Genomic DNA, 144,179 nt, shown 5'->3' with positions numbered 1-144,179 from the left:
AAAAAATTGTTTTTTGTAAAATCAACAACTAATAAAATAGTACCAAGTAGAAAATCATCTCTAAGTGTTTGAATTTTTGTGCTTGCCACTTTGCAAAAAAAGCATGATGAATATACATTTGGATAAAACTTTTAAATTTGTTCTTAGATTCTTTAATAGTTATCTCCTATTAAACATGTTCCAACCTTTTGTATTCTTTTTGTAATTTAGTTTTATTCTTTGCATAGTTCTAAACCTTGCAATTTATCATTTTGTGACATTAATATCTTCATTTTTTAAAGGAAAAAGAGTCAAATTACCACATGATTCACATATCTTTTAATGCAATTTACTTGACCAAATGCATCAACTATTTTTTCTCATAAAATAGATGAGATGAACTTACTTTGTCTACTAGGAGGATTGTTTTTTAAACCAAAAGTATCTACAAACTTTCGCTAGATATGATGGTGGTAATCAAATTCAATATATAATGACAACAAAAAGTATCCAAATTTTTCTTTCTCCTATCATAGTATGGTTTGAATATTTTAAATAATGTTAGCCCAATGTTTATATTTGTATTTGAACTAAAAAATGAGATATAAATTTCATGGTGTGTTGTGTCCAACCAAAATTTTGTACATGAAGTTCATAATGATCTCTAACCCCTTGTCTAATAATATCTCTAGTAGTAGATGAAGGAGGAGTATTATCATTCCAAAATGACATTACCAAATTCTTGATTCAATTATCAAACCTATCATAGTGAGGAGCTCTACACCTAATTGCCCAATTTGCTTCCAAAGCAATACCATCCAAAATCATTGTCCTCTTAACATATTTTGATATTGTATTTCAACTAAAACTAATCTATGATGAATTTGGAGATATTTTTCTATTTCACTACTAAGAATGGATGTCAACATAATTTTTCTTGTAATGGTCTTATCTTTAGTTGGATTTTTCTGATCGGAGAACATTTTTTTCTCTAAAATCCAATTGGGTTTTGGGGACCTTGAAAACCTAATCAATTTTTATTTTATATTATTTTTGGCTAGGCTTGGTGACCAAGTACAACCCCTTTTGAAATATTTCATAACCCAATTTGGTTATTGAAAATTAATGATGTTTTTTATAAGTTTTGAGTTCTTTGTCCACCATCTTGTTGCACACAAGCTAACCTTCATTTTTTTAAAGATTAGAATGAGACAAGACCCATTTTTGAATTTAGGCATTTATTAAGTGGCATATGAGGTCGTGATATAGAGAAAACATTAAGCAAGGTGCAAAGTCCTTAAATTACACAGTAATTAGGTGTTCAACTCATGGAAGGCACAAACATATTAAGTGCAAAGGATGTAGAAATTTTTTAAAATAATCTTGAATGAAGTAAAGCTAAAAAAATTCAAATGGGCAATATAGATTATCTAGTATTAAACTAGACATAAATAAAAACATTAAAAATCATGGTTTGGAATTAATAAAATGTTATTGGTTATAAATCTATACACATGTTGGAAAAAATAGAATAAAGCTATATAATGATAAACAAATATAAAACAATTATTTATAATTTTGATTTAAATGCACGTAAAATTATGATACTATAACACAGTGCTCTAAAATGATGAAGTAACAATTTTTTTGAAAGTTTAGATTTCCACAAGGTATTTGATTATAAATTAATGATGAAAATATAGAGTATAAAAAATTTACTTTTTAGAAAAGAACTACACAAATTATAAATAGTAATCATTAGCATATAACTACACAGATTATAAATAATAATAATTAGCATAATAGAAAAAACTTTAATAAAAATGACCAAAAGTTAGGAGATCAATCTCACAAAGAAAGCCAACATAAAAAGAAAAAGGAAAAAATGGGTCATATATAAAAGAGTTTATTAATCTACTACAAGTTTAGAAATCATGTAATAGATTCAAGGAAATGTGTATTGAAGATGGATGAATGACATAAAAGAAATGTGAACTTATGAATTATCTTCTACGTAGAATTAAATTATCTAAATGAAATTATTTATTAAGAAGAAATACAAGTCAAATGAATTGATGGATGTGTCGATCTTGTTTTGTACCAAAAGGTATACATCCAAATGCTAGGTTATGATGCTCATTTAATTGTAATTTAAATAATGCCCATAAGTATTTTTTAAATAATTAGTTGAACAATAAATTATCATGTGAATCAACTATATATATGAAAGATAGCTTTAAATATAATTTCAAAGAATAATGTTTTATAGTGAATGATAGAACTAAATTAACAGTGCAATAAACCAAAAAAGAATCTGGTAAGAAATATGTTCAAATGTGCACATTAAGCATAGTATAAGTTAGCTATAATTTTATTTTACATGTATAGGATGCTATTATTAGTGATATGATAAAATCTATTCTAGTTTTGATGATGAATTGTGGTGAAATTCATTATGATTTGGAAGTTCAAATTTTGATTAATAGAAATATATAAATTTGGAGTAATAGAAATATATAAATAAAAAGTAATTGAGAGAGATATATCAAGAAGAAATTTTAAAAATGATGATTGCAAAACAATAGATAAAATTATACCTAAAGATGTGGAAAATATTTTTTTTAAAAGAGCCTCAATTATATAGAAAGAAAAATATTGTTTGATTAATATAATATATTATAAAATTCAATTGAATAGTTAGTGTAAAGAATGATCCCCACAAAAATCAGCATTTTACTGGTAGTAAATATAGTGAGTGGAATTTCAAATAATCTAACATATAAAGATTTGTTAGCTATTAACTTAGATAGCGGTCTTAACAAATAGTAAACATTCTTTATATTCAATAAAAGTTCACAAGAATCTCTATTAATGATTGTGCATTGGGTAAAATAATCATGACTAGAGCTTAATATTGGGATATTGCTTCATTTTAGGTAGAGGTTTAGTTTTATGAGCATGTAAGAAATAATCAGTGACATCTTTTTGAAGGAGAGAGTCAAAATACATAATAATAACTAGTTAAATTGTAAAGAAATTTAAACTGATTGGAAAAAGATTATGCAAATACCTGATGTAATAAGACTTAATCAACAATGTTAGAAGATGAAAATCAATTCTACATTACAAGTATAAAGATCTTAAGATTTCAGAAGAACTCTAAACATTTTAGAATACAAATACAAATACATCTTTGTTATTTAAGCATCATAAATGATTATTTTATATAGATTATTGAAGATGTTAATTTGATAGAAAAAGAAATAATGAAATGCTATACTTAATTGAGAAAACAATTAGCAATAAAAACCTCAAAACGATTAAATAATAATAACACTAAGACTATCCGCACTTACTATTCTAATGGTGAAAATTTGGTTAAATTGAATACAGTGTATTCCTATCTTATAAAAAAGTTTATTTGTTTGATTGTCTGCATAATGACTTGTTTACCTGGATGCATGCTTGATTACAGATCTACCCAAATGAGTGTCGAAGCTTGCATCTGCATTTGCTAGAAATTCATCCGTTGAAGCATCGAGACAACAATGAGTTCATCCCTTTGAGCTAAAAATCCATCCTTTACAGCATATGATTTGTCAGGGAATTGAGTTTACCAAAGAATCAGAAATCTGCAATTTGCGTTGTCAAACTAAAGTTTCAAGGATTGCATTTTTCGGTTTGTTCATAGTTCCTCTAAAAGCATGCCAATATTGAAATCCAAACTTCAGATTCTAGTTCTTTAATCCAGGCAGTTAAAACTAATTACAAAGAATGAAAGAATAGTGAAAATTAATTTTGGAGGATAAAAACAAGGCACTGGGGATATCATAAGCACAGGGCCAACAGCGCAAAAACATTTTTAAAACATCCATATTGTAGTCACTGTCATATTATTCCAGTCCCTACACTCTAAAGTCCCGACTTCCTCTCATACACCGAGTTTTCAAAATCTAATACAATAAAATAAAGATGAAAATCGTAGAAGGCAACCTAATGCATCAGGGTTCTACAGGGAAAATGGAGATCAGGTTTTTCAAACATTCCCCAATCTAATTCAATTAAAATTTGTATATGTTGAAGTGGGTCACTGGTATACAATATGTATAGCTATTTCTAAAAGTCTGACTGAACGAAATAATATTGATACAAAATTTAGAAATTTTCTATTAGTATAATTTACTGCTGTGATAGATGATAATAGTGTAGACAGAAAAGTTGTGCTAAGAAATGAAAGAGACCTCAAAATATGTATATAGATTTAAAAAGTTTATAAGGATGACCAATATTATATTTTATATAAATTAATGTGAAGCATAATTTTTGGCATATAAAATTTAGAAATTTCAAAACAATATAGTTTTCTTTTATAACAAATAAGAGATTGAATAATAATATGAATCTTTATTTATATGCATTAAAAATTTTATCTGGTGAACATCTAATGTATGAACTTACCAATCTGCTGAAAACAATTTGGATGCCCAAAACAAAAGTAAACACCACACATAAAATTGAGATCAGAAGGTCGAACCGTTGTTCTTTACCACAGCAAAAACTTCATTCATGAGCTATTTTGAAGAGGGCAGACTTCACAACATAACAGGTTTCATGATCAAAATCGCACTTCTTGACCTACTAGACTGTTGATCTCATAACGACAATAGAATTCATCCATCCATTCATCTTATAATCGTATTACTACACAAAAGTGGCTGCAAAGGATAGTTGGCTTCAACGAGGACTTTTTTTTGGATTAGTGAATGATAAGACCTGACTAACCTTTTGACATGATAGGAGGAGTTGAACTATGGTTAAGTTTGCACCCACTTGTATCACTTACAAGAACATCTGTGGCTAAAGGACACATCAAAAATCATGGAAATCTACAAGATGTTAACTTACTCCAAGTGAGTTATGAGCAATAAAGAAGATGAGCCAATTGAACATTATGGTCCCTACGGAGTATGTGTTGGATTGATATCACCATGACCAGCATCCTTGCAGTCTAATTGACCACTGAGATTCAGGAATAGTATTCTCGAATCCAGATTACCAAGATGACTGCTTCCTTCTTTCATATGGATAGGATGAGATTCATGACCCAAAATCAAACTACTGCTGGAACCAACAGAAAAATCTACCACCGAAGAGGAAGTAATGTGCGGAGGATTGGTACTCATGGTGGTTGATTCAACTTGGAGTTTCAATGATGTTTTTGCTTGTTCATCTTCATCTCTGGAAAGAACAAGAGCAGCAGACTGAAGGAGTTCAAGGCACAGCCTCAGCTTGTTATGCTCCACGTGAGGAATGCCCATTCCTCCTCCTTTGGAGAGAAACTCAGAAGCCATATATTGGAGGATATCAAAGGGAGTAGCGCCAGAGTAAGTCCTCACATTGGGGTTTGCATGGTGGTCAAGAAGAACTGCAACCATGTCAGGATTCACCATTTCTGCAGCAATGTGGAGAGCCATTCTTCCTCCAGGCCCCGGATAGTTAACATCTGCTGCTCCTAGTTCTAACAACGCCTTCACTACTTCTCTGCTGCAGTGAGCAACAGCATAATGCAATGCTAGGGCTTTGTCTAAGTTTAGCCCTTCCCCCATCACCATGAGCCTCACCAGTTCAACGTCTGAAGAGTCTAGAGCTCTTTGCATCCGTCTCATCCTCTGATCCTCCATCTCCATCTCCATCTCCATTGAGCTGTTGCTAGCTTCATTGGGTGCAAGTGCACGACCAAATGGCCTTTCATAACTAGAATATTTTAGCCTAATTTCCTCTATTTTGGCAGTCACATCTGCAGGAAGATACTTTCTGAGCACCTCGGAGGGTAATCCAGACTTTGCCACCAGGTGTGAACATGTGTTCCACAGGTACTGCAGATCTTGCTTTCTTGCCGCCAACAAAACCCTGGTAACATCTTCTATCGATGCTTTCTCCACCATGCTCCCTAGCTGCTTCTGCACCATTCAACAATACTTATAAATTAGAATTATGCATCATCAATTGTGATTCAAAATGTTGGTACATAAATAAATTTTATAAATTGTAAAAAAATGATATCCTTATTAGGACCGTATCAATTCTTCTAGCATTCAATGTATTCAATAAATTAGTGCTACCAACAAACACAACGTTTTGTCTTGATTATCATTAAACCTAATGCACCATGCATCCTATTTGAATATTTAGACCTTCTCTACAATCCTATCAATAGGACAAATTGATGTCATGTTTCCTTAATCTTGAGTACTTCAATTTTGGGTTTAATTGGTTTAGCTTGCCAATCTGAAATTACATGAGCTTAATATCTTTCTTGTATAATTTTAACCCAATTGAATAAAACTCCACTACTTATTCCCTACCAACATTCTTCTATAAACAGCATGGATTGCATCATATCTTCACAGTCTACACATATCACTTGACAGTTTACAAAGATAGCATTTGTCTTTATAATAAGTTCCATCAACTCAAAAAAAAAATTAAAAAATTAGTAATAGATAATGTTAAGTTCATTTTCTATCAATATTTCAAATCATATCTAATTTAAGGTAATGCTTGTTTATGTGTGACTCTGTTACAATTTTTTACCATCAATGTTTCAGATCATACTCAATGATCCATCATCAGAATGATAGAATGCTACTCAATGATCTATCATCAGAATGAAAGGATGTCAGAATACAAATGATAACCATTCATCCTGACAGTTACTAGTGAAGATTAAAAAATTGCAACATGATCACACCCAAACAAACATTTACATAGATCATGGATTGTAAAAAACTGCTTATATTACCCCATTCCATTATTCAACATCAAAATTAATACAAAACTGCAGACTGGTCATTGCATAAGCTGCAGTTAGCTAAAATAATGATGCTGAAAAGATAGGACTCCTATAGGTATTTTCTTATAAAAATTCTACACAAGAAAGAGTGAAAAAATAACAGTTTGATAATAGAGAGTTGTGCCATATCAGTACATTCTACAAATTATTTGCCTCCATGACCAATTTTTGAAAGTATTTCCAATCACAATCCATGAATCAACACAAAAATAAACATAAACAGTGAAACTTATTGCTCGAAATCAAGACAAGCATAAAACAGTGGAACTTATAACTCAGAATCAAGACAAGCATAAAACAGTAATACTTATCAGTGCACTTAGTATGAGATGAGCAGCAGTTAGCTTCAATAATGGAGTTGAACACAATACACTGTAGTAGTTGAGCAGAATATACTGTCCTACAATTTAGTGTATGCAAAGAATTCTAAACGGCCACTCTTAAACATCACACACTAAGGAAGAAGTTACGCTTAGAAAAATAAGTAATTTTAACTATTTAATACTTTTAGCCTAAGAATCAAGCCGTTAAGCCGTTCCAAAAGAATGATTCAACTTTACCTGTGTGATGATAGAGAGTTGGTCGACGCCGAAGAAATGGGCAGCAGTGAGAGTATCAAGGGCAAGGTCAAAGGCAGAAGGACAGTGGGTATGCCAGCACCCTCTCTCGCTGCACCTTGACCTTGCTTCATGTTTCTGTGGAGTTATGGAGGCCTGTCCACTATACAAGAACTGCAAAACCAACATGAAAACTTCATACCCAACAACCCCAACAGGAATAATAGCAGAATTCGAACTCGAACTCAAACCTTGCTCATTAATGGCCTCCTCATTGTTGCAAAAGATCATCCTAAAGAAGGGACTGCGGGCAGCCAGAATGCATTTGTGGGCATGAACTTCCCTGCCCTCCACAGTGAAAGTTACATCGCTGAAAACCTGTCCATTTATGAGAAGGTTCAAGTAGTCGAATGAAAGGTTCCTCAAAGGATCCTCCGGGTTCATTGCACTTCCCTTCCTTAACCTTAACCGATGGATTTATCATGCCCACTCCAATAAAAACCCTTTTTTTCCCTCCAAGATCTAATCACACTCACTCTACTTGACAACAATTCTCATCCATTCGACACCCAAAAAATCTCAAGAATCTGTGCACATTTTGAGCTTAGAGAGAATCGTTGACTGGGTTAAAACTTAAAAAGGCCCTAATACATTCTAGAGAGGCGACATGTCAATACATACTCTATTGCCCGCCAGACCTTTCTTCCATGTTACGACACTCATTTCATCATTCCTATCTACAAGACGGTACGGTAAGAGAGCAAAGTCTTCCCAAACTGTAAGGATGGCAGAAGCCTTCTGTTCTGAAACCCCCAAAATATCGTTCCCTTGATGTGACAACAGAATCCCATTGAAATCCCCTATAAATTTGCCCCAATAATGATACAAATATAATAGTATGTATGACGGCATGTATTGATAAAAGCATTTAAATGGGCTTGATGTACTATACCGTTTGGATATCAGCGGTCTCGTCTATGGGTGCAAACTCTCACACATTCATTGTTTGCTCAGTGCGCAGCGAGACAAATCAACAATCTCATCTCCGTCTTACTCATTTCCAATTCAGGTCATCTGGGGATTAAGCCTAAGATCTCATTTCACATTTTTTAATAGTTTTATGGGTTTTTATCTGTTCACGATATACTAGGGAGGAAACCCCAATTTCTGTGCTTTTCTTGCAATTGTGAACCCTAAATGTGGAACATTTTCAACCGGGAAAGTGAGCCGAATATGGGCAGAGTTGTAAAGCAAGAGCGCTAGATCCAACAGTTCTATGTTCCGTTAATAGAATATTTGTCAACTTGCTTGTGGTCATTATAATAAAAGTAGTTTTCATCAACTTTATTGGTTAACATGTTGATCTTTGCTTTAGTGATGTCAAACTTCGTGGCATTATTGGGACCATAAGCTAAACATGTTATGGTCCACCCACCTCCGGGATTATCCAAGCAATGCGATAAATTGTCTAAATTTGTTATCTCAAAGTACAATTATTGAAAGTTTAATAATTGAACAATAATAATATGGATATTCATCATCAAACTTGTCAAAGCTATGAAATGAAATGCAATTACCTTCGGGTCAAAGGTGACTCAAAAATATATTTTTGCTTCAAGGGAAAAACCTAATTCATGTGGGCAATTGCAGCGATTATGAAAGAGGTTAGATCAATTTTAAATACATTTCAGAAAGTGTTTTTTATTCTCATGCATATAGAGAGGTCAATGCCTTAGTGGATTACATTGCCAACCTATGAATACGAGCAGAAGGAAAGATATCATGACAAGATAATCTAATGAAATATTGTGTTTTAAAGGGAAAGATATACAAGGACAAGACATGTTGCCTCGTCAATTATTTAAACAAGCATGATGTATACATTAAGTCTATACATTAGTCATTAAAATTTATTGTGGCACACACAAAGCACTCATAGAAGTGATCAAGGGCACATTTTCTGGGTTGTTTTGGTTGTTCTTTTCCTTAGCCTTGATAGTTTACATAATCATTTGGCTTCTGAAGATGACAAAAGCACTGGTAGTATCATGGAAAGTGAGTCAAAAGGGTAGGAACCTAGCAGGTGTGATGAATGGAGGGATGATTTGCAGGTATGGGAACAACTAGTTAAGGGTGTTGCAACCTCGTATCCTGAATGTTTCCACGGCTTTGAACCTAAGGCAATGGAATTTTTTAAGGATGGAAGGAGTATAATGTTACAATGTGATAAATTGCCTAAATTTGTTATCTCAAAATACAATTATTGCAAGTCTAATAATTGAACAATAATAATATGGAAATTTGTCATCAAACTCGTTAAAGCTATGAAATGCAATTATCTTTGCATCAAAGGTGACTCAAAAAATTATAATTAATTGCCTTAACGGAAACACCTAATTCACATGGGCAATTGCAGCGATTATGAAAGAGGTTAGATCAATTTTTAAAATATTTTAGAAAGTATTTTTTTTCATGTGTATAGAGGTCAATGCCTATGTGGATTACATTGCCAACCTATGAGTACAAGCATAAGGAAAAATATCATGGTAAGAAAATCTAATGAAAGATTGTGTTTTAAAGGGAAAGATATATGACAACAAGACATGTTACCTCATCAATAGTTTAAACAAGCATGATGTATACATTAATTCTATACAATAGTCATTATAAATTATTGTGGCACACATAGAGCACTAATAGAAGTGATCACGTGCATGTTTTTTGGGTTGTTTTGGTTGTTCTTTTCCTTAGCCTTGACAATTTATATAGTCATTTGGCTTGTGAAGCCAACAAAAGTACTAGTAGTGTCATGGGAGGCGAGTCAAAAGGGTAGGAACCTAGCAATTGTGATGAATGGAGGGATGATCTACAGGTATGGGAACAACTGATTAAGGGTGGTGTGACCTCGTATCCTGAATGTCTCCATGGCTTTGAACTCGAGGCAACAATGGAAATTTTTAAGGGATGGAAGGAGTATAATGTTACAATGTATAGGGTTTCTTTCCCTCTCAACACTAAGTTCATCTCTAAAATCATTGAATTGTCAAATGATGGAAATAAATGTTTTAATGAAAGAAAAACTATGAATGAACTGCTAAAGAAATTCTCAAAGGATAAAATGGAGAAAAAGGCTATAGTTAAGGTGGGTAGTTTTTTTTTCTAACAAGGAGATCAAGCCCTTGTAGTGCTTTATGCAGATTTATGTGAGGGCTTACTTCACCCTAGATTGTAGGAAAAAGTGAGTGCATTATTTTAATATTGGTTTTTGGAATCACCTCTAGCATGGGGATAAGAAAATTATTTCCTATTACATTATGTATTCCCTGAATAGGATTGTTGCTAGTGATATGAAGAAAGCTCCCTAACCTATCCTTCATGAAAGCATCATTCTTCATTTTTATTAATATTATAAATCCAAAACCCCTCTCGCAAGCCCTAGTGTGATAACTAAAAGTGGGTTGGGGAATAAAAGAAAATCATCTCCAAACAAGAAGGAAAGTGATGCAAAGAGAAATGATTCAAGAATGGAAATGGGTGAGAGGAAGATTCTATAGACACTTAACAGGAACGTGTCTCTGAAGATTTGTGGGATGAAGTAGGTGAATGCATGGAAACAAGAGAAGAACATGATGATTCCCTTCCTGCTAAGAGAATTAAAAACCCCTATGCTTCTCCCACTAATAGGAAGACCTCTAGAATGAAGAGAACATGGAAAAGAAGGTTGGGGATATTGGAAAAGATAAAAACATCAAGAGGGTGGAATCTCCTATCTAGAACATGGTCAAGCACTCGATGTCATATTCTGAAGATGATCATGTTGTTAATAATGTGAAGGAATTGGAAGACAGTGTGTCCATCCCTAACTAGGGCACTCCTAACAACATTGGTAGGACTAAGGATAAAGTGGAGGCCTCCATTTTTATTGATAGTTAAGTTATAAACTAAATTAAAGTCAATAAAGAGGTGGTTGGTAAAATGGACAAAGAATTGCAACAAGATGAATATGTTGGAAATATAAGAGGAGTAACTAAGAGGGAAGAGGGGAATTAGTTACTACAAAAATAAATCCCAAATCTCTTAGATGTCAATTTTGAATAAACTCTAAAAATTGAATACTATTGATGCTTGACAAACACACATAAAATGTTTTAACTTGGTAAATACTGAATATGCAAAGTTTAGATGTTATCTATGATTACCAATTATTCTAGCTTCAGTTACAAACACATAAAAGAAAATAGCATGAACACATTTGATAGCAAGATTTAACGTGGAAACCCAATTTAGGAAAAACCACTAATTGCAACTAGTTATTGTTTTCACTCTTATGAAGTGAACCCTGTTACAAGCCGACACTATTAAAGGCTACAAAACACATTATTAGGTGTGACCCTATAATAGGATTTAATCGCCCTATTAGGAGTGGTCTTGTTAGAGGTCTTTAGACAATTCAATAGAACTTCCACCTTGCTAGAGGATTTACAAATATTGTTAGGACAACTCTACTAAGATATTTGGATCACCACTACAATGGTTAGAGAGTAACAATGACATGACCTGATTTGAATGCAACTAAATTGCTAATTACACATCTCAATTTTGGCTTATACTTGGTCCTTCTTGATTGAATATATCTCTTCTGCTCCACAAGGATATTCTACTTGTGCTTCTGATTCGCTTCTTTTTAGCATCATCAAATCTTCCAAACTCTCACACATTCTAACCACAATCTTGACCTTATAATTATATCTTTCATATTGTCAAGTCAGCTAGAATACATCTTACAATAACTAATATTCATCTTCTTAGTTGGCCATAACCAATAGATAAATCAATTAAACTTAATATGCTAAAACAAGAAAATCCTCTGTTGGCCAACCCTGCTCAGTAGACACTAACATCATAAATGATTTTCCTATGTCAACCAAGTGAAGCTTGGCCAACATTGTATATTTGCAAAGTTCCTTTGGTAATCAAGTGGGCTTGGTTAACATTTATTACATCCAAATTTTCCTTCATTAAGCTCAATTAACACTCATCTTCTGTAGACATTGTCTTATGAACTAGGTAAACACTGGAGCACTCAGTAGACATAGAAAACTATCTTTATTGCCTGAGTGAGCTCGACATACACTGATGATAATGATATGATATTTGTGTAACATCAAAGACAATACATAATTAATCAATTGTATCCAACAATCTCCCTCTTTGACATTGATGGCAATGCAATATGTCATAACACAAATTTATTTTTGGAACAAGAATAAAGTAAGGAACATATCCTTATTTTTATCCATGAGAACTTCCTCTATCAGTGTGAACTCTTTCTGCCTTCAATTTCTTCCTCTGTTAGAAAACTTTTGTCTGCAATAACTTCTTTTGATAGGAAACTTCTCCCTCTTAGAGGAAACTTCCCATTCATTTAAAATTTGTATGAGATAGGACACTAAACTTCTCCCTCTTTGACAACACATGCCAAAGACAACAACTCTACTAATATCAATGCACATTAAGTACCGATTCATTTGCAATATGCCCTTGCCAATTCTACACCAACTGATTGATCTTCAACTTGCTCTGGTTGATGCATCACTACACTTCATTTAGTGACCTTCAGATGGGGGAATGACCCCTAGCTTACCTCTTAGACACAAAAATGCATCCTTAGGTAATGGCTTAGTGGATATGTCTACAATTTGCTCCTTTTTATTTGTATATTTTAATTTTACTTCTTTGTATTGCACCAATTCTCTTAAGAAGTGATATTTTATAGCAATGTGCTTTGTTTTGGTATGCATGACTCAATTCTTTGATATATTGGTTGCACTAGTGTTATCACAGTATATGACTACCAGATCCTTGATCTCTATCTTCATTCCTTCCAATGGTGTTTGAACCAAACAATGTTAGAACAATTAACTACTACTGCCACACATTCTACCTATGTTGTGGATTGAGAGATAGAATTTTGTTTCTTTTTTCTCCAAGACACTAGTCTTTTACCAAGAAAAAATACTCCACCACTAGTGCTTTTTCTGTCATCAAGACTTCCTGCCTGATTAGCATTAGTGAATACCTTTAAGTCCAAATTGCATCCAAGTTTGTACCATAAGCCATAGTCTTTAGTATCTTTCATATATCTCATGATTTTCTTGATTTCCATCATGTGATTTTCTCTAGGATTTTCTAAGAATATTTCCACCATATCGACTGCTAATGCAATGCCAGGCCTTGTATGCATTACATACTGTAATTTTCCAATCATTGATCATATGTAGTATGATCTACCTCTTTGGAATAATCATTTTTGGAAAGCTTATGTGTAGTAGACATAGGGGTTCCAACTGGTCTTGAATTTTCCATTCCAAATTTCTTGAGTATTTTCTTGGAGTACTTAGATTGAATAATGTATATACCATTTTTGTTCTACTGGATCTACAATCCAACAAAGAATTTTATCTCACCAAACATAAACATCTTGAATTCTTGCTTCATTTCTTCTAAAAATTCTTTGCACAAGTCATCATTTTCTGTGAATAAAGTATCATCAACAAATATTTCAGCCAACATAATCTTCTTGTCTAGTCCTTATTTGATATGCATAATATTGTTTTCCTTTGTTCTTTAAAAACCAAGTTGTATCAAGTAAATATGAAGTCTTTCATAAAAAGCTCTAGGAGCTTGCTTGAGACCATGTAATGGTTTGCGTAATTTCCAAACCATGTCCTTTTTGCTTGGATCTACAAAACCTTATGGTTTTTCAATGTAGAATTCCTCATTAAGAATTCCATTCAAAAATGTAGATTTAACATCCATTTGATACACTTTAAATCCTCTATGTGTTGCACATGCTAGTAATGTTCTAACACCTTCTAATCTTGCAACAGGATCAAAAGTTTCACCATAATCAATACCTTATTCTTGAGAATAGCCTTTACACACCAATCTTGCTTTGTTTGTAGATACTTTTCTATCTTCATTTAGCTTGTTTCCAAATACCCACTTTGTGCCAATTACATTTTTATCCTTGGGTCTAGGAACAAGAGTCTACATTTTGTTCTTCTCTATTTGTTCTATTTCTTCATTCATTACTTCAACACAACTTTCGTTATCCAAAGCATCTTTAACATTTCTAGGTTCAAATTTAACAATTAAACATGTACCTTTTAATTTTCTTCTTTTCTTTGTTCCATCTGATTTGTCTCCAATGATCTGATTAGGTGCATGATGCCTTCTAACATATCTTGCTAACACAGGTTCTTTGGATTTAGAATGAGTTTTGCTAATTTTACCATGAACTTTGGCATCAAGCTTGGGAGCCACTTTCTATGACTTAGGTCCATCAAAGTTAGTTATCTCTTGAGGTAGCTTGATAGCCTCTAACTGTGAATTAGGTCCCTTCGATTGTGACTTGGGTTGCACTATCTACAGCTCGGTAACTATTGGAGATTTTGGGGACTCTGCAGGTGAAGTCTCATTTATTTCATATAGATTTGGTAGGGTATTAAGCTCATATTAAGTAAATCTTCTATAATCTTTTGGCTCTTTGTTGCTTTCTTCTTCACTCTTTTATGTAAACTCATCAATTCTCACATGTGCACTTTCTATGATTTTATGAGTAGACAAATTCAAACATTTGTATGCTTTACTTTTGTAGGAGCATCCTAGAAATATGTCTTCATCACCTTTGACATCAAATTTTCCTTTTCTAAATTTTTTTAAGATGTAACATTTGCTACCAAATACTTTCAAGTAACTTACATTAGGTTTGTAGCCATGGCATAGTTGACAAGGAGTTTTACTTGAATCTTTCTTCAACTGTACTCTATTAAAGGTATGAACAACAATTTTGATTGCTTCCTTCCAGTATTTGATTACAACATTCTTTTCTATAATCAATATTCTTGCACAATCCATGATGGATCTATTCTTTCTTTTAGCTATACCATTCCACTGAGGTGTACCAAGTGCTAATACTTGTCTTTTAATTCCTCTTTCAATGTAGAAATCATTGAATTCATTGGAGATGAGTTCAACACCTCTATCTGATCTTAAACATTTTAATCTCTTTCTAATTTTCTTTTCTACTCTTGCCAGATACCACTTAAACTCTTGAAAAGCTTTTAATTTTTCTTTTAGATACATTACAGTCATCACTCTAGAATAGTCATCGACAAAAAAGAATGAAGAACTTTCTACTATTGTAACTATCTATTCTAATAGGTCTACATAAGTCTATATGCACAAGTTCTAAGACTTCTTCTAAATGATAGTTCTTTCTTTTGAAACTAGTCTTTTCCATCTTACCAATTCGGCAATTTTTGAATAGACCCATATCAAGTTTCTTAAAACTAGGAATGCCTCTTACTCTTCTATGTTTTCTTATCTTATTTAGATTATCAAAGTTTACATGACATAATATTTTGTGCCATAACCAACTTTCTTCTACTTGAGTAATAAAACATGAACTTTCACTCAGATCAAGATAAAATAGGTTACCTTTTGTTTGCTTGCCAAATCCAACTAGATTTCCTTTACCATCCAATAGTTTGGCCTTTTCATTCATAAAATCTACCTTGAACCCAACGTTATTCAATTGTGACACATTTAGTAGATTATGCTTTAATCTTTCAACCCAATAAGCATTGTCACATACAAGTTCTTTTGTCAAAGAAATACATCCTTTTCCTTTTATGTTACAAGGTTCATTATTTCCAAATCTTACACTACCATGCCATCATAATATTCTTTGTGCTTAAATTTTCTTTTGTCTCTAGTCATATGATGTGAATAGCCATTGTTAATAATCTATGTATCATTTTTTCTAATATGAGAGATAGGTGCCATTTAATCTCCTTCATCATTTGATTCATCTTTTACAACAACATATACCATTTCATCTTCACTATTATCAGAATCTTTAGCCATAAAACAAGATTTCTTACCTTTGTCTTTGTAATTCTTGTAGTTCCTAAATTCCTTCTTGCTTGTGTACTTATTGTTAGAGTAAATAATGATTATTATTTATTTATTCTATTTACTTTAGTTTACTTAGGTTAATGCATTCATTTAATTGTTGTAGTGATTAGTTGTTGACAACACGAGAGTTTGTTCCCTTCTAGCATGTTCCATCTTTCTGCAGAATAGTGCTTAGTTGTCAACTTTATCTTCTACCACTTTCCAGCTTGTTCTACAAGCTTCCATGAGGCCTTTATATTTGGGCTCTATCATTGTATCTCAAATCACATTTTCATTGTAAATACATTTTCTTTATTTTGCAATATGTTCTCTCTCAAGTATGTTTAGGGTTTTTTCAAGCTCCACCTTTTCCTTCTTGGTTTCTCTTCGACAAGTTATTTGCATGCAGGTAATCTTGGTGAAATGTGGAGTTAGATTTCATCAAATGCTACATGGTATTAGAGCCTCCCTACTATTGCTTACTTAAAAGATTTTCGAAGCCGTGATTCAATGATGGGGTCAAGCCAAATAACAGAGTGGACACAATAGGAAAGGAAAAATTTTATTAACTGTGAAAATATGCTAGTACACTTAGTGCAAAGAAACAAACTCCAAAACATGCCCTATGGGCTTACAATAGCATAAATCTAGAGATAAATTCTTCTCCCAGTACCTTCTCTCAAACTCCACTCCGAACTGCCTTTTACAATGCCAGAAATATTCTTAAATAGACCTAGAAGGGTTAAGGATTAGGAATACATTCTAGAAAGTGCTAGTTGGCATCCACCGACCAAATAGAAGGCTCCAGAAGTTGCATTAGAAGTCGACACAAAATTAGAAGAGTCCAGAAACGGTAACCAAACTTTCAGGAGGCATAACTTTTGAACCGTAGCTCCAATTGATGAATTGTTTACATTTTCAGAAAGCTCTCGAAGAGCTCTACAGCCCTATGGACTAGCTTTTCTCATCGCCCATTTTCAGCCCTATTCGTTAATGCCCCTAACCTAACTTTGAAGCATTCTTAGGATGTCTCTAGAAATCAAAAAATTGCGATAACTTTCAAACCGTGGGACCTTTTGACTTGATTCTTTTTCTACAATGCTCTAAATTACAATGACAATCATCTAACCAATTTAAACCTTCTAGTTCACCAAAATGATGGCTCAATTGCATACTCCTATTTTTTCTACATTTACACGTATCCCAAGGTGATCAAAAACTCTAACCCAGAACATTGATAGTGGAACTGTGAGAGTTGGAACCTTTATTTGACCTAAATGGGTATCTAGAAATGAAAACACATGAAACAAAAATTAAGTCTAAGTACATTTTTTTGGGTGACACAGGATTGCCCTTATACCTCTGGATGCTCCTACATCATTCAAAGACACAAGCCCTAGTTTGTTTGTGCATTTTTCTTCAATCCGAGGGAAGAGCATTTTTTCAGAGCACTTTGGGCCTAAACGGATATTGCCATTGGATCCAGAAGCTCGTTTATAGTTAGGATTTATATAAAATTTTCTAATTTTGGTGACAGGGCTTTGGGAGGCAAAATGTTTTGCTTGTAGGGTCTGTGGTACGACTATATGAATGAACAGTTCAAAAAAATAAAAAATCAATTAATTAGATGCACCACTGGGCGGCCACCATCGCATAGCCTGCACCCGACTTGCAAGTCGTTGCAGTTGGTTGTGCTACCACAAGATAGCTTGGGCCATGTCACCATCGGTGGACGACCCACCCACCACCCTTTCAACAACAAAACTGGTAGTACCTCCATTATATGCACTCCACCCAAGTTGTACACTGCTCCACCAGGTTCTACCTCCAGTGCTCTGGTCGCCTACACCAACCTCCACATGGACCTTCATCTACACACATGGTTGTTTTTGTAGCTAACATGTGGCCAGGGGTGCCATGTGGCTCTTGCCATGTGAGCTGCCTAGTCAACCCCCTACCATGTGGCATCCACGTGACATATTTTTTTGCTATGATGACTGCAAAGCCGTCAATTTTTTTGCCATAAAATGTTGAAGTCAGCACCCCTACCAGGCTCTTTAGGGTCCTTTTTGACCTACTTGCAATTTTTTAGCCATAAATTGAGTATATAGAGGTAACTTTCCAATCCAAAAGAAGCATCAAAAACCTAGTTCTAAGATAGAGACATTGGTGTAGATATTTTTAGGTTTTGATGCAGTTTAGTTAATTTTTTTTGTAGTTGAAGTTTGAAGTTCTATTTTTTACTCTGGCATGCATATCTTTTGTGTCCCATGTCAATTTTTTGAAAATGTTATATTTTTGGAAAGCTAGTTTTGTCATCTTTTTAGAAATGTTGTCATTTTCTTTAGATTCTAGCCCATGTTCTTTCTATCATGTTTTTGAGATTTTTTTTCTCTATGGTGGATATCTTGGGTGTTTCAAGTTTGAGGATCATTTTCCTGGCATGGAATCTTTTTTTGGGGTTGTACTATCTTTTGTATTAGCCTTTTTTCTATTTTGATCATTATAGACATCATTTATAAGTATTTTTTTATGTATACACATTGATATATAGTGCCACTCTTGCATTTCAGGTTCATGATCGTTGTTTTGAGATAGTTGTACTTGCACTATTTTTATAAAGCACCATGTGGGGATAGTTGTTTGTTGTTTTTGGCCTTCTTCCTTTTGTTTTCCCATGTAGCATTGGTGTGACCGTGTTTTTATAGGTGTTTGTACCTCTTCCCCTCTCTCATTATTCTTGGTTCTATCTATAGAGGATTTAGGCATACCTTCTCAGTTGTCTATCATCTCACCTTGTCTACTTTAAGAGGGGCTTATTCTGTTGTTCTAATGCTTTTGTGATTCAATGGTTTGATAGTGTGAGCTATGTATTTAGTGGTTGATCCTATATATGAGGCAATTGCAGTGGCTGGCTACCTATGCATTTTGGTGAGATGGTTCCATAGGGGTTCTTCAGAACAACAGTATTCTTTTTGATGGCACATTTTGCGGCTTCTTCATGCTTCAGTGATGGTCTTCATGATCACTTGTTCCTATTTTATGGAAAATTTCTCTAGTTGGAGGCTTCTTCAGTCCTTCACTAGTATTCTACCACTTTTTGGGGGAGGGTTTTTCCTATGTGGTTTTCTCTCTTTCCCCATTTTTTTAAGGTTGCGTCTCTTTGCATTGTACACAGGTACCTAACATGGCCTTGTTGTTGGGACCCATCCTACATTTCATCTTAGTTTTGTGAGCTTAAGGCATTCCCCTAAGTTGTACTTAAGGGGGGGGTGTTAGAGTAGATAATTAATTATTATTTATTTATTTTATTTACTTAATTTCACTTAGGTTAATGCATTCATTTAATTGTTGTAGTGATTAATTGTTGACAACACGGGAGTTTGTTCCCTTCTAGCATGTTCCACCTTTTGGTGAAAGAGTTCTTAGTTGTCAACCTTATCTTCTACCACTTTTAAACTTGTTCTACAAAATTCTATGAGGCCTTTATATTTAGGCTCTCTCATTATATCTCAAATTACATTTTCATTGTAAATACATTTTCTTTGTTTTGTAATATGTTCTCTCTCAAGTCCATTTAGGGTTTTTCCAAGCTCCACCTCTTCCTTCTTGGTTTCCCTTCAATGGGTTATTTGCATGTAGGTGATCTTGGTGAGCTATGGAGTTGGATTTCATCAACTCCTACACTTACTACTTTTCTTCTCATCCTTGTTTTCCCTATTTGCACACCTAGCAACTTACTTCTTCACAAGAAAATCAGATTAGAGGAATCTTGCTTTTGTATTTTCTTCTTCCTTTAGAGTATTTCTTTGCAAGTAGGACTTCAACAATTTCAAGATCACTATCAGAACTTTCTTTTATTTCTTCTTCACTTCTTGATTAACTAGCCTTTGATTTCTTTCTCTTTTCCTTGAGTGATACTTTGGCTTCAAATGCAGACTCAACATTTTTTAGGAACATAGTTATTGTTCGCGCTCAAAATTGTCTTCCTGATTTTGAGTACCATTGAGAAAATCAAGCCCTATAAACGCTTTGAAGTGCACATGTACTCGGCTGTACCTTTGAGGCCCCTAATGTGTTTAATGTTTCTAACACCTAGCATTTAGTGCATCTATGTGTTTCATGAAGTTAAATTGAGATTCTGAGTCATTTGGCAAAGTCCTATTTTGAGCAAATGTAAAATCTGCATTTTTCACCAAAATGTCAAACAGCGACAGGAAGTTGTACATTTGTCATTGAATATCTTGCACCTAGAATTGCGTTATGACCCACCACTTTGGGAGTATTTAGTGTCCATACTAGAGAGCCTATGTTTCAGATTTTGAGTCATTTTGAGTCGTTTGACTAGGTTTTGAATCCATCAAAGTTGGTCATTTAATGTTTTCGTGCTAATGAACTTAGTTCTAAATTCTAGGAAGCCCTAGTTGACGTGTTATAACTTTGACCCAGTTGACCAAAATGCTGAAATTCCTTTTGCATTGTATTGTACATGTCAGAGACTTGTTATGTTTCAAGTTTGAGCTTATGATGAATTCGTTTGATCAATTTTTAAATGTGATTCCAAATGAAATTTCTATCTTTTTACAGGTGTCATAAAGTGCAGATTGATTGGAATCTCTATTCGTGATATTCTAACTTGAGATTCGTGGTTGGTAAGATTGAATGGATTGTACCACTATGTTGTCCTCCAAAAATACTTTAAGTGTGCCGATTTTCAAGTCATGACGAATCCATTTGCACACTTTTCTAGGTCAATTCCATTTGCAAAAATCACTTTCTGTCAGTGTTTCTAGTTCGCAAATTTTGAGTAGCTCACTTTGACCACTTTCCATTTGCGCCCAATTATTCATCATTAGCCCAAATCGCAGATTCATAATGTCGTCATGAGAAAGAATTAATGCCCTAGTTTTCATTTTTCCAAGTGTCAATTTTCCTAGTTTTTGAAGCCAATTCCGAACCCAGTTAGTGTTTTTTGACATGTTTGATTGCAGGCAGTTCTGAGAGGTCAACTTTGACGATCAATATCTTTTGACTGAGAATTATTCATGAGACAAGATTTGATAGGGTAAAAGTGTATAGAAGAAAAAGTTAGTGTGCCAGTTTTCAAAGCTCGATCAGGTGTTTTGATCAGTTTTTAAGGCCCATCAATAGACCTCCTAGCATAATTTTGATAGGTGGCAGAAAGTGATAAAGCGAGTTTTATTTGATGGTTCTGTGATCAAGTTTGATTTCAGTCAGTGTGATGGGATCAATAAGTCAATTTGAAGATTCAATTGTTCGGAAACAAATTTTTTTTAAGCCAGACCCACTTTGGGGTCTGACTAATTTCTCCAGACTGATAATTCATTTATAGTATCCTTTATCCTTTGGTTTGAAGTTCCATTTGCAAAATGAGAGGTTTGAGTGAAAGGAGATGTTGAATTTCACTTCCTTGCCTTGTACTCATAAACCATCCTTTTGAGATTTCAAAAAAAAAAAAACTCTACTGCCTATGCATTTGATAGATAGTTGCACAAGAGAAATAATATGCATTACATATAGAATTTTAAACTTTGATGGCAAGGCTTACAAACTAGAATGAAAAAGGGATTAGATATCTATAGACAAGATAAGAGAAAGATATGAACATGAACTCAAACTCAAGATTGATTGAAGAAGTTCCCGCATTCAAGGGAAGTAAAGAACTCATGCCATTAAAAATGGAGTTCATTGCAAGAGAAAGACCATGTGGGTAGTAAAAAAGAACTTGTGATCTTTAAAGAAGACTTCTATGCTAATATAGAGGAGCACCACCAGGTGCCAATTGAAACAACAAAGCTTCCCATGTTAAAAGGATTTTCCCACGTCTTTGAAACAGGGAGCTCTGTCCACACCATTTAGAGCAAGCAGCCCAACTCACGCAAAGACTAGTCAACATAAAAGCCATCTAAGAACAATCAAGCCATAAAAAAATAAGCCATCCCATCTTGACTGCCCATGTCAATGAAGGAAAGAAGTCAAATTCAAAGATCAACAAGGCAAAAGCAACAGGAAAAGCTCTGCGTTTGAAAATACAGAGGATGTACAAAGCTGTGAACAAAGACTCTCACACTGAGAACAATGGGAGTTTTTGACGCGGCCAAAGTTTTAAAAATGCAACCTTAGGGCAACAAAAAGGGTCAGCACAACATAATAAAGGAAATCCCACGCTAGGAAAAAGGCAACCTGTGGCAAGCAAACAAAAGAAGTTGCTGGCCAGTAAAAGGAGAGTTCCCATGCAACAGTCAAAGATGAAGCCCACGTGGAAAGATTAAGGAAGGCACCATGAAGTCTACAAGGTAGCCATTTAAAATCACGCCAAAAAGTAGAGCCAATGTTTAAAAAGAAGCTCATAGCTCACGTATAATAAGAAGGCTTCAGTGCCAAAGGATGAAATCACAAACAAGAGGCCCCCCATGCATAAAAGGTGCTAGGGCATGGTAAAAAAGGAGCAGTCGATCACAAGTATAGAGACCATAAGGAGCTCATGCCATTAGAGTAGGGGAGCAATCAACTCCAAAGGGAGTTCACAAAATTATGTTGCTCCATAACAAAGAGCCCACACACAGTAGCATAAACAAAGAAGATGTCTACAGAGCATAAAGGAGGCTTTGGAAACACCAAAGGAAACGTCAGAGCACCCCACATTAAGGGGAGGGCCACCATGGAAGAAGACATAGAAGATTAGAATAGGGCACTTCACACAAATGCAATGGAGGTAGAGTTTAGCCACAGTCAAAGTTGAGGGCAGCAATAGATGTGAGAAAAGCATTTACGCTTTTAATCCCACATGGGGAGCACGAAGGTTTTACACTTGTTTAAATACCCCAGCACAATAACAAAAAGTAGTTCAAAGGTACGCAACTTTTGTAACCGAGGCAGGTGTGGAGGGGCCTGTGGGCCAATGTCAAACTATTTTGACTTGCAGAAAAGACAAAGCAAGCATATGAGCGTGAGATGAAATCCAAGGCTCTATGGGGTTACACTCGCGTGTAAGATTGAAGATTGAAATATTAATGCTTATGATGATACACTCGGGTTGTAAGAGCGTGAAAAAAATTTTAAACATCCCCCAGTATACGTGTGAGTGTAAGAGCGTAAACGGGTCCTGTGCCCATGTGCATGTAAAGAAAAATTTAGAAGCCTCCAGTGTTACATTTCCAAGGCCAGTAGCATGTGAGCGTAAAGGTGTGATTCCCCATGTGAGTGTAAAGGCCCAATCTCTAAGAAGATAAAGGAAATTTTCGAAGGCTCTGGTGATATGCATGAGCGTAAAGGAAAAAAGGGAGATTGCAAGCGTAAGAGCGGAAGGCATATCTTCAAAAAGCTCCGGCTCTACAGGAAGATTAATTGATTAAAAGATTAATATGTTAATTAAAGGGTTAATATATTAATGTGAATATGTTCCCCATAGGAGCGTAAGAGTAAGATAGAAGGGTAAGAGTGGGAGTTTGAAGAAATGGATTAAAGAATTAATTAATTAAAAATATTTCAAGATGGGTCCGAGCAAATAGGGACCTACCACATGGTGATAGATTGAGGGAGAAAGTAAAGATTTGAATTTTAGGTGGAAATTCAGAAGATTTCAATGTCTGATAATTTTAAAATGAAAAATTTGAACAATTTTAAAATTTTATATAGTTTAGACTATATAACTTTTTAAAATTTTCATTTTTAATGTTTTGTTCTAAGTCCAGGAACCTGATTTTCAAGTAGCCATAACAGGGGTGATTTTTATCAGAAATAGGCAGTGCAATATATCGTTGGAACTGGGAGAAGCTAAATTTTCCATATTTGGGGTCAGATTATGCACAGGTCTTCGCTGGTTTAGTCTATAAGTAGATTTTCAATTTCTGGGGCATTCTCAGTAAAAGGGGTAGAATTCATCATGGAGCATTAGAATCAGTTGGGAAACATGTATTGGAGTCTTTTGATGCCAAAAAAAATTCTAGAAAAGTTTTCATCCCTCTGGAGTTCAATTTCAACTGATTTTATGCTGTTGTTATGAGTTCAAATCACGAACCAAATCAGTTACTTGTTAAATCAAATATCTTAGATATTTTGTGATGGTGGAGGCTAAATAATTGAAGATTTGATTCACCAGTTGAGGGGAGAGATTAAAAAGATTTTTTAAACCTATTGAGAAGGTTTTCCAAGTCGATAGATGTCATGTTTTGATTAGATCCGAGAATTAACTCTTCTCCTATATCTTCTTTTATTTTCCTCATTGTAAGGTTGGTTCCAGTCTTTGGAGAAAAACCAATCACTGTTGTGATACCATGTTTTGGATCTAGTTTTGATGTGTTCCCATACTATGATACCACATATTTTTCAGCAATTTCTCTTGTATGAACAATAGAAATGAAGAGAATATAGATAGATCAGGTCTTTTAGGTGTTTCTATGTTTTGATTACATGCATATAAATGTATTATTTCAAGGAAATGAATACAAAGGAGCAAGAGTTTCATTATTTTCATTCTGATTCTCATCTCCAGTCTCAGAGAATTTTCAATGTTTTATGATCTTTGAACAAAGAGCTTAGGTCATAGTTGCAGTCCCTTAAGGTTGTATGTTGTTTTATTGTCACTTGTGACTCAAGGAGTTATCTAAATGCTTCAGGGAATCAACAAGGTTGCAAGTTTATTGAGAAGGATATTATGTAAGAATGAGGTTCAGATTGAACATGGATGTCTATTTACAAGGTGAATGGATAGATTGTATATCTGAAGATACAAATAAGTCTTAGATATCTATATGTATGTGATTAATTCATGAAATTGCCCAATACATAAGGCACTGATTGTTTACAAGTCACTTGTTCACGCTGCTGCATATTAAGGGTTTTTGTTGAATTCAAAATCTTTTATTCAAACGTTCTTCCCTTTCATATTGAAGGACCTAAATGTTTAACCCTCACTTAGCTTATGAGATTCATAGCTTTGCATCTAGCTATTGTAGATCTGTGTCATTTCATGAGTCATTAGAAGAAATACGGGTAAAATCTTCTTAATAGATTCAAGGATATGTTTTTGCACTAATATGGTATCATTTGAATCTGAGGTCTACCTGCCTAGGTTTAGCAGAGCCTGAAGTAGAATAAGGGTCAAGCCTTATAGTTGGCCCTATGTCTAAAATGATATGTTGAGAATGGGAGTTAGCTGCCCCTAGATATGTCATATTCTCATTGGGCTAATTGAAAACCCTCCAGCATTTTCAAACACCAACAGTTATCATAGTTATCCAACCCAAAAGCTATCAATCTTTCAACTAGAGCATCTAGAGATATTTTATTATTTGGATCACATCTCATCTCTTGAATAACTGATACTCTAATTGCATAAATAGGAAGAAGAGTTCTAAATACCTTGCTTACAACAATTTTTTCATCAATGTCTCTTCTGGATGCTTTGATTATGCCCATACTTGCTTTGATTCTTTCCACATATTTTGCAATGTTTGAACATCTTCTCTCATTCTCACTTGATGAAAATGACCTCTAAGACTTTCTGCCTTAGCTCTTCTCACATTGTCATCTCATCCATAAATGTCTTTCAATTTGGTCCACATCTCATGAGCATCTTTTCAATCTTTTACTTCATCAAATTCAACATAACTAAGAGCAAATGTAATATCAATCATCATGATGTTATGATTCTTCTTTTCAGCAATATCATCATTTGATAATGTTCTAGTGGGAGTTTTGTATTCAACATCAAGATATTTACAACTTCAATCACTAACAGTTTTCGAATGTAGCCTCATAAGTCCTTGCCACATTGCAAAATTGTTTCTGTTCAGCTTGAGAATCTCTCTTCTATAAGACATCTTGATCTTTAGCTTAGGTTCTTGAAACCTTCTCTAAAAGCACCAAAAGCTCTAATAACAATTGTTTAAAATATAAGAGGAGTAACTAAGAGGGGAGGGGTGAATTAATTACTACAAAAATAAATTCCAAATCCCTTAAATGTTAGTACTAAATAAACTCTGAAAATTAAATATTGTTGATGGTTGGCAAACACAAATAAAATGTCATAACTTGGTAAATACTGAATATGCAAACTTTAGATATTATCTATGATTACCAATTACTTTAGCTTTAGTTGAAAACACATAAAAGAAAATAGCATGAACACATTTGACACCAAGATTTAATATAGAAACCCAACTTGGGAAAAACCACTATTTGCAACTAGTCACTATTTTCACTCTTCTGAAGTGAGCCCTATTAGGAGCCAACCCTATTAAAGGTTACAAAACACACTGTTAGGTGTGACCCTGTTAGAGGATTTAATCACCCTATTAGGAGTGGCCTTGTTAGAGGTCTTTAGACAATTCAATAGAACTACCACCTTGTTAGAGGATTTACAAATAGTTGTTAAGCCAATTATAAGAGGTCTTTAGACAATTCAATAGAACTGCCACCTAGTTAGAGGATTTACAAATAGCTATTAAGACAATCCTGTTAAGAGATTCAGATCATAGCTAGAATGGTTAGAGAGTAACAATGACATGACCTAATTTGAGTGCAACTGAATTACTGATTACAGATCTTAATACTGGCTTATACTTGATCTTTCCTAATCAAATATATCTCTTCTACTTCACAAGGATATTCTTCTTATCCTTCTGATTCGCTTCTTCTTAGTATCATCAAATCTTCCATACTCTCACACATTCTAACTGACAATCTTGACCTTATACTTATATCTTTCATATTGTCAAGTCAGCTAGAATACAACTTACAATTACTAATATTCATCTTCTCAATTAGCTAGAGCCAATAGATAAATCAATTAAACTTAATATGTTAAAACAAGAAAATCCTTTGTTGGCTGACCCTACTCAATAGACACTTATGTTAGAAATGATTTTCCTATGTTAACCAAGTGAAGCTCTGTCAACACTACATATTTGAAAAGTTCCTTTGGTAACTGAGTGAGCTCAGCTAACACTAGTTCTATCCAACTTTTCCTTCATTAACCAAGTGAGCTTGTTTAACATTCATTTTCTATAGAATTTCCTTTGTCACTTGAGTGAGCTCGGTAGACACTACTTTCTGAACTAGGCAAACACTAGAGTGCTTGGTAGACACAGAAAGTTGTCTTCACTACCCGAGTGAGCTCAACATCCACTAACTAATAATGATATGATATTTTTGTAACATCAAAGACAATTCACAATTAATCAATTATATCCAATAGGAAGAAGGTGTTCTGGGGAAAATTCAAGAGCTAACAAAATTTATAAGGGACACTGACACAAAAATTTGAGGGCTAGTTTAGAAACTTATCACTGGTAAAGGAAAAGTAGATGGTGAGGTCATTGAGCTCAAGGTGGAATTGACTTGAGGAGTCAAATATCAATAGGTTGAAGTAGTGGGTGGACATGGTAAAAGAACATGGAGAAAGACGAACAAGAAATTAACCATAGTTGCAAAGAATAGGGAGGAACTAGATGTTGCCAAGATCCGGGTGGCCAAGCCCCTAAAGGAGTTGGCTTAGTCCAGGTTCTATGTGTGGTTCGTTGTTTTCTTTTTCTTGTCTAGTTTGTGTACTAAGTTTTTGGTTTTGTATTGGTCATTGGGTGAAGAATGTTGGAAATTACAAAGTTCTATCTTTTTCTAGCATTGTTTTAATTTGGGACTCTATCATTTTTATCATTGTACTTTGAATATATTGGGTTTCAAGTCCCTATAAAACTCAATATTAGCTTTATCCAGTTGTTTGTTTGGAAATTATGTAAAATTATTAAAAGGTACTTTATCTTTAATTTGGGGAGGAGGTTAGTATTAACCTACTATAATGGTTTAGCTATAATTTTTTCATTTTTTCTACTAAGGTTTAAGGCCTTTTAAATTTTGAGTATTTATATTAGGAATGAAGTGTTTTATTTGTGACCATTATTTGAAGATTAAGATCAAAAGCTTACACTTAGGGTAAAAGGTGATAAAAAAGTTGTGACATATATTTTTAAATTATTTATTACACTACTAGAAAGCTAAGATTTGTTAGATATTGATCTTGCTAAAATTTTAATTTAACTAATTGTTCAATTCATTTTTTTAAATTTTACATTGAAAAGTGATCTCATATATTTGTTGGTACTAAATGGTTTGGTTCAATTTGATAAAATTGTGTTGAGGAAAATGTTATTGACTAACATTTTAGGAATGTATGTAGAGAAAATTTTATGCTCTTTTGATTAAGCACTTGGGTAGCTCAATTTAGTATCAATGAGTAAGGATTTTAATAACAACAAGCTAACATACAAATATGCATAAGATGATGTTGTTAGAAATAAGAAATACTGAGAGGGGTGGCAGTTGTATCACTATTCCAGAAACTTTAGCCCAAAATTGGATATTATTAATTTCCTTTTAACTTGCATATGAAAGAAAACTAATATACTAAACACTAAACATAACCATCCAATAAGAGAACTCATAAGACAATATTTTGTTAACTATGGAAACCTTGACCAAGGGAAAACACCAGTGGGGATGGTACCTACAAAATGATCCATTAAAAAGTATTTGGTTAAGATATTGACCCTATTAGGAGTTTTTTAAATGGATATAGTTTTGCGATCCTTGTTAGAGGAAATGGGCCTTGTTAGAAGCATCAAACTTGTTAGGAGGTTTTATGTACAAATACACAATTGATACAAGAAGATCCCACTTCCCAAACATGTAATATATAATGTAATTCCTTCATACAAAAAGATAGATACAAAAACCTCTTGCTTGCTACTAATGCAAGTTTGTAGGTACTAGCCATCGACTCCACCTGGGTACATAGGTCTGAGGGTGATTTTATATCCTCAAATAGTTATTGATTTGGAGATGGCACAATTATCCATGTAAGCACCCTTATGACCATAGAATCGTATTAGGGGTGTTTGTTTACCTAGGCATGGACTATTCCTTATCTTTATTTTACTATAGTTATATGGTTTCAATCTTTAGGATTCTAAGCACAATCTTTTTTTGATATGGATTGGTATGTGAACTATGGAATTAACATTTACTAACATTATTTGCATGTCTAGTTTACAAAACTAAGAATTTATCAATGCACACATATATTCTTATATAGGTATAGTTTTCTACATATTATTATACTTTTTATTTACTTATGAATGTGCATTTGTACTAAGTGACAAAAAAATGTGTGTGTGTGTGTGTGTGTGTTAGTAAATAGTAGAATGAATAAAGGAACTTGATGACGAGAAGTAATAAATAAAAATATATAAATAGATGAAATAAAAGTATAAAACTAATTCTAGCCTACTTAATAGGAGATCTAAACCTAAGATGTCATGTGTACGAAGATAGGTGGGTGCTTAAACATTGAAATAATTAGATTAAGCCACTATACTGATTAAGTAAAATTTAGTTAGTTGGAAGAAATCAAAACTAGTTAATCCATCCAATAAAACTTGAACCTGGGACTTAAGTTATTTTGTTAAAGTATTATGTCATTAGGCTATTAAGAATCATCAAGATCTAGCCTCTAAGAACTTATGATAAGAAATGAAATCAAATGATTTAGAAAACATATATAACAATGATAATATTTCATAAATTAGCCAAGGGCATACTTTCTATTTAATAAATACTATTATTTATTAAATAAAATATACCCAACCTTATGGTAGGAATAGTTTCTTCCCATGAAGAAACTCCTCCAACCAGACAAAGGTTTATAAATATGAGAAATTATCATAAATATAACAAGAAGGAGAAAAAGAGATGAAAGCCTTAAATTGAGAAATTAATTGTTAATTGGAACTCCAGTTTACTAGGAGAATGTGAGGTATTTGGAAGAAATTTTCATATTGGCAACTTCATGATTGAAGGTAGCATATGAGAAGAGGAGGTTGGATGGATGATTATCATTTGGAACGAGGCTTTTAAAATAGTTTTCTACAATGTTTTATTTTAGATACTATCATTTTATTTTAAATCATTTTTATTTACATATTTAGATTGGATATATTCTATGTTTCATTAGTTGACACATTTTTCTTTGTTGTATATGGGCTGAAATAGTCTTCCCTTTTCTACATTTCGTTGGATAAAACAATATTGGATTCACTTATTATGTCATTTTTAATTTAATCTATTAATAATAACTTTTTTTAAAAAATAAGAAAAAGGTATCAAATAATTTGTTACAAATTAGTTTGTATTTTGTAGAAGTAACTTACCTTTCCATGAAAAATTATGTTAAATCAAAAGTCATATAGTATTTAAACTATATAATTTTATTGTACATTTTATTTATATCTTTAATTAGTACTTAATTAGTACAAAATAATGGGGTAAGGTTCTCAAGGAAGTCACTTATCTCATTGTTAACTTGAGATGCTTCGTAAGTAAGAGGTCTTGATTCCCACACCCCTCCTCAACAAATCATAAAAAGGTTAGGAGAAAAGAAGTAAGAGAAAATTTAGGAAAAATATTTTATTATCTTCTTCCCACTTTTATTGAATAAACTTTTATAAGTCAAACTCTAAGAGCCCATTCGGCTATGGGAATTTCGTATACTAGATTAGGCTAGATTCTAGATTTGATATTTTGGATTTCTAATTTTGAACCCATTTGGTTCACTTGTAATTTTATTTATTAATTTTTTCTCATCTAATTTGAATATCAAAATTTGATTTTGGGCAACTTTTATATCCTTGTTGATCTTATTCCATTAACAGTTGAGGAGTCTTCCTGGCTAGAAAATGATTGATTTACACCCATTAAAAATGTCTCTAAAATAGTTACTTGATTTAATCAAATATCAAGCTCGCTAGGCATGATAGAATAATCTACAAATTTAATTAGGAATTTGAATGAGGTGTATGTCTAAATTGTTTCTAACATCATTTTGAGTCATGGTTATATTTCCTATAGAAGAGTGGTCCATGGCTCATGTTTATACAAATGGTTTTTTGCAACTTCAAAATAGGGTATGATCATCTATCAAATAAAAATGGAAGAGGGATTAATATAAGAATATCGAAGTTGGAAATGTCAAGTATTAAAAATGAATTTATAAAATATGGCTATTGACAAGGCACACAAAGTGTTTGAGAGAATGCCTCATAGAAATATGACCTCATGCTATGTTATGATTTCAAAAAATAAATATGTTTTTGAGAGAGAAAAAGAAAAGTCTCTTTCAGGATACAAATAGAAAAGTATTTCTATAACTACTTGTATAGGAAACAAGAAAAGTATATCCATAAAACTACCATAGGTTCCAATGGCATATGGTAAAGTTTATTCAATGTGTTCTATAGGCAACAAGAAAGCATATCCACAAAACTACCATAGGTTCCAATGGCATATGGTAAAGTTTATTCTCAAAACTATTCTTGCATAGCTCTCTTTTATTATCTATCTCTTTTGATCTAAATTTTGTATCAAATACAAAAATGTTAAATGGGAATTGGGTATTTCAACTATTTTGGTGGAATATCAAATTGTCATTTTGGCATCAAAATGCAAATGCAAAATCCAATTCCCAATTTTGATTTGGTGCATCCAAACCAGCAATTATAAACTTTAGGAATTATTTTATTCTTATTCCAGTTTAATTCTTGCAAAAATATGGGCCCTCACCTATTTAGTGAAAGTTAAATTAATGATCAACAATTATAAATAATATTTAATTACTATTGAATATTGAATGTTAATAACTAAGAATGAACATTGTTAGTTAATAACATGACATTTTTATATAAAATATTTAATATTTAATATTATTTTATTTCCAGTATTTTAACAGTGTGGAGCTTCTCTCCTTGATTAAGTTATTGTGATGCCTAATTTTTTTAAGGTCTTGAAAGGCTTCTAGGTATAAAAATGGTTATTTATGTTGTTCATTGTACATTTTTACTATTCTCTTTCTATGCAAATATTTGTTGATGTATTTTGGAATCCGTAAATGGTAGGTTTTGGATTTGGGTCCATCCTATAATTACATAACATAGGAGTGTTTTCTAAACCTTGTTATTGGTTGTTTGTTATTTTGTCAAAAATAAGGTTATTATGGTACCCAAGGTGAGTGGCTCACCATAGGTGCTAGGGCCCTTGCATGGTTGCTAGACACTAGTAAATTTTTACAAATTGCCTCTCTATAATTTTGTCAAAATTTTGATGAAATCTAGGGCTATCTATATATCAATGAACAACCCCATTGAAAATGATCTGAATATTTGACACAAGGCAATGTTAGAATATTACTAAGAAATGCCAAAATTTTGATGATTGGGAGATTGGTATCGATGAGCTTGTCATGCGATCAATGACTGACATCATTGAAACATTGACAAAACATTGTCAGAATCCTACGAGATTCTGATGATGTTTCCATGTCATTGATGACAAAAACCATCAATAGATCAACTAATGGTCATTGAAAATTTGACAAGAATCCTAGTTTTTTGTAACTTTTTAAAAATAAGAATTGGTGTTTAAGGAGTTGTGTTTTGAACAGTGACATTGTCATGGGGAGGACTAACTCTCAAGAGCACTCTTTCTCTTCCTAAAACCTATTCTTTGGTCTTAATAAGATATTCTACTCTACCCTACTTAGAGATCACTCCTAGGATCCTCTTTTGCCTCATCGAACTCACTACAAACATCAAACACTCAACTATGTTCCTCAATCCAACTATGCACTCATGAGCTTAACTTAACCACTATACTACCAAATTGATCTCAAGACTAGGAATATGTGTCCTAGATATGGTATTTTGAGTTTCAATCTAGGTTGATCCACTTGGATGGATTCTTCTTTGGATTTTCCATCGAGTTCTTACTTTTCAAGTTTTAAGAAACAAGTGTTCTTGGAATAACTCTCAACTTCTCCAAGCAAACCAACAAAATGTTTAGGGAATCTTTCTAAGGACTTCCTAGGCTTTAATATTTCCTAAGTTTTAGATCTCCAAGGTGTCTATACATAGGTTTGACACCAAACCCCTATCTTCTTCAATTTTTTAGGGCATGTGAACTAGTCTGGGTTCTTGGCTTCCATTAGGTGCTCTATTTGGCTTCACCACTCCTCTCCTTTTAGTCACTTATCAAGGATGCATTCCCTTACTTACTCCAATCACTGACTAGCATAAACCAATCAATCTTGCAAGCTTTCCTACCACTATTCTATGCAAACTCTTAGCCAGAATGCCTCTACACTCGCCTTGGGCTTGATGGAAAAAATAGCTTCCCTGCAACCAAGAACATCAAAAAACATATTTACATTATTTACAATATCCCTTTCTTGATTCCAAGTGGCCATTGAATTTCAACCATAGGAATTTGAGTAGTGCTCAGATTTAAATAACGAGCACTGTTCAGGACAATGAACAAGACAAAATTAATGATTTTACAAAATGATAAAGAACAATTCAAACTCTTCACTTTAACTCCACAAAATTAAACTTACATAATAAGAATCAACACCCCAATCTCTCTCATTAATCCATTTAGAGTCTAGATGAAGGTAAAAGTATCTCTGTTATACAAAATTATGTGTCTTCCCTACTACAAACTGTACAATCTAACTCCTAGATTAGGGTTTATCTAATCGTAAATATGTCAATCCCTTGTGTTCACACCCTAAGGTTTGGGTTATGACTCCTTTAGAGATATTTCCTAAATTTTTAAAAAAATTGTCATGACAACTGTGCAAAGTTGCAAAGTTGTCATGAGCAACATTACATCTTTTTACAAATTTACATTTCTACTATCCTCCCTTGCACAATTTGACCCAAATCACCTAATATGGTCATAAAAAAACTTTAAAATACAAATGTAAAATTTTCACTTTACTTAGGAGACTTGGTCAACCTTTGACCCTTGTTGACTTTTCTAGGACTCAACATTAAACTTACTGAAAATAGACCACAAGTATGAATCTAAGAACACCTATCTACAAATGCACTTCTCACCTTACTTAGGACCTTATCAATAGTCCTTATTACCTTGGTGGTTGGCTAAAAGCACATACAAGCCAAAATGAACGAGAATATGAACAAGACTCTAGGGTGCTCATGCACTACATTGGTAAGGGTAGATGATGTGGGAAATTGTATCTTATAAATAGTTGTGCACTTATCCTTATTTAAACATTTTGTGTAACACCTACTTATAACCAACCAATATATGCTTGAAGGGGTGCATCTCTTCACATCCTTAAAAGATATAAGATGGGATTCAAAATCTTTTCAAGGGGGATCAATCGGATATTTTTATATTACAATATTATCCTTTATAGAATACTAAAATTAGAACAACCTTAATGACATTCTATCCAATTTCAAAAATGAAAGAGAAGATCATTGATTGACATCCCTCACTTAACAGCAAACATGTAACAAAACAACATTATGTAGGTATCTTAAAAAAATGTCATTGATACTTTCCTTCTAGTTTCAAACTATAAATAGATTCATTCCTTATATAGAATTAACGTCAAATGATGGAGAGATTCTTTCTTTACCCTGCAACCTCAATTTCTCATTCAGTTTTGCTACTTGATTCCCTACAACCAAATATAATGAAATCATGATCAATTAGCCTTACAAAATATGTTGAATAGTTCCAAGATATGTTCCATTTTTGTTGTATTGGTGAGTGTGCTATATGCATATTAGGATCTATAGTGTTATAACAACACCTTTAAGAATACTAAAATCAACATGTTCAATATGGTTACAATTATTAAAAGTCAATTTTAGTGAATGAAGTCATGACACATTTCAACAAAGGAAAGAAACAATTACTTTAAATTACATGAAAGTATAGAATATAGAAAAACTCAAAATATGGAACTCAACGATACAACTACAATGTAAATAGTGAAGAATTATTATCTGTAGCCACATAAGCATCCATATGTCTTTGGTTTCTCTCTCTCCTATCCAAAATAAGATGTAACCACTCTGAATCAAGAATGTTTGTGCAACAACATTCCATATGCATGGACAATAGGTGAAGCTAAATAATGCACTACATTTACACTAATGACCTGCATAAAATATACAAAAACATTTCATTTTTTAGCTCCACCTTATGTCCTATGCATATCAATTGAGATTGCATATTGAACTAGGACCTCCTTATACATTTCCCAAAACTAAGAGATTGACATAGTTAACATCTAATACTATAACCATTGATTTGGTCCACTCAAGAATAATATATTAATTTTTTGTTGAAACATAAATAGTAAATGATATCCAATATTTAAATTGTCAGTTTCTCCTGAATATGTTCACTAACAAGATCAAATCACAGATAGAAAAAAAGTGTCTAATGTAGATGCAACGAAGAGTTTAAGTATTGTTTCAATTACATTAGATAGCTACAAAATAGAAATAGAAGACAAACAAATTATTAGTATTAATTGTAAGATTGCCAACAAGGTATATAAAGTCATCATAGATTCTGGTTACATTAAATGTGGTAGATTTAACAATGTATAAAGGGCTCTGAAACTAACTTCAAGAAGAGAGGAATCAACCCTCAACTACTTACCCTTGTTATCCGATGAATATTTATTTCTTTGTGGGGGAGAATGGTGCATGATCATCCCTTTTTTGGCTTGCAAGACTCAATTTTGGGTCATAGATATGGAATAAGGGTTTCTTAGTTAAGCATCTCATCATCACCAACCTCAAAACTAAAACAATAGTTATTTAAGAGATGAAACAAATTAATATTTAAAATATTTTAATCTCATGGATGATCATTAGGAAAAAGCATTTATAGAAGAAAATATTAAATGGAAAGAAATAGTTGATACCAAAAGAAAAGTAGAAAAATTGAAAGTATCTATTCTGCAATATGAAAGTGGTTGAGACCAAACATCATGGAAGTCTCCAAATTTTGAAAGGATTCAAATAAGGTTGTGGAAAATATAAAGGATAAATTTAAGTAGCATGGTGCAAGGATATCAAGTATTTGAGGATGCCATTGCCCCTAATCTGTCCAACTATTTTGTGAATTGTGCTTGTTATTACAGAGTTTTATAAGTCACCATTATGATTGGGTTTCCTATTATTCCATGAAGTTTAATGAGATGAACCCTCACATTGGATGGAAATGTATTTTAAGCTATTTTGAGTCCTTGTGTAGAAAAGGTAGTATCATACTATCTTGACCATGATAGTTCCAGTCATAGTAATATATTGATTCATTAAAGGTTAGATTTGCATGGTTGGGAACAAAAAACTATGATTAACCTTGAAGTGAATTGAGGTTATTTATGTGGTTTTAAGTGTTCATTGTAAAGGTTTGGATCCTTTCACATGTCACTTTTATGCCATAGTCATAATATGACATTCAAAACAGATTGTGAAAAGAAAGAGCCTTTGGTTCCAATGAAGTATGTGGATTCATTTGTCATGTTTGGAAGGATGTAGGGAGAACATCTGAATCTGTGAGGGTTGTCAAGTTGATTCAAGAGTTGAGCATTAGGTGGGTAGAGTAACATTTTCATGAACTGCCTAATAAGCCTTATTGTTAGTGTGATTAGTGAATGGGATAGGAGTTGATTTTTCATTTGAAGGATCTAATTCCATTGGGTTCTTCATGAGTGGAAGTAAAGTGAGTTTAAATATATGCAAGATTGGGTATTCTAATTGAATTCATGGAGGGCATGGTGAAATAGAGATCAAAATACCCCTTTGGTTTTGTGTGATGAAAATAGTGAAGCTTCCATTAGGAGTTTTTCCATAAAAATTTTGTAACTAGAAAATGAATTTGATCCATTTGATCACATTTAGAAGGTGTTATGATGATTTAGTGAAGTTTTATTTGAGTGTCAAGTTGGTAAGGCATTTGGAAATTATTGAATTTTATTTAAGGTTCAAAGAGTAGGTTGTAATAAAATTTCAAGTTTTTAATCCTTTGCTAGGAGTCCAAATAGAAAGCTCTTACATCCTCATTCACAACTACCTTGGACTATTGTCCTTAAACTTAGTGAAAATTAGTGAAAAACATAACATGGAGTTTTGTTTACCTGATAGTGCCACATCATCTACTATCACATTTTGATCAACCCCAACCTTAATATTCTTAACACTAACATCACACTCGACTTTGTGACTATGAAATTCTGCATACTAAAAATTATCACATAAAGTTACACCAATTGCAATTTAAGATTATAAATTTTGTTAATAATTAGATAATTAATTTTCAATAGAAATTGAATATGTATCTCTATCATTGTGATGCACATTAAGGCCTTCATCATGTGTAGGATCTATGCTGAGAGTAGAAGATTCTAGTGAAATGTCATGCAGATTGTTACCATTGTTCAAAATTAACATCAAATAGATTATTTGGCATGAAGTTTTCAATTTATATTATTATTCATTAGGCCTATTTACTTGTGTGTTAATCGATACACCAAAATCTTCTACACTTCTTTGGCCACTAGAAGTTGTGTAGTGGCATGAAACCACTTCTTTATAGCTTTGCTTGAAGCTAATTTGTTTGTCCTCTTTTGTGGGTGCTATATTAAATTCAATGCTCTGCATTTTTTGTTTAATATTCTTAATATTGAATGTATTTATTATTTGTAATTTTATATGAAAAAATTGATATAAAATTTTATTTACTATTACTAACAAGTCGTGAGTGAATTTTCATATATCCACCAGAGCCAAGATGGTGTTGACTAACCTTATATTTCCTATCTTTTGTAGCCTTTGATGTGACATGTAGCCTACGTATGAAAATTTTAAAATATGTTAGAAATATCTTAGATTATATAAATATAAAAATCACTAATTTATGCATAATTAACTCAATACTACCACATACCTATTTTTGCTAGGTGGTGGGTTAATTCCTTTATCTCTTAGTCTTATCTCTTGTGTATCTTCAATGATTTCATTCCACTCCATCTCTAGAACCATAGGAGGATGCTCGTACATTGGGTTGAGATTTAGAGCCCTTTTGTATTGGTCTCTCATAGTCTTTAGATGTTTAGAAGCTTTTTTCTAAGAATTTGAACTTTGTTCAAAATATTTTGACTAAAGTTATTCTTTAGAGATTTTTTGAGCTAATCTTTTAATTCAGGGCCTTCCTCATTCCACAAAGCACAAAAATTGTTGGATAAAAAATTTAGTTAAAGCTATGTACCTTGAATATATTACAAAAAATGGATGAACAAATTATAAAAGGCTATGTGCCTTTTACATAATGTGGACCCAAGTATCTTCAATTTTGATTCATAAAAAGTTCCATAAAAAAGATCATTTCAAGAAAAATCATCACAAGATCATTAGTTTAAAATGAGTTATAAATAAGTAAACTACAATTAAAATCTAAATAATTACAATTTTAAAGTACCTAGAAGCTTAGGAAATTTTAAGGGAATCATATCTTTCTCCAATGATCTAGTAGAAGTAACATGGGCTTCTCTAAGAAGGCTAGTAAATTATCACTTGTACTAGTATCTATTCTATCATTGTGAGAAGTTGTACCTATTAGTGCATAAATTTTATCAATGTCATACTATGATCAAATGAACAAGAAATTACAAATCCAATCATATTTAATACATAAAAAAATGTAGCAAAACAAGGATTTACCAACTTTAGTTGCAACATGTGTGGATGTTTGCATGCTCCTTGATGTTGATCCTATAGTTAGAAATCTCATGTGCTAGCCGACCTCATGGAAGGAGGCATATGCATGTTTATTAATTAATTTAGATAACTATTAAATGAAAAAATACCTAGTGCAATCATTCCTAAACATGATGTCCTCCCTCTTTATGAACATCTAAGAAGGAATATTATTGTTAAAAAAAATGGGCCAAACTGAGTAAACAGATCTCATCTCTCCAAATGGATTGACACCATCTTTTGCCAATGAAAGATTCAGATTATGATGTTCATCTTTAAATACTAACCACCTATCTTCTATGTCCTTAAATGTAGAACCATCCACAAGAACTCACATAATGTCATCTTGACTTCTATTGCATGCATGGTAATCCATAAATTGTGCCAAGATAGTGTACCTAAATAATCATTGTAGATGTGGAATAATGGGAATGTACCAAAGAGCCTTATGAGACACATTTTTTCTTATTTTATCTCATTGATATCTACTAATGCGACAATCAAGGCAATGTGTTGCAAATTCATGTATTTTATGATACATAACATGATCATTGGGATATGCATGTATTGTTTGATACTCCATTCCAATATCTTTCATAATGACCCATAATTCTTGGTAAGAGCGAGGTAGAATGTTTGATGATGGTGAAAAATACTCACCTATCAACCTATGGAAAAAACTATTAATATAAAGAAAATTAATGATATACTAACATAGAAGATGTCAAAAATGACACTATACCTTAGCATACCTAAGATTGCTACATTAGATATACCATTCATAACCTTGAATTTTACTAGTAACAATACAATGTAGAGAAGCATTATTTAGGAGCCTTGGTATATGGGTTCATATGAATTTTCAATTATAGGTATATCAAGGTTGTCTTCATCATATCATTAGATGTGCTGATATCATTTCCTTCATCATCTTCTTCAATCCTATTCTCTGGCACATTATCAACTATGCCAATACCAACATCTTCAATTGTGTTCTTTGCCATAGGATCATCTTGTTCCATGGGAGCATTACCTTATTTTATATTCACACCTCCATGTTCCACCCATTTGAAATCCATATTCACCACAGGATGAAAATCCTTTCCTCCTTCAATGTAATCATGTTGCCCATAGTGTCTCTAAGTTGTTGTGATTGAAATTCTTTGATTCTTTAAGCCCCTGCATTTTTTGCAAGGACAATAACATTTTGCATCACATTTTCTTTTGAACTAAGACCATAATTTAGCAATTGTCACCTTATTTTGTTCTGGGTTCATATTGTTAGGCATGGACTTTCTTCACAAGAAAATATTCGGGCTATAAAATTATATCAAATATAAACATACAAGCACTAGTAGTATATTGATATAATAAAAAGTAATAAAATAATTAAATATGACTATCTCTTTAGTAAGGGTGGCATCTAAATAAATCAAACTAATTATAGAATTTATATATGTATGTATGTATGATGGGGACACAACCCAAGCACAGAATGGACACAACTGGAAATGGAAAATTTTATTAACTCTGAAAATATGCTAGTACACTTAGTGCAGAGAAATAGACTCCAAAACATGCCCTATGGGCTTACAATAGCATAAATCTAGAGATAATTTCTTCTCCCAGTACCTTCTCTCAAACTCCACTTCAAATTGCCTTTTACAATTCTAGAAATTTCCTTAAATAGACCCCAAAGGGTTAAGGATTAGGAATACATTCTAGAAAGTGCTAGTTGGCATTCACCGACCAAATAGAAGGCTCTAGAAGCTACATTAGAAGTCAGCAAAAAATTTGAAGAATCCAAAAACGGTAACCAAACTTCCTGGAGGCATAACTTTTGAACCGTAGCTCCGATTGACGAATCGTTTACATTTTTGGAAAGCTCTTGAAGTGCTCTATAGCCCTATGGATGAGCTTCACTCATCCCCCATTTTTTGGCCTTGTACGAGGTCATTTAATGCCCTAAAACTGACTTTGAAGCATTCTTAGGAGGTCTCCAGAAACTAAAAAATTGCGATAACTTTCAAATCGTGCAGCCTTTTGACCCGATTCTTTTTTTAGAATATTCTAAACTACAATTTTAATCCTCCCTCAAATTTACATCTTCTAATCCACCACAATTATGGCTCAATTACATAGTCCTATTTTTTGACATTTACATGTATCCCAAGGTGCTCAAATATTCTAAACTAGAACACTGATAGTGGAACTATGAGAGTTGGAACCTTAATTTGACCCAAATGGGTATCTAGAAATGAAAAGACATGAAATTGAAACTAAGTCTAAGTACATTTCTTGGGTGACACAGGATTGCCCTTATACCTCTGGATGCTCCTGCATCAATGTATGCATGTAATAATAAGAAAAACTTTTATTAAAAAAATATTACTATAGACAAATAGATCACAAGGGTGCAACAAGTCACAAAAAATATATTCATTGTTAAATCTTGAATGAATGAAAATCTAGAGGTAGGGGCATATGTTATAACTTTTGGTCTCCCTTCCATTTTCTCAAACCAACAAAAGCTTACATTATGTAGCCCTATATTTTATCTTTATCATTGATTTATGTGTATGTAAAGAGGATAGAGTGAAGAGCTTATGGTCAAAATAGCACATCAATCTTGGAAGCATGAATGCTGATGATATTCCTATAGAGGAGTATTGTAGAAACATGATTAGATTATTATGATGATAATATGTTACATTCATGACTATGTTTGTCATTGATGTCAACATAGCAGTTTTCTATTGTATTTGATAGAAGAAAAATGGTAAAAATCAAGTTGGTATGGACAAATTGTTGAGTACTTTCAATAGAGAGGTTAAAGGGAGATTATAATATGTGTCTAGTATATGAAGCTAACCTCAAATGCATAAGGTATTAAGTTTAGAAGATGTTATAGAAGTTTTGATGAAGACTAATTTGAGATGGAGTTTATAGAGGCATGTTCTAGAAAACTTGTTATATCTCTTAGTAGATTTTTTTATTCAAGTAAGCCAAAGTTAAAGATGCGAAGAAGACATGTTGGTGATGATGCAACTAAAATTTCTCATCATAATGTTACATGTATGGAATGTTATTCAATTTGCATGGTGAAAGATTAATGTTATCACTAAGTGTAACGTGTTCTTGAAGTGGTCCTATAATAATTAATTGAGAAGGTGTAACACCAACTCAGGGAATTATTTTATGGATTTGGTATAAAGGAAGGACATTTTCCTTTATCATAAAATAAACATGAATGAAGTATGTATGTATGAATGTGAATAATTGAAGAGTGAAATTTGAAGTTAAGAGGAGCTAAGTGGAAGTGAAGGATATTTCATTGTCAAGGTTTTATTGTGTGATTCAAAGTTTGATACTTGGATCCAAGGTTTGTGACCTAGTCTACAAGGTCTGATAGTCATTGGTCCAGTTAACAAGATAGAGGACATAAGTCACAATATAGCACACATATTTATTTTGCAAGGAATAATTGAGACATCAGTTGGACAATGAGTTTAGTGGTCTTTCCCTAGAATTTGTTTGGATAGTGGGTCCTTCTATCTTCTACAACTCCTAATAGGGTTGCAATCTTCTAACAAGGATTCATAATCTTGTAACAGGGACTCATGTGTACTAAATGTTGTAATAGAGTCCTAATAGAGTCCATTCTCTAAAAAGCAATATTTATATTGTGCATCATCTTGTGGGTATCATTCTCATCAGGGTTTTTCCTCTAATCAAGGGTTTCCCTAGTTAACATATCTAGTGTAATTGTCTATGGGCATCTTGTTATGGTTACATTTTACTTTGGTTGAATGGATAAGATTTTTTAAGGTTGATAAATGTTTTAGTTATTGGATAACTAATTCACCCCCCTAGTTATCTTGGTGGACTATTGTTTCTAACAATTGGTATCAAAGCATCAGGTCCTTGAAGATAAAGTTTAACAACTTTGGGAGACCGGTGGTGAGAGAAGATAGTCATAAGTTAGATATTATAAATTTCAACATAGAAAATAGAAACACTTGGTGAGTTATCTGAAGAAGACATGAAGATAAAGGAAGGTATTGATCTAGTTATGAAACGATAAAAATGAGGTATGGAAATTTTTTCTATTGGACATATAATGAGTTTGGTCCTTTTTCATCTACATGCCCTAAAAAAGTAAGAAAAACTAGAAAGAGTTTTCTTTCTGATGAAGATGAAGAATTTAAAGCACGTATGGAAAGATTCTATAAAGATTGTAATAATGAGCTTTAAATGGTTAAGGAAAAGGAAGTAATAGAAGAGATACCTTTGGTAACTATTTTTGATCCAAAGGCTAATAATGAAAATGTGGAAGTTATCATTAATGATCTGGAGAATGAGAATCATATTGAAGAAAAGAGATCTGATTCTAGAGTAGAAGAACGAGTTGAGTTGAGAACCCTTGAATAGAATGCTATAGTAGAAAGAAGAAATAGGTCAGTAATAGAAGCAACAAGAGCTATGTTAGCTAAAAATGATGTATTCAAGATGTTTTGGAGAGAAGCTATGAATACAATAGACTATACTATGAATAGAGTGAAAATCAAGAAAGACATAAACAAGACCCCTTATGAACTATGGTTTGGTCACTCACCTACAGTTAGGTATTTCATATTTTGTGGTAGTAAGTGTTATATCAAAAGAGATGATGATATAAGTAAGTTTGATGCTAGAAGTGATGAAGGTATTTTTCTTGGTTGTTCATTGAAAAAAAAGGCTTATAGATGTTATAATCTAAGAACTAAGACTATTATGGAAAGTACAAATATGAGAGTTGATGAGAAATTAAGGATACAAGAAAGAGTAGATAATTACAATTTAGATGATGATGTTGTTACTAAACCAAGGAATGATGAAGTATTCCTTGAGACTAACAATGATTTGAAGAATGAAGGAGAGCTAAGGTAGGAAAAAGGCTCAAAACTTTTAGTAAAGCCAAGAGTTGAGATAACAACTCCTACTTTGGGTAAGAATATGACAAAGAATCATCCATCCAAGAAGATCATTGAAAGTAGAGATAAAGCTGTGATGACAAGAAGTAGAATCAATGGAGAACTATGTTTGATATCTCAAGTTAAACCTAAGAATGTAGATGAAGCATGTAAATATGACTATTAGAAGCAAGCTATGAAAGAGGAATTGAATTACATAGTAAAGAATGAGACATGGGAATCACTCCCTAGATCAGTAGACAAGAATGTGATAGGAACTAAATGGTTATTCAAGAACAAGATGAATGAACAAGGAGAAGTTGTAAGGAATGCATGTTTCCATAATAGATCAAGATAATCACACTACTATTCCGCTAACAAGGGATACCCTATCCATCTTGAGAACTATCTATTCTAATATCAAAATACATTTGAATTGTCAATGTAGGGATGTAGGACTTGAAATGGGTTACCATAATATGTGCACCAAGTTCCTTAAAGAGTCTTAAGACCTATTCTATAGGAAAGTAAAATGCATGAAAGGAACCTATACTATTGATACATAATAGTAAACATACTTGGATTTGTTAGGATAAACCACAGATAGAAATAAAACTACATGCAAATATAACTAATAACAAAAAATAATAGATCACATAGAAATGAACACAAGGCACCAAGATTTAATGTTTTTCACCCAATCCTTGGGCTACATCCACCACAGTAGCAAGTCTAATCTTATTACAATCTAGTGATTACAACTTGATTACAATCCGTAATCCCTTACAGCTTAATACTGCCGCAAGAAGCAATTTTGCATCACAATATATAATGAAAAATACCAAACCCTAAACCCTTTTATAAAAGTATTAAACCACTTTAGGGTTATAACATGTCGGCCATATGTCGGCCATAATATGTCAGCTACCATGTCAGCCACGACCCAAATTTTTTTATATATTTATGAAGTATGTATAGTACTTTCCTGATCAGTCACCATTATCTAACAATCTCCCACTTGGGGACTGATCAGGCTCCACACTAAACAACAATCTCTCACTTGGAGATTGATCCTGTACCAATACCACTAGCACATGGGGCTCCCACTGGATCAAACCACCCTGGACTCTGCTGTTCTTTTATTCATGTTCTGTCTAAAAGACCAACCGAAGCTAAAGAGGAGTTCAACTTCTCCCTTGTTACAACCTTTGTCAACATATCTGTTGGATTGTCATTGGTATGTATCTTCTCTAGCTTTAACTATCCATCCTCCAAAACTGACTGAATGAAATGGTACCACAACTGTATGTGTTTGTTCTTAGAATGCAGAGCTGAATTCTTAGCAAGATGAATGGCACTCTGACTATTTGTGAACAAATAATTATCCTTCTAAGAATGTCTCAATTCTTCCAAGAAGAACTGAAGCCATATCATCTATTTGTCTACCTCTGAAGCAGCAACATACTCTGCCTCTGTAGTGGATAGAGCATTAATCTTTTATAACCTGGAAACCTAGCTCACAGCTACCCCACCAATAGTAAAGACATAACCTGTAGTACTCCGCCTGGTATCAATATCCCTAGCCAAATCTGAGTCAACATAGCCCTGTAAATCAGTAGTAGAGCCCCCAAAGTGTAAACACTTATTGGATGTTCCTCTCAACTATCGAAGAATCCACTTGACAGCATTCCAATGCTCAAATCCTGGATGACTCATATACCTGCTAATGACTCCCACTGCATGTGCAATATCTGGCCTAGTGCATACCATAGCATACATCAAGCTTCCTATAGATGAAGCATAGGGTACCTTGGACATCTTATCCTCCTCTTCCTGTGTCTTGGGACACATCTCCTTAGTCAATTTCAAACGACCAGGTAAAGGTGTGCTGATAGCTTTAGCATTCTCCATAGAGAAACGTTGCAACACCTCAACATAATCATCTTGAGATAGTGTCAATATTCTATTCTTCCTATCTCTACAAATTTTCATACCAAGGATTTGTTTTGCTGCCCCCAAATACTTCATAGCAAATGCATGTGCTAACTGGCATTTCAACCCCTTAATATGATCCATGTTAGTCCCAACTACAAGCATATCATCAACATATAGACATAAAATAATGTAGCTATCATCATCCAACCTCTTAAAATAAACACAATAATCTGAATGACACCTATTATAGCCATGCTCATGCATAAACCTGTCAAATTTCAGATACCATTGCCGAGGTGCTTGCTTCAAGCCATATAAACTTTTCTTCAATTTGCACAATAAGTTCTCCTTACCTTTGACCTCAAATCCCTGTGGCTGAGCCATATATATTTCTTCATCCAAATCACCATGAAGAAAGGTTGTTTTAACATCTAAATGCTCTAAATGCAAATCTTCGGTAGCCACAAGACTTAAATTAGTACGAATAGAAGTCATTTTAACAATAGGAGAAAATATCTGATCAAAATCAATTCCCTTTTTCTGTGCAAATCCTTTTACAACTAACCTGGCCTTAAATCTTTTCTTACCTCCTTCCTCTTCTTTCGACCTGTAAACCCACTTATTCTATAAAGCCTTTTTACCTACAGGCAACTTGCACAAATCCCATGTCTTATTTTGTAGCAAAGAGTCCATTTCATCTTTCATTGCAGACTCCCACTGAATCTTAGTATCCACCTGCACAGCTTCATCATAACTTTCAAGTTCACTAGCATCAGTAAGTAAAATAGAATACAAAGAGGGAGAAAACCTTTGTGGAGGTCTAATTTGCCTTGTTGATCATCTAACATTCACTGGTGTGTGTGGTATTTGTTGTCGCAGTTGTTGCACATCATGAGGAATGGTTGGAACATTAGCTTTTGGAGTATCATCCAGCACTACATAATCATCTTCTTTCTTCTCATGTTGCTGCAATAGATCTTTGTACAACACTTTCTCATTGAATATGACATTTAAACTTCTAACAATTTTAAGATTTTCAAAATTCCAAAGCCTATAACCAAATTCATTAATGCCATATCCAAAGAAGACACATTTCTTTGATTTAGCTTCTAGCTTGGTTCTATTTTCAGAGTCTATATGAGCAAAAGCTTCACAATTGAAGGTCTTGAGAAAAGAATAACTCACCTTCTTACTAGTCCATGCTTCCTCTAGAATACCATAGCCCAAAGGAGTAGAGGGACCTCTATTAATCAAATATACTACAGTATTGAAAGCCTTCGCCCACATGTGTAAGGGCAACCCAACATGCAACCTCATGCTCCTTACGTGCTCCATTATAGTCCTATTCATGCATTTAGCCACTCCATTTTCCTGTGGAGTCCTTGGAATAGTTTTCTATCTATGAATACCATTAGTGGAGCAATAATCTTCAAATTCAATACTGCAATACTCACCACCATTATCGGATTTGAGACATTTTAATTTCTTACCAATCTCATTTTCAACCAAGCATTTCCATTTCTTAAAAGTTTGAAATACATCAGATTTCTTTCTAAGGAAATAAACCCATACTTTTCTAGTTGCGTCATCAATAAATGTAACATAATAATGAGAGCCACCAAGGGAAGATACCTGAGCTGGTCCCCATACATCTGTATGCGCAAGCTCTAATTTCTCCTTTTTGTTTTCCTTCCTAGTCTTTACAAAACTCACTCTCTTTTGTTTTCCATACACACAACATTCATAGAAATCCATATTCACACATTTCAGACCTGGTAAAACTTTCTTTGAATGAAGTACTTTTATACCTTTTTCACTCATGTGCCCAAGTCTATTGTGCCATAGTGCTGTATCAAAATCTATAGCAGCTATTTGTTCTCCTGCTCAACTGCAGCAATTGTTCCTGAACATTCATTTTTCTCTGAAACAATCAAAGTAGAAGGAACAATATGACCTGTACAAAGATATAAGGTGCCTACTTTCACACCTTTTGCTACTACAAGGGATCCTTTTGAAACCTTCCAATTTTTATCATTAAAAGTAACTACACAACCCTCATCACTGAGTTGCCCTGCTGAAATTAAATTCCTACTTAGTTTTGGAACATGTCTTACCTCATGTAGTAGCCAATGATTCCCATTCTGCAACTTAATCTTAATTTTTCCCTTTCCAACAATTTGACAGGGTTCATTATCCCCCAAATAGAAAAGTCCAAAATCCCCTTGGACATAATCAATGAAATAACCTCTATGAGGTGTAGCATGAAATGAAGCACCAGAATCTAAAACCCATGAATCATCAACACTCTCTAAAGATAGAAGCAAAGCATCCTCTTTGGATTTGTTACTCACCACATTTTCCTCCTTGTCTCCATCTGATTTATCTCCTTCATTTTTCTTTCGATTCCAACAATCTTTCTTTTTTCGCCCTAGTTTCTCACAGTACCAGTAATCATTTGGTCCTCTCGATTGAGACCTCCTCCCCTTTGACTTTCCTCTTGATTTCCCATGATTTCCAGAGTTACTTCCTCTTTCAGTCATTCTGCCCCTACTTTGTGCATTCAAAGCACTTCCTGATGTAGATCCACTTGAGGATTTCCTATGAGTTTTCTCACTCAAAACAACACCGATCACATCATCATATTTTATTGTACTAGATCTAGGAACAGAATTACTCACTGCCATTACCAAGCCATTCCAGCTTTCAGGCAAAGAACACAAAATCAAGAGAGCCCTAATTTCTTCATCAAAATTGATACCCACAGAAGATAACTGACTAGTAATAGTATTAAACTCATTTAAATGATCTGCAACAAATCCACCTTCTGCCATTTTAATATTAAATAAATGCTTCATGAGAAATACCTTGTTTGAAGTGGAGGGCTTTTCATACAGTGTCGATAGGGTTTTCATCAAATCTTCTGTCATCTTTGCTTTTGTAATATTAAATGCCACTAATGGTGCCAAGCATAACCGAATGCTTCCGAGTGCCTTTCTGTCCAAAAGATCTCATTCAGCCTCTGACATAGTTCCTTGATTCTTGGCTTTGCCTTCCAACAGCTTCCATAAATCCTTCTGATATAGATAGTCTTCCATTTGCATCTTCCATAACTGGAAGTTCTGCCCATTAAACCTGTCAACCCTCAGCTTTCCCTCATTTGCCATCACTCCCACTCAACCATGAGACACCCACTTAATCGTGAGACTTTCCTGTAGAGGATAACTGAAAGACAACCTCGCTCTGATACCACTTGTTAGGATAAACCACAGATAGAAATAAAACTACATGCAAATATAACCAATAACAAAAAATAATAGATCACATAGAAATGAACACAAGGCACCAAGATTTAACGTGGTTCACCCAATTCCTAGGCTATGTCCACCAAAATAGCAAGTCCAATCTTATTACAATCCAATGATTACAACCTGATTACAATCCGTAATCCCTTACAGCTCAATACCGCCGCAAGAATCAATTTTGCATCACAACACATAATGAAAAATACCCAACCCTAAACCCTTTTATACAAGTATTAAACCTCTTTAGGGTTATAACATGTTGGCCATATGTTAGCCATAATATGTCAGCTACCATGTCGGCCACGGCCCAAATTTTTTTTTTGGGCTGATGCCCCAAACCCCCCTATTTATGAAGTATGTACAGTACTTTCCTGATCAATCACCATTATCTAACAGGATTATCAATAGAAAACTTTAAAAACAATAGAAGAGGGAATTCTACACTAGTTAATAGTTCAAATATTCACTATGATAGTCTCATAGTAACTATGTTGTAGGACTAATACAATAAATCTATCTTAAACAAGAAATTACAAGAAACAAATCTGATCTACCTAAATCTACTCTACCTCCCAATTGGGCCCTTTTGGTTGGCTTCAACTAACTAAGAACATAGAAGGTAATCTAAAATAACTTTCTCATTAGAATTATGCTTTTATTACATGATTGAACAATTTGTAAGGAATAAAGAAAGAAACTTTAGAGTCTTTGAATCCCCTCACTAACTCTAAATTTCCATATATATAAAGGATTGGAACTTATTACGAAAACATAACATAAAACTTGTAAGCAAAAAATCATCAATAGAAAAAAGGCAGGATGTCAACCATGACTTTAGAACATTGATTGAGTAATAGAATAATGGCCTACAGATAATGTAATCAAGTTAGCTTCTTCAAATAACTCATTTCATAGATGTGGCTTATCACCTTGAACTGATCTGCGCTTCTTATGCCCTAATCAGTCTTCATTACTCCTTTAATGTAGCATTTGCCACTCTTCATGCCACTTCCTCTTTCCCTACAAATTAGAAACATTTGAACATATACAATACAATTTCTACTCTCATTCAAATATTAAAACATATCTTAAAATATTTATATGAAATACTATACTTTGTATATAATATTAAGAAAGGTATGTCAAATCCACTATCCATAGGTTTAATAGGCTTTGGTTGCATTCATCATAAGGCATTTAAAACAAGTATTTGGAAATGTTTTTCTCATGGGTAAAAGAGTAGGTTCAAACTATATAAAAACTATATCAAATTTGAGACATTAATTTGTCACATCATCTGCCCCCCACTATGCCAATGTTTTTCCTCAAGCATTGTACTTCTTCACCATTGTTTTGAAATCTCTCACTATTGTCTTCCCCTATTTCCCACTTCTGAAGGTATAAAAGTATCCTCTTGATTGTTTCCAATTCTCACCCAAGTGTTCTTCAACTAATGGATCTAATCTAGTAGCATTGCTTTCATACATGGGCCAAAGAATGGTAGGAGGTTGGAAGGTTTGTGGTATCCATAACTCTTTCCTCACTTGCCTTCCCAATTGCATGTATTTAGGCACTCTATTCACTGTTGCCTCAAAATTAATAGGGTTGTGCAGCTCACCCTTCTTGAAAGATTTTGACAGTTGACTCCACCTATTTCTAAGCCTTGCAATTTCTCTCTATTGTGTAAAATTAGGAAGCATCTAATACTCTCTATAAGAATTTTCCCTTTCTTCAAACACTTTCTCTCTAATTTCTAGTTTTGGCCTTCCACAAGTTAATTTGAACCAATCCCTCAGGAGGTCATAAGGCTTATGGGATTCAACTTAGAGTGGAATTGGCTCAATTTTTTTGAGGTCTCTATAAGCATCAAATTGTCTATCATAATTTGTTTCATTGTGTATCCATGACATTAGATCTCTTAAATGAACATCCCCTATGTAGAGTAAGGGATTCCACTCTATTTCTTGTGGAATTATGAAATTATGTAAATAGAGCTCACACAACAAGTTCTTTTCCCATGAGTGAAAAGTTTGATATACATTATAAAAATCTCAAGCATTTTTAAACTTACAATCAATATTTATTATTGTCATCATTGACTGGAACAACAAAAACTATTCTTTCAAACATAACATACACCGTTGGGGGTGGTCTACAAGCTACAGCCTAATTAGCTAGCTTCAAAGCCTTATTCATTTGTTGCTTCTACTTTTCTAGTTTCTCTTTTAAGGATTCAATTTATTTGTCTCTATCAAATATTTCCTTTTGCATCTAGTCTCTCTCTTGCTTCCATAAGACTTTCTGAAAAATAAAATGATTATATAGACTAAACAATATTAACTAAAATGTTGATGATGAGCATTCTCGAGTTTCAAATTTCATCTTTTGTTTTCTGGAAACTTGTTGGAAATACTTGGTGTACCAAGAAGATTTATAAGGTATAAGGGAGACATTGGAATATTTAGAAACTAATGGCATGGTAGGTTGCTCACTGCTAGGTGCTTCTTTTGGACCATCAATAGGAATTGGATTACACTTTTCATAATTCTCTTGCAATGTCTCCTTGATAGACTCAGCTTCATGTGTTTCTATGTTTTGGGACTCTAATTGAACAAGAGAATCATTCAGACCATTTTCAACTACTGACTTTATTTTAGATTTTGAAATTGGGGCATTTGGTTTTACAATAGAAGCTGGAGATACCCATCCTCACATGCGAGGGCTTCTACGTGTAGGACCTTCTTTAGCTTCAACAACTATTGGGTCCATTTAGGTTTAGGCATTACTATATTAGATGCTACAGGATTAGTTATTGTAGGAACAAACCTCTTTTCTTTTTGTTACTTTAACAGAGGGATTTTACACTTCCTTTTCAAGGTTAGGGCTAACCTTACTCTTTCCTTTACCACTAGAAGAGCTCAGTATATGTTCATCTAAATTAGGATTAGAAAACTTATTAGGAGAGGGGTCTTTTTCCTTCTTAGCTAGATTTTGAATTGGCTTTGTGGCTTCTTCCTCATTTTCTAAGTTTGGAGGAATAGGGTTAACTTGTGGTTGTAAGGTTTTGGTTTCAACAAATTTTACCCATGAAATAGGAGAAGAATCCCTAAGAGATCATTCAACTAGAAGCTTAATGAGGGCATGATAGGAAACATAATTTGGCTTTCCTTTTTGGCTTTCCTCAACATTGATACATAACATATTGTTAAGAAAATTGGGAAGATTAACATGCATGTTATGCCTTATGAAACTAAGAAATTTAAAATGATGAGCATGTAAGTATAGAAACCTAATTTCATAGTTTAAATATCTAATAATGTGGCTTGCTAGCTCTGGATATGGAGGTGGAAGAGAAAGTCTCTTACATCCTTGTTTTGTGATGTCCAGTTGAGGGCCACCTTATTGAGTAAACTGTGCCCTTGAAGATCTAGCATCATGCTCATTTGGATAATGTTCCCCAATTTTTGGTAACCCAATGACCTCTTCCATTATTTCCTTAGTAGCAACCACTCTTAGTCCCCAAACTGAGGCTTCTCCTTCATCAAATGTTGTCATGAACTCCATTGCCACTTCCCCAATGAATTTTTTTAATTGTAAGAAATAATTGACCCATCCAAAAGCATGGAATCACCATTCTACTTCAATATCTATGAGTAAAATATTATGCACGACTAGCTCATACCTCTTTAGCTGTCCTCCCATCTTCAAAATGTTTGGCTTCCACTCTTGCTACTGCAACAAAAATTTTTTTTCTTCTAAGCTTCGAAACTTATTTTAAAAAAATGTCACATGTTGTTACACACAATCAAGACACCTTTATTTTTGGCATGTAGAATAATGATGCATTATTAATGGAGTACATTGAGGCTCTAGCTACAAATGTTCCCATAATAGCTCTTAGTCATTTTAGTCATACCAAGTACAAGAGATCTTTTCCCAAAAATCACAATAAAAAGTACAACATATATAGAAAGATTTTAAAAATTAATGAAATGAAAACTATCAGACTAATGCCAAAGACTAAAATTTGACAAGTGTCCTCACTTTAAAAATTTTGGTATGGGAAGGAGAAACTGGCTTAAGTCTTTTATGATATATATAATGTAGTATTAGATATGAATATTGAAACCTATATTTTAAAAATAATAAAGAGGGAAAAAAATTGTACCTAAAAATTTGTTATTGTACATTTGCATGCAAGTTGGTGAGGTGGCAAAGGCTGATGATCACAAAAAGTGCTAACGGTCTTGTTCAAAAGAAATAGAGTGTGGGTGACATGGAAGGTGGAATGTGGGTGGATGGTAGATAAATAAATGAGATGGGTTGATTATGAAGAAAGAGAAAAGTGAATGGAAGAATGGGGCCTCATATTCAAATGAGGTTTTATATTTATGAAGGTTCCTCGAATTCTATCATTGCATGGTTGTAGGAAGAAGATTTTCATCTTCTGCTGCAGGAACTATATTCAAAAGAGATGGTGCACTGGTTGGTTGAAATTTCTAGAGGAATTGTGCATTATTCTATGGCTTATGATATAGAAACATCCTATGCCCATTCACAAGTAACTTAAATTGAACAAGATCATTCTTTGTGAGTTACACTGCGCCATTATCAAATACATGTTGAATTTCATAAGGCCCTAATCATTGAGTCTACAATTTCCCTAGATTCTCTTTGAAATGAGAATCATAAAGGAGGGCCCAATCTCCTACTTGAAATCTTGTGTTCCTGATATGCTCATCATGCCATTGCTTTCGCTAGTGTTGAATAATTTTTGTTCTTTCTAGAGCTCTCTTTCATATTTCATCCAGTGAACTTAAATGGAGGAGTCACTCTTATTGTGTTGTAGGAAGATGGACATTCAATTATAAAATAGTGCACAGTGTCTTGTGTTTAAATTTAATGGGTAAAATTGTTTCTTTACCATAGACAAGCTCAAATGGAGTGAATCTAGTGGTTGTCTTCCATGTTGTTTGATATGCCCAAACAACTTAAGTTAATCTACTTGTCCAATCCTTCTTATGTATCTATACTATTTTGGTCAGAATGGCTCCAAGTTCTCTATTAGTAACCTCTACTTACACATTTGCTTAAGGGTGATAAGGACTAGATTTATAGTGCCTTATGTTGTACTCCTTCATGACTTTAGTGATCAAATTTGATGTAAACTAAGGTCTTTGATCTATGATAATTTGTCTTAGCACTCCATAACAGGTAAATATTTCTTCATATAGAAACTTAACTACTTTCTCATCTCTGACATTTTTCATTACTCTAGCTTCCACCCATTTAGTTACATAATCTGTACATACTAAGATGTAGGACTTGCCACTTGATGGTAGGTCAATTGGACCTATGAAGTCCATGCTCCATTTGTCAAAAGGGGCGATGAAAACTTGTGAAGTGAGTGGCAGCTCATCAATTTTGGTTGGTTGGCCCATCCTTTGGCATTTGTCCCAATTAGTTGTATATGTCATTGCATTTTTATGCAGGGTTGGAAAATAGTACCCTTTTGTAAGTATCTTCATTACTATTCTCTTTCCTACAAAATGGCCTCCACATGGTTCATCATGAAAAGCATGCAGTATATCATATGTATCATCTTCCCTAACACACCTTCTTATGACTTGACTAGCCCTACATAGAAGAGATTTCTATCTATCCAAGAGTATTGAAAACTTTTCTCTACTAACTTTCTCTTTTCTTTATAAGAGAAGTGTGGGGGTAATCTATTTGTAGCAAGATAATTTTCAATATTTTCACACCTATGAGTTGTCAAATAAAACAAGTGCTTATCTGGAAAAGTGAACTTCAATTAGAGTTGGATTTTCATTAGCAATGGTCAATCTAGACAAATAATTTGCAACTATGTTGGATTTTTTTGGCCTATCAATAATGGTAATATAAAATTCTTGTAAAAACAAGAGCTATCGTGCCAATCTACTAGTGATAACTAGTTTTTTCATTAAATACCTTATATCCAAGTGATTAGTATGAACAAAAATAGGATATCCTTTCACATAGTGTCTAAATTTGTTCAATGTATAGACTACAGCTAAAAATTATTTTTCTGTTATTATGTAATTTAGCTTAGGTCCATGAAGGCTTTAATTAATATAGTAAATGGCATCTCAAGATTAGTAGGGTTTTGTTCTAATACAACTCACACAATATAGTTTGATGCATCAATATGAATATGAAATAGAACTGACCAAGTTGGTCCTTGTAAAACTAATGTTGTGGTGAGAAGTTTCTTAAGCTATAGGAAGGCTTCATTGCACTTGGGGGTCCAAATAAATTCAACTTCCTTAGTCAATAATGTGTACAAGGGGCTAGCTATTTTACTGAAATCTATTATGAAACATCTATATTATGCAACATGACCTAAAAAAGATCTTACATCTTTTGGTTTTGTAGGTATGGGCAGTGTTAGAATTACCTCTATCTTAGCTGGGTCCACTTGTATTCCTATAGCTAATATGAAATGACCAAGTACCACTCCTTCCTGCATTAGCATAAAACATTTTTCACTATTAAGTTCTAGATTATGCTCTTTACATTGGATAAGAACCTTTTCAAGATTCATCATGGCTTCTTCAAAGGTGACTCCAAATGTTGTGAAATCATCCATTTATATTTCCATACAATCATGTGATATATAATCAAAAATGTTGATGGCAACTTGCTAGAATGTTGTAGGAGCGTTACACAAGCCAAATGGAAAAACATAATATCCAAAAGTACCCCATGGGCATGTATATATGGTTTTTTCTTGGTCTTTAGGAGCAATAATTATTTGATTATAACCACTATACCCATCTAAAAAAGAGAAATACTTCTTTCCATCCATAGTGTCTAGAACTTGATCTATGAATGGTAAAGGAAAATTATCCTTTTTGGTTGCTTTATTCAGTTCTCTATAATCTACATAAATTTTCCATTTTCCTCCCTTTTCAAGCACTATGACTAGGGGTGACACCTATCTACTATCAAATATAGGATAACTAAAACTAGTATAAAGCAATTTTTGCAATTCAGTTTTAACTATTTCTCTAAGGGTTGGATTAATCCTTCTCTAGGGTTGACAGAGTGATAGATACCCTCATTGATGTATATTCAATGAGTACATAATGTAGGACTCAATCCTTTCATATCCGGGTATGTGCAGGATCATGGTGTGCCAAAAAGTGGTGATCTGAAAAATTTGTAGTTCTGAAATATATGAAACCATTTCAAAATCTATTCCAACTTTTTTCCCACCCACCCTGATACTAAATGAAAATAATTAATATCTTTATATGGTCTACTATATCCTTTGATAGTAAACCTATATGGCCAACTTTTAAAACATCCTAAAAATGTGCTTTTGGCCTATTTTTATGCGATTTTTATTTCAAACATGTACTTGAGGACTTTCTTTTCATGAAAATTTGATGAAATAAAAAGGGTTTCTTAAGAGTGTTCTTATATTTCCATAAATGTAAGGTTTGTTAAATTATGAGTTTAGTAAGTAATTATTACTTATTTTCTAATGGAATTACGTATAAAGCGCTGACTGACACACTACTTGAAAAATAACTATAACTTTCAAGTGGTACAATGTTTTTTAAATAAAAAAGATGCATCACATTCTATGTTTCTTCTACTATAAGGAAAAAATGAAAAATTGAATTTTGCAGAGTTTTGAGTTAGTTAAGGTGGTCAGACACAAGAGTTTTTTAATTCCAAAAATACTAAAGTAAAAAAAAACATTATTAATTATTTATTTAGAATAAAAATACACAAAAATATGTTTCACATCTAAGCATGAGTCTACTACTTATATCTAGAATATTATTAAAAAATATTATCATTTGATTTTGATTAAGGTGGTTAGACATACGTGTACTTCTTAATTTTGTTCTAAAATTTTTTTAGTATTGCATTAAAATTCAAAATTTTGACCAATCAATTTTTATTTTTTTGAGATAAGTCATAGTAGTTTAGAACCTAGATTCAATTTTCTAGAGATTCTTTTCTCTCAACTTTTTGATATAAAGTTAATAACAAGTAGAAAATTGCACATCAAGTTGACATAAGCCTAATTTTTAAATTTTTTATTACCACTTAAGACCATAGTTTGGCTGACCATGATTTTGCACATAACCATCCCCATAGTCTCATGCACCTTTTCATGTTTTTGAAGTAGCTCTCTTAATTAGTTCATCTGCATGGAAGATAATTTGGGATTGACATGAAGATTATGACCTTTTGATAGCTCAATAGTAGTGGTAGACTCAATTATAGCAGCTTTAGAGATTGGACTTGTATCTAACTCACATGGTAAGAGTTGATGAATAATGTTTGGTTCTTTGAGAAGAATACAATTCTCATTACATTCCTCATATGTGGTTAACTCTAACATAGAACTGTTAGATACCTCTTTTTCTACCACACAAGTGTTAGTAAGGATACTCTGAATTATTGAATCCTCTTCCTACAACTTTATGAAAGATTGTCTATGTAACATCATAAGCTATGCTATAGAGTTTAAATCTTTTTCTTCATCCCATAAATCTAGCTTGACAAATGTGCTTAAATCTAGTTGTGGTTGGGCTAGAGGATAAAAATCAAATTTCTTTGTTGCTTGACCATTAGATATGACCTACAACTTATATTTTCATCAACTATAGCTAACCATGGTCATCCTAGAATGATAGGGTAACCAGATAAATTGACTTTGAGAGACAAAATCATGAAATTTGTAGGGTACTCTAGAGAGTCTAGGGTTACAACTATGTTTTCTATCATCCCATTAGGAATGACAATAGAACTATTTGCAAGTTGTAGAATTTTTGGACTACCCCTTAATCCTTCTAATTTCAACTTCATAGTATCCTTGGTCATGAGGTTTATAGTAGTGCCAAGATCAATTAAAGAATTTTTAATAGATTGACCATTTATAATCACATTCACAACTGGACTACCTAGATCAAAATATTTAGGAGTGATCAATTTTCCTAACATAATGTCAACCAATTGTCCTACAACATGGACTGTAGTTGGGTCCTTTTTCTTCCTCCCAGGCTTCTTTAGGTAGGTTTCTCTAATGGCTTTTCCATAGATGTGAACATCTTTAATAGCTTGAAATAGGGGTATTTGGACATGCATGTTCTTTAGTTGATCAACAATATCAAAAGAGTATTCTTCTATTTGGACAAGTTTACTTTGTAAAAGTTTCTTTGGAAAAGGAGGTTCAACCACTGGCTAGGCTTGAGCTGAAATAGTAACATTAGTTGGGTTAACTTCTTTAGAAATTGGGGTTTTGGATGCTCCAGGAGTATCTAGCATTTCTATTATAAGAGGCAGTTAGGCGTTGGTATGGTTGTACTAGATCTCATATGTATATTTGCAACATTTAGAGCACAAGCAGGATATTGCTAAGCATCAATAGAGTACATGGGTTGTTGTGAGTATTGGTTGTTTGGATTTGGCTGAGGTTGTATAGGTAACTGGATCTACTTTTGATGTCTAGGACTCATAGGTGGTGGCATTAGTGTATGTTGTTGGACTACGGGTGGTAATTGTGGAGTACCAATATTTTGGTTAGGCCATTGTTGAGGTCTCTCCATTGATTTGTAGACTACCAATTCCCCTAGGGTGGTTCCCATTAGTTCTACTGGTTCTTCCATTGACTATTCTGTTGGTTTGTCTAGGAAGGTTGGGAATTTTGGGGCCATTGGGATTATTGCAGATTATTTGGCCAAGCATTATTCCAATTAGGTTGACTATATTGTGGAGGACCTTGGGTATTACATTTTGCCCATTGATTACCATATAGATTTGAATTTTGAAAAGGGTCCTATTTGTGTTTTAAAACTACTAAGAAACAAAATGCTTAATACCAAGATGACATTACTCACACACTCTAAAAACCAGCCAATTCTTATTAACAATTGCATGTGCAAAGCATTTAGGCCCAACTTCAACAAAACCACGAGTGGTTTTCTACTCTTCTGGCTCTGCAAAACTAGGGTGGGTATACCTAGGGATGATACAAGATTGGGAAGACTATATGAGAATTATTTTAGTTTCATTCTGATTCTCGTCTCAAATCCCTAAATACATACACAATTCTTGATAACTTGATAAACACATCCCATATAGTAGATATGGCCAAAAATTCTTTTATAGATCTGCAGGTGTTCTCAACAATAGTGGCTAACTAAAGCTAAAACATTCCATGCAAAACAAGTACTGGCCAACTTTTAGGATCTATAGGAAATAAAAGTAAAATTGATTTAATTCTGCATTTTTGACAACCATTGGTGACATATTTCTCTCTCAGCTGGATCAAATTTGATCAGTGCCTAATCCATTGTGGTTTAGAGTCTACAAAAAATTCTTAGATCAAATTTTTTGCCTTACAAATTTTTTTATTAGCAGTTCTTATCAAAATTCATCATTCAATATCCTTTCCACTACTATAGCAACCTTATCAAATTCATCAAAGCTTTTACTTAATCCATTCAACTAATAGCAGTGATGAATAGATATACAACTTAACTGAATTGCATTCAATTGCACAAGCCTTTACTCATACAACATCAAGATAGCCAAGTAATCAAAAGGAGGCAAAGTTCAGTGAGAACTTATATGGGGACAACTCAAAATTTGTATTCATTTTCCTTGAAAATTGTATAAAATTTACCATAAACTCAGAATGACCTTTAGAAAGAAACACAGATCATTCTATATTCATGTATTCTCAAGATCTGACAAAGAAAATATACCACAATTTTTTTGCTAAAAGTGATGGACCAAAAACAGACTAAGCATATCACTTAGAAAAATAGAATTTGGACCCTTTCTCTAGCCCTAGGATCTCACTTATATAATGTGAGATGCAAAAAGCTTCAGGCTAAGAGAAAATGACAGGTGTCCTTTACAAGAAGAAGATGCATACATTTGTCCGAAAAGAAAAGATTAACAGGAAGTTACGCGAATCAAATATTCTCTTGCGGGCTTCTGTGTATCACCTCCTTTTGCTGATTTAGCTCCAACTGTGATTGTGTCATATATGTAACTGCTAAGCTTGTCCCTAAAAAAAATTATTTTGATGATTGAAAATTGACTTGAACCCATGGGTTTTACCATCATCATGGTACTGGGAGAAATACCCTTACTTCCCACTCTTCATTGATTAATACAACTCCTTAAGATAATAGGATTAACCCTTAAGAAATAGCACTCAAGTATGGAAAGAATATTGCTGTCAAATATAACAAAATGAGCAATTTTTGCTTAGCCAACCATGTTTGCATCCAAAACTAGCTTTCAACCAAAATTTGTCACCTACTGACACAAAAAGATGTGCACTAACAAAAAGTCAGAGGGACTATTCGCATGCAGGCCATGGGTATAAAGTCTTCTTCACCTTCTCTAAAAACTCTGCACAGGGTCCTACATACTTTTGTTGCCATGGCATTAAAGTGTTGCATCTTGAAAATTTCCTTAGAGAAAGGTGTTACTGCTGATAGGATTTTTATTTTATCAAATCTATTCTTTGCTCCCCTCATTACCTTAGTAGCTTGATCACAACCCATAAACACACCTAGGATTACTAGTCTTCCTCGATCAAAATTCCACATACTGACATACGAGGCAAACCACTTCCTCTCTGCAAACCACCTTTCAAACAAACTTAAACTAATTCAAGATGAAGAAACACTAGGGATCCAATTACTCTTATCATGTAATCCCTGTGCTAGCCACAGTCTAAGAGTTAGTGAACTCTTTGAAGCCATTTCTACTATACCATGCAAGATTGCAACACTTTAGAGATTACAGTAAAATACACACTTTTAAATCTCTTATCTATAGTTCTTTTATGCTGTTTGGCACTCGTGTTAAAATCTACACAATCCTCTAAGTAAATGATCCCATTCAAAAAGAGACTTCAAATCTTTATTCACATAAGGTGCAACTGAGAAAATCTTATAAGTTACACTATGTTTTTCCTTTCACATGCAAAAATTTTCATATCTCATTAATATGCAAAGTACCACTACCTTCAGTATTTAAACCTGCGCCATTGATCTTTGAAATCATATGATTAAGGAATGAAAACTAGGCTAACTCAATGTTCCTTTTAGCACGCTGGTAGTCAAACCAATAAATTGTCTCCATCTGTATCTTTCCTTCAAAGCTAGCATTTCAAACTGGGCCCACAGATGACCAAGCACACATGTCATTGACTTGCTAACTCACTATACTTATCTTTTGATCAACTTTCCATAGCAAGCTAGCGATAACCACTAATCTAGCTTTGATCATATGGAAGATATTTGAAACGAATTTGAAGAAAACAATGGTGGGTCCCTCACTCATTAACTCGCTCTACTTATTCATCACACATCTCTTCATAGCGAGTTCACGAGCACCCTCGATCAATAGTTGATTTTGTGGACAACAATTTACTGCACAATGGTGGGCCATCACTTGCTAACTCACTATGCCTATCTTTCAAGAATTTTTCCATAGCAAATTAATAATGGCCTTTGATCTTGGTTTGATCTAACGATTAGAATTCTTCATGTGCTTTGTATGGGGGGGTGGGTTCATATATTGCTATCACTGAGATGGCTGAACACACTGACACACACATATACTCCTTTTTATCTGTTAATGACATCACATGTTGTTGGCCTCGCCACATTTGTGTCTTTCAGGTGGGTCACTACATCGCTACTAGCAAAACACTAAATATCTAGTTAGTGACCTCCTAGTAAATAGATGCTAGGAAATAAAGCTCCACTTGAGCAGAAATAAATGCAAAGTCTGAACAAGATTTTCTTTGGGATCCTCAAAATCACTTCTAGTTATAAAAGAATGTCGTGTTTTGCAATGATCGGGCCCTCACTATGTCGGTACCATAAAAGTGCTGTTATTTTGACTAGCGATATAGTTACCTTTGATGGATTCTCAATTTTGGTGACAGAAAACAAAATACACATTGATTGAAAACCCTACCAATTAATGTTGGTGTTAGAGAAGGTGGTTGTGCTCATTTATAATACTATGTGGGAACTTCCATAGTCATATTAAATTATTGAAATAACAGTGCCTTTTTGCAAAATTCAAGCATTTGCTATGTCGCCACCGGCAAGTCACGTGGACTTTTTCAATAGCGACATAGCGAATTTCCAGAAAACTTGGATGCCGTGACACCATTCATAGTTTTCTTCACGTACATTATTCTTAAAATTGACAAGCCTGAGACACAACATGTGCCAAAATTTACTTCAAGTTAACACAATTCTCGGTGCTAGATTTCTCTTTTCAGTATCATAGACACGTGTCATCAATCTCGCTAACTCGATATATGTAACAATCGAGCATTTTTCCATAGTGAGTTAACAATGACCGTAGATTCAAAAGGATCCAATGGTGGGGTAAAACTTCTTTCACAAGGATTGAACAAAAAACTCAACATGGGCGGGAAAGAAAAAATTCTTATCCTCCTATTTTTAAAAATTTTCACGCCCAGGAAAATTTAAATGGAATGAGATATAGGGTTTTAACAAAATTTTCAAAGGCTAACAAAAATATGACTTAGCTAGAAATCCTATTCACCATTAATGGATCTCAATCTAAATTTTTTTACCTGGACAATGGAAATTTATTATGCAAAAATTCAGACCAACAGTGGCTCTATTTGGGGACATTGAAATCTCTAGATTCAAGTGAGGGCTTAGAATTTATGGGATAAGTAGACCACATACAAGCTCCCAACAAAATTTTTCTCTCTGGTAGCTTTACCAAAAGCAAGAAACTACCACTAAGATTATGTATAAATGATGGCCTCGGGCCACCACAATTCAACAAATTATTTTTACCTCTATCATAAATCTAATTCTCATCTAAACATGCATGAGGTAAATTGAGAATATTTCTTCTATCAATTTCACCACTCAGCTTGGCATCATGAATCAACTCTCTTGGTAAAACTGAAACTACAACTTCACCTTGATAATGCATGTAAAAACTAAATTCACTTGCAACCACTTGCTCATTATAAAAGTTCTGATCAGCTTTCTCAAACATACCAAACTAAAAATCCTCTTCATTTAATGACTTATGCATGCTATCAGTCTCAAATATGAAAGTTTCATATTCAACTTGAGGAAGAGGATCACTCATACCTTCAAACTTTATATCCTTGTGCATATCCGGATGGTACTTTGAAAAACAATCTGACTGGTACTCATACATGTCATCAATGTTAGAAATTGAAACTAATCTGAGATCTTCAAATGATTCTCTGAGATTAGCAAGTGGGTTAGTCATCTCATTAGAAAATTTATCATAAAATTCATTACAAGGTGTATGCTGATTTTCAAAAACACCTTCATCAAACACCTTGTTATCAATTTCATAAGATGCAATCTCATCAATACTTTCACCATCATATCTAGAAGTAGAACACTCTGATTTCTCACAATAGTAAGACAATGTACTATCATTAAACTCATTTTCAGCTAAATTTGAACTTTTCATGTCTTCTTCAAATAATAGGTTACTGACTCCATGCATTGATCCCTTTTGAACCTTAGGACAAAACATGAGTTGCTCATCCTCACAAGCATCATCATATAAAACATTATCATATACTTTAAATTCGCTACCCATTTTACTCTCATGGAAATTTTCAGCGTATGAAGAAAAATCAGAACTATATGAAGACTCCCTTTCTATTTCTTCTATCAAACATATAGTGTCCATAATTATATCCTCTTCATCGGCTTGTTTAGGATAATTATTATAGACAGACCCTGATTCATTCCTAAACATCTCACTATATGTTGAATCTTTACTGTATAAAATAAAAACACCTGACAACTCTTCCCTGAAATCTTCATATTCAAACTCATTAACATCAACTGACTTCACCATCTCTTTATCTTCATACGTTGTGGATAAATCACTTTCATATTTTTCATTGACTAACTGATTTGTATAACACAAAAATTGAGATGCACTTTCTTTTTAGATTGAAAAGAAGAATTCATACCTTCACTGACAAAAGAGTACTCACTTCTGTCATTGCTTTCTTCATCCCAATTTGCATCTAATTCACATGATGATGAAAACAGACTAGCACTTTCCTCTTCTTGACTTGAGTAACCTCTCTCATCATTGGCTTCACATGATGCCTCTTCACAATACACATCTAGTGCTGAAACGTTAGAAGCATGTGAATTTTATTCTTCTGATTGTGACTAAGATAAGTGTAATTCATATTCTTCATTTTGTATCACCTTTCCATGGTATGTCAGATCAGCAATATCAAACTCATGATCATGGAGACAACTTTCAGCTTCTTTACTTGCACAAAACTGAGATCTAGGTGTAGCAACTTCATTAGCAACAGAATCATGTATACAATCAACATCATAAGAACTTGCTAATGTAACTAATTCTTGATCTACAATATCAACACAATGTTGAACCCTATCAAAGTTTGAAATACATCCTACTGTTGTAGCATCATGAACATGTGTATCATCATTTGTAATGAAGCTAACCTTACCCATGTACATATTCTGATCTAAATTCTCCATTTGATTAAAACCTATAGCAGGGGTATTGATATGCCTATTTGAAATTGAAGCACCAACACTAGATTCATCCTTTCTTTCAAACACATTATACTAGCAGTTGTACATAGAAAAATGACCTCTATTCAATCCATACTTCAAATTATTTTCAATATCCCTAGCGGTCACAAAAGGCTGATATAATGTCTGTGGTTCTTTATCCCTTAGTAGATAGTTCATTTTCTTGTCAAATGCATCAAAATACATTACTAAACACATTTGATCATCAAGTGTCTTAGGGATTTCATTCAAAACTCTTGCAAATCTAATGTTAAATGGAGAGGCAAGTTCATCACTCTGAATATGGATCTTTAAAAACTTGTCATATGAATCAGATATGCTTACCCTTTCTCCAAATTGCTCCATGAAGGTAGAATGCAATTCACCCCAAGATGAAATAGAACATGCTGGTAGGAAAGAAAACCAGTCTCTAGCATCACCTTCTAAGGTTTGAACAAATAACTTCATGTGCACGTCCTCATAGCAATCTCATAGTCACCCAGCAAATCAATGAACAACTCAATATGATGACTAGCTGAAGCAAGATGGTTTCCATTGAACTTAGGAAAACTTTTTCTAACATCATTAGGAATGAAATTTGGGAAACCATGAATACCATTGAAACACAATGGCATATACCGCTTGGTAGAAATAGATACAGGCATTTCATTAACCGATTGCATATTAGGTGAAAATCAATCTTGACATTCTTTCCAAAAATGAAACTCATTCACCCTTAATACTTAGATTCATAACTTGTAATATATCTGAAAATACTTTCTACCAATTTCAACTCCAAACACACTTCACAAACTTAAATACAACCGACTGAAACTTGATCTAATGAAGTGTACAAAACCTTAAAACTATTCTCCTCTTCTTAGTGCTGAAACTTTACCTGATAGAGAACACATATGTAAAACTTTATTTCTTTCATGACAAGAAAAAAAAACATCATGAAAATGAAATACCTCAAGTGTTGCTGTATGAAACCACTGATCTGCTGATTGGCCTAGTGCTAATCTTGAAATCTTCACACCACTGATCATAACCTTATAGAGTTGCCATCTCCTTGAGAAGAACTAAATAAGATCACAACTATATTTCATTTTTATCATTAAAAGTCTTATAACAGCAAATCAAACAACACTTCCAGTCTTGTTGGTTAGAAACTTATACATTCTCTTCTTCTTGCTTAAAACTTTACATAACTTTCAAATCTACCTATTTGAACTGAAAACTCTTGAAAATAGTTACAAGTAACCAATCTACACCAGTTTAGAGATCATTTAGATAGAGTTTCCACTCACTATTGTGAGAAATATTCAAAACATGATTCATAACACTACAAATTTGAATTGTCACTTTGTAGAATTTAAAACATTATAAAGAGAGAAATCCCTTTTTCAACCATTCTGACTCTGAAATTATAGCAGTACTCTGAAAACCACATTCAAGTGAATTGATTGAAAATAGCATTTAATAGAAACACAATCTGCATTCAATCTTGAAGAATACTACTGCAACTAGATAAAACATACTAGGGGACATGAATCTTCAACAAAGGAATGGAAAACACTTCATGACCTTGCTGTTTATACCAGAGATTCTAGTAGTGCTAACAATGAATTTCTTCATAGAGTCCCTAGCAAAGTCACCATTTTTTTGGTGTTTTAAAACTACTAAGCAAAAAAATGCTTAATACCAAGATGACATTACTCACACAATCTAAAAAACCAGCCAATTCTTATTAACAATTGCATGTGCAAAGCATTTGGGCCCGACTTCAACAAAACCACATGTGGTTTTCTACTCTTCTGGCTCTACAAAACCAGGGTGGGTATACCTAGGGATGATACAAGACTGGGAAAAATGTATGAGAATTATTTTAGTTTCATTATGATTCTCGTCTCAAATCTTCAAACATACATAATTCTTGATAACTTGATATACACATCCCATATAGCAGATATGGCCAAAAATTCTTCTATAGATTTGTAGGTGTTCTTAGCAATAGTGGCCAACTGAAGCTAAAACATTCCATGCAAACAAGTACTGGCCAACTTTTAGGATGTACAGGAAATAAAAGTAAAATTGATTTAATTATGCATTTTTGACAACCATTGGTGACATATTTCTCTCTCAGCTAGATCAAATTTGATTAGTGCCTAATCCATTGGGGTTTAGAGTCTACATCAAATTCTTAGATCTAATTTTTTTCCTTACAACAAATTTTATTAGCAGTTCTTATTAGAATTCATCATTCAATATCCTTTCCACTACTACAACAACCTTATCAAATTCATCAAAGCTTTTACTTAATCCATTGAACTAATAGCAGTGATGAACAGATATACAACTTAATTGAATTGCATTCAATTGCACAAGCCTTTACTCATACAACATCAAGATAACCAAGTAATCAAAAGGAGACAAAGCTTAATAAGAACTGATATGGGGATAGCTAAAAATTTGTATTCATTTTCATTGAAAATTATATACAATTTACAATAAACTTAGAATGACCTTTAGAAAGAAACATAGATCATTCTATATTCATGTATTCTCAAGATTTGACAGAGAAAATATACCACGAATATTTTGCTCAAAATGATGGACCAAAAATAGACTAAGCATATCACTTAGAAAAATAGAATTCAGACCCTTTCTCTAGCCCTAGGGTCTCACTTATATAATGTGAGATGCAACAAGCTTCAGGCTAAGAGAAATGATAGGTTTCCTTTACAAGAAGAAGACACATACATTTGTCTGAAAAGAAAAGATTAATAGGAAGTTATGTGAATCAAATATTCTCTTGCAGGCTTCCGTCTATCACCTCCTTTAGCTGATTTAGCTCCAACTGTGATTGTGTCATATATGTAACTACTAATCTTGTCCCTAACAAAATATATTCTAATGATTGCAAAATGACTTGAACCCATGGGTTTTACCATCATCACGGTACTGGGAGAAATACCCTTACTTCCCACTCTTTGCTGATTAATACAACTCCTTAAGATAATGGGGTTAACCCTTGAGAAACAACACTCGAGTATGGAAACAATGTGGCTATCAAATATAACAAAATGAGTAGTTTCTGCTTAGCCAACCACATCTACATTCAAAACCAGCTTTCAACCAAAATTTGTTACCTGCTGACAGAAAAAGACGCGCACTAACAAAAAGTCAGAGGGACTATTCACATGCAGCCCATGGGTATAAAGTCTTCTTCACCTTCTCTAAAAACTTTGCACAGGGTTCTACATAATTTTGTTTCCATGGCATTGAAGTGTGCCATCTTGAAAATTTCCTTAGAGAAAGGTGTTACTACTGAAAAATTTTTTATTTTATCAAGTCTATTCTTTACTCCCCTCATTACCTTAGTAGCTTGATCACAACCCATAAACACACTTGGGATTACTAGTCTTCCTCAATCAAAATTCCACATACTGACATACGAGGCAAACCACTTCCTCTCTACAAATCACCTTTCAAAAAAACTTAAACTAATTTGAGATGAAGAAACATTAGGGATCCAATTACTCTTGTCACGTAATCCCTTTGCTATGCACTATCTAAGAGTTAGTGAATTATTTGGAGCCATTTCTGCTATACCATGGAAGGCTGCAACACTTTAGAGATTATAGTAAAATACACACTTGGAAATCTCTTATCTATAGTTCTTTTATGCTATTTGGCACTCTTGCCAAAATCTACACAATCCTCTGAGTAAATGATCCTATTTAGAAAAGACTTCAAATCTTTATTCGCATAAGATGCAACTAAGAAAATCTTATAAGTTACACTTTGTTTTTTCTTTTCAGATCTGAAACTTTTTATATCTCATTAATATGTAGAGTGCCACTACCTTTAGTATTTAAACCTGTGCTGTCGATCTTTGAAATCATATGATTAAGGAATGGAAACTAGGCTGACTCAATGTTCCTTTTAGCATGCTGGCAGTCAAACCAATAAACTGTCCCCATCTGTATCTTTCCTTCAAAGCTAGCATTTCAAATTGGGCCCACAGATGACCAAGCACACATGTCATTGACTCACCAACTCACTATACTTATCTTTTGAGCAGCTTTCCATAGTGAGCTAGCGATAACCACTGATCTAGCTTTGATCGTATGGCAGATATTTGAAATGACTTTTAAGAAAACAATGGTGGGTCCCTCGCTCATTAACTCACTATACTTATTCATCACACATCTCTTCATAGCGAGTTCATGAGCACCATTGATCAATACTTGATCTTGTGGACATCAATTTATTGCATAGTGGTGGGCCATCACTTGCTAACTCGCTATGCCTATCTTTCAAGAGTTTTTCCATAGAAAATTAACAATGGCCTTTGATCTTGGTTTGATCTAATGATTAGAATTCTTCATGTGCTTTTTACAGGGGGGGTGGGTCCATATACTGCTATCACTGAGATGGTTAAACACGCTGGCACAAACATGTACTCCTTTTTATTTGTTAATGACATCACATGTTGTTGGCCTTACCACGTTTGTGTCTTCCAGGTGGGTCGCTACATCGCTACTGAAAAAACACTAAATATTCAGTTAGTGACCTCTCGGTAAGCAGACATCGATAAATAAAGCTCCACTTGAGCAAAAATAAATGCAAAGTCTGCACAAGATTTTCTTCAGGATCCTCGAATTCATTTCTAGTTATAAAAGAATGCCATGTTTTGCAATGATCAGGCCCTCGCTATGTCGCTACCAAAAAAGTGGTGTTATTTCAGCTAGTGATATAGCGACCTTTGACAGATTCTCAATTCTGGTGACAGAAAACAAAATACACATTGATTGAAAACTCTACCAATTAATGTTGGTGTTAGAGAAGGTGGCCGTGCTCATTTATAAAGCTGCATGGGAACTTCTACGATCATATCAACTTATTGAAAGAACAATGCCTTTTTGCAAAATTCGAGCATTCGCTATGTCGCCATTGGCAAGTCGCATGGACTTTTTCGATAGCGAATTGCTGAAAAACTTGGATGCCAGTGACACCATTCACAGTTTTCTTCATGTGCATTATTCTTAAAACTGACAAGCTTGGGACACAACACGTGCCAAAATTTACCTCATGTTAACACAATTCTCGATGCTAGATTTCTCTTTTTAGTATCAGAGACACATGTCATCAATCTCGCTAACTCACTATACGTAATAATTGAGCATTTTTCCATAGCGAGTTAACTATGATCATAGATTCAAAAGGATCCAATAGTGGGTTAAACTTCTTTCACAAGGATTGAACAACAAACTCAACATGGGCAGGAAAGAAAAAATGCTTATCCTCTTATTTAAAAAAAATTTCGCTCCAAGGAAAATTTAAATGGAATGAGATATAGGGTTTTAACAAAATTTTCAAAGGCTAACAAAAATATGACTTAGCTAGAAATCCTATTCACCATTAATGGATCTCAATTTGAATTTTTTTACTTGGACAACATAAATTTATTATACAAAAATTCAGACCAACAAGTCCTAGCATATCTTAACATTATGCCCATGGCTGGCATTGAGAAACAAAGAATACTTGCTCATCTTCTCCATCTATTTTGATATACTCAGTTGAAAGATGCTAGTTTTCTATGCTAGCAACTAGTTTACATTGGCAATCTTTTTTCTGCTTTTGGCAATGGGGACATTACTCAGCTAATTGTACATCATCTTTGGCATATTTCTTCTTTGTAGTCATTGTGTCAATATGTGTGGTGACATCATTTATAATGCCCTACTTGAAATTTGAGAGTAGATTACATACCTTGAGCTTTGAAATACCCTTACTAATTCCTTTAATAGTTGCAGTCTAGTGTCCTTTTCCTTTCTTCATGGTTGATCATGAGTAATTAAGACAATTTTTCTTGAGGTTATCCCAAGAAGATTGATACACATACCCTCTAGCCATCAAGTCTAATGCTTCTAGACAATTATCATTCATACCTCTTAGAAACACTAGCTTTTGTGAATCCTTAGACAACACATGCTGAGGGTTCTTTTGTAGTGTATACAAGAAATGTTAAACATAAACTTCTAATGTTTCTTCCTCCTTTTGTGATATTATAAAAATATCATCACCTCTTGAGTCATTTGCTTTATAGTACTCTTTGTACTTGTTCAGAAATAGAGTTTGCATTTCATCCCAAGTACCCATTGTATTAGCTCCTAAACTCATGAACGATCATAAAGCTGACTCTTTAAAGTGTTACTAGAAATAATTTGAGCTTATGGGCATTAGTGTTGTAGTCAAAGCTATGATAGAGTATGTCAAAATCAAACAAGAAAGTATAATAATCTTTAGTTGCAAGGCCAAAAAAATTTGGAAGGGCATTTGGAGGTATATTTTTGAGATTAGCATTGGTTACAAGGCTTGGGAGAGGAAATGGAAAAGTTGGTTGTGCCATTACTGGAGGTATTTGATTATGAGGTTGTTGTTGAAAAGGGATATTGCGCACTAAATTGTTAACAACTGGTGGATTTGGAGTAGTACTATCAAGAAAACTGGCCAAAATTTCAGCAAAAGGTTAAAGGCCACTTGTATCCAAAGGTTCAACCCTTGGGATGATTCTATAGGAAAAATAGGGCTTGGATCTAAAAAAGGAAACTCAATTTCTTCTTCAATGTCTTCGATCAAATTAATAGGCTCTGGTGGAAGAAATCTTCCATATTCATCTCACGGTCTTCCTCTTTGATGCATGCAATTGAATTGGTTACTTGTGGATCATGCACTCAATCTTATGGTTTCTAACTAACATAGCAATCTAGAAATAGAGGACTCATGAAGGTTCCTAGTTTGTTACCATCCTCGATAATGGTGCAAAAAATGAAAGTTTCCATAATAGATCAAAATGATCACACTATTATTCCCCTAATAACGGATACTCTATCCATCTTGAGAACTATCTATTCTACTATGAAAATACATTTGAATTGTCAACCTAGGGACATAAGACTTGAAATGGGTTAGAACAATATGCGTACCAAGTTCCTTAAAGAGTCTTAAAACCTATGCTATAGGAAAATAAAATGCATGAAACAAACCTATACTACTGATACATAATTGTAATCATACTTGGATCATTGATAGAGAACTATAGAAACTACATAAGAGGGAATTCTAAACTAGTTGATAGTTCAAATATTCACTATGACAGTTTTCAACAAGTGTTGTAGGAACTTTCATGGTAAATATGCTATAGGACTAATATAGTAAATCTATCTTAAACAAGAAATTACAAGAAACAAATCTACTCTACCTAAATCTATTCCACCTCCCAAGTGGGCCCCCTTGGTTGGCTTCAACTAACTAAGAACACAATAGCTAATCCAAAATTACTTTCTCATTAGAATTCTACTTTTTTTTACATGACTAAACAATTCATAAGGAATAGAGGAAATAAATTTAGAACCTTAAAATCCCCTCACTAACTCTAACTTTCCATATATATAGAGGATTGGAACTCATTACAAAAACATAACATAAAACTCGTAAGCAAAACATCATCAGTAGAAAAAAAGGTGGGATGTCAACTATGGCTTTAGAACATTGATTTAGTAACAGCATAATGACCCATAGATAATGTAATCAAGTCAGCTCCCTAAAATAACTCCTTTTAAAAATGTGGTTTATCACCCATAATTGATCCACACTTGTTATGCCATGATCAGTCTTCATTACTCCTTTATTGCAGTGTTTGCTACTCTTTGCACCACTTCCTCTTTTCTTGCTAATTATAAGCATTCGAACATATACAAAAACATTTCTACTTTCATTCAAATATTAAAACATAGCTTACAACATTTATATGAAATAACACACTTTCTATATAATATTAACCAAGGTACATCATATCCAATACCTATAGATTTAATAGGTTCTGGCTACATTCAACATAAGACATTTATTCAGATTTTTTTTCTCATGACTCGGAGTAAGTTTAGACTATATAAAAACTATATAAAATTTGAGACATTAAATTGTATCATCAAGGAATAAAGCAAGATTGTTATGTAAAGGTTACTCACAACAAGAAGGAATATACTATGATGAAACCTATGCTCTCGTGGAAAGAATTGAAGTAGTAAGGTTATTCTTAGCATATGAATCGTATAAGAAATTCAAAGTATATTAGATAGATGTCAAGTTAGTATTTCTAAATGGAGAACTTGAAGAAGAGGTATATATTGAACAAATTGAAGGTTGTCCTTTGACAAATGACAAGGAAATAGTATGTTGATTAAAGAAAGCATTCTATGGCTTGAAGCAAGCACCCAAAACTTGGTATGCAAGTTTGGACAAGCATTTGACAAAGCTTGGATATAGAAAAGGTATGATAGATAGTAATTTCCATTGGAAAGAAATTGATGATGGATTAATGATCTTGGTAATATTTTTTGATGATATCATTTTTAGAGGAAATGATGATAAAAGTGACAGGTTTGTAAAAGAAATGAAGAAGGAACCTGAAATGAGTATGATAGGAGAAATGAAATATTTTCTAGGATTACAAATTTTGTAGGATAAAGAAGGAATCTTTATTTCTTAGACTAATTATTTGAAATATTTATTGAAAAGGTTTGGTTTGGAAACATGTAAACCTCTTGGAATACCTATGATAGCTAGACACAAGTTATCTATAAAGGATGAGGCACCTATTGTTGAATAGAAAAAGTATAGTTCTATGATTAAAGGTTTGAAATATCTAACTCACACAAGGCTGGATATAGAAAATTAATTTGGAATTATTTTAAGATTCCAAGATGATCTCAAAGAAGCACATTATCTAGTAGTCCAAAGGATATTTAGATACCTAAAAGGAATGTCAAAGTTTGGATTGTGGTATGATAAATCTAATGATTTCACTCTATATGCTTTTACTGATATTGATTGGGCAGGTAGTATGGATGAAGAAAGAGCGTCAATGGTGGAGCCTTCTTTCTTTGAGGAAGATTACTTTCTTGGTTAAGCAAGAAGTAGGATTATACCTGACAAAGTACAAAAAAAGAAGAATATGTTGTAGTAACAAAAAATTGTAATCAAGTTGTTTGGATGAAGTAAATCCTAAAGGATATAAGGATAGAATTTAGTGAACCTGTTGTCATATGTTGTGACAACACAAGTATAATAAATATGCTTAAGAATCTAGTATTGTATTCTAAGGCCAAGCACATTTCTATAAAGTATCACATGTTGAGAGATAAAGTTACAAAAAAGGAAATTAGATTGGAGTATGTGAGCACTAAAGAGAAAATTGCAGATATTTTCACTAAGCCTCTTCCCAAAGAGACTTTTGAGTATTTGTGAGGTATGCTAGGGGTTATGCCCCTTCCTACACTAGAGTAGAAGATGCAAGAATGCATCAGTCCAATGTAATAGAGTACTATTGTTTGTATGGACTAAATTTTGATGCTTTCTATATGGAGGAGTATCTATGATGGACAAAGTCATCTAGGACTCTAGTTGGATGTTGTTTTGAATAGTGTCTTTGGAAACTTGAGCTAGTTAGAAATAGTTGTTACAAAGTTTGATGGATGTTGAAACTTTTGACATTGATGTCTATGGGGGAGAAGTTTAGCATGAAAAAAAAATTGATTACATTGAAGGGATAAGAAAACAATTTGGAATAATGATTGATGAAGAGGATTTGATAAGAAAGGTTAACAGCCTTTCGGAGTTGGTATTCTCAAAACTAGTTGTTTTTCATATATGTTACCATTAGTTCCAAATGGGGAGATAGTTAGAAGCATGAGTGCTGATGATATTCCTATGGGGGAGTATTGTAGAAACATGACCAGTTAATTATCATGATGATAAGTTACATTCATGAATGTGTTTGTCATTGATGTCAACATAGTAGCTTTCTATGGTATTTGACAGAAGAACAATGGTAAAGATCAAGTTGTTATAGAAAAATTATTGAGTACTTTCAGTAGTGAGGTTAGAGGGAGATTATACTATGTGTCAAGTATATGAAGCTAACCTTAGAAGCATACGATATTAAGTATAGAAGATGTTATGCAAGTTTCAGTGAAGACTATTTTGAGATAGAGCTTATAGAGGCATCTTTTGGTAAACTTTTTATATCTCTTAGCAGAGTTGTTATTCTAGTAAGCCGAAGTTAAAGATGTGAAGAAGACACATTGGTAATGATGTGGCTAAGCTTTCTCATCATAAAGTTATGTGTATATGAAGTTATTAAAGTTGCAAGGTGAAAGATTAATGTTATTGCTAAGTATAACATCCTCTTAAAGTGGTCCTATAATAATTAATTGAGAAGGTGTAATAGCCAACTCAAGGAATTATTTTATGGATTCAGTATAAAGGGAGGACATTTTACTTTATCATATAAAAAGCATAAATGAAGTATGTATGTAACAATGCAAATGATTGAAGACTAGAATGCAAATTTAAGGAGAGCTGAGTGGAAGTGAAGGAATCTTCATTACCAAGGTTTTATTGTGTGATTTGAGGTTCGTGACCTAGTCTAGAAGTTTTGATAGTGATTGTTCTGGTTGACAGGATAGAGGAAAGAAGTCACAGTACAATACACACAATTATTCTTCAAGGAATAGTTGAGACATCAGTTGGATAATGAGTTAAATGGTCTTGCCCTAGAAACTATTTGGACAGTGGGTCCTTCTATCTTCTACAACTCCTAACAGGGTTGGTACAACTCCTAATAGGGTTGGAATCTTGTAACAGGGATTCACAGTCTCCTAACAAGGACTCATATGTACTAAATGGTGTAATTAACTCCTAATAGAGACCATCCTCTAAAAAGGAATATTTATATTAGTACATCATCTTGTGGGTATCATTCCCACTGGGGTTTTCCCTCTGATCAAGGGTTTCCCTAGTTAACATATCTGGTGTGATTGTCTATGTGCATCTTGTCATGGTTAATGTTTACTTTGGTTGAATGGATAAGATTATTTAAGGTTGATAATTTTTTTAAATATTGGATAACTATTTCACCCCCCATCCCCTCTTAGTTATCCTGGTGGACTAGTGTTTCTAACAATAAAATCTACAAGTTAATTACACAAGCTACATCTCCAACCATGAGCACATGGAAGGAATACCATATTTTTAGTAGTGAATTGTAGACTTAGAGAGTAGAATGATTAGATTAGTTGATTAATCATTTATGTGATTCATATTAATCCAAACTAAAAGTTATTATGGAATTAATACAATTTGATACATGAGTTGTCAATATCCAATAATGACAACCATAGAGTAAATTAAATACCTTTACTTGTCTATATTCTATTTTAGTCATGAGGTACCATATATGTCTTATAGATGCTACAAAACATTTTTATTGATTTAATGTTCACACAAAAAGATAGTAAGATGTTTTAGTAATTTCATTCTCATTCTTGGGAAGATAGAAGTAGTAATTTTGAATTAAATAGAGAGAAAATTCTTAGTTATTTTTTGTGAATAGAGAAGTTTATATCTAATCATATATTGTACTAAACACCTTCAAGTATGGAGAGAATTTATAGTTGTGTATTATGTGAAGAAAACTAAGGAAGATACCTAATAATGGTAGTGATGACTCCAAATGGTTATTTCCTCTATATCCCCCTTATGACCTATAATTTTGAAGAGATGATGTCTAAAATGTAGCAAGCACTTGTTCAAGGTAAAAGCTACATATGACTATACATTGATCATCTAAAACAATTAATCCTCATATAGATTTATAAACCCTTGTAAAATCTATAACTTTTCATGTTTTTAAAATATTAAGCAACCAAAACAAGGGGGTTGGCCCTTACAAACAATCATACCTGCCAATTACCAACAGAATACTATCTGAGCAAGAGGAAAAAAAGCAACCCCTACTCATGCTTAACAGACAAAAAATATAACTTGAACAACCAAAGAACCCTATAGAGATAACCAACCAAAACTTTAAAAATAACCAGCAAAATAACAAAGTACAAGAACTAGCACCAATTAAAATATAAAAACTAACCTTGTAAGTGACTCACTAAAAAAATTGAGAATACATAAAGTAACTAGAGGAGGTGACAAGGAACTAGTTAGCCTTGTCATTTAATTTTCCCTTGAGAAGTGCATTAGCCCATTCTTATGCTAGAAATCTAAAGAGTAATTTGGAGTCCTCGTAGTTTAGACACTCTTCTTGATTACCTTGAAGAAATTGCAGAGTGGTAGTTGCTACATGGGTTACTTTGATAGTGAACTTGGATAGAAGGCCAAACCTTTTCTCTAGAATCATCATCTTGTCTCCGAGCCCCTTGACCTCCATGTTCATAATTTCCACCATTTCCTTGAGTGAGTAGCATGACTTGCACTTCTCCAACACCATGCTATTAACCTACAAAACTAGGGAGTCGTAAATCATCTTATTTTTAGTATTCTCTCAAGATGGGGAGGAGGCCATCATAAGAGAGGGAGTCCTTTCATCCACAATATTTAAGAATTTAAATCCTATGTTAGATCCACCATATTCATCATGAGGGACACAGAGACATAAGTCACCTCCTTGGAGCCCAAAGCCGAGGAATCCAAAATATCCACCTCCATATCTACATCCTCATTCTTCTCCACTTTGTATCTCATCACCTTTTTCTTCAACCATGTTATTAACCTACAAAACTAGGGAGTCATAAATAATCTTCTTTTTAGTATTCTCTCAAGATGAGGAGGAGGCCATCATAAGAGAGGGAGTCCTTTCATACACAATATTCAAGAATAAATCCTATGTTATATCCACCATATTCATCATGAGGGGCACAGAGATCTAAGTCACGTCCTTGGAGCCCAAAGCCAAGGAATCCAAAATATCCACCTCCATATCTACATCCTCATTCTTCTCCACTCTGTATCTCATCACCTTTTTCTTCAACCTCTGCTTGCAGGGGATGGGCATATTTTTAGAATCTAAGTCATCATCATGATGTGGGATAGTGGTTCTTAACCTCCTCTTAGCCTTTGATTTTGCGAGTCTCCAAAACCTTCTTCTACAACCTCTAAACTCCTCCTCATAATCAACTGGGTCCACCTCCTTCCCTATCTCATTTTTCACCCTCTTCCTATGGGACATGAGAGGGGCCCTCTTAATCTTAGTAGGGGAAATACTAGGAGAGCGGTGGGGGTGGGAGCCTTAGGGGTAGTAGTTATTAAAGGGACATGGGAGGGAGAGGGTCCTAGAAAGAGGGGGTATTAGCAACCTCCATAATTCTAGGGGATAATAGGGCCAAGTAGAAATGGTAGAGATGAAATAGTAAACCTTGGTGTAGGATAGTGAAATTAGCACCCTTCTTCATTTTTTCCTTCACATTCATAATAGTGTCCACTAACTCATATAGAATAAAGAAAAGAATAGAAAGGATATTATGGTTCCAAAAATGGTTAATGAGGGGGAAATGGTAATAATAAAAAACCTCATACCTCCCTTATAGTGTGAGATATTTTGTTAGCACTTAAAAAATCTCATTTCATGGCTCCATAAGCTTTCCACTTAGAAACCCACCACAGTGGTGAACATGTTCTTCTCCCTCCTAAAAGAAATCATTCAAACTAGCTTCATCTATGACTATGGTCACTTTCTGCCATTTCTTACCCATCAAAGCAAGTCTTCTAGCCAAATAAATGATTTCCTTAGACTCCTAAAAAGTGATGCCATTCACTGTCAGTCTCATATCATCCCAAGAATTCACAAATTAGAGATAACAAATCTCATCACAGTCATTCATCAGCTCCATAAAAGGGACCAGACCTCCTTCCTTTAGTATGTATGAAGTGAGAAGTTTCTAAGAACTATCTTCAATAGCCGAAGGTTCAATACAAAGAAGTTCACCCTCCATTATATTATCTTGCTCAAAAATGTAGATTAAACCTACAATAACACGTAGGAGAAAAAATGAATCTCCACCAAGTAAATACAATTCTCATAAATTCCTTTACTTTCATAAAAACCCATGTCTTTACTCATCTTTACTATCACATACCATTTTCCACCTCCCCCATTCCACTATGTCTCATCATCATGAACCTAATACCTTTTGAAATTTGAATCATTACTAAGAGACAAGTATAAATTAATTAATAGAGAAATTATAAACATACACTCAAATCATACATTGATTTTCTTTCCTTCTTGAACCTCATGTCTTTATTATTAGGGACACTCTTTCCATAATTTATCGCCATCTTTCTAAAGTGACATGGCCCCATTAGTCCACTCAACCCTAATTTGTCACTATAAACTATAATTCCACTCCACATAACCCCAATCATGAGGGGTTCTCAAATTTGGTAACATCTCAACATCTCTCAAACATTGTAAGCCATGAACCTGTAGACCCATCATAGTCATCACATCAGCCACCACATTACCCTTCTGATAAATATGATGCAAGTCATACTACATTAGAATTTTTAACAAATGCCACACTTTTTTAATATCCCTCCTGAAATCTTGACCCACTTCCATGAGACCCTTCACAACATCTATGATAACCTTTGAGTCCCCTTCAATTACCACATTCTTACACCCAACACCAATGACCAACTTCATGCCCTAGATGAATGCTATAGTCTTAGACACATTATTAGAAGCCTTACCAATATTACTAGTAAATTCTAAAAAAAATTTACAAGTGTTATCTCTCATTGTACCACCCCTTGTAGCTTTGTCAAAGTTTAGCTTGACCTAGTTCTCTCTGGGAGGGCACCATTTAGTCCTTTCTCTAGTGACTTATTTTGAATTATCAACCTCCATAAATCCCTTCATGAGTTTCTAGTTCTTGGCAATCCTCTATTCACTTAGCATAGGGAGGGATGAAAAATTCCTCCACTTTCTATTCTATACGTTCTCCACTAACAACTTTACAATCAATCTTGCCACAACCTCCTCATTCCTTTCTTTATTCGTAAATATCCTATTATTTATTTCCTTCCAAATACCCTAACAAATATGGAGGGAACAAAATTCCATAGTTGGATAAGGAGAGGGTGGTGGAAATGAAAACCAATTCACAACAAATTGCTTCATCCCTGTATGGTAGACCCATTCCACCTCAAGCATCTAGAGAATCCTTCCCTAGATAATTTTAGTAAAACTACAATCTATGAAGAGGTAGGGAATGCTTTCTACTTCCTCTTTACATAGATAGTATCTATTGGAAATTTGTAAGCCTCTTTTTCTAAGGTTATCAATCATAAGAATCTTCCCATACATGGTGACCCACTAGAAGATGTTGACTTCCAAGATCAATTGACTAATTCATACCTTGTGCCAACATTTAGGAGCTAGAACCTTCTTGAAGATCATCTTGTAAGAATAGCCAACTAAAAATTCACTTGACGAGGTGTTCCTCCATATGAATATGTCCTCCTGTGCCCCCCTTGGGATTATGTACCCCTTTAAGTAACACACCGAGGTACCCCACCAAGCTTCCTAAATTATAATTCCCCCAAGGAAACTATAAGTTTCTACAACCTCTTATCATCCACAACATAGTATATCACATTACTTCCCATCAACATCTAAAGACAATCCATGAGAACCACAAATTTTGTACAAACCAAAAGTTTACCATCCACCCAAAAATATTTCCAGAATCTAATTTTACTACCCAAGCCCACCAACCATCTCAAACCTTCCCTAAGAAGTCATCTATTTTTTATGATACTTACCCACACCCTAGAATCTGAGGGAAGATCATTATTACAAATACAATACACAAATTTCATATTTCTAAGGTACTTAGCTTTAAGGATCTTACACTAACTAGCTTCATCTCTCACCAACTTCTAGTCCACCTTAGTAAGGAGAGATTTATTCAAATTAGAAATCTTTCTAATAACCTACCCTTCTTTACATTTAGGTTTACACATAGTATCCCAACCAATTAGGTTCACCTGGTTCTCCTCCCCACCTGACCATAAGAAGCTCCCTTGTATTTTTTTCCAATTTCTCAACCATAGCCTTAGAGATTTTAAAAACAAAAAGAAAGTAAATGATAATACCTTGGAAGGAGGTCATAAGTATTTTTTGTTTTAAAACTATAGATCTTAAAACAACACAAGAGTACAAAATAATAGATACCTAGTGTTGATATAATGGGTGTTGCCCACAGTGCATACTATTGTTATATTGTATTATTTTATTATATTATGTAATATTGTATCTAGGAGCACCTGGATGGATGTGAAACATGTAAATATTATCATGCGATATACTTGATGACTTGTGTTGTAACATTATGATAATATTTCATGTAATTATTTAATATTGGGAAAAAGAATTAAAATTTCCAATATTAAATGTCGGGTCAGTGGGTTAGGTAGCACATGGTTTATGTAATACCACTTGGTGGTTTTGTAGGACTTGCTACTATATAAGAAATCACTAGGGTAGTCGTTGTGAGACAAGACAAAAGAAAAAAAAAGGGAATGAGTCGAGCAAGTCAAATCTTGATAGGTTAGCCACGAGAGCATTTGTGAAGGTTGGAAGCATGGCATGGGATGTGCAAATTCATGCTTGTTCACATGGATTTCTTAGTTGTGGCTATGTCTTTGAAGGCTTCCATGGTTGTATTGAAATGATCTTTTTTGCTGAATAATACATGGTGATGGATAATTTTGGATGCAAGGTTTTTTTTCCCTCAATGAGGGTTTCCTAGGTTATATCTTGTCTCATAATTTTTTGTGGGTATATTGTCTATTCTCTTTTATGTTGATTTTAATTACATATTTATTTTAGATCTATAATGGGTTATGTGGAAATGATTATATTATTTATTGTAAGTTTCCTTACAAGTGGTATTAGAGCCTAGTTTTATTGTAACCTTAGATTGAATCCATGAGAATGCATGAGAGGATAAAAGAAAGGGAAAGCTATATGAGTGTTTATTGTACATTTGAAGTTTTTTAATTTTTTATTATGATGGGATATTGATAGATTTTGTGCATGTGAAATTGTTGGACAAAAGAGTTTTTCAGATATTTCATTTAAATGAGATTTTTAAGGTGTGGCTTATGGTAATGACCTCTTGGGAAAACATAGACCTCACCATTGGATTTAGGTTGATGTTTCCATAAATTATAATATATAAAATGCCCTAGTTTGGCCATGTTCAAAGGAAATGAAATATTTTTTTAGTTTAAGCAAGTGATGGCCGTAAAATTTAATCCCGTCAGAATTTTCATCACAAAAACAAAATCACAATAAAAATGGTAAAAAGACTATCTTAGTAAAATGACCATAACTCTCTCTTAGTTAATTGGATTGTAGACTTCCTATAGGTGTTGGAAAGATAATTCAAAGCAATAGAACTTGATGTAGGTTTGGTTCTTTGATTTTTATAGTTTGTTAAGTTTTGAGAGCCTAAAAGTTAGATGTTATTTATTTCAAGCACAGATTAAGGCATAACTTGGGCATACAGAGTTAGATTTTGGACATTAAGTAGTCAATGGAAAATTCTACACATTAGTTTAGATTTGGTGTAGTTTTGACATGGTTTATTTGGTAATACATTGATCTAAATAGTTTATGGTATATATTGACTATGATAGTATTGTGAGTGTATGACATTATATGTTTGGAGATTTAATATTTGATGCCATTGTATACTCAATTCATATTTTAGATTGATCTCATGATGGTATGGTTATTAGTATTTTTTTAAAGATATGTATGAAGACTTGTTGGGTCTACAAGTTGTACTGCGTTGTTAGTGGTCTATACCTATGGGTTGCATTTATATCTTGGTTATGGGTTGTCTTTGTCCATTGATCTTTTATTATTTATGCATATTCAGATTAGTGGCTTGGATTTTGGTTGTCTATAACCTAAGTCATATGATTTTCTAATTTTTCTTCACGTAGAAGGGATGAGATGTTGTTACTAGGTACACTCATGGTGGAGAATCATGGTTAACTATTTTATGCTGATAGGTTGGACATATTGAGATTTAGATGTTTGGTTCATGGATGTTATCATGGTACCATGGATTTAAACATAACATGATTAGATATACAAGTACATCTTTGATGTCCAATAGTTTAGATTCCTAATTTGGTTATGGTGGTATATCTTCTTGGTCAAGGATCATGGCTATTTGGTTTCTTTTGAGGAGGTCATGATGTGTACTTTGAGTTCTTTGATGGTTTGATTCCTTGGTTGATTCTAATGGTTAGAGGATGGTTTTTCTTCATGATTTCATGGATAGCTTTGGATATATAGTTTAGTTGGAGCTTGTAATAGTGATGAGGTGATAGTGCAGGATTAATTCCTAGTTTGGTTCATATCATTTTGGTTTCACTTAGTACTAACAAATTGGTAATGTGTGTGTAGACTTAAAAGATCTTCATGTAGGAGATGGATCTTATGATGTCATAGGTGACTTGGTACCATGGTTGAGTGAGAGATTTTTGGCATTGATATATTTATTGAGTGTTTGTAGATGTTGGATGTTTGTCTTAGATCCTATTGTTGTAGAAGTGTCTTTGACATTTGCATGGTGCACTTGTTGTTTTCATGGTGGAGATGATTCTTCATGGTATGTGGAGATGGTTTTTCTTCATGGTGTGTGGATATGGTTGCATCTTGAAGACTCATGGGGTTCTTGGCAAAGGTGTAGCTTATGCTTTCATTTGACATGTTATCCTTGGGTTTAGGATGGTTTCATTATTATGTCATAGTACACTCTTGTTACGTGTTTAGATTTTTGACATGTTATAGTATGTTCACATAGAGAATGTTATCTCTTTGGTTGAGATGGTTAGATCATGTTGTCATGTTTATGTACCTAAGGCCATGGTTGGAAGTTTGACGTTGATCTTGGTTTAGTTTCTTAGTATTGAGTATATTGATCATAAGTTGGATACTTCATGATATTGCTATGTTGCATTTGGAGTTGGCATGGATTGATTGGTTATAGGTTCTCAATGATACTTAGAGATAATAGTGATGTTGATTTCTCTTAGATTAGAGATGTGTTTGTTGGGACAATTGATGGTTTTAGTAGAAAGTCTAAGAGACAGTCACTTGACATGGACTTCAGAGGAGATTGTTCTTCGATGAGTCTTGGTTGGAGACTTGGATGTCTTGGTGAGCATTCTAATTCCCCATTCTTGGTCTACTCAGTGGTTTACTATAGCTCATTGTTTCTCTCAAGTGTATTATGTTTATGCTTGTCTTTCATGTATATGGATCTTGAGCTATAGTACATGAGTTTGTTCTAGAGGGTTCATTTGAGAGATGGTTTAACATTGGTTATCTCCATGTGCGTATATTGTTGTTATGTTGGTTAGGTTTGGGAGATGGTTTTATATTGGGCATATTCCTTGGATTAGGAAATATTTATGAGTTGATCTTCTTGTGAGAGTCTTACATCCATGATTAGTTATATGGTTTTGGTGTGGTTGAGGCTTCTTGGTTGGTGTTTTATGGAGGAGATCATACTTGCATATTTTACATCTCGAGGTGTGTGTAGAAGGACATGATACAAGTTATGATTTGCATGGTTTCTCTTTGGTCTCGGTTATCTTCCTAGATGTTCTATTTTACTTACATGGGATTTTAGATTGGTTAAAGATTGTGATAACTAGTTTGTGCTCATGTATATCATGTGAGAGATGACATGGTTATTTATTTATATCATTCCTCTATTGGTTGTGGAGAGATTGCAAGACTATTGGACATTTTTTAAGAGATCTTTTCCCATAGGTTATTGGTTTATGTGTTGTAGATATCCTTGAGACTACATGGATTCACTTTTTTGAGATGTTGTGAGTGAATTGGTTATAGATTTGACATTATATTTTGCAATGTGAGCTTCTTGGTATATATGTGTCAAGTATTCCTCTTGAGGCTTGTGATTAAAGGTTATAGATTGGATATGTTGATGATGTGAGATTCACTTGGTATACCTTTTGAGGTATGGATAGTTGGATGGGTTTGGCACTTGTTGTGGGGTGCTATTTCAGCTATGGACATTTTGGCAACTATGGATACATGTGATTAACTTTGGATCAGATTTTTGTGCTTGAAATTTCATTTGGTACAAGATTTTATGATATTATAATGTGACAAGTTGGGTGACTTTCTCTTTGGATGGCTTCTATGTATGTTCAGTGGCAATGGCATAGTATAAGGTGAGATCATTCATATTTGAGATGCAAGATACTTTGATTTTGTTGGAGGTACTAGGACGGACCAATTTGTGTACTTTGATCCATGATGGTGGATGTACTAGAAGGGATTGTTCCCTTATTAATTTATGTGGCTAAAGATTGACCCTATGCAATGTATGTAACAAGTGGGAGATTGTTGAGAATAATGGGTGTTACACACAATATATAATATTTTTATATTGTAATATTTTATTTCATTATGTAATATTGTATCTAAGAGCACCTAGATGGATGTCCAACATGTAAAGATTCTCATGTAATATACTTGATGAGTTGTATTGTAACATTGTGATAATATTTCATGTAATCATTTAATATTGGGAAAAGAATTAAAAATTTCAATATTAAATGTCGGGTTAGTGGGTTAGGTGGCACATGGTTATAGTACATGGTTTATGTAATACCACTTGGTGGTTTTGTGGGACTTGCTACTTTGTGAGACATGATAGAGGACAAAAAAGGGAAAGAGTCGAATGAGACAATGCTTGAGAATTTAGCCAAGGGAGCATTTGTGAAGTTTGGAAGCATGGCATTGGATGTGTGGATTCATGCTTTTTGACATGGATTGCTTGGTTTTGGCCATGGCTTTGAAGGCTTCCATGGTTGTATTGCAATGATCTTTTTTGCTGAATAATACATGGTGTGGATGCTTTTGGAGGCTAGTTTTTTTTTTTTGTTTTCCGCAATAAGGGTTTCCTAGGGTATATCTTGTGTAAGAGTTTTTCATGGGTAGGTCGTCTATTCTCTTACATGTGGATTTTAATTGCATATTTATTTAAGATCTATTATAAGTTATGTGGAAATAGTTATATTATTTGTTGCAATTTTCCTTACACCTAGGGGTTAAATGCTTCCCATCTTTAGCAAAACTTATTTGGATATGGACCAACTTAAAAAATCATATGGACCTTTTACACTTTAGGCTCGACATACCAAGGTGGGTATACCTAGGGACTTTATTGATTCTCTTTATCCATTATTTATTCCTTATAGTAGATTATGGTCTAATATCTTCTTAAAATTGAGAATAAGTATTGATTTACAATAGCCAACTGTAAACTCAAAAGCCATTATTCAACTGAATGACCAACATGTAATTTATCCACACACACTTTAGTGTAATTGATTTGATTGAAAAGTGAATTATGCAACTAAATTACTACCTCAATTTGTATCTGAATTGATGACCAGTTCCTTATCCATTGTTACACAGAGTCATATTAGTATATCTTGATCTATTCAATTGACTTGCAATTAAATATATTAGTAGTTAACCCTAATTCCCATTATTATGATATCCCTCCCATATATTTAGAAACATTATTAGTTCACAAAAGCATTTACTTAATTTCTTGAATTAAAAGAAACAACAAATTGATATACAACCTATCCAAGATGTATTAAACCAAAATGAAGTTTTCTCATTTAGTCTCAAAATAACAAGATTATGAAAAAGGAGATAGAAACTCAAGATAGATATATTTAGTAATTCCTCTCTTTTTTATTAATCTCCTTGAGAATGATACATTCATCTGATACAAAACTCAAAATATAATAGGTAGTTCATTCATTCATCACTATGATCTTGAGATCCAAATTTGAAACAACATCCATTGACACATAATTTTGACTGATTTTAAAGAGCATAAGCACCAAAGAAAACAAAATTCAAATAGTCACTACACATCTTGGAAATCCTTTCATAAGATAAGGATTACAAACAAGCTATAGATGGAAGGACACTTGTCAAAATTTGATTCAAAATTAAATACAAAGATTTTTCAAATTTTTTCTCTTTAAAAACATTCTTTATGTTTAGACAAAAGATAAGAAGTAGTTCCAAAACTATCAGGTGGTGATTTCTCTTTAGGTGTCTTCAAGATGAGCAAGTGTACTACTTTAATAGCCTATCATCATTGGTTTCATCTTCATCTGAGAAAATTGTTGATGTACAATATTGTCCATCTTTCTATTTTCATACACATCATCATAATAATATTTAAAAACATTACAGCCCACATCATCAACATTCTCTTCCTGATTAGACCTCTCCTCATCTTCATTCTAACAAGTAGAAAAAGATATTGTAATAGCATAGTGTTCTAGTGAATGAGGCAAATGACATACTAAACACCATGGAGATTCATCTATATTGTTGATAGAGGATTTTTGAAGGGGATGAAGGGTATTCTTATCATTAGCATTCTTGGTAGGAGGAATAATAGGTTTCTCATCCTTCCATTAGGTTGTATAAGGACAATTCTGCATTTTGTTTTGTCTTCTGAAATTGTTGAACTATGGTTTATCACTAGTATTTTCTTTGTTAGAATTTTCAATTGGAGGACTCCTATTCTTCCATATGTTCAACATCTAATCCATCTTATCCTCTTTAGGCTTCTTATTTGCAACAATATAAAATATTAAATCCAATAACATACAAAAATTATTCACCTAATTAACATAATATACCTTCTTTGATAAAAAATGGCTTCCTAATAATCTAACATAAGAAAATAAATCTAACAGGTCCAAATAATCCTATAAACAAAACCTTTTAAATATAATCTCCCTTCTCTATTTTTTAATATCACACCCTATATTACCATTTACTAACTTTATTATTTAATAACTAAAACCTCTTAACTAATAACAAGTTATATTTACCTTTATTATACTAAAATCCATTAACATAATACTAACCTACTAACTAACTAACTAATCTTAATATCTTAACTAACCTACACCCACTATCACATGGCCACTTGGCCACTTTGATTACCCTTTCCCCATGACATGGATAGTCCCCAATGTCTTTGCACTCTATTCTATACCTACAATTGATAATCCAAGGTAATCATTATCCCTTCCTAGGTAAACACATTAGTATGGGTTAGAATAAGTAAGTTTGAATAGACCAAAAGTTTTCCATTAAAATTACAAAACTCCTTGCCAACCTTTTTTGAAAAGCTATGTCTGAACTTGGGGAGAGGAGAGGTAAGGTGGAGGGTAGGCGGGGATTCCCAAAAAAGAGAAAAGTCAAAAAGGGAGGGAAGGAATTAACATATAAGGTGCAATTCTTTTTAAAAGTTTAAAAATTTGAAATTGCATCTCCTTCCCGAAATATAAACAACCAACTCATTGCATGCAGGCTGGAAAGGACAAGGGCACATGAAGTAAGATGTGCATAGGCATTTTTGATATCTCTAACACATGGGAGGAAGGTGGAGAATGAATGTGTATTGAAGGGATAGTTTAAAGGTTAAATTTGCATCCCTTCATTTACTAGCAAGTGTTGACTTGTGACTTTACCCAACCAATAATGAAATGTACTTACCATGTAAGAGGATAGGATGGTGTGGCTAAGGAATGACATCAAATTGGGAGTACACATAGACAAGGCAGAGGGAGTAAATATTTAAAGATTTATAGGTGGGGGTGGGGATAAGGTAAGTGTAGCATATATATTATAGAATATATTCAATATTTTAAACATGTCTATTAATGGATTTATGGGGAAATCTTATAGAGAATATTCTTTGTTACCAAAAGAGGATTTAAAATCTCCCCATACATTTTCCAAGGAGCATTTTGGCACTCAAATAAATGGGGTTTTTTGTTTCTTTATTTATTCCATCTTTTAGCAAGATGTTTCCTTTCTAAGAGTTTATGAATTTAGGTATTCCATTAAGTATATTTTAATTAAAATATTGACATTTATGTTATATCCAAAATAAAATTGATTTTTAGGTGTTTTACTTGTATTGCAACATAGGGTGGCATTTATTTATTTAATAGTATTTATACAAGATAAGGCTTTAAGATCCAAGAAAGATGATCATGTCTAAATTGAACATTAATTTTATAACTTGATTTAAAAGATGAATTATTTTATCTATTATTTAAATAGAATTATGTATCCATATTCTATAATAAGACCTTTTGAATACAATGAATCAAAAAAAATATTTCATGGAGAAAGGTAGAGAGTTGTAACTCGAGCTTTTGCAAAGTAGTATAATTGAAAGTAGGGTTTGATTTGAAATTTTATAACACTTGACCAAATAACTTGCTTATTTCATACAATAACTGAATTTTTGATTTATCAATATTGAAGTTAAAACATTGATCCATTTCATTTATGATCATTCTCAACAAGGAGATATAATATAACAAGTGGTATTACAATGGAGAAACCTCCTATAATATGACACCAAGAATAACATTAGTGTCCAAAAAAATTGGGTTGCTCCATCATGCAAACCTATCCAAACAATCTACAAAACACAAAGAAAAACCATGGAGATTTTGTTAGAATATATAGTCCACTTATATAACTGGGGGGGGGGGTGGTTGAATTAGCTATCCAACTATTATAAAAAATATCAACCTTAAACAATCTTAACCATATGAGAAATATAAATTGAAACCAAAAAAAATACCATACATAATAACACCGAATATATTAAATAGGAAAACCCTTAATTAGAGGAAAAACCTCAGTGGGGATGGTACCCACAACATGACGTACTAATACAAATATTCCTTGTTAGAGGATGGACCCTATTAGGAGTCTATGAATACATTTAGTACATATGAGTCCCTATTAGGAGACTTTCAATCCCTATTAAGAGATTCCAGTATAGTTAGGAGTTGTAGAAGATAGCTAGACCCACTTCCCAAATAGCTTCAAGGGCAAGACCAATGAACCCATTGTCCAAATAATCTTTGTATTATTCCTTTCAGAATAATATAATGGTATTGTACCATTCCTTGCTCTTTCTCTATCCTGTCAATTGGATCTCTGCTCCTTCTAATCTTCTAACAAGATAAAAAATTTGACATCCAATAATCAATTGGATCACTTATACACATTCAATAAGAACTCTACTCCTTTTTGCACTTCACACATCAACAACGATCATAATACTTCTACACATACTATGAATAAGGAAAACATATTTCCTTTATACCATATCTTCATAATAATTCCTTGAATTGGCCTTTAGGCTTTCCCAATTAATTATAATAATATAATATAATATAATTAATTATAATTAGAATAGCACTATAAAAATCAAATTTCCATAATCCATAATGTATAGCAATAGTTTTTGGAAGAGATTGTGTTACAATCTCTTCTAGAAACTATTGCTATATACAATAGCACTGTCGGCTCACAATTTATAGAAAACATCACACATATGATAATAAGGCTTGCACACTCTCTGACATCATTAGCTGACTTTCCTCTATTACTACCTAACTACACATCTCTTCATTACATCTCAGATGTAAGATAGCCAACAAACATTAGGAACTTCTTTCCCAATACTCTACCTCTGAACTGCTCTCTATAAATAAGGTACAACTTTGGTACATTTTTTACTTAGACTCTATGCACTTGACCACATCATCAAGAGACTACGGAGAACATGTCCATAGTTGTACATCACCAAAAAATTAAACCATTGTCCATACCATCAAGATCTATGTCTACTATTCATCCAGACTTCACAAAGATGATGAAATGTTGGCATCAATGAAAACATAGTCATGAATGCAACATGTCAATACTCTCCAATACTTAGGATACTCCCCAAATTAGTATCATTAGAATTCATGCTAACAATATCCCCCTTTGGCATTGATGGTAAAATAGATGAAAAGACATCTAGGTTCTGAGAATACCAAGTAATACTTTGTTGTTTCTTTTTTCTCATCTACATAAATCCTCTCCATTAAGAAAGTCTAAAATCCTCTAGATTTTAAGACCAACATCATCTATTCATGGTAAAAATAATCTCAAACACAAAAGATGAACTTAGATGAATATTCCTTCTTCTTAGACATCAATTGTTTACTTTGCACAAAACAATTCACAATACATTACGTACACATTTCTGCTTCCTTCTCTAAAGAAATATCTCTCTCTGATGTAGGCAAAGGGATGAATAACTAGGGCCAAAGGCTCACCTAGCTACCCAAACCACCTTGCAAGAGTTAACACAATGGAAGCAAAGACAAGTGGATAGTAACCAAAGGAGGAGAAGAGGAAAATACTTCTTTTGATTCATCAAAATATCTTCATACATGCCCAGCTGTGAGGCCTTTTGGGTTATGGCCAATTACAATACATTCACATTCAAAGATCCAACAAAAAATTTGCACTTTCAGTTCTGCTCCCTCCAAAAACTTTTCTTCTTCTAAAACTTACTTAGCTCTAAGCCTAAACTCTCTATTTATACTTGCCAAAATAGCTTATAGAACATTCTAGATCATTACATAAGAGGAGGGCTGACCCAACAACGGTCTAGATTCATCCCAAGAAATGATCTTAACATAAATGTCACGAATGAAACAAATCTCGCGAGTCATCTCACAAAATCACGTCCAAATACTGACACTTGGCATACACTAGGTAACTCAGCACATGAAGAATCACTTGGCATCCACTGGGTAACTCGGCACATGAAGAATCACTCAGCATCCACTGGGTAACTCGACACTTGAAGAGTGCTATAGAAACTCGACACCTGAAGAGTGCTACAGGAACTTGACACCTAAAGAGTGCTACAGTAACTTGGCACATGAAGAGTGCTAGAGTAACTTGGCACTTGAAGAGTGCTACAGTAACTCAGCACATGAAGAGTGCTACAGTAACTCGGCACCAACTGTAAAATGAGCAAAAATGAGCAGGATAACAAGGCAACCTAGGATGCTCTTGCATCACTCTCACATATTTAGGAGATGCATTTTTCATACATATTCTCCCCCATTGAGATTAATGTAATGATCTCAATCTCAATGTTACAACATACCAATTGTTAAATATGAATTGCTAATTAGCTACTCCAAGTCATCAACTAGCTCGAGTGTTGAGAGATACTATTCAATAGTAAATACCAAGAGTCCTTAGTGACTTAGATCATCACATATACTCCCCCGTACAAGAAGCATCAACATTCATTCTAGGCTAACTATAGTGCTTTATAGAACTGGATTGATGTACTCTCTACATCATCTACTTAGAAGTAGGTAGGGGCATAACCCCAAGCACACCTCTTAAGTACTAAAAAATATCTTTAGGCAAAGGTTTCGTAAAGATATCTACAATTTGATTTTTAGTACTTACATATTCCAATATGATCTCCTTTCCCATTGCTTTCTCTATTAGCACATGATACTTAATAGATATATGCTTAGTCCTAGAATGCAATGCATGATTCTTACACACACTCACTGTACTTGTGTTATCACAACAAATGATAACAAGCTCTTCAAACTCAATTTTGATATCCTTCAACATCTTCTTCATCCACTTAACTTGATTATAGTTTTTTTTTTGTTGCAATATGCTCTACCTTAGTAGTACTCTTTGAAATAAAATCTTGCTTCTTGCTTAACCAATAAACCAATCTTCCTCCAAGAAAGAATGCTCCACCACTAGTGATCTTTCTGTTATCCATACTACTTTCCAAATCACCATTAGTATATGTACATCAAGTGAAATCAATCGATCTATCATACCAAATTTCATAATCACATATGTCTTTAAAATATTTGAATATTCTCTTCACTTCTACAAAATGATATTCCTTAGCATCAGCTTGAAATCTGGCTAAAACCCGCCTTCATTTTCTATATCTATTCTAGTGTGAATTAAATACTGCAAACCTCCTATCATGGATTTGTACTTCTTCTACTCTACTATAGGCATCTCATCTTTTTTGGACAGCTTGTGACCAATTATCATAGGTGTATCAATGGGTTTACAACTTTCCAAATCAAACCTTTTTAGCAAGTCTTTCGAGTACTTAGCTTGTGAAATGAAAATACCATCACTATTCTATATAATCTACAATCCTAGGAAAAACTTCATTTCTCCTATCATGCTCATTTCAAATTCTTTCTTCATTTCTTTAGTAAACTTATTACTTGTATCATCATTACCTCCAAAAATTATGTCATCAAGAAATATTACAATAATCAACAAACCATTTTCAATTTCCTTTATATACAAGTTACTATCTATCATACCTTTAGTGAATCCAAGCTTTTCCAAATAACTATCCAACCTAGCATACCATGTTCTAGGTGATTTCTTTAAACCATATAAAGTTTTCTTTAATCTTCATACCATGTCTTTTTCTTCTGATAAAGGAAAACCTTCAGGCTACTCAATATATACCTTTTCTTTAAGTTCTCCATTCAGAAAGGCTGATTTAACATCTATTTGATAAACCTTGAACTTCTTATTCATTGCATAAGCTAGGAAAATACTTACTACTTCCATTCTAGCTATAGGTGGATATGTCTCCTCATAATCTATTCCTTATTTCTATGAATATCCCTCACATACAAGTCTATCCTTGTTCCTCACAACTTTTCCTTGCTCATTCATCTTGTTTCTGAATACCCATTTGGTTTCTATCACATTCTTGTGTTTAGGTCTAGGAAACAATTCCCATGTATCATTCTTTACTATCTAATTGAATTCTTCCTTCATTTATTGAATCTAATGATCATATTTAACTTCTTCATCTACACTTTTGGGCTCAACTTGAGATATCAAACATATCTCCTCATTTACTTTGTTCATTTTCATCATACCTTTGTCTTTGCTTCAAATTATCTGCTCAGGAGGCTAATTCTTTGTTAGATTCCTATTAGAGGTAGGATTTTACATCTCAACTCTTATCTCTTCTCTAGGTTCAAATCTATGTTATCCTCTTTGCTCAATGATTAGCACATCATTTTGCAAATCATCATTAGTCTAAAGAAAACTTCAACATTATGTATAACAATTCCAGAATTATCTTCTTCTTCATCTGAATTATAATCTATCATATTTTCTTTAGTTCCAAACTTTTCATCAAACCTTGCATTTGTGCATTTAACTATTGTCTTAGTTCTATAGTTGAAACATCTATAAGATTTTCTTTTCAATGAATAGCCAAGAAACATACGTTCATCACTTCTTGGATCAAACTTACTAATGTCATCATCTCTCTTAATGTAATATTTGTTCCCAAATATTATGAAATACTTAAGGATATTTTCTTATGCTTATCCAAAATACATTACTTACACACAACATTAGTAGGCTTTGTAATCTTAGCCAAGTTTCTGACTACAAAAGTGTTAGTAACCTTCACAATATTATCAAAGTTTATGTGACAAAATCTTCTATACCACAACCAATTGTTATCCACTTTAGTTTCCAAACATGTCATTTAGTTAGGATTCAACTAAAATACATTACCTCTAGATCTAGTACTAGTTCTAATCATCTTACCTTCTATGTCTTTTATAATGCAAGTCTTCTTAGTGAACTGCAATAGGTAATCCTTGTTTACCAACTATCCAACACTCAACAAGTTATGCTTCGATCCAATCAACCAAATAAACATCATCAATTTTAATTTTACCATCAAGAGTAATGAATCCAATTCCTATTATATGACAGGCTACATTGATACCAACTCTAACAATACCTCCATCATGATTCTTTAACTTAACAAACTTATTCATATCACTAGTCATGTGATGTAAACAACCACTATCAATTATCCAATTAGACTTCTTTTCCACTTGGGAAACTAGAGCTCTTTCTTCTCTAATTTCTCTATCAAGATGATCTTCCTTGATAGCCATGAATTCCAATTCATCATCACTTTCACTTTGACCCTTTTCATTAGATTCTTCATCTTTATTTAAATACAAATAGATTCATCTCTATCTCTTCTAGAAATAAACTTTCCTTTATACTTTTTTTTTTCTCTTTTAGGGAATTTAGATACACAATGACCAAATTCATTACAAGTCCAACATTTAAATATTTTCTTACCATCTTTTTCTTCTCATTAGAAGGGTTATTCCTTCCTCAATCTTCTTCTCTTCATCAGATCGCATTCTACCAACAAAATCTCCATATGTGCTTGGAATCCTTGTCAAATTAGGTCAAATGCTTAGGGCACTAAAAAGCTATTTTGACTCTTGCTAGTTTGCTAGACTATCTTAGATCTACTTCTACTGATTCTAATCTTCCAAGTGATGTTTCCTTTGTGAAATCCTTTATGCAAGGCATTACTAGTTGAATCATCTAAGATATTGGCTTGAATGGTGGTGTTAAAATTTTCAAGATCTTTTATATAACTTCATCATCTTCCTTGGTTCCATCATGAGACTAAATTCCTACAATAATTTCTAATATTCTTCGAACATAACTTCTTACAGAATAATTTTTCATCATTTTTACATCTTGAAATTTACATATCCAATTCTGTAACCTTATTCTCTTTGCATGATAATCACCCTCAAAAGTAGATTCTAATGCTTTCCAAATTTCATAAGATGTTTCAAGTGACTTTATCTAACTATACTAATTCTCTGGAAGAGATTTTAGTGGAGATTCTCTTTCTTTAATGTTACACATTAACATATCTCTCTCTTCACTACAACATTCTAGCTTTTCTTCTTCAACAATTTCCTTATTTCCCTTTGTCAAGATCCAATAATCTAGACCCATGCACAATAAATGAATCTTCATATTCTTCTTCCAACTATCATAGTTTTCCCCATCAAATATAGACCATCCTTTCTAAAAATATTTTCCATCAATCTCCAAAAGATATTAAGCTTATCCTTTAATGACTTGATTCCTTTGATACCAATTGTTAGAATATATAGTCCACTAATATAACTGCAGGGGTCTATGAATTAGTTATCCAACTATTATCATAGATATCAACCTTAATCAATCTTAACCATATGAGAAATATAAGTTGAAACCACAAAAAGATACTCATACACAATAACACTAGATATGTTAGCTAAGGAAACCTTTGATCAAAGGAAAAACCCTAGTTGGGATGGTACCCACAATATGATGTACTAATATAAATATTCTTTGTTAGAGGATGGATCCAGTTAGGAGTCTATGAATACATTCAATACATATGAGTCCCTATTAGGAGATTCCAACCCGATTAGGAGTTGTGCTAACCCTATTAGGATTTGTGTTAGATAGATGGACCCACTACCCAAACAACTTCAAGGGAAAGATCAATGAACCCACTATGTAAATGACCTCTATATTATTCCTTGCAAAATAATAGAATGGTATTGTACTATTCCTTTAGGTCTTTCTCTATCCTATCAACTAGACCTCTAATCCTTCTGATCTTCTAACCAGATCACAAATCTCATATCTAATAATACCTTGGATTGCTTTCACACATTTAGCAAGAACTCTTCTCCTTTTTGCACTTCGTAGCTCAACAATAATCATAATACTTCAACACATACTAAAACAAGGAAAACATCTTTCCTCTATACCATATCTTCATAATAATTCCTTGAGTTGACCTTGAGTCTTTCCCAATTAATTACAATAAGTTAATTAATTAATTACAATTATAATAGTACTATCAGCTCATAGTCTATACAAAACTTCACACATGCACTACTAGGGCTTGCACACTCTCTGACATCATCAACTGACTATCCTCTATCACTACCTAATTGTACATCTCTTCATCACATCTTAGATGTAAGATAGCTAACAAAAATTGGGAACTACTTTCCCAATACTCTATCTTTGAACTTCTCTCTATAAATTAGGTACAACTTTGGTAAGTCTTCGACTTAGACTTTATGGACTTGACCACATCATCAAGACACTATGCCAAACATTTTCATAACTACACATCACTAAAAAATCAAACCATTTTCAATACCATCAGTATCTATGTCTTCTACTCAGCTATTGACATCAATGACAAACATGATCATGAATACAACATGTCAATACTCTCCAATGTTCGGGATACTCTCCAAAGTAGTATCATTGACATTCATGATATTAGACCTCACCTTCCATTTTAAGCCTCGAAAGGCCACCCACTAAGCTAGGAGAAGTAGCAACCGACCAGGTGACATTTCAAAAACAATCACAATGATAAAACTCAACATATAATTCTCATCCAAGGTATGTTTTGGGACTCAAAATTGCCTTCCTAATTTGAGTACCATTCCAGGCTTTTGAGTCCTATGAGCGCATTCTAATACATGCATACTCAACTATCCTTTTGAGGGTTAAGAGATGTTTAATGTTTCTAACACTTTGTATTCAGCATATCCACTCATTCCATGTAGATAAATTTTCATTCCAAGTCATTCTATGAAATTCCATTTTGAGCAAAGTCTGAATTAGCATTTTTTCCTTAGTGTCAAAAAATTAAAGGAGGCCTGATATACAATTGAATATCTCATACTCAGTTATGGTTCATGAATCCTTACTTTGGAAAAAATTTCTCTGCATACCAAAATACCTATGTTTCAAATTTTAAGTCATTTCAACATGTTTTGTCTAGGTTTTGAATCACTCAAAGTCAATTGTTTATTATTGCCATGCTGATTTAAATTGTTCAAAATTCTAGGAGGGCATGTTTGATTAGTTATAACTTTGGCCGAGTTGACCAAAATGGGAAAAATCCTTTTTCATTGCATTCTAGAGGTCAAACACTTGCTATGTTTCACATTTGAGCCCTTGACAAATCCATTTGATAAGATTTTGAATGTGATTCTAACTGTAATTAATAAAGTTTTACTGGTGTCAAGAAATGCAGATTGATCGGTTCCCTTGTTCACAATGTCATAACTCCAAATCCATGATAGGTGAGATCAAACAGATTTTTTGTTGTATTCTAGTTTAAAAATACTTTAACTATGTCAATTTGCAAGTCTTGATGAATCCATCTACATACTTGCTAGGTCCATTCTATTTGTAAAAGTTGCTTTTCTACCACTGTATCCAGTACTACAAATCTAGGTAGCCCACTTTGACCACATTCCAAATGCTCAATATTATTCATTATGAGCCTAAATACCATGTTTATACTCTCCTCATGAAAATTAACCAACTCCCTAGATTTTTCACTCTCAAGTGTCAGTTTGACCCATTTTTGAAGCCAAAACTGAATGTGATTTATGGTTTTTTGACATGTTTGCTTGCTGGTAGTTCTAAGAAGGAAAATTTGACAGTCAATATCTTTTCACCCCAAAGTCATCATGTGATGAGATCTGATAGGTTGAAAGAATGTGGAACAGAGAATCAATATGTTTGATTCTAAGATGTGGATATCAGTTTCAATTAGTTTTTAAGGCCAATTAATGGACCTTTCGGTGTGAAATTGATAGTTTGCAAAAGGTTTAAAAGTGAGTTAAATTTTAATTCTTTAGTAGTCAATCCTTATTTTAATTGGCATCAAGTGATTAATGGATCAGTTTGGAATATTAGTTGTTTGAAATGAAAGAGTATTTTAGCCACACCTACTTTGGGGCCTAACTAAATTCACCATGTTGTTGAGATGATGTTTGGGAGTAGTTTTGTTTGCAAAGATTACAATGATTATGTTCATTAAAATTATTAAAACATAAGGTTTGAAGGAATTTTTTGAACATAAGGTGACTAGGGACCAAGGACATGTGATGGACAAAGTCTTCTTTAGTCTTCCATTTACAACACACAATGGTATCCTCTTTTCCTATAGAATATATGTTTTTAGATTGTAAAGATATGCTTGAAAAGCTTATAGCCTTTTCATTAGAAACATAATAAATAAGATAAAATTAAAAGGTTCTTAAAAATGAAGACCTATTCTAACTTAGGGAAGAGTTGGATCTCATCCTAAACTAGTTAATATAAGTTCCAAGGCTTTATATAAATCTATGGCCATGCCATTCAAGAAGCTTTGAGCTTCTATATTGTAAGGTTTCTTACCATTACAAAGTTCTTTTAGAATTCCATCCATTAAGCACAAGTGAAGTATGGTAAAAAAAAAACAATTTTCCATAACTAAGAGCACATCTTACTAGATATTCCTCCTCAAACACAATAGATGGAAGTGTTTCATGAAAGTTGTGAGTGAGAAGGCTTTAGGTGGGATTTAATATGCATGTGATAGATGTCATAGAAAATTGAATTGGAATTAAAGCTAAAACATGAGAAGAGGCATCACACCAAGTGATGGGGAGTGTTTCTTTAGAAGGAGATTGCATTGTGAATTAAGGATGTGAACTCCTTCCCTTGCTTAGAAGATGTAGGATCATGTGCTGCCCTCAAGGATAAGCACATAATAGAAGTTGGGTGTGGTTAGAATGGAGACTAGAAGGTCATGCTCCACTAATCTTGCCAAAAAAAAGTCACCCTAACTTGGCATTAAAAGAAGAATGTCACATTTCATTGTCTGCCCTCATGTTTTGATGAATGACATGCTTGCGCTAAGAAATGATTGACATTTCCTTCAATTTTGAATTTTTTTTGTTTTAAGAAAAGGATTCTCAATCTTTATTCCCCTCATGCATCCTATACACCAAGTAAGATAAGGAAGAAGGTTTGGAGCAATCATCCATTAGTAATTTTTCATCTATATTGGTTAGAAATAAATGAGATGTCATGAGAAGGAGGTGTTGAGTAGGACAAATAGGGTCAAATGTGTGAATGACTATAAAGGGAAATGAGACTTTCTAATCCCATATTGCTCATGTGGGAATATTTTAAGGTGTTAAAATACATAAATGCAATAAATTTATGTGCCTTAAAAGACACTAGGCTTTTGTAAACCACAACATGAGAAGAGGCATCACACCAAGTGATGGGGAGCATTTCTTTAGAAGGCCACAATGTGATCATGTTTTGAATTAAGGATGTGAACTCCTTCCCTTGCTTAGAAGATGTAGGATCATATGTCACCCTCAAGCATAAGCATAGAATAGATGTTGGGTGCAGTTGAAATGGAGGCTAGAAGGTCATGCTCCACCAATTTGACCAAAAAAAAGTCACCCTAGCTTGGTGTTAAAAGAAGAATGTCACATTTCATTGCATTCCCTCATGTTTTGATGAATGGCATGCTTGTGCTAAGAAATGATTGATGTTTTCTTCAATTTTGAATTGCTTTCATTTTAAGAAAAGATATTTTGATCTTCATTTCCCTCATGCATCCTAAACACCAAGCGAGATAAGGAAGAAGGTTTGGAGTAGTTGTCTATCAGTAATTTTTCATCTATGTTGGCTAGAAATGAATGAGATCCCATGGGAAGGAGGCACAAATTAGGACAAATAGGGTCAAATGTGTGAATGACTATAAAGGGAAATGAGACATTTTAATCTTGTATTGCTCATGTGGGAATATTTTAAGGTGTTCTAATACATCAGTGCAATATATTTATGTGTCTTAAAAGAAACTAGGCTTCTATAAGTGATGCAAGAGCATCCAATGGTCTAAGGGTAATCCTATGTCATCCAAAAATATGCTTAGAGATAGTTTATATTTAATGTGTTTTTTATTTTTGGATACCCATTTGGGTCAAATAAAGGTTTCAACTCTCATAGTTCGACTATTAGTTTTTTGGCTTGGAGTTTTTAAGCACCTTGGGATATGTGTAAATGCAAAAAATGGGTTATTTTATAATAGAGACAAAATTATGATGATTTCGAGGCTGTAATTTGAAGGGATGATTATAATTGTAATTTAAAACACTCCAGAAAAAGAATCAGGTCAAAAGGCTTTACAGTTAGAAAGTTCTCATAGTTTTAATTTTCTTAGAGACCTCCTCAGAGTGCTTCAAAGTTAGATATGGGGCACTAAATGGCCTCATACGGGGACAAAAAATGGGGGACAAGTGAATCTAGTATACAAGATTGTAGAGTGCTTCGAGAGCTTTCCAAAAATATAAATGGTTAGTTAATCGGAGTCCCAATTCAAAAGTTATGCCTCTTGGAAGTTGGACTACCATTTCTCGATTCTTCTAATTTTATGCCAACTTCTAATGTGACTTTTAGAACCTTCTATTTTGGTAGTGGATGCCAAATAGTGTATTCTAGAATGTATTCCTAACCCTAAACAAGTTGGTGACTATTTAAGAACATTTCTGGCATTATAAAGGCAATTTTTACTATAGTTAGAGAGAAGGTACTATGTGGAGGATTTCTTTCTCTAGAATCATACTATTGTAAGCCCATAGGGCATTTTTAATTGATAATAATATTTCCCTTTTCCTATGTGTTCACTCTGGTCTTTGGTTGTGTATCCATCAGTTGTATCAGAGTAGGTTTTCTTGAGTGTGTAGATAGAGTGCCAACTATGAGGTAGTTTGCACCAAGGCTGTGTGATTGTGGGTTTGAGAGAAGAAGATGCCTCCACAAAGGGAATGTGATGGAAGGGCTGAAGTTTTTACTCCTAAGGTTAGAGCCCTCCAAAGACAAGTTCAAGCATTGTAGGAGGAGACCCATAGAGGACTAATGTTGTTGTAGGCAATGAAAGTGAGGATGAAAATGAAGAAGAAGAAAATATTGGATAGGAAGGGGTAGGTGAAGAGGAAGTCCTAAATGAAGTAGAGAAAAAGCTTTTTAGGGCCATTTCTAAGCTTGGAAAAAGACCTAAAATTGATGTGGGTATGTTTTTGGGAACTCTAAACTTGGATGAGTTGATCAATTGGATCAATGAACTCGAGGAGTATTTTGAGTATGAGGATATCAGAGACCTAGAGAGGGTTAAGTTTGTGAAGGCTAAAATGAAAGGCCATGCCAAAGGTGGCAAGAGATTTAGCTAGAAAGGAATAGAAGAGGAAAGGAGAAAATCACAAGGTGGGATTGCATGGTGGACAAACTAAAGAAGCAGTTCATTCCTGTTGATTACGAGCTTGGTTTGTTCAAGAAAATGCAAGGGTTAAAGCAAGTAAGAAAATTTGTCCAAGAATATATAGAGGAATTTTATTGACTTCTTATTAGGGTAGGGTATGTAAAAGCTAATAAGAAGAAGGTTGTCAATTACCTTAGTGGGTTACGACCTAGCATTCAAGAGGAGTCAAGTCTAGTTAGAATGACTAGCATTGAAGAGACACATTAGTTTTCCTTATGAGTTAAAGAGAAGCTGAACGAAATGTTTGACAGAAGGTAAAGAGGGCATGGTCAAGGAGGAAGGGGTAGTGGTAGGTCATTTGGAGGCCGAAATGAGACCCAAAAGAAAAATGAAGATGTGGGTACTAGTAGGAACCAAAGGAATGAGGGTTTCAACCACTCCTGTGATCAAAACTTTGGAGATCAGAGAGGAAGACACAGAGGATGTGGAAAAAGTTTAGGAAGAGGAGGCTTCCATGATACCTACATTCATTGCAATTAAAAAGGTCATCATGCATTCGAATGCCCTCAATAAAAAGGAAGGAATGATAGGAGAGCTGATGGTCAAGCAAGGGTTGCTCATGTGGATGAGGATGCACAATCATCACATTCTAAGGATACAGAAAGAGGAGAGATTCTTGTAAATGAAAGGGTCTTACTAAGTGGTGCGATTGAACCTAGAAAAAGGAGGAGTTTGTTTCATATGAAGTGAAAGTGTGAGGATAAGTGTTGTGATGTGATTGTTTATGGTGGTAGCACTGAAAACTTGGTGTTTGAGGAGATGGTATCTAAGCTAAAGCTCAAGAGGGAGAAATACCCCCACCCCTATTGGATTGATTGGGTGAAGGATGTTCATAAGGTCCTGGTCAGTGAAAAATGTTTGGTGAAGTTCAAGATAGGGAGTTACCATGATGAAGTTCTCTATGACATTATTCCAATAGATGTCTTCCATTTATTGTTAGGAAGACTATGGCAATTTGATAGACATGTTTTACATGATGGTCATGCAAATACCTACTCTCTGATAAAGGATGGAGTTCACCACAAACTGAAGCCCTTGATAGAGGAAGGTGAAAAGGTATGTAGTAGTGCTAGGATATGTCTTGTTGATGGAAGAAATTTTTTGGATGGTATGAAACATCAACATATGTGTTATGCTTTGATTCCTAGAAGAGATAAAGAAGGTAGTAGCGAAATTCCACCTAAAGTTTTAGGCCTATTAAGTGAGTATGGAGATGCCATCTCTGATAATGTTCTAGAAGGGTTGCCACCAGTAAGGTAGATCATTCATTAGATAGATTTAATCCCTGGAGCTAATTTTCCTAACAAGGCTGCTCATGGGATGACTCCTACTAAAATTGAGGAGCTAAATAGACAAGTTCAAGAGCTATTGAGGAAGTGTTTGATTTGAGAGAGCATGAGTCCATGTGTAGTACTTGTAACTGGCATAAAAGAAGGATGGAGAGTAGAGAATTTGCACAAACTCTCAAGCTATAAATAGAATAACCATCAAGTATCAGTTTCCTTTGCCAAGAATGGATGATCTTATAGACTACTTGAGTGGAGCTCAGTACTTCATAAAGATAAATCTCAAGAGTGGCTATCATCAGATATAGATACAAGAGGGAGATGAGTAGAAGACTACATTCAAGACCAAGGAGGGTCTATATGATTTTTTAGTCATGCCTTTGGGACTGACCAATGTGCCAAGCACCTTCATGTAGCTTATGAATGAGGTACTAAAGAAATTTTTGGGAAAATTTTCTATTTGTCTATTTGGATGATATTTTAATTTTTAGTAAGACTTTAGATGAAAATTTATTGCACATTCATAGTGTCCTTGAAAGGTTGAGGGAAGAGAAAATGTTGATTAATTTCAAGAAATGTATCTTTGTAAAAAAATTGTTAGTCTACCTGGGGTTTGTTGTATCATCTAAAGGTCTCAAAATGGATCCAGAGAAGGTAAATGCCATCTTGGTATTGCCTACTCCAAGTTCTGCTACTAAGTTGAGATCATTTCAAGGTCTAGTTAGTTTTTATAGGAAGTTCATTAAGAATTGTTGAAGAAGAAGGTGACAGAACAAGAAGGTGATAGAACAACCTATGTTGGCACTTCCTAATTTTAGTAAAGTGTTCCAGGTAGATTGTAATGCTAGTGGCAGTGTTATTGGGGCTATATTAAGCAGAGAACATCCTATTTGTGATTAGGAGTTCTATGCAATCATTTAGGCCTTAAAGAAATGGAGTCACTATTTATTGCCAAAAGAATTTATCTTGTATACTAATCACTATGCATTGCACTACCTAAATAGCCAAGTTAAATTAAACTAGAGACATATGAAGTGGGTAGAGTTAATGTAGAGCTATACATTTGTGTTGAAACATAGAAATGGAAGGTCTAATAGGGTTGTAGATGCATTGAGTAGGAGATAGTTGTTGCTTATAGTAATGCGAGTTGAAGTGGTTGGGTTTGATGAACTCAAGAATCTATACTCAGAGGATCTTGATTTTGTTGAAGTGTAGAAAGCTTGTAAAGAACCTATTACTATAGATAGAACTAGGTGGCTAGATTATTTGATTCAAGATGGTATGCTGCTCAAGGGTAGTCAATAATGCATTCCAAGGAGTTCCATGAGGGAAAACTTGATCAAAGAGAAACATAGTGGGGGAATGACAAGAGACTTTGGTCAAGATAAAACCATTTCCATTCTTAGAGAACATTATTTTTGGCCTCAAATATCACAAAATATGAAGAAATTTGTGCAGAGTTGTCAAGTATGTCAAGCAGCCAAAGGATATAGTCACAATACTAGACTTTATCAGCCATTGACTATTCCATCAAATCCTTGGGAGGACATAAGTATGGATTTTGTTCTTGGATTTCCGAAGACACAAAGGGGTAATGACTTAGTATTTATGGTGGTTGATATGTTCTCCAAGGTGGCACATTACATCCCATGCCACAAGACTCATGATGCTATACATATTGCACATTTGTTTTTCAGAGAGGTGGTGAGACTACATGGTCTCCCAAAGAGTATTATTTTTTATAAAGATACTAAATTTGTGGGGTATTTCTAGAGGAATTTATGGAAGAAGTTGAGGACAGAATTGATGTTTAGTTCTACACATCATCTGTAGTTTGACAGACAGACTGAAGTGGTAAATGAAAGTCTGGGAAATTTGTTGAGGTGTTTAGTGAGAGATAAGCCCAAGGGATGGGATTTGATTCTACCACAAGCAGAATTTTCTTACAATAATTTTGTAAATAGGAGTACTGGTAGATCACCATTCCAAATTATGTATGAAAGTAGCCCAAGTACTACACTAGAACTAAGGAAAATGGACCAAGAGGAGAGGAAAAGTGTCGAGGTAGAAGAATTTGCTAAACATATCAAGAGCCTAGATGAGGAGGTCCATGCACACATCACCAACATGAATAAATAGTATAAAGCTAGGGTAGATCAAAGGAGGAGACATAAGGAGTTCCAAGTAGGGGATCTAGTTATGATACACTTACAAAAGGAACAGTTTCTAGTGGGTACTTACAACAAGTTTAAGATGAAGAAATTTTGTCCCTATAATTTTTATAGAAGAATGACTCAAGAAATGCATATGAGGTGGCTTGCTAGATAAGATTCACATTTCTCCTATCTTCAACATTGCAGACTTAATAGAATATCATGATGATGGTGTAGATGAGGGGTTGATGCTGGAGCCATGTCCAATTGCTACCTTTAAGAAGAAGGAGATAGAAGAGATTTTGGATAGTTGTGTGGGCCAGAGTACCAGAAATAGGTAGTATGAAAAGTACTTGGTGAAGTGGAAAGGATGACCAATAGAGGACTCAACTTGGATATCAGCAGTGGAGGATTCTCATTTGGGTTTTCCTCTACCATAAAGTGACAGGGTCACTTTTCAATCTACCCTCGGTGTCTGATGCAAGAGCTTCTAGTGGTGTAAGGGCAATCTTGTATCATCCAAAAATATGCTTAGAGATAGTTTTTTTTTAATGTGTTTTTATTTTTGGATACCTATTTGGGTCAAATAACGGTTCCAACTCTCACAGTTCCACTGTTAGTTTATTGGGTTCGAGGTTTTAAGCACCTTGGGATATGTGTAAATGTAGAAAATGGGTTATTTTGCAATAGAGGAAAAATTATGATGATTTGGAGGGTGTAATTTGGAAGGATAATTATACTTTTAATTTAAAACACTCTAAAAAAAGAATTAGGTTAAAAGGCTTTACAGTTAGAAAGTTATTGTAGTTTTAATTTTCTTGGAGACCCCCTCAGAGTGCTTCAAAGTTAGATATGGGGCATTGAATGGCCTCATATGGGACCAAAAAAAGGGGGATGAGTAAAGCTGGTTCATAGGGCTATACAACGCTTTGAGAGCTTTCTAGAAATGTAAATGGTTCATCAATTAGTGTCTTGGTTCCAAAGTTATACCTCCCAAAAGTTGGACTACCATTTCTGGATTCTTCTAATTTTACACCAACTTCTAACGTGACTTTTGTAACCTTCTATTTTGGTGGTGGATGAAAACTAACATAGAATTTATTCCTAACCCTAAACAAATTGGGGTCTATTTAAGAACAGTTTTCGCATTATAAAGGCAATTCTTAGTGGAGTTAGAAAGAAGGTATTGTATGGAGGATTTCTTTCTCTAGAATCATACTATTGTAAGCCCATAGGGCATTTTTAATTGATAATAATATTTCCCTTTTCCTATGTGTTCATTCTAGTCTTTTGTTGTGTCTCCATCAGTAAGCCACAAATAGCTTACGCATGGGGCCCACTTGGCTGGTTGGAGAGAAGAAATTTTTTGAACAAACATGTGAACCAAAATGATGTCATGGCACATTGACTAGATTTTCTTGACCAACCAAAATGTGACATGTGCCAGATGAATCTGGATGTGGCACCAAAATTGAGGCAATGGCATGGCAAGGAGTGACACATGGTATAATGTTGCTCTGTTGCTAGTGACATGGTGGTGCTGAGATAGCATAGCGAAAAAGTGACAGGCCACCATGTGGTGGAGGCTAGTGATGTGGAAAAGATTACATGGTACAAATTAGGAGGTAGGTGACATGGAAAATGGTGCCACATGTCACAATGACATGGAAAGTTGTTGAGGTGGCATGCGACATGACAACCTAATCAGAGGCCGCCATGTGGTAGAGGGCATAATTAGATGTGGTAGTTCGCAGACCAATGAGATGGTGCCACATGGTCCCTAGGTGATAGAATCAATAATAGAATAGGTGACAAGGTAGAAATTGGGTGAATCACAATGTGACACATGTCATAGGAAAGTCAAAACAATTTAACCTAAAATGCATAAATGGAGGGAAAAACCAAAGTTCATAAATAATAATTCTTTATTATTTTCCTATTTATGAATGTGTAGGTAATTTTAAATATGTAGAGGATATACTATATATTTTTGACCTTAGGAGTTCTTAAATTGTTTGAAAACAAGTTGTAGTCCTAAAGGTTATGACAAGAACCTAGTTTTCAAATGAAGACCCTAGGAATCTTCGATGTGCCAATATAGCACTATTATATATCGTCAGAATTGGGAGAGAACCAACTTTCCATTTTTGGAGTTTTTTTTACATAGGAGGCCACTAGTTCAAGCTATACAAGGTTTTTGCTCATGTACCCATTTTTCAGTCTCTTTTAGGTATAACAGTTTAGATTTGATTTCTAGCAAGATGATGGATTGAATGTGGGCTAGAGGTAGTAAGAATGTAGTTAGGGGTAGCTTTTCTCACTTCCAAGTTAGTTAAATGAAGATTTTATCAAAATTTTAGATGCAATTTTTAGATATTTTGGAAAAACTGGGGTTTTAATCATTATGGAAGAGATATTTCCAAGTTTGTTATAGACAATGATGAGAATCATATAAGATTTTGGTTGTAGAAAGATAAGAGATGCATTGCAACAACAAGAAATGAAGATTCAAGTGGACACATGTTGCTTCCAAATTAGATCTGGGATTACATTCCTTTCCTATATCTCTCTCTTTATCATGCATTATAAGGATTCCAATCTTGAGATTTTTCTCACTATTGTGAGACCAGGGTTCCAATTTTGGAGAAAAATTCTCATTGTTGTGATATCATGTTGGCAATTTTCACTATGAGGCCATAGGTTCCAGTTTTGATATGTTTTCATTATGTGATACCATTTTCATCACCATTTTCTCTCTTGTATCAACAATGGAAGTTAACCTAATATAGATAGTTCTGATCTATTTAGTGGTTTTATGAATTGTTTACATGCATCTTGAATGTATAGTTTCAAAGAAATGAATATAGTGAGCAAGAATCTTCTTAGTTTCATTCTAATTCTCATCTCCTATCTCCATAATCTACAATATTATGTGGTTGAGGGAAAAACAACTTAGATCGATTTGAATCCCCTTGAGGTTGTATGTTGGGTATGTTTTGTTGTTGAGACAAAGATCCAAGGTTGCTAGTTATTTGAGAAGGATATTTCATAAGAATGAGGTCTTTATAAACATAGATGTCTAACTCAAAAAGTGCTAAGATAGATCTAATATCTTGATGTATGGAATATGTCACTGGTATTATAGATGTATGTGTGTCATTTATGAAATTGCCCAATAGATAAGGAACTGATGAGCTATAGGATCAACTTTTGGGGATTTTTTGAAATCAAAATTATAATCATCCATTTTCCTTTCCATTTAAGAGCTAAAAGGATACCCTCACTTAGCTAATCAATATCTTAAGTCATGTTATTAGCTATTTCATGTTGGGATCTTTACATAAGTGATATAAGATTAAGGGTTTCATCTTTCCTGATAGATTCAAGTGTATGCTTTAGCACTAGTACCATATAAATGAATCTAAGGTACACTGACCTAGGTTTTGTAGAGCCTAAAGTAGAAGAAGGGTCTAGCCTTATAGTTGGTCTAGTGTCTAAAAGGATATGTTGTAGATGGGAAGTAGCTACTCCTAGATGAATTATGTTCTCATCAAGGTAATTTGAAACCATGACATTTCAAAATACCCATAGTATGCAAAACATGTTTCGTAATGAACCTATAACTAGGGAGATGGTAGATTTTTCTAGGTGAGAAATATTAATAAGTAATACAATCACATGCCTCTTCCAAGGCTACAAAATTACATAAACTTCCATTTCTTTCTCTCCTTATTTCCCCCCCCAAAAAATTAGTTTTGCATTAACAAGAAAAGGCCCATAACACCTTGCTTCCTCCCTCTCCTCAACATGAGAAGAGACTCTACACTAACCTGTAGTCAAAGTAAATCCCTTCTCTCATATGTGGTCATTTCTACCCTATTTGAGGGTGAGTAATGCCAACACTCTCTTCATAGTTTCCCCAACAAACAAATGAAATGAAATATGAAAAGAAAGAAATTAAAACCCACAATACCCATCCCTCACATGATACACACACATGCTACAATATACAAGAATTTAACACATACAACCAATGAACAAGACAATAACCATGGCAATGGAGAACCTACCTCCACAAAGGTTATGGAAATGAAATTTGAGATGAGCTAAATCCTCTCCTTCTTACAACTCCAAACTTGACTTCTCTAAATGTAGAGAATGGGTGAACAACCTTCAACTCTCCAAAGGGACTCTAAATAGCCTCCAACCTTATCTACCCAAAATAGAAATAACTCTAAAGTTGATGTAAGCCTCCTATTGTATTCCCACTTGCCTCTATCATAAAGACAACATTTAAGAAGGAGTGAAAACTTGCATAACCTCATGGTGATGATCCATTTTAGCACAAAAAGGAAATTGGGATATTTTAGGGGTCATAAATATTGCTAGGTCAATTTATGACCTTTACAAGTGGCTTGAAATATTTGATCTTCAAAAACCCTAAGGATGAAACATTTCCACTAAACCCTAATAAAGGGGATCTTATTTAGGTTACTAATTGACCAATATTAGATTAATGTGTTTCTTTGCTAATCCTAAATTGACATGTTGGCACACATATCAATATAATGAGTGTCAAGTGACACCATAAGATTTACTTTTAGATAACATTTGAAATGTCACAAAATATAGAACAATACACACACATTCAGATTATGATACAAATTAAACACTTGACAACAAGGTTTAAATTACTTTGTTTGATTTAGCCTTAGTCTTATAGTTTGTACATAGGTTCAATTACTGATCCTTTTATTAATTCCATGGTTAATTATCCTACACACTCAATTCTAATATTAGTAGTTTGATAACATCGCATTCATATATTTAAACCAAATTTTCATAATCACATTTATCAAAACATTAAAACTTTCATTTGAATAACCTTTCTCATTTTTGCACACATATTTAATCATCATTGATCACATAATTAAGGTATTAACATACTCATAGTTCTAAATTATTTACTAAAATACATCATCATAATGCATGCTTATAAAACTTCAAATATCATGATTAAGCATTTTTAAAGTAAATCATCACATAGCATAAGTAGATAATGTTCAGTCCATCAAATAATGTCTCAAACATATTGAGTCATAATGTGTCAAAATTAAATGTATTAGATGTGCTATGATGGATCAGGGCAAGGCGTCACCCTTTATCCCTCAAACTATAAGCCATTTCACTATCAAAAGCATTGAAATATGCTATAAGGAAAACATTTTCCTCCAACCTCATCACTTGGAATAATTTGTACATTCCCTTCTAAAATATGACATATAAATCAAAATTAGACTCATTTTTATTTTTCTTTATATTGTTAAACTCATTCAATATAAAACTAACATTAGTATTATCTCCGCACTATTCTTTAAAATGTTTTTCAAGGTCTTCCTAAGAACTAATGTTGTTATCACATAATCTCCTATACCAATCCCTGACATCCTCTATAAGGGAGTATAAAAATAACTTGATGAGCACATCTTCATGCTCAAATTCATAGTCATTCAACATATCTTTGAATTTTCTAAGGTGCTCTTCACCGTTGATGGTATTATTTCTAGAAATGTTTATAGTCATATCTTTTGATTATTTGGAACAAGGTTTGGATGACCAAGGATGCTTGGGAAATATATTTGTTTATATCTCTCCATATACATAGGTCTCTTTGTGAAATGTAAAACACCAATAGAAATAGATCCAATGACTTGATTCTGGATATTGTTTTTTCCTAGACACTAGCTTTTTGAGCTACCATGGTAGAAGAGGAAGAGGGCCTAGGTTGAGAAGCAATGACACTACTCAAGTGGGACCATAGGCTATCATAGAAAACATTCCCAATGAAGGTTGACATTGGTTTACATTCAAACTTGAAGTAGATGTCAAAAATTTATTTTTCTTTTTTATTTCTACTACCTAAGCTTCATTCTCTACCTTTTCAAGTTCCTTTGCTAAATCTTCCTACTCAGATTTCTCCAATTCTAGGGCTATATTCAACATGGTATGAACATTTTTGGATGTAAAAATTGATTCATTTATATTAACACTAGTTACCTTTGTCTTACCCTTCTCAGTAGATTTGGTGGTAAGATCAATTAATGGACTTCAATTTTCTCTCCAATAGGCTTATATGGTTGGATTTTCACAACCATAGGATCTCTTTTTTCTTGCACTATCTGCTCATACTCATGAACTCTAAATCTCATTTCCCCAACATCCCCAAATAGATCTAAATGTAAGGAAGTAGACTTATTTTCTAATTTCTTATTTTGTTCCTACAAGGAAGCCATTCTTCTAAGAAGGTTGTCTCTTTCAATGAGAGCATTCATAGTGATTTTCTCTTTCTCTTTTTTTCAAATGTATGCATTGAGGAATCTTCTTCAAGAATTCTTTTCCTAAGGGTTTTTACTTTTGCTTGTAGATCATCAGGGTTGGTAATAGTTGCTTCTGATTCCATGGGATCACTTAGGTCAATGATATTTCTCTCAATAAAAGGAACATGCCTAGGGTGAGATATACTTGACTGAATTCTTCTAGGTCTCAGATGTTAATTTATAACTCCTAAATCACTCAATCTAAAAATAGTATTTCTTATAGATGATGCCATTTTATCTTGTTGAAGTTGTTCCTCTTGAAAAGCTGTTGTAGAAAGACCACCTAAAAGCCTAGTACTCTTAGACTCAAAACTATGGGACAAAATTTTTTCTCTACTATAGACTAGTATTGAGGATCATCCTTGGGCTTCCATGCATGACTAGACTCTCCTTTCTTCTTAGGCCAATTCTTCATACTAGATTTTGGTAATTCTTTTTACAAAGGAATTTTTAGGTTCTATCTTACATATATTCTCATATTTTTCCTTCTATCAACCATTTCTTATTATAATATTAGCACTAGCTAACAAAACCTTTGGCTGAGTCGCCACCCACTAGTAGAAAAATACTTTATTATAGCTAGAGGAAAGGAAAAATCATGAGAAAATCACACATGGAAATAGATTTGACACAAGGGCCCAACCCAGAATAAATTTAATATGGTGTAATTTAGGAAATGCAAACTCTATTTGCTACAAAGGAACTATATAGACATATGCACAAGATAACTAGACATATGATTGTATATGTACAACTTAGATCAGAGACTTTAATATTCAAATAATTAGTTTCTTTTCATAACTCCCCAAAAAAATCAACATTTTTGTTGATTTTTTAAAACTAGAGCTCTTAAAACAACACTAGAGTACAAAACAAGAGATAACTTTAGGTTGGACTTCCCATCTTTAGCAAAACTTATTTAGATTTGGACCAACTGAAAAAAGCACATGGGATTTCTACACTTCAGGCTCTGTAGGCCAAGGTGGGTATACCAAGGTATTATATAATTTATTTATTCTCTTTACCAATTATTCATCCCTTATAGTACAAAATGGTCTAATATCTTCTTGAAATTGAGAATAACTATTGATTAACAACAACCAACTATAAACTCAAATGCTATTATAGTATGTGAATGACCAAAATGTAATTCATTTTCACACACTTTAGGATAATTGATTTGATTTAAAAGTTAATGATGAAACTAAATGACTATGATATAGGAGCATCCTAGGTTGTACTGTTATCCTGCATGTTTTCAATTCTTATCTTACTACTGAAATGGGGTTTTGTTGAAGTTGTATTTTTTGGTTTCTGGGTGTCTATTGCAGACCATGTAACTAATTTTACATAATGAATGAAGGGCTGATGACTTCAAGGATTGAAGAGGGCATAGATTTTTCTCTATGTTCCAGATTGCAAGTCCTAACTCCTTATAGTTTGAGAGATATGACAATTCTCTTGGAAAATCAATTTTTGGTAGTTCTGCACAACAATTTTTTGTGCTCAAGTTTCAAAATGGATTGCACTTTTCCTTAATGAATCAAACCTTGTGCACTTAATGGGTTGTAGAGGACCTTGATATCTACCCACATTTTGAAATGTGAGTTCTAACTCAGTCAGAGCTAGGAGATATCATGATTTTTCTCTGACATTGATTTCAAGATATTTAATTGATGATGTAGGCCAGCTTGTGTATTTAATTTTGGTTTATTTGCATTTAATATTTGATGAGAGATGACTTGTGGATTCTGTTGGGACTAAAAATTCCATTGTCAAATTTTAGTCACATAATGAAAATTTTGGAGAATCAATGCCCTAAAGTGCCTTTTATGCATATGTAGCCAATTGTTAGTTTGAGGCCTAGATGGTGTTTGAGTGGCTTAACACCTCTCATTTGACATATTCATGTTATCCACAATGTTATTTTTCCATCCTGAATCATTCGGTGAAGTCCCATTTTGAGCTAGTGTCAGAACTCACATTTCTGCCCAAGTGTCAAATAGTGATAGGAGGCCCAATTTGTCTTTGAATATCTTTTACTCAGAAATGTCTCATGACCTAAAAATTTGGGGATGTTTAGTATGAATATCAGAGAACCTATCTTCCAAGTTTCAAGTCATTTTGAATTTTTTTGACTAGGTTTCGAACCCCTCAAAGTTGGTCATTTACTATTTTGTACATTTGTGTAGTTGTTCACAATTCTGGGAAGCCCTATTCGACCAATGATATCTTTGACCTAGTTGAGAAACATGAAGAAATTATTTTTGCACTATGTTCTAGGGGTCAGATACTTCATATGTTGAAATTTTGAGGTCACGACGAATCCATTTGATCAATTTGCTAACATGATTAAAAACCTAGTTTGCATTGTTTTGTTATGGCTAAGGTATCCAGATTGATTCCTACCCCTATTTGACATGTTATAACTTTGATCCCATGATTGGTAAGCCTAAACTGATTGTACCATTGTGTTGTTTCCTAAAAATCCTTCAAGTATGCCAATTCTCAAGTCATGATGAATCCATTTGCATACTTTCTTATGTTCGTCCGTTACCAAAAACTACTTTGTGACATATTTGCTAGTTTAAAATTTCCAAGTGCCTATTTTTAGAAATTTTCCAAATGTGTCATGTGATTCGTCATGAGCCCAAAACATAGAATTATATTCTCCTCATGGAAAAGAACCTATACCCTGGTTTTTAGAACCCCAAGTGATCAATAACTCAGTTTATAATGTCGAACCCGAGCCCAGTTTATGTTTTTTTAACAATATCTGCCTACAGGATAATTGAAGTATGGATGTTGAGCATTTAAAATCCTTTTACTGGAAATTCATCATGGGCTGAGAATTTGCAATATGATAGAGTGTGTAGGATTGAACACTCATGCTGATTTTCATGGCTTGGTTACTTGATTGAGTCAGTTTTTAAGGTCAACTGGCGAGCCTCCAGACACAAATTCACAATTTGCAGATTTGATTAAAAGTGAGTTTAAATAATGAATTGATGATTGAATTTGGATCCTATCAGTCTGAGATGTTAAATGGGGTCAAGTGACAAATATGAGGATGCTAGTTGTTTGTAAGGCAAAAAAATTTTAGCTGGACCTACTTTGGGGTCCGACTAATTTCTATAGGCATAAGTGATTGGGAATATTAAATAAACATTATTATAATTCAAGTTATTTGAATACATGATTAAAGTTCTCAAATACATTGAAAGAGTGTCTACTTGATGAAAACACCCCATGGCGTCAAAGGACAAATGAGGCTGCTATTTTTGGGAGGCAATGTAGTTTCAATTTTAAATTTTAAAAATGGATGTGTGATTCTTTGTAGAAGTCAAAGGAAGGAACATTCACATAAAATTAAAAAAGCAGCCCCCATCTTGAAGCCATGAGCAATAGGGGAGGAGTCAAATCAACACTCACAAATTATCAATGTTAAATTTTTGTTGGGATATGCTTTGATTTGACTTGATTTTGTAATCAAACTATGGAGTAAATATAGTTTACCAAAGCATTTCATTCATATTAAAAGGGGCAACATAAGAGATCCATACAGTCCCAAGAATAGCATTGATTTTAAACTGTCCACACATGGGTGAATATGATTTATTAGTGAACTTCATAGTATCTTTCTAAAGCTAGGAAGTATATGATGAGCTTGCCAAGGAGTTGCACTCCATAGCAAGGGATGATTCTGCCCTAAAGCACTATTTGCAAGGATTAACAAGTTTTTAATCATAGCAACTAAAAAATAGAACAAATAACAATGATCAAACTAGTTGTGGAAGTGATTATATTATTATAGTAAGTTTGGATTGGAAGGATGAATGCATGAGTAGAACAAATACTGATCTTTCACATTGGCCTTGTGGATTGAGCACATATTTTTCCTCAGTCAATTTTTCTTCTTTGGAACTATTCTCCTACAGAATGTGCATGTGAAGTGAAGACAAAGGAATCCATAGCAACAAAATGGAGAACAAAATAATGCAAAAAGGAAGCTATTGCTTTTGTAGGAAAAAGAAAAAACACAAGAAATGTGCCTTTTGAATTTTTCCATGTAGGAAAAAAACAATAGACACCAAGAAATAAAAGAGAAAAGAATAGCCCCCATGCACAGAGAAATGAAAAGGAAACATCTAGCATTTACAATTGGGATTTGGAGATTTCAAATCCATGTTAATGGAGGTTGCTGGAGTAGTATGGGAGATCCATGAAAAAAACAAAAATGGAAGTCTCAATGCAGACAAAGATTGAGAACAAGCATTTGCAAAAGTATCTCAGCTGCATGTACAGAAGGAAGAACTGGAAGCTGATTTGGGAGCTTGAGTTTTTTCTATTTATAAAATATTTGTTGTTTATGTGTTGTTCTGAGTTGGAGGAGGCCATGGGAAGACCTGAAAAGGCCTATTGTTGCTGAAGAGAGCCGCTAGCCATAGTGAAAGAGGTAAAATAGTGAAAAGACATAGTCCCACATTGAGCGGATATGTTGGTTTTATGTTTTATAAATACTCAAATGCTCACCTTTCAAGTGTTTCAAAGACAATGGCCTTTTGAAAAGGCAATTCATGTGTGGTGGGCCTGACCCATGGTCGGCCAGTTGGAGGAAACTAAAAGTAAATTTTGAAAAAACCAACCAGTGAGCTGATGTGGAGACCGACACACAGGATGCCACCATGTGGCACATCCTATGGCCAGTGCTTCCCTACTTCATGGAAGTGCTCGATGGATAAGGAATGCGAGAATGCACCTGGGCACCATGTGGCAGTGGGCCTAAACTGGTGATGACATGATGGTGAGGTGGCAAACTGTGTTAGTAGGTGACATGGCAAAAAATAGGCCAATGATAGCATGCCATGTGGCACACGTCAAGCTCGGGTGGACTTAGGGAAGAGCAAAAAAAAAAACATTTTTGTTTTAATATTTTTGAAATTAGTAAAATGGCAATGGCATTCATTTGAAAAATTAAAGTCATAAATGAAAACTCTATATTTTATACTATATATGTTTAAAAAAATTTCAAATTTGTCCATTTAAATATGCAAAACTGGAATAGGAGCTTGATTTTAAAATGTGTACTAGAGGCCCAATTTTTACTCAAAACATAGACTCCAATATACCATTGGAACTAGGAAAAATTGAGTTTTCTGAATATGGAGTTATTTTTTGCACAGAACACCACTGGTTCAAACTATAGGAGCTTTTCTATCAAAGATTGATTTTTGTGTTCTAAGGGGTGTTTTGATTATCCAGTTGCAAAATTTAGTGAAAAAACATTTAAACAATGTTTAGAAGGTCTTATATGTAGTATATTGCAATTCTATGATGTTTTGTCTTCAATTTGATTAAAATTTGGCACCAAAATCAGTTATGATGTTGAATCAAATGTCTTAGATATTTCTTGCTTTTTGAAATCAAATGTTGAGGATTTGATTCTAGTAGTTGAGGAGAGATATTAGAGAGAGTCTTTTCATGGCAAAGAGAGGGAATTTCATGTGGATAGATGCCAATTGAAAATTCAATTGGGGACTTGCCCTCTTGATATATATTCTTTCTTTTCCTTTGAAAAAGGTTGTTGGTTGGTTTTCAATTCTCAGTTCTAGGACCTCTGCTCAAGCTGTGAAAACTACAAACCCAACATTTCTCTTGTATTGAGTAGCATTTAAGTTTTATGCAGATGGTTCAGATTTGTTAGGTGATTTTTGAGTCATTTTTGTACATCTTTCATGTATTTGGTTTTAAGAAAAAAAAATAAAGAACAACAAAGGGATGTAAATTCAGTTTGAATCATGTCTCCTATTTGTGGATCTATAATTGCTTCTAGTTTGTGAACAAAGAGCATAAAATAGGTTGCATTTTGTTTAGAAGTGAATGTGGTTGAAATGTCTTGCTTGTGGATCAAAGAGCCATGTAATTTCTTGATGTTTGTCATAGGGTTTGCATATTTCATGAAAGGATTTTCTAAGTATGAGATTCATTTTGTAGCAGATTTCTATTCACAAGGTGAAAGATAGATCAGGGATCTTGATTTAGGAATTATGTCAAAGATTTATAGAAGGTGTATGGTTGTAATTCATTCAATTGCCCAATAGATAAGGCATTGATCAAAGATAGGATCATTAGGTTTTTTTGCTCATACCTGGCTCTTGTTGTTATCAACATATTAAATCAATTTTCTCTTTTATGTTGAAAGCTATTCAAAGTTTAGCCTGCACTTAGCTTGCCATTCTCATGAGTCATGTTATTAGTTGTTTCATGCTTGTGATTTCTTGGTTAAGTATAGAAAATTTAGGGGTTTCATCTATTATTCTAGATTCTGATTAAGCTCATTGCAGTGGTCACATAATTGGATCCTAAGAGGTTCACCCACCTAGGTTTTGCAGATCCTAAAGTGAAGAAGGAGTGTAGCCTTGTAGTTGGCCCGAGTTCTTGGTGAACTATGTCCATTATTGGAGATAGCTACCCATAGATGCAACATTGCTTTGCATACCTAGTTATTCAAACTTTGTTAAATTAGGAGCCAATAGATTCTTCATGTTCTAGAATGATCTATAAGCCATTTTGGCTAGTATAAATAGAGTGTTTAGGCTACAAGCCATGGTAGTGAAGAATTTTAGGCAATTTTGAAGAGGATTTCAGAGAAGAACTATAGAGTGCAAATTGTTGATCTTTTTGTATGAATGTTATTTGTATCTAATTGTAAACTAGAAGGCCTTACAACTAAGCATGTATGAAGATACTTTGATGAATCAATGAAAGCATTTCACTCTTCATCCTCCTTTGGTTTCTATTCTTTGTGTTTTCTTCTATTGTGTTAACTCTTGTTGGGTCATTTAGAGAGTTGGATGTGCCATTGGCCCTAGATTTCCCCATCCTTCCTTGTGTTAGGTGGTATCAAATCTTGAGGTTCATCCTTACGGATTTTGTATCATGAAGAATCCTAATTCATATTTGGTTGTAGGGTGGCAGATCTATAGATTTGACCTATAACTTGTAGAGGGTTATGACCTTGCAGGAACCTGATTTGTAAAGATGGTTCATGGTAGAGGAAATGTTGATAATGCTATATTGGATTATTTGAGACAAATTGTAGCTAGATTAGATGTTGTGGAGACAACCCAAAGGAGAGGAGCACATCTTGATGATGTAAGTGATGATGAAATAGTGACACCAAACCATAATCTAGAACTTGAAGAAGATCAAGATGAGGAAAGATTGTTGTGAGTGTTGTCTAGGGAAAATTCAAAGCATGTTGTAGAAGTTATTCCTTATGATGGAAAATTGGATACCAATATTGTGTCAAATTGGATCTCAGATATGGAGAAGTTCTTTGAGTATGAAAACACTCTTGATAATAAAAAGTTGAAGATTATAGTTACTAGGCTAAAAGGTCATGCTTCATTATGGTGGGAACTGTTGGAGTTTGAAAATGTTACCCATTTCCAATTACCCTGATGAGAACAAGATGCATCTAGGGGCAGCTAACTCCCATTATCAACACATCCATTCAGACACCAGGCCAACTATAAGGCTATACTCCTTCTGCACTTCAGGCTCTGCAAAACCTAGGTGGGTGGACCTATAGATTCTTTATATGGTACCAGTTGTCAAAGCATACACTGAATCTAATATGAAGTAGATAAAACCCTTATTTCTCTTGATAACTCATGAAATGACATCCATCTACAGTAGCTAAATGCAGATCTAGGAATCTCATGAGCTGAGTGAGGGCATTCTATTATAGCTCTTCAACATGAAAGGGGAAAAGCGTTTGATTATTGATGTTGATCTCAGCAAAACCTCAAATATGCAACAGTACAACAGGTGATCCTATAAGTGATCAGTGCCTTATCTATTGGGCAATTCATACAAAAACCTAACACACATCCCTGAAAATCACTGATATGTGCCATACATCAGGACTTCCTAATCTATCTAACCACTTTGTGAACTAGACATCTGCATCCTTCTGAACCTCATACTCGACTTATCCCTTCATGAAATCTACAATCCTATGATGAGGAATCAAGCATTTACATAACTCTTTGAGTCATAAGAAAAATAAATCAACATATACAACCAATAAGTTGCAACTGAGTTTCATATTCTTTGTTTACAAAACACAAAAGATCACAAACAACATGAATGAGAGACAAGATATCAGAATGAAGATTGACTTGCTGCTGCCTTATCATTCATTTCCTTGAAACAAATTACAATAAGATGCATAAAATTTAAATGCAAAGCTACCTAACAGATCAGACTATCTGTATTCTTATTTCTATTGATGTTCACATGAGAGAAATTGCTGAAGAAATATGTGGTATCACAGTATGGGAACATATCAAAATACTGGAACCAATGGTCTCACAGTGCAAAAACTGGAATCCCTAATAGTATCACAATAATGAACTTCTTCTTCCCAGAAACTGGAACCCTCACAAAGTGAAGAAAGAAAGAAAGATATAGCAAGAAATGAATTCCCGGATCTGATATGCAATTGCCAGGTGTCCACTTGAAATCCAATCCTCTGTAACTGAAAAACCTCTTTCTTCCCTCTCTCTATCAACTGGCATATCAAATCTTCATCATTATACCTCTCAAAGGCATCAAAATATCTAAAAAAGAAATGATTAAAAGATGCAACTGATTCTTGATGCATTCACGGTAAGAAATGAAAAACTAGTTACAATGTGATTTCAAGAAGCCAAGGAAACAACCTCAAATTGATTTTCTTCACCTTAAGATTGCAACTAACCGCTAAAACCATCCTCTAACCAATCTTAATTATCACTGAAGAACTCAGCCTGTTCTGTCGCCAATGCCTTTGATTTCACAAATTTTCCTATAACTTGAACCAAGAAGCACCTGTGCAAAAACAAACTCCAGATTTGGAAAGTTCAGGTTCTCCCGGTTCCAACAGTATATTGGAGTGCCTAATTCGGTTAAAAATTTCCCCAGATATGGCCGTTTGAAAATTAGGCCTCTGTTTATGTCTCTATGACAATATTTCACAAATATATGAACTTTCAAAAGTTAAAACTATATCAGAAGTTCAAACTTTATTTAAAAAAAAAGTCCATGTCAGTTTCTTGGCAAAATAATTTTAAAATGAAAATTTTAAAATCATTTTATTTTTTCTAGCCTCTTTAATTTCGGGTCAACTCCAGGTTTGACCAATGCCACGTGTCACTTTCTGATTGGCTGTTGACTCTTGCCGAATTCTTAAGTTTTTTGGCGACCTCGCTATGTCGCTAGCTGGATTTTTTAAGATTTTCCGGCTAGCGAGGTAGCAACCGCCGGATTTTTGGACTTTTTCGGTCGAATTTGAATTTTCCGGCAATGTTTTTGGATTTTGCTTCAAAATTTAACATAGGCGTCCTGCCAGCTGGCCGACCATAGGCCCATGCACATGAGCTGGCTTTCACAAAAGCCTCTTGTCTTTTAGACATTATAAGATGTGTAAGCCTTTATATTTAAAGACATAAGAAAATCATTTCCCACTCAATGTGGGATAATACTTGCTGCATTTTCCTCAACTCTCCTGTAGATGCTGATTTCTACACAATAAAGAGCTATCCAGCTCCTTTGGCATGAGTTGCTTATTCTAAATGTGGAGCTCCATCTTGCTGGTCATTTTTTGCTATGAATCTATGAACTTTTCATGGTAATAGTCATTTCTTATGCATATGGTCTTTTGTAATGCTGCTGCCCCCTTCAAAAACGTGGATGCACCTTCGGAGAAGCCATGGGCTTGAAAAATGTGGGTTGTTTGCTTCCTTTTTTATGCACATATGGTCTTTTATTCATTGCTTGCTTCAAAAACGTGAATCACACGCTGCCTTGAGCTTTGTTTCACGAACAAATCTGTACATTTTGTTAGAAACGTAGATTGTTTCTTCCTCTATGGATGTTTACTGCTGTCCTCTTTGTTTTCTTCAGACATGGAGCACATCTTCTATGTTGAAAACTACCTTTCAACTGCAACTTTCAAATTGAGACTACAATGTGGGAGAGAGCAACCTTTATGCAATCTTTTCCTTAATTCAATGTGCAAACTCACAACAAAAAGTTTCATTGTGCTTGTGGATTTTAATTGATGCAGAATTTTTTTGATTAATACTATCTTTTGAATCTACCGGCAAATTAGCATCATATTGTGATCCTCTAAACCTTTTTAATAGAACACTTTCCAAATTCTCTCTTTCTTGAATCTTCACATGCTCCTTGTATTTTGCTTTTAAGAAACCATTTCCACCATTTACTTTGTCATTAAATTGAATCATATGTATAATGATCATCAATTCATTATTTGAAACTCACTTTTAATCAATTCTACAAATTGTGAATTAGTGTCTGGAGGCCTGCCAGTTGTAATTAAAACTTGATCCAATCAAGTTACCAAGCCACGAAAACTGGCATGAGTGTTCAATCCTACATACTCTATTACACTGCAAATTTTCAACCCATGATGGATTCCCAGTCAAGAGATTTTAATTGCCGAACATCCATACTTAAATTACCCTGCAGGCAAAAAACATAAACTGGGCTCGAGTTCGGCATTATAAACTGGGTTATTGATCACTTGGGGTTTTGAAAACTAGGATATAAGTTCTTTGCCATGAAGAGAATATAATTCCATGTTTTGGGCTCATGATGAATCACAGGGCACATTTGGCAAATTTTTGAAAATAGGCACTTGGAAATTTTAACTGGCAAATATGTCAAAAAGTGATTTTTGGCAAATGTACGGACATAAGAAAGTATGCAAATGGATTCGTCTTGACTTAAGAACTGGCATACTTTAAGGATTTCTAGGACACAACACAATGGTACAATCCATTTAGGCTAGCCAATCACAGGATCAAAGTTATAACATGCCGAACAGGGGTACGGATCAATCTGGATACCTTAGCCGTAACAAAACAATGCAAATTGGGTTTTTGATCATGTTAGCAAACTGATCAAATGGATTCGACATGATCTCAAAATTGGAACATATGAAGTGTCTTACCCCTAGAACACAGTGCAAAAATAATTTTTTCATTTGGGTCAACTGGGTCAAAGATATGATTGGTCGAACAGGGCTTCCCAGAATTGTGAACTAGTTAAATGCACAAAATAGTAAATGACCAACTTTGCGGGGTGCAAAACCTAGTCAAACGGATTCGAAAAGACTTGAAAATTGAAACATAGGTTCTCTATTATGGACACTATACATCCCCAAAGTGACTAGTCATGACACAGTACTGGGTAAAAGATATTCAGATGCAAACTAGGCCTTTGATCGCTATTTGACACTTGTAGAATTGCAAATTTTGACACTAGCTCAAAATGGGACTCCACAGAATGATTCGGGATGGAAAAGTAACATTGTGGATCATATGCATATGTCAAATGAAAGGTGTTAAGCCACTCAAACACCATCTAGGCCTCAAGCTACCAACTGACCACATGCATAAAAGGCACTTTAGGACATGATTTTCCAAAATTTTCAAAATGTGACTAAAAATGAAGCATGCAATTTTCAGTCCCAACAGGAACATTGGCAAATTGATAGAAAAAGGAGAGGAAAGGAGAAGATTAGAACTTGGCAAAATATGGTGAACAAGGTAAAGAACAAATTCCTTCCTACTAATTATCAAGTTAGTTTGTTGAGAAAGATGCAAAATTTGAGATAAAACGACATGACTATGAAAGAGTATACTAAGGAATTCTATAGATTAGAGGTCAAATCTGGACATGTGGATAATGATGTTGAGAAAATTGCAAGATACATAAATGGATTGAGATCGGGAATTCAAAATGAAATAAGTTTTGTGAAGTTGGAAAGTGTGGAAGAAGCATACCAATATGCCTTGAAAGATGGGGAGATCTTAGCAAAGAAACATGAATAAGGACAAAGAGGTAAAGATGGTAGATTCAAGAGAGGCAGAGGTAGATCTTGTGGTGAAGGTGATAGATCTAAAAAAATTGTGTAGGACAAAGGCAAATCTAAATGGAGGAATGATGATAAAGACAAGACTAAGTGGAAAGGTGGTAGCTAATACTAAGGAGGTATTCGATCTTATCAAGGAAGAGGTAATTCTTATTCTAGAGGTGGTTTCTGTGGTGATTGTTTCAAATGTGGTAAAGAAGGACATAGATCTTTTGAAAGTGGGAAAAATAAAATAAATGTTGTGATTCAAGAGGACAATGAGAATTCACCAAGTGGACTTGAGGCTAGAGAAAATCTAATGGTGAGAAGAACCTTATGTAATAAGGGAAGTGATGATGAAATTATTCTTAGAAGAAGTCTTTTCATGACCAAATGTAAGATGGCTAGAAAATATTGCAAGGTAATCATTGATAGTGGAAGTTCTACAAATTTGGATCAAAGTAGCTAGTTACAAATTTGCAATTACAAAGGCTAAAACATCCCAAATGTTATCATGTTTCATGGATCAAAGATGAGCATAAGATATTGGTAAGTGAACAATGTATTATGAGGTTCAAAATTGGACATTACTTTGATAAAGTTTTGTGTGATATTATGCCATGGATTGTTTTCATATTTTGCTGGGTAGACTTTGGCAATATGATAGATATGTTGTACATGATGGAAGATTGAATCAATATACTCTTTGGGAAAATGGGAAAGAAACAAACATTATTGCCTTTGATTGAAAGTCAAGATGAGGTCATTTGTACTGCAATAAAAGTTTGCATGGTTAATGGAAAGAAATTTGAAAAGGAAGTAAAGAAGAATCAAGTTTGTTTTTCCATAGTTCCTAGAGGATCGAGTGTTGGTAGTAATGACCAAGTAACAAAAGTTGTTGATGACAAAATGACATCAAAAATTATAGAATTTCTGAATGAATAGAAGGATATTATTGTTGATGATATTCTTGATGGTTTACCTCTAGTAAGAAGCATAAGCCATTGTATGGATCTAATTCCTAGAGCTAGTTTTCTAAACAAAGCACCATATAGGTTGACACCTACAGAGAATGAAGAACTTAATAGACAAGTGCATGAGTTGTTGTAGAAAGGTTTGATCAGATAAATTTTGAGTCTAGCTGCTATACCTATTGTATTAGCACCTAAAAACAATGGAGAATGGAGAATGTATACTAATTCCAGAGCTAATATTTTATTGTTTGAGTGGAGAAAAGTTTTTTCCCAAGATTGATTTGAAAAGTGGCTATCATCAGATAAGAATCAAAGAAGGTGATGAATGGAAGACTACTTTCAAGAAAAATATGGTTTGTATGAATGGTTGGTTATGCCTTTTGGTTTGACTAATGCACCTAGTACTTTCATGAGGTTGATGAATGAAGTTTTGAAAAGATTCTTGGGTAAGTTTTTGATTTTTTTTTGGATGATATTCTAATATTTAGTAAGACTAGGAAAGAAAATCTTGAGCATTTTAGACAAGTATTGTAGAGGTTGAAAGAGGAAAAGTTGTTGATTAATTTGAAAATGTGTTCTTTTATGCAAGAGGGGATTGTGTATTTGAGATTTTTGATTTCAATTGATGGTTTGAAGATGGATCTAGAGAAAGTTAAAGCAATTTTGGAGTAGCCTACACCTAAGAATGTGGGTGAGCTAAGCTCATTTCATTGTTTGGCTAGTTTTTATAGAAAGTTTATAAAGAATTTTAGTTATGTTTGTAATGCTATGACTAAGAAAATGAGGGGAGATAAAGAGGAATTCAAGTGGACACATGGACTTGATAAGAGTTTTGAGACTTTGAAACAAAAGGTTGTTGAATTACCTATATTAGCTTTGCTTTATTCCAACAAAGTATTCTAAGTTGAATGTGATGTAGGTGGTAATGCAATAGGAGCTATATTAAGTCAAGAAAGTAAGCCAGTTGCTTTATTTAGTGAAAAGTTGAATTATGCTAAAAGGAAGTATTCTGTGTATGATCAAGAGTTTTATGCTATTGTTCAAGTATTGAAGATGTAGAGACATTATTTGATTCCTAAGGAGTTTGTGTTGTATACTGATCATAAAGTTTTACAATACTTGGGAAGTCAACATAAATTATATCAAAGGCATATGAAGTGGGTTGAGTATTTGTAGAATTTTACATTATTCATTAAGAACAAGAGTGGAGTAACTAATAGAGTTGCTAATGCATTGAGTAGAAGATGATCTTTGTTGACTAAAATGAAGGTTGAAGTTCATGGTTTTGATGAAATGACAAAGTTGTATGATGTTGATCCTGATTTTTTTGAGGTGTGGAGAGAGTGTAGAGCACCAAATCTAACCAATCACATAAGTAAGTATGATGATTATTTCATTAAAGAAGGTATGTTATTCAAAGCTATTCAATGGTGTATTCCTAGAAGTTCTATGAGGTTGAATTTGATTAAGGAAAAGCATAGTGGTGGATTAGCTAGACATTTTGGAATTGATAAGACATTGAATTTGTTGAAAGAGAAGTATTATTGGCTACAAATGTATAAGGATGTTTAAAATTTTTTAAAGAGTTGTGGAGTTTGTCAAGTTGCAAAAGGAGTGAGTTAAAATACTAGTTTCTATACACCTATTACTATTCCTAAGAAACCTTGGAGTGATATCAGTATGGATTTTGTTCTTGGATTACCTAAAATAGTGAAGGGGTATGATTCCATATTTGTTGTAGTGGACATATTTTCTAAAATGTCTCATTTCATACCATGTAAGAAGACATTAGATATTGAGCATGTTGTTGAACTTTTCTTCAAGGAGATTGTGAGACTGCATGGATTAACAAGAAGTATTATTTTTGACAGAGACAATAAGTTTGTTGGTTAATTTTAGAAGACTTTGTGGAAGAAGATAGATATTGAGTTGAAGTTCAGTTCTACATTTCATCTATAGTTAGATGGACATAGAGAGGTTGTAAATAGAAGTTTGGGTAATTTGCTAAGATTTTTAGTTGGGAATAATCCAAGTAATTGGAAGATGGTATTGGCCCAAGCTGAATTTGCATATAATAATTTTGTGAATAGGAGTACTGGGAAGACAACTTTTGAGATTGTTACTAGAATGAAGCTTAGAAGAGTATCAAATTTGATAGATGTTGCTGGTGAAGGAAAGAGAAATGTTTTAGGAGAAGAATTTGCTGATTTTATGAAGTCTTTGCATAAGGAAGTGAAGTTGAGGATAGAACAAAGTAATCAAAAGTATAAGGAGAATGCTGATCAGTCTAGAAGACATCATGATTTTCAAGTTTGTTATGATGTGATGGTTCATCTAAAGAAAGGAAGATTTCTAGTTGGAATATATAGTAAGCTAAAGATGAAGAATTTTGGACCTTGTAAGATCTCAAAGAATTTGATAGTGGAAATGCCTATGAAGTTGAGTTACCTGATGACATGGATATATCTCTTATATTCAATTTTGCTGATCTATACAAGTATCATGAGTTAGAGGATGAAGTTTTTGTATTAGAGGACTATCCTAAGAATAGATATTGGATCAGAGAATTGGTAAGAACACAAGGGAAAATGATTATTATGAATATCTAGTGAAGTGGAAGAACAAACCTATGGAAGATGCTTCGTGGATTTATCAATCTGAGTTGGATTTATCTTAGGTTGTGACATCTCAATGATTTAAGAGAATCATTTCTTCCAACCCTAGTTATCTAATGTAGGAATATCCTGGGTTGCATTGCTATCCTATATGTTTTTAGTTCTTATCTTGTTGTTGAAACTGGATTCTACTGAAGCTATATATTTTGGTTTCTAGGTGTCTATTGTAGACCATGTAACTAATTTATCATAATTAATGAAGGTATGTTCACTTTAGGGATGTAGGAGGCTATAGATTACTAGCTATATTCTAGAGTGCAAGTCCTAACTCCTTATAATTTGAGAGATATGGTATTCCTCCTAAAACATCAATTTTGGTAGTTCTACATGATAGTTTTCTATGCTCAACTCTTAGAATGGATGCACATTTTTCCTTAATGAATTAGACCTTGTGCACTTAACAAGTTTTAGAGACCTAGATATCTACCCATAGCTCAAAGTAAAAGTTCTAACTCAATTAGAGCTAGGAGATATCATGTTTTTTTGCAAACATCAATTTTAGGACAGTTAATTGCTAATGTAGGCTGACTTGTGTATTTAATTTTGGTTTATTTTCATTTAATATTTTCTAAGAGCCAACTTGTGGATTCTCCATGTTCTAGAATGATATGTAAACCATTTTAGCTAGTATATTTAGAGTTTGTAGGCTAGGAGCTAGGGTAGTGAGGAGTTTTAGGCAACTTTGAAGAGGATCTCAGAGTAAAATTGGAAAGTGCAAATTTGCTATTAAACTTTGTGTATGAATATAATTTGTATCTAGCCATGACCTAGAAGACCTTATAACTGGGAATGTATGAAGATATTTTGATTAATCAACAAAATCATTGCATTCTTCTTCCTCCTTTGGTTGTTGTTCTTTGTGTTTTCTTTTTTTGTGTTAACTCTTGCAAGGTGGTTTGGAGAGTTGGATGTGCCATTGGCCCTAGTTTTTCCCCATCCTTCCATGCATTAGGCTATGTCAATTTATATCTAAATTGATGACCAATACCTTATCCAATGTTACACAATGTCATATAAGTATATTTTTATCTATTCAATTGACTTACAGTGAAATATATCAACAATTAACCCGAATTCCCATTCTTATGATATCCCTCCCATATACTTAGAAATCTTATTAATTCACAAAAGAATTTACTGAAATTTTTAAATTAAAAGCAATAATGAATTGATATACAACCTATAAAAGCTACACTAAACCAAAGTGAAATTTTCTCATTTAGTCTTAGAATAACAAGATTATGAAAATGGAGAAAGAAATTTAGTATACAAATATTTAATAATTCCTCTCTTTTGTATAAATATTCTTGAGAATGATACATTTATCTGATACAAAACTCAAAATATAACTCAGAATATTATAGGTAGTTCATTTATTCATCATTATGTTCTTGAGATACAAATTTGAAACAATATCTATTGACACAAAATTTGGACCAACTATAAATAGCCTAAGCACTAAAGAAATCCTTTTATAATAAAATGATTGCAAACAAGCTATTTATTAGAGGACACTTGTTGAAATTTGATTAAAAAATAAATACAAAGATAGTTCAAATATTTTCTCTTTATGAACATTATTTATACTTAGATAAAAGATAGGAAGTAGTTCCAAAACTAGCTTGAGTGGTATTTTTTCCTTAGGTGTCTTCAAGATGAGCATGTGTACAACTTTAACAATGTGTCATAAACACTATTTTTTCTTGATTTTTTGTCTTTTACCATTCAACTATGATTCCTATGTTCTTCTTGTGGGAAAGGCTTTAATTTCTCTAGCTGCTTCCCACAAATAAATATCTCTTTTTGTTGGCCATTCATTGCCTCTAACATCATCCAAATTAGTAACTTCCTTATTCCTCCTAGCATCTATTATGACTCTTGGCTCAGTTAAAATTATGTTCATATCAAATTCCACTTTGAATAGAGAATCTATTAAATCATTGAAAGCAACATTATCTACATCATTATCAAAAATAGATGTTACTCCTTGTAGAGCTAGAATTGAGCCAAAACAATTTGACCACTCCTATCACTCCAAAATTGATGGAATGTAAGAATTAATCACTCCTATCATAATCTTTATTTTATTTTGCACAATTTTCAACTTATCAGTAAAGAAACTAAATAATTCTTTTAATGTCTCTAAACTTTCATTTACTATGAAAAATTTATTTAGAAAATCATGCTTCTTTGCCATTAAAAAAATAATCTTTCAAAAAATTGATTGTATGGCCCCCATTGGTTATAAATAGGTGATATCCATAATAGTGCTTCAGTGCATATATGCTCAATTCTTTATAGAGAAATGAAAGGTTATGTTCCTATTGAGAGATCTTCTTCACAGTGTCTTTCATATGGCCTATCATACCTTTTAACAATTTTGTATCTATATATGACCACCTCTCTATGGAGCTTTAAAATTAGTACACATTCCATATTTCTTAGTATCACTTTACACTTGCTCTATAGTCTAAGTTGATGTCTCTTTCATAATATTTCTTGGTTACTCAGTCCTGACTTCTATTTTTCTCTGCTCCATTTTCTTAAGATGAACTTTTAAAGATGCCACTTTAGCATCTAGCTCCTTGGCCTGTGGTTCTAATTCATTTATTTTCTACCCATAGACATAGCTCCTTTTGAGCTCTTCCCCATACAATTTAATGATGTTAATGTAATCATGGAGTGTCCTAGCTAATATGGTCTCAATCTTTTCAACCTTGGCCTCATTCATGAATGAAAAATATTTTAGGGTGTTTGAGAGGCTCTATACTAGAAGTTTTTTGCATGGTCTACACTATCATGTTGCCTTGAGGAGTGATCTAAATATCCATTAGCTTTGACTTATTTTTTTCATCTGCCATGCTCCATACTACCAAAGACTTAGAATCTATGTTAAATCCTAATCCTCTTTGGAAACCATTTGCACCAAATGCATCATATGAAATTGCATTTTCTTGTTTTCTGATCTAACCAAGCATGAATTATTTCTCAACATACCAAATAGGCACTAAAATCATTCCACTCCTTTGTACAAGGTTTGTGGCTTCTATAGGAGTCATTTTCTCACTCCTAGGATCATATGTGTGTAGTTTATCTACCAATTCTTGAATCTTCTCCTTAGACTCACCTAGTTTGAGCTTCAAGACCAACATAATCTACTTTTCTTTATACAAAAAATGTTTAAACTCAAAAAATTTCAAGAATTGATAATATTCTATGGATTTTTCTTCCTAGATGATTTTATCATCCAATCTAGCTATTGTCAGTTGTAAATCGATTAGATAAATATCTGCTATTGTTACTCTATCTTGCAAATAATCTTTCCTTAAATTAAAAAAATTGATTCTTTCCAAGAATTAGTTGTAGCGTTCTCTATTTTACTTTATAAGGCACTTGGATCACATTTTCCTTTTTGTTGCCATTGGCTACCCATGGTACTGCTCTCATTACTTCATTGTCAACCTCTAAAACTACATTAGGTTCAGAGGAATTAGATTTTACCATCCCTTCTTCATCTTTTGGATTCTTAGGAATTTTTTCCATGATATCATTATAACTATCTACCATCTTCCTTAGCCTATAGGGGTATGGGACATCTAAGCAAAAAACTTTAAAACTTGGGTATGTCTTCTTTAATTCATTCTCCACCCTATGGATATCATCAAATTTTCTTCATTATTCTATGGCTTCCCCTTTAGCTACAATGTTTCTAATTAGATCCCCAAGGGGAGATTACTTAGTTACTATAAACACATAACCCCTAATCTCTTTTAGACTATTTTTCATTAAATTTTTGGGATCATACATTCTATATGGGGTAGTAGATAAGTTATGGTGCCTAAGGAAAACATGATTTTATTCTAGAGATTCTTTTCCAATTGAAAAGTCTCCTATCCTAAAACATCTACATAAAAAGTTACCCTTTGTACAATTTTGGCTGTAAGTAATCCTTATTTACCATGATTAGCTTCCATAAAAATTTAATGATTGCAAGCCTAGGAGTGATATACTTTGGTAATACATGAGGTGGTTAGGGACATGCATAAAATCTCATAAGAGAAAAATATTGGAACAAGAGGATATCACCCCAATTAAGATCTAATCACTTTTGTTTAGGCAAAAGGGTTTTTCTTAATAAAAATTTAAAAACTTTAGGGGTCCTAAAGAAGCTGGGGTCTAACGTTCTCATTATTACTGCATTGAAATTATTGAAAAAAGAAATAGAATTAGAGTAATGGTAGTATCTATACCACATTCTTGTAGAAGATAAGATGCATCAACAATGAATAATGGTGGAATATAAAATTCACCAATTCTCCTCTCTATGCAAACTCAATCTATTCTTTCATCTTCTCAATGATGTAAGACACATAATCATGCTCTACATTGTGGAAGGCATCTTGTACATCTTAGGCTATAATGTATATTGATTCATACATCATATTAGAGCCATCACTTCCCACTATCTTGTGGACACCATACACAATCTTTTGAAAGTAATTCTTTAGCTTTTTAATAGGTATCACTTTCTCTACCTTCTTAAGAAAATCTCCTATCCTTTTGAGGTCTATAGGAATATGATGCGTCATTTATTTTCCAACATAAGCACTCATATTTCTCTCAAATTTTTCTTCAAGATCATCTATATCAATTTGGACACTCATCTAATCTTCCACTCCAATACATTCAATGAATGAAGCACAATCCAGTGTTAAAGAATATTCACATTATGTCTATGGAATGATTGGATTGCTGGATTGTATGATTTGACTAGGGTTTTTACCAAATCAACATCCATATATATCTCTGGGAATAATAGATTCACCATATTTTGTTCCCATGGGTGGTAGATGGGGATCTTCTCAAACCTATTGTTGTAAAATTATCTAAACAACTCATATCCATTTACACTAGGGAGAATTGCATCTCTGTATAATGTGTATGGGTCTCTAAAATCATGATCATTTATAGAGATGGCATTTGATGACTTTGGGAATACATTCATCCATTCATCTATTTATTTATTTGGTTTTTTCTATTGAGTTTTCCCTCCTTTTTAAGTTGATGTATTTGTAACTTCCATGTCTTCATCTTGAATTTCTTTTACCTCCTTTGACATCTTTCCTACAAATAAAATGTGAAAGATCCATCTACAAATAAAATCTAAAAGCTCTACAACTAAAATTTGAAAGTTCTACTACTTCTAAAATTATTTCAAATGAAAAATCTCAAAAGGGGGTTTGATAATCAAAGAAAAACCAATAGGGGTGAAAATACTTTAGGCCAACATCAAGATAAGCTTTCAGATATGATTGGGAATGCTAAAGATGTCACTAACACGATGAAGAGAGTTCCACCTCTTGATGGTAAAACCATAGCTATGGATCAAATGGTAAAGGATATGTAGAAGATGATTGATATTTTGGACAATAGAATTGAGGGAACTGATAATGTTTTGAAAAAGGTTGTTGACTAGTGTTGTTCCATTTTGAAAGCTATTGTTGAAAATATCAAGGTTCTACTAGATAAGATAGAGTAGGGGAGAAAGAACAAGGGTACAAAGGAGATGAAGGATGATCATGGCCCCAGTAAGAAAACAAGGGAAAATTCAAAGAAGATTGAAGTCATGGATGATAAAGAGATTAATGAGCTAAGGGCTTTTGCTATAAACATGAACAATTTGGCTAATTAGATGTTGCCCCACTTTTCATCCTATACCAATTTTGTAAAGTGGAAAATGGTCTTTTGTCATAGTTTAGTCTAGGTATGTCCATGTTTAGTTCTTTCCCCTCAAGTAAAAAATTTCTCCATCAGGTTTTTCACCGCTTCTCATGTCTCGCATCATATGGCTGGGTGGGTTTTCCTTATTGTTATGAGTTTGTGGGTAGTCTAGAACCTAATTCAATGGAGATTCTTGGTACATTTAATGATTTAAAAAAAATTATTTCTAAGGATGAACTTGTTTTTGGTTGATCATAGTTTGCACATAAGGAAAATGAGGTTTGCAAAAAACCCAACATTGCGTCCTCCTCGGTGGGTTTTTAACCCATGAAGGAAATTTTCCACAGAGATCCACAAATGAGGTTTACAAGCTAAAGCAAGGAAAAAATGAGTTGTCTTATGGATAGATCATCCTTACATTATAATATTCTACCTTGGGAGTTACTCGGGATTCATCATAGTGCTAAAAATCATAGCTAGCCAAAAAACACTAAAGTAACTTCTCCATGGCGGGCTTTTGACTCACAAAGTCAATTTTCTAACAAAGGTATTTGTGAAAGAGAAAAGAAAGTAAGTGAGTTTCTTTTTCACTTTTGCATCACTTTTGAGATTTTTCAAATCTTAGAGCCACATTGACTTAGAGGGTAAAGAAAAAATAAAGGCACAGGAAAAAAATTAGAAGTTTCTTTCTCCTCAACAAGTTTTCAACCCTAGAAAGAAATTTTCTACATCTCTTGAAAAATCACTTTTGCAAGAATGTTGCACTCATAAATCAGTCATAGGATACTAAAAAATGATAATGGAGGTGAGTTAATCACATTTGGGAAGGTATTTTAAGTAGAATCAGACTGAGCAGATTTTTCCTTATGGAGTACTCTATTCTTAATTCTCTAAAACTTGGTGAAAAATGGGAAAGTATTTAATTAAAGAAAGTTTCTATTGGGCCAACTAAAATAGTGAAAAGACATGAGAAAATATGTTACAAACCCCCACATTTACTAATCTAATAGATTTATCCTTTAATTCACTCATGCGGAGCAGATCTTGAAAATCAACAAACAAATTAGGATTTTTATAAAGAGATGAACATAATAGATTTTCAAATTATTGTTCTCTTTATTAAATTTTTATATTGTTGAATTGAATAGTGTTTTCAAAGCTGTCATAGTTGCAAAGTTCTACTCTCTATGCTGGTTTCAATTTTAAGATTTCAATTCATCTCTATCTTAGATAAGATGGCAATTAGATTCTTTGTATTCGATTGACTGAATGGAATTAGGTCAACATTATAGAACATTATAGGCACCTTTCTCTATTCCTTTAACATGCAAGATTTTCAAAGGAGGTTGAGGATAGAGCCATTTCACTCTATAATAGAAAAGCTCCAAGGAAGTGGGCTAGTGTAGGTAGCTAGATTTCCTATAGTAGTTCAAGCTCCTAAACTGATTGTCAAATGCATAAATTGTTACAATCTAGATACTAAACAAATTTTGATACTTAATCATATAATTTTAATCTTGATTGATAAAAAAACCATAGCAAATTGCCTCTGGATTCTAGAGCAAGAAGAGTTTTCTGAATTGACAATAGGAGGAGCCATGTACAAGTTCTCTTTGAAGAAAATAGTGTGGTGAAAGGAAATTATGAGGTCTTAGTTCCAAAAGCCACAAGGAGCTCAAAGTAAGGTTCCTAAGACTCTTTTTGGCACTCATCTCAAGCCAAAGATTGTAGACATTTTGGTTCTTTTACATCAATTGAAAGGTGAGGTAGATGTACTCAATTTTGTTGAACAGTATTTCTTTTTGGCAAAAATCATCTGTTCAGATACACATTATATTGATTGGGCATATGAGATAAGTGAGCATCTATCTAGAGCCCTCAGTGCCAAAAGTTCTACAATACCTTCTACATGTCTCCTTTCTTGATTTATATGTTAGCTTCTCTACAGTTGTGGCTAGGCCTTCCCAAAATAGAGAAATTTCATGATGAAGTGAAAAGTTATGAATTTTATCCATGCTTGCAGTTACAGAATAGCTATTTAGAATATGTCAAAGTTAATGATTCATTTACAATGAGGATTTGTAGGAAACTCCAAGGATGCCCAGAGAGGAGGTTCAGCCCAGAAGCAATGGTGGCCATCAGTCAATTTGGTAGCTACTTTATTCAATTCTCATCCTTTTCATATTTTCATCTTGCAGCTTTTGATGGATTTCCTTTGAAGCTACCCAGATACCCAAGTCACATGATTGTGCTGATCAAGATCCTAAGACAAGCTATCCAAGTAAATGTGTTGAGTACCAATTTAAAGAAGGGGTATGAATTCCCCATGAAGAATGGAGCTTACAGTTGTTAGTTTCAGTCAGATGCCAAAAATATGCTCAAGGCATTCGAGACTAAATACAAGTTGGAAGAATATGAGGCTGTAAGACGCATGTTCTATCCAAATGGATATGCAAAGGGTGTTACAAATTGGGAATGTGATCAAGCATGTCACCACTATAGAAGATTATTGGGTAGATTGCAAGAATGAGCTAGAGAGTCAAGATCATGCTTTTGCCAGGCTCACAGTGGAAAAAGTGAAGACATATGGTATTGATCTTAACATTGAAGGGTTGGAAGATGATAGTCAAAATATGTATAAGAATACCTATTTGACCAAATTGAGGGGGATTCCTATCAGTTCCAAGACATATGTCGATGTGGAAGAGAATCTTGATATCATGATCGCTAGGATCATCAAGAGAATGGGGAAATGTGTTGAGTGGACAACCAGAAAGAGTTAGAGTAAGGGTGCAGCAACTCAAACTTCTTCAGTAGGCACAATATCTACTTTGTCCTAGAGTGCTACACCAAGCATAACAATAGCTTCCACTCAACGGCTAGCTTAGCCTTCAGGCATAGGTGATCAATCTCTAGAAAAGAATATTCCTATAACCCAGACCTATAATGATGGTTCTCTCCCAGTTATAGGAACCTAGGTTGGTACTGAGGAGAAGAAAATGAAAGAGCCAAAGGACAATTTATCCACTCTAGTCCCATCCCTTCATGCTACTCTAGTTCCATCTCCTCACCATAGCCCCATTCCATTAGTGAATGCTTCACTTTTAAAGCCATGTAGTTCCCCTATACAGATAGTAGACCTAGGTGATGGAAAGAGTAGCAATAGTGAGTCTATTGAGTTAGATGAGGAGACAAAGAAGACTTCAGAAATGTAGAAGGGCCAAACTTCTTCTTGGTTCATCCCAAAGGATTCAATAAATCCTTTCTCTTCAACTATTGTAATAATTACTCCAATGAAGAGAAAGATGTTCAGTATTGAATCACTCAGAATGGCTTCCAAAGTGATAGGAATAGATTTTTGGTTAGAAGATACTTTAGAAAGGAAGAGAAAGATAAAGGATGAAAGTGTTTCTACAAGACACACTAAATCTCTCATAGTTAACTCTAGGACTACATTGGCAAAGGTTAAGAAGCAAAAGACTTTGTCAAAACTTGGGAAAGATCCAAAAATAGGGCACTTGATGATGGGAATAGCCAAGACAAACAAAGGAGGGAGAATCAAGGATATGAACCTTGATGATTTTACTCGGCATTCAATCAATCTTGGAGAGGCCAAACATGATACAAAAGTTGGCTTGTGAATATCAAGTGATGAAGTAATAGAGGGACAATTAGAATGTCTTAAGTTATCAAAGATCAAGATGAAAGATGAGATAGAAGAATTGAACAAATTTATCAGGAAATTAGTCACTCCACTAGTAACTATCTTTGGCATGTTTGTAACCTAGACTCCTACTATAGCTGAAGTGCAAGCCCTCATTTCCCAGCTCCAAGAAAATAAGCATTATAGTCAGATTGGTAAAGAATGGATTGAGAGACTCAAATAAAAAGGAGTTTCTATCATAGATCAAATTGGGAATGCTATCCTCAGATTGGAGATAGAAAAGGACAACATCTTGTCTAATAGTAATATTTTGGCTAGAGAAAGGATTAGATGTGATGATTACATCTCCCTTTTAAAGATAATCATCTAGATGAAAGTGAAAGAAGCAGTTGAAGCAAAGATTCCAAAGAAAGGAAATGAATCTTTATTCGAATGGCTCCAAAGTATGTAGTTGAAGCTAGAAATGATCCAAGTAGCTAGGAAGGGACTCAAGGAAATAGAGTATAAAGTAAAGAAGACTCAAGATAGAGGATTTAAACTTATGAGAGGGCTACACACTAATTCACAAACTAGTGGTCAAGGAAGGCTCTCATGGAAGTATATGTAATGGAAAATAACTTTTCTTCATTTTTGGATAATCTATCCAAAGTGACTTCTAGTAGTCAAAATAGAATTGAAAAACTCCAAACACTTAGTGGTTGTATACATGTGGCCATGGAGGAGTTGCCAAATTAGTTGAATGTTATAAAGGAGATGGCAAGGAACATTCAAAATGGCTCTTGAGATTCACTAACATACACATGCCCAACCATGAGGAGCTAATTCTAGTAATGGTTGCTACTAAGGCATATAGGGAAAAAACAAAAAGGGGAAAGAAGTCTAAATGGTTCATATTATTATCCCTTTTCATTTTCTTTGTAATTTTGTAATAGGACAAACTGGCATCTTTCCATTTGTCATTTCCAGAAGATGAATCAATTAAACTTCTATTGTAATGGTCATCTCAAAACTCTATATGTATGAAATTAAAAGATTAATGAAAGGTTAGAAATTTTTTGGTGTGAAGTACTCTTTGTTGCAGAGACCATTGAAGGGTATTTTATGTCAATCATTTTCTATTCCAGTGGATGTTATATTTAGTTTATGTTTTCTCTTTTGTTTGAATTGAGATGAGGGGAAAATAGAGTTTTACCTTCCCTATTTTGAGGCAATGAATGAATGTAATAGGTGTTGTTATTTTTCATTCAAAGAGAAATCCCTTTAGTGTTTTCAATTTATTAATCACAGTTCAGGTTCAAATTTACTTAGTTCAGTATCAATTATTGTTTAGATAAGTTTTATGGATTCATAAGATGTGTGAGTGCATAAAACTATTTTAGTATTGAGAAACTTCCATTTGCCTAAGTTGGATTCTATTTAGGTCTAGCTTGGTTATACCTCTTCTATTCTCAGGTTAAGTACAAATCCCCAAAGTAATTTAGAAAGAAAAAAATTCATTGCAAATCCATTTTAGGGAGTTGTACCTACAAATTCAAAGGGAAGCCAAATAATCTACAAGTGGCTTTCCAACTATTTGTGATCAGATATTATGCCAAGTTGGGAATTTAAGAGTAATAATCTAAAAGAACAAAAAAAATTTACCAACAAATTTTTGACAACTCTCCTAGGGAATACGAATAGTCGCTTGACTAAAAAGCCTATATCACGGGGGAAAATGGCACTACCTCATGAAAAAATTATTCCATTGCTCCAACCTAATCTTGGTTTTAAAGATGACCAGGAAGACATAATTTCATCCCTCAACACATTCATTTGGAGACATAGGAGGAACATTGAACATTACATGAAGGCTAGCCAGGTATTGGAGGAAGAATAATGAAGAGCTAAAGCCTTAGAGAGAGCTACTCAAAGGAGAAACATTGTAAGAGAAAAAAGACAATTGAGACAAGAAGCTCAGAGATAAACCTAACCTAGAATCTTGGAACAAATTAGGTTCCTCAGAAGTACCAAGGAATAGTGTGGGAAAGACCCTATCTTTGATAAGCTTATAGAGCTTAGTTTTCCTATCTTAGATGTTCCAAAGCAGAAAAGTGAAAATAAAAGCCAAAGCAAGCCACCTGTCCCTGTTAGGAATTAGGACACCCACTTCACATTCTACTTCTCAGGTTTTAGCACTTCATGGAGTTACTGCTCCTCCAGTTGCTAATTTCCTACCATATACTACCAAGGCATAGCACTACATGCTTACCATCCACTCCTAGCTTGTTTAAGGAAGAATTTTTCTAAATTCTTAGGTGATGGGAAAGTCACTATAGATGAACACATTAAATCTTTCTTTACAGCCACTCATATCTTAGGGGTGGGACATGAAGATGTTGTTTTAAGGTTTTTCATAGAGACCCTCATGGATTGTGTAGTAGATTGGTTTTATCATCTAGTTGATGGCTCAATAACTAATTGGGATACATTAAGAATGGCCTTTGAGATGAGGTTCAAAACTACAGAATATGAGAATGCTTTATTAACACAGTTGACCTCAATTAAGAAGCAACCCACTATGAGTATGAGAGATTTCATTGCCAAGTTCAATAAGATTATCAATAGAATTCCAACCATTGATAGACCCACACTTGGTAATTTGAAAACTTTCTTTATTAGTACGATGCCTCCAAATGCCAATTATGATTTAAGGGGAGCACATCCCACAGATCTAGCTGGCACACAAAAGAAAGTGATTGAATGTGAGGATGATTTGATTTCTACAAGAAAATGGAAATGAGAAATTCAAACTAATGGAAGTTCCAGTAGTACCACATTGTCTAAGGAGATGATTTAGAAATCGTCAAATGAGCTAGTAGCAGTAAATAAGCAATGACCTAGATTCAATAATTCCTATCAATAGAATTATCAAAATTCACCATGAAAGAAAAATGAAGGTAGATTTCCACAGCTTATAGGTTCATAACCCAGGTTGCAAATTGAAGCAGCACTGAGAAAATGAAATATGTGCATCTTTCGTTTGACCATAGATCATGACAGTGAGAGTTATCTAGAGAGTGCTTGTATGATGCAATTGTTATCTACTAATGAATTGAACACTATAACTCCTTGTTCAGAGCCCAATTCCTATTCAAATGGTGACTTTGGAAACTTATTTTTAGAATACAAATCAGATTCTAAATCAAAAGGTGAATGTTATGGAACCATTGATGGAACTTCATACACAATGCTTACTCAAGGCCAAAGGTTGAAGAATCAATCCTCTAGTGATACTAACAAAAATGAGTCTAGTCCTTCAATGAGTAATGTAAATATTGATCAAGGAGCATCTACTTCACAAATGGGTAAGGACAAAACATTCTTTGATTTCATTCAATTCTGTGAGGAATCAAAAATTCAAATTTCCACTATTGATTATTTAATGTCACAACCTTCTGAGCTTAAGAGATTGGTAGACTGGTGTAAAGGAAAATAATTAGATTTGAATTATAATTTAATTGTTGAAAAATAAGATGAAACCCTGACATCTGGTCTATTTAGTCAAGAAAATTCTATAGTCATGGCAACATCTCCAGGGCAAAAGCCTAAACCTTTTTATATCTCATTGTACATCAATAGATGTAAACTTAATCATTGTATAATAGATTTGGGTGCATCAGATAATGTTATGCCTTATTCTAGAGCCAAAGCCTTGGGTCTCAATCTCACCAAAGTGCATGGTAGATGTTATTCAATGGATGCTAAACAAGTTCCCTTACTTGGGTAGATTAAAGAGGCTTAGGTAGCCTTAGTTTCACATCCAAAAAGGGAAGCTCATATGGACTATTCTAGTAGTTGACATTCCAATGAGCTATGGACTTCTTTCAAGTAGAAGTTTTTGTCAAGACTTAGGAGGAGAAATAAAGCTAGACTAGTCTCAAGTAGTAATACCTATTGGGAATAAGAAAGTCAAATTAGAACCTAAAGAAAAGGCAAAGTACATAGTTTTGAAATTAGATGATCCTAAAGCTCAGATTCTATATCACAAGCTAGAATTCGACAACTATATGTTGTTTATTGAAGAAAGCTAAGATGAAGAGAAAGATGAGAGTTAAAGCAAGAAAGTTTCTAATGAAAACAAAGATGCATCAGGCATATGGAAACTTGAATTTGATGGAAGCTATGCCTCTTCAGGATCAATAGCAGGTGTAGTGTTGATATCCATAGAAGGAGAACCTAAACCCATGACTTTCAAATTAGAATCAAGAAATACAAATAACACTTTAGAATATGAGGTCTTATTATTGGGGATAATAACATCAAAGGAAAGAGGAATAAAGATCTTAAAAGATCAAGGTGATGCAGAGCTTATCGTGAAACAAGTAAAAGGATAGTATTCTATGAAAAATCATAAGCTAAAGAATTACAGAAATAGAGTTTGGAACAAGATAGAAGTCCTAGACGCCTTCTCTATTGAAGTAGTTCTGAGGGAAATGAACATTAAAGCTAATTCCCTTGTAGTCTTTTCCTTCCTATTACTTCCTCATCTAGACTTTAAAGTTATCAAATCGAAATTGTGTATCAATTTATTGTTCCAAATAATGTGGAATCCTTGCAAGTCTTCAATGATGACAAGAGTTTGCAGATGTTCTTAGAAAATGATAAGTCTAGTTTTGAACATGAATCTAGTGGAAGTGATCATGAAAGCTCTGATGTAAATAGGAAACATAATCAAAATGGAGAAGTTTAGTTGAAAGGTAATATTATTCCCCGTATTTTGTGGCTTTGGAAATACTATTTAATAGACATGATCCTTACATAAAGTAGAAGAGAATAGAAAATGGGCCTACTATGGGTGAATATGAGGGAGTAAACATTGGAGGTATTCATAATCCTAGAATGATTAATATTGGAAAATGTTGTTCGCCTAAAGAGAAATAAGTCACAAGGAATTTATTCATAGAATATAGAGATTTTTTTTCTTGGAGTTATGAAGATTTGAAAAGTTATAGAGATGGGAAGGTAAAACATCAAATTCCACTGAAGCTCAATGCAGTTCCTTTTCAGAAGAAATAAAAGAATTACAATCCTAAAGTCATAGAGGCCATCTTCTAGGAGGTAGGTAATATGCTAAAAGTGAGGATCATCTATCCTATTCATCATTCCACTTGGATAGCCAATATAGTACCCATCAGAAAGAAGAATGGAGAGATAAGAATCTTTGTTGATTTTCACAACCCGAACTGAGCATCTCTAAAAGATAACTTCACTCTTCCTAATATGGATTACCTACTACAAATGGTGGCAAGATATGAAATTATGTCTATGCTTGATGGTTTCTCAGGTTATAACTAGGTCAAAGTAGAAGAGAAAGATCAACATAAGACAACGTTCACCACTCCTTGGGTTACATTTTCATATCATAGAATTCCCTTTGGGCTTATCAATGCTAGTGCTACATTCCAAAGATGTATGAGTAAGATGTTCACCGATTTGAAGGATTGAATCATACTCATATACCTAGATGACCTCACCGTATTCTCGAGAAAGAGGAAAGATCATATGGAAGATTAGAGAAAAGTTTTACAAAGATGCCGAGAGCATGGGATCTCTCTCAATCCCAAGAAATTGGTTTTATGTGTGATAGAAGGAAAACTCCTAGGTCATATAGTGTCCCAAGAAGGAATTAGAATTGACATTGAATGGGTGGAAGCTATTCAAAGATTAAGCTTTCCTTCAAATAAAATGGGAGTTAAGTCTTTCTTTAGGCAAGTGAATTTCCTTAGAAGGTTTCTGCCTGATTTTATAGAAACCACAAAGCATATAGTGGATATGATGAAAGGGAATTCAAATTTCAAATGGAATGAGGCTGGAAAGAAAGCCTTTTAGGATATAAAGACTACTATTGCTAATGCCCTAGCTTATGCCACCCAAGATATAAGCAAGATTTTATCATTTATTGTTATTCTTCTGAACATACTCTATCATTGATACTTATGCAAGAAAATGATGAAGGGGTACAAGCCCCAATAGCTTTCATGAGCATACCTTTTAAGAATCATGAAATAAAATATCTATAGATTGAAAAACATGCTTTTGTGGTGGTTAAGGCCCTAAAAAATATTCAATTTTATATCTTGCATTCACATTTCATAGTCTTTTTCCTAGATGTAGTAGTAAAGAGTGTGTTGACATAGCAAAATGTAGGTTGTAATGTTAAGGGAGCATAGGTAGCAAAAATACAAGAGTATGACATAGAAATCAAGCTTACCAAGTTGATAAGGGGAAATTCTCTATGTGAGGCAATTGTAGAAAACAAGATCATTGAAGAATTAGAAGAGTTAGGGGAAAGATAGTTGGTGTTGGCCATAGGTCTCTATAATTCATGGTTTGAGAATATTTCTTATCTACTGACGTATAGTGAATGCCCATAGGTCTTAACTGCAAAACAAAGAAGAGATCTTAAATTGAAAGTATCTAAGTATGTGATTTGGGATGGTAAACTATTCAAGAAAGCCATTGATGGCACTTTCCTTAGGTGTGTAGACAAGAAACAGCAAGAAAAGTTAAGAACATTTCACGATGAAGCTTGTAGAGGAAATTTCTTATCTTTAGTCACATCTTTTAAAATATTAAGGCAATGTTATTACTAGTCTAGAATGTTTAAAAATGCCTATGCATGGGTATAAAAATGTGAGAATTGCAAGATGTTCTCTAGATACCCTTAGTTAGTTTCTCTCTTATTGAGACTTGTCATCATCAAAGGACCTTTTCAACAATGGGGTCTCGAATTCATTAGCCTAATTAGCCCTACATCTAGTATAGGTCACCACTATGTGATAACTGCAACTTACTACTTTACTAAGTGGGTAGAAGCTAAAGCTACCAAGAAAAGTACTTTTGAAGTGGTATTTGAATTCATAAAGGAGAACATATTGGTCATGTTTGGTGTTCCCATTAAATTAGTGATGGATAATGCATCTTATTTTTCTTCAATTGAAATTACCAATTTCTATTTTGAGTAAGGGATCACTGTTGGTCATTCATCCAATTATTTCCCTCAAGGAAATGGTCAAGTTGAGTCTAGTAACAAGAACTTGATGAATATTGTTAAGAAATTAGTTTTAGATAATCAAAAGACTTGGCACAAAAAGATCCATGAAGCACTTTGGGTAGATAGAGTGACTTCTAAGAGGGAAATTGGCATATCTCCTTTTGAATTGGTTTATGGGACTAAAGCTAATCTCCGCTTACCTCTAGAATTAGCCACAAATAAACTTAGAATAGTGATCAAAGATGATGTTTATAAAGATGGTCTAGAGAAAAGGATCTTGTACCTGAGAAAACTTGAAGAAGAAAGGGAGGAAATTGTAGATCACATTACAAAACATCAGATGTGAGTGAAGGATCTATTTGATAAGAAAGAAAGACCCCAAAAATTCATGGTAGGAGACAGTGTACTACTCTAGGATAAGAAAAGTGCTCTGAAAGGAATGCATAAGAAGTTTGATACTTTATGGAAAGGCTCATTCAAAATTCACTAGGAATTTGAAAATAATTCTTTCAAGTTGGCATAAGAAGATGGTGAAATACTACCCCTGACCTATAATGGTTAGGATCTGAAGCTTTATCAAATTGGTAATTGAGAACACGTAACCGCTATATTGCATTATAGTTAGGTTTAGTTTCT

The 144,179-nt window shown here is 33.7% G+C and overlaps 1 protein-coding gene across 2 annotated transcripts; it reads right to left on the bottom strand.

The window, feature by feature from the left end:
- Positions 1-4,505: 4,505 nt before the first annotated feature.
- LOC149578697 (BTB/POZ domain and ankyrin repeat-containing protein NBCL-like) lies at positions 4,506-8,647 on the bottom strand. 2 transcript variants are annotated; one of them, XM_089831155.1, is made up of 3 exons: positions 7,641-8,569; positions 7,393-7,563; positions 4,506-5,939 (listed from the first exon to the last, which is right to left on the bottom strand). In XM_089831155.1, exons 1-3 carry the CDS (start codon positions 7,662-7,664, stop codon positions 4,938-4,940), a joined length of 1,197 nt encoding a protein of 398 aa, XP_089687281.1. In that variant the 5' UTR covers positions 7,665-8,569; the 3' UTR covers positions 4,506-4,937. The 2 variants fall into 2 exon arrangements, with proteins under 2 accessions (XP_089687281.1, XP_089687274.1); XM_089831148.1 differs by having other exon boundaries at positions 7,393-8,647.
- Positions 8,648-144,179: the final 135,532 nt, after the last annotated feature.

The sequence above is a fragment of the Cupressus sempervirens genome, chromosome 1 (genome assembly GCF_028749045.1).
Source record: "Cupressus sempervirens isolate cs-2001-9-10 chromosome 1, ASM2874904v1, whole genome shotgun sequence".
Taxonomy (NCBI): Eukaryota; Viridiplantae; Streptophyta; class Pinopsida; order Cupressales; family Cupressaceae; genus Cupressus; species Cupressus sempervirens.
Note: the sequence above shows the minus strand (reverse complement) of the source record. Positions and strands in the feature narration are given on the sequence as shown.

Bases quoted from the DNA above. Each gene is read 5' to 3' on its own strand.
- LOC149578697 (XM_089831148.1), bottom strand. From the start codon at position 7,833: ATGAACCCGGAGGATCCTTTGAGGAACCTTTCATTCGACTACTTGAAC. The intron at 5,940-7,392 runs GTAAAGTTGAAT...TGAATGGTGCAG, and splicing joins AACTCTCTATCATCACACAG to AAGCAGCTAGGGAGCATGGT.